Source organism: Phasianus colchicus, chromosome 2 (assembly GCF_987193195.1).
Source record: "Phasianus colchicus chromosome 2, bPhaCol1.hap1.1, whole genome shotgun sequence".
Lineage (NCBI taxonomy): Eukaryota > Metazoa > Chordata > Aves > Galliformes > Phasianidae > Phasianus > Phasianus colchicus.
In genome coordinates this window covers 110,776,169-110,917,804 of record NC_143437.1, presented here as the reverse complement: position 1 = coordinate 110,917,804, position 141,636 = coordinate 110,776,169, and the positions used below count along the sequence as shown (strand labels likewise).

Sequence of the window (141,636 nt, the reverse complement as noted above, 5' to 3'; positions counted from 1 at the left end):
GTGCCTGCTGTGATGGGCAACACGTGCAGCGAGATCAGCTGTGGGCGTGATGTGGCATGGACAGAGGTAGAGTATGAAGCTCTGATTGGTCTTTGTTTTCATGACTTGAGCCAGCAGAATGAGCTGCAGATGTGCTCTCCTGCTTTTCAAGAGAGAGCGAATCCTTGTGGCTCTATTGGTGTCACTGGAAAGCTGCCTTAAAAGCTTTCTTTCCTTGCTACGGGCATCTAGATGGCTGTGAAATCATAGTACCGACAGGATCAGATCCAGCATAAAAAACATGCAGGAGCATTCTCCCCATCCTGCCTGGATTTTGTCACCCAAAGACAAAGAGTTGTTCTCATCTTCACCAAGTTAAAGGAAGGTGGCACTTGTAGCGTGCCAAGGATTGGGTCAGTGGACCGGCTCCTGTGTCCAGTCCTTGGCTGAAGTCCCCAGGCAATAGGTTACAGGAAGTGAGCAGACTCTGATGCTCCTCTTTGGCAAGACAATAGCGCAAGCATGGCAAGTTTATAAAACTACCGGAGCCGTCTCGGTTGTGGTGTCCTCTTCTTATTTTTCCCTTGAAATAGCTGCAGAAACAACAAACATTGTCTGCTCCTGTTTGGCCTCACTGTTGCTGTTGAACTGCTCAAGAGAGCTTGCTTTGTGCTTGCAGTCGCACCGTTTGCACCTTGTGAACTGCAGCCGTAGCTTTCGTTTCCCTCTTAACGGTCTCCTAGCATCTTAAACAATTGACCTTCCTGGACAAAGAGCACAGGAAAGGATGGGACAAAATGGGCAAGGCCACCTATCTGGGTCAGTGCCATTGCTGATTAGTCTGGGTAGAGAAAGACATCGGCATTGGCACTGCCTGGCGAGTGCCTGCTGCACACCAGGAAGTGAAACAACTGTTATTAGACTTGCCGTTCCTTCTTATGTGCTCATGATAAGGACCGAGTGCATTTCCTGCATCTTTCTCTGCTGATGTGCTCCTCAGCCTGAAATCTTCCTCGTTTGTCCTCAGCTCCTCACTGTGGCCTGTGCTCTCTGTTTCAGACTGAGAACAAGGGGAAGCCCCTGCTGGTCCATGAGGAGTCACCTCTTAATATTCCAGCTATTGCTGCTGCTCATGCTGTTAAGAGATATGTTGCCCAGGCACCGGATGAATTGTCCTTTGAGGTAAGCAGTTAAAGGTGTTCCTAGTTGTCATGTGCAGAAGACCATAAGGTGTGAATAAATCAGGAATATTCTCAGACACCTTCAGAATGTTTTGTGAAGTGAAGCCCAGAAGATGCAGTTCCAGATTAGACTTGCAGTGGGTTGGATGCAGGGAGGAATTCAGCCATCTCTAAAATATGGCTTTAGTTGGCATTTGAATCTTCTGATCAGATACTGCTCAGTATCTGTAGCCTGGTCTCTGAGCAACAGCAGACCAGTGTATGGAGTGTGTAGACCTGTTCAGTATCTGTCCTGCTAACTTATGTCTGCAGATAACTGGAGCTCTTCCATCCCCTTTGGCAGAGAGCCTGCTGCTGTGTAACGTAGTGACTCTTCTGCCTCCAAGTTCAGCTGTACAAAGGCAAATGCCTTAAGAGCTGCACTGGTGCAATTGCTCTCAAGCTCGGCGATATTTGGCAGTGCAGAAGAATGCAGTCATTTGAGCTGTGCTTTCCTCCCAGCTGTGCTGAAGCTGAGACTGACGTTACAATCTCTTGCAGGTGGGAGACATCGTGTGCATTATTGCTATGCCACCAAAGGAGCTGACCCCCTGGTGGAGAGGCAAGCATGGCTTTCAGGTAGGCACAAGCGCAACTTCAGTAAAGGCAGGAATCTCAGCTCAGAGCTGTTCTGCCTGCACAGAATGGCTTATGCATGTAAACAGTTTCCCTGTGTCGGTGTCAGAGAACTTTCCCTTTTGCTGTGGGCTTGGGCCAGTGCTGAAAGTTGGTCTTTGTAGGAAACTGCCTTCTCAGTTAACTTAGAAGCAAGAGCCTTCACAACATGTATCAGGTCACGGCCACTGAACTGCACCTTTGGAAATACAGCAGCTAAGACACGGCTTTCAGTGTCAGAGCATCTGTGTTTGCACACATGTGGAACATGAACTTAGTGTCTTTTAGGAAGTTACTGCCTGTCAGCTGAGGTAGGGTAACAGACCCTCGGCATGCTTGTTGCTGCTGCTGGGTAGCTCAGAGCTGGGGATCGCAGCTGCATCTCAGTCAGCAAGAAATTTCATAGGCTGTGCTAACTCAGATAAAGCTGCATCTATCACAATATATAACTTCTATATGAAGTCTTTTTGTCCAGGTACGCTTGGGATTCAGGGGTGCATAGCATACTCATCCTCTCCCTGCTCCGTACGCAGTTTTCTGGATCTTTTGGCTGCAGACGTTGAATAATTATTACTTCTAAGCAGGCCATTTTCTGTTGGATAGTCTCATGGAGCGTCCGGAAAGCACATTCCGAGGAAAATGTTACCTGGTTTTTGGTTTACCAGTTCAGGCCTGAGAAATGTTGCATTCAGTATTGCACCTCTCTTTTTGTTCTTGTTACAGGTTGGATTTTTCCCCAGCGAGTGTGTGGAGCTCATTGGTGAAAAAATTCCGGAGTCTCTCATCAATTCAGTGCCAAAGCCAGGTACGGATGTTACATTTAATGGTGCAGGGAAGCAAAGTGGAGTTTTTTGGGGGTGTGTTCTGTGTTTAATACCTCCTTTATCCATCCTATGTTATCCTCTGTGTTGATGATCCTTTTCATACATACCACGGGGCATATGGCTGCTGTTTTGTAGGCACTGAGAATAAGGGAGGGCAAAGACAGTTCTCCAGCAAGTCAGTACGAGGCTGAGAACAGCCAGTGTCCGTGGTGGACAGATAGAGGTCTGGTTATGCTAGTGATACACTTGATCAGAATGTGGCTTTTCAAGAGGATCCTTAATCCCCAGGTTGAGCAAGCTAAGCAAGAGGAGTGCATTAAGCTCCATTGGAACGCGCAGACATGTGGCCCAATCCTCCCGTGTTTATGACTGGACTTGGGGAAATCCTAGAATCCTCATAGAATGGCTTGGGATGGAAGGGAGCTCAAGGATCATCAAGCTCCAACCCCCTGCCTCAGGGTGGGCTTCCAGTGTCCACATTTAATACGGGACTAGACCAGGATGCCCAGGGCCCCATCCAACCTGGCCTTGGACTCCTCCAGGGATGGGGAAAATCCGTTTCTGTATGTACTCGTTGGTAATGTTCTTCCTGTTTTGACACGCTCTGTAGAATTGTACTGTGCTCAGCCTCGTCCTACTGAGCCAAACCTGAAATGAACTGGTTTCTTCCTTTTGTTGTGCAGTGCCAAAGAAACGCGGCAAGCTGATCACCTTCCTTCGTTCCTTCGTGAAGGCCCACCCAAAGAAGCTGAAAGAGCAGGAGGTGGAGAAGGAAAGGGTGTTTGGCTGTGACCTGGGAGAGCATCTTCTCCACTCTGGTCGTGATGGTAAGGGACAGCCCGTTCCTGAGATCTTCCTCTGCAGGGAATCTAAAGATGAAAGGGAGATGATATCTAGCAAGGGGCAGGCTGATACCAGTGGAGAAACAGGTAATGGAAGTTGGTGGCTGAAAGATAAAGTGAGGCGAATGCTCCTAAGAGACAAGCACATTTGTATTTGCTTAAACCAAGTCTGGCTGGGCTTAGCAGATGGGATGTGACAAAAGCACAGCCTGAACCAGGGCTTGAATAAGGAGCTCAAGTAACCGCTGGCATGTGTTCTTTAGTCCCCCAGGTCCTCCAGAGCTGCGCTGAGTTCATTGAGCAGCACGGCGTGGTGCAGGGGATATACCGGCTGTCCGGCGTCGCATCCAATATCCAGAGACTTCGGTAAGAGTGCTGTGACTGACACAGCTGTCAGCAGGGGTGCGTGCCCTGTTGTGGGCGTTCAGAGTCCTGCAGGAAATGCCTTAGCAAAAAGAAAAGTTCTCCTTTTGGAAACATCCCATCCAGCACGGTTCACATGGCGCTGGTGACCGACTGTTTTCTCCTGTAAATCAGGAAACCCTTCCCATTCTTGATTGCATTTGGTGCGGCTTTTTACTTGCTTTCCTCTTTCTCAACCATTTTTGTGTCCTCTCCAGCCATGAATTTGAGTCTGAGCAGATTCCTGAGCTAACCATCCGTGACATTCACAGTGTGAGCTCCCTCTGCAAGATGTACTTCAGGGAGCTCCCAAACCCTCTGCTGACTAACCAGCTGTATGACAAGTTCTCGGTAAGCACAAGGCAACGTCTTTGCTCTACCTCTTCCCTGGACCTCTTGAGAGATGGCTGCAGCAGTGCCCCAGCTCTGAGGCCCTTTTTCTGTTAGCCCCTTGAGGTTTACTTTTGCATGCCTTTGCCACATCCTGCGTCATACTGATGCCACTTTTGGTGGTGCCAATAGGTGATTGTTTCCATGTTCACAGTGCTTGCGAGAATTCCCGCGTTTTTTTGGTTTTTTTTTTTTTTTTGGTTTTTTTTTGGTTTTTTTTTTTTTTTTTTTTTTGCTATTCCCCAAATATTTACAGAACAGGAATGAGATCAGTAGCAAAGTGTACTTGGAGATGAATGGCCACTGCGAGGAGCTGAGCTGCCCAACCAGGCTGTAAACCAGCCCAGCGCTTGGACTCCTTGGCCTTTGTGGCACCAGCTGCATGCCGCTATGTTCCCCAGATGCCTCTTGGAAGGCATCAAATGTGCCTCGGTGCTGACCAACAGCTCACTGTCCCCATAGTTCCCGACCCTGGGGCAGATATCTAGCCTGATTTGTGTCTCAATCCCTTTCTGCACTATTCCAGGATGCTGTTGGTGCCGCTACAGATGAGGAGCAGCTGATCAGAATGCAGGATGTCATACAGCAGCTGCCCGCTCCTCACTACAGGTCAGTGCTGCCCTCAGTCTGCTGAGCTAAGCCCTGCTGCATTTCAGAGGGCAATGGTGCGATTCAAGGCTTTGTCTCAGGCTAGCAACATGAAGCCTGTGTATGCTGAAGCGGTTTAGGCTACATGGGGTTAATTTATGGAGTCAGTTCCTGGGCACAGGGGCTGCACGCTTGGTGCAGCTGATGGCTGCAGCTGTGCTGGGGCTTGGTGCTGCAGCGTGGCACTTAGTCAAGTTGGATCTACTTCATCTTCAGTGACAGTAGCAGTAACAACAACTAGCGTGAATGGAGATCTGCTTTGTGAATTGCAGCATGGCATGCTTGTTGGTGCTGAACATTCGCCTCTCTTGTTTTCCAGGACACTGGAGTACTTGATGAGACACTTGGCTTGTCTGGCTGGGAACTGCTCTATCACAAACATGCACGCTAAGAACTTAGCCATTGTGTGGGCTCCAAACCTCTTAAGGTAAACTTCTTTTTCCATTTCAACGGAACGCTTAAGATCTGGTCTCCAGTAAAATAAAGCAGTCCTCCTTTTTTCCTCCATCAAATGTGCTCTTCTCCTGTAAAATCTGTAGTAAGTGGCTGACAGCAGATGAGGAGCCTGGACTGTTCTCCAACCCCACGAGCACAATTTCTAGATGACCATTTCTGCTCTCTTGTTTAGATGGGACTGGTGTGTCCTTGATCAGCCAGGAGAATTTCTTCAGTGGCATCACTGGTTGCCCACTGCGGAAGTCTCCAGAGCCCAATTTGACAGCTTTAGGCTGCAACAATTCAGACTTGGGGAAACGATCTTGGAGCAATGACTTCTAAAACCTGCCTTTTCTACAGATCACAGCAGAATGAGTCTGCCTGCACCAGCGGAGGAGCTGCCTGCATGGAACTGCAGACGCAGTCAGCTGTGGTGGAATTCATCATCAACCACACAGACGTCCTCTTCTGCTCCAAGTCCAGATCTGACATTGCAGATGGAGCAGGTGAGTGTCTTCCTCCATTAGCTTTATCTTGATCAGACACCTCAATCAAATGCAGGCCTTCTCCAAGATGTTTGAAATACACTTTTACTATCGAGGGGACAGCAGACTTCTGACCTTAGATTAGAATATGGCATCCTGTTGCTGGATGCTGAGAATGTCCAAGCCCAAACTTGACAAGAAGACCATCACTGTTATTATGATGTTTTGAATGCAGGCGAAGCTTGATGAAAGTGTGGCAGCAAAGCTCTCTCAGTTCCCTGCCCCCATTTTCTAGGGATTTTGTTTGCTTGCTTCGATACAGTGAGCTGTTCATTAATTATGACTTTGTCCTTTGCCATAAACACACCTCTGACCACATGATTATTTCAAGCTCCTCTTCTTCCAGTGGCTCGGATAAGCAAATCTGAGAAAAATACAGCACCTCCCCCAGAACTGTGATGGCTGTGCTGCCGCTTTCTGATCCTCACTCTTACCTGTGGTTTTCCCTTACAGGGGACAGTTCTCTCTCAGGGCCCAAGTCTGTGTGGGTGTCTTCTCCTGCCACAGAGCTGCTCACCCTGGAGGACGCACAGGCTCAGAGGCGAGGCCACAGCAGCTCTCCCGTCATGACAGAGAGCAGGGACATAGAAGTGGAAGAAGGCCCCGCAACTTTGCCAGGAAAATTCCACACAGTCATTGACTTTCCATCTGAAAGGTAAAGAGGACTTCCTTTTCCAGCACCTATCATCATTATTTGGGTGGCTTTTTGTGTTTTTTTTTTTTTTTTTTTTTTTTTTGTTCCCCCCCTTCCCCATTATTTCTAGTGCCAAACCTGCTGAAACTCAATTAAACTAATGGTGTTGCAGTGAATCTCTACTCCCTTTGGACTGTGAGATTGAACTAACATTCAGTTGCCCAACGGGCTTAGTTTAGCCACACAAGGCTGCCATTCCTTCCTTGCTGGGCAGGCAGTCATGAGATGTAGAAAGCCACGCTGACATCTATCCTGGCACGTGCCAGCTGTACCTGGAAACGTTAGAGTTCTCCGGATTTCAAGTGCCTGAAACCAATTCCGGTTCTCCTCAAAGCAGAGCTGTTGGTCAGTCTAGTGCCAGCAAATAACTAAACATGGCAGTGAGATGGGCCAATGAGCTGTCAATGTCAGAGATGCTTTTGAACTCCCTTTATGGCTACACAATTCCTCACAAAGCAGTTACACCTGGCAGCTCAATAAAACCATCCCCTAGATGCTGTCCTGTACAGCTGAAGCCTTTGCTCACATGCTCTGCATCTTGCTTGACATAGTTTTGGGGAATTTAGCCAGCAAGACTTCAGGGCTGAGCTCTGGGAATAGAACCATCCTCAACTGTTTGAAACAGAGCGAGTTTCTAAGTTGTGTTTCAGCAGAAACCAGGTGGTGCCAGGAACAAGCAACTGTTGGCAAGAGCTCAGTGCAGCTCTTGCATCACCCCGCACAACTCACACCATTCCCTGTTTTCTCTCTCCAGACAAAGTCCACCCAGCAAGATGAAGGAATCACCAGCTGGAAGCTGGTGTTCCTGCTTCGGCCTGCAGAAACCATCCTCTGTGGCCAAACACCAACTGCTGCACAATGCCAGGGAGCCCTCAGAAACAGAAGTTGTAGTCCTGGCAGGTAAGGGCGCAAATCCAGCTTCCAAAACCCTACTTTTCTCAGCAACAGAGAATTCATGCTGTCAGCAGGCTTGTATCTCCTTCTAGCATTCCAGCCCATACCTAACACCTTCAGTTCACCCCTGATCAAAAACCACTTTCATAAGTCAGCTTGTGAAAGTTTGACACCATCCTCTGGCATCCTTCTTAGGTGAATCGAGCCCTTGTCAACCCAGAAAAGTCAGAGCAAGTAGCGATGATGGGCTGTGTGCTTCCATCAATGGAGAGCTCTTAGGAAGCACAAATCGCTGCGGTTCAGATGACAGCCTTCCACATAACAGCGGTGACAGACACAAGGAGCTCATCCAAGTTCAAGCCCTCATTTCTCCCAGCTCTGCTGAAGATGCTGACCTGAGCCTGCCAGAAACAGTCACCAGCCTGGACTGTGACCCAGTGCCTCTGCAGTGCAGCCCAGCCCAAGCACAGTCCGAGCGCCCCGACAGCAGCACCTCCATGCAGGAGCAAGTCAGCATCAGTGAGGAGAAGCAGAGCCTATTGGAGGGGGACTTAGAATCAGGCCTCCAGTCCCAGGCACTGGGCAGCAGCACTGAAAGCTCTGAGCCACTCTCTCTGTGACCTTTCCATCCAAGAGAGGATGATCCCCATCTTTACCTGGACCTCTCACACCCTCCTGTCTTTGACATAATAATAAAAGCACGCTCGTATTCACTCAACGCCTTGACTGCCTGTGGAGTCTTCATTCACAGGGATTGGAATGAATGCAACAAACAGCAAGGCACCTCAGCTTGCAATGTTGCGGCTGTGGAGTGCATGAAGCAGAGCTCCGGGTTTGTTCCCGTTTTGTCTGGCTTTGGGATGTCTGCAGCTACTATCTGGTACGGTAGCAAGTAATCCCAAGCATCCTGGATGCTGCTCATGATAATCCCAAGCTTCCTGGCTGTGGCTTTGTGATGCTTTTCAGGGTTTTCTGATGCATTTTGATGCCTTGGCTGCTCCCTAACACCTCTCTCCTGCTGCCGTGTCCATTCCTGGCTCCCAACCTACAATCTGCCCATGCAGATCATAGAATCGCAAGGTTGGAAATGACCTGCAAAGTCACCTAGTCCAGCCATCCTCCCATCACCATTGCTACCACAAGCACTAAGCCATATTTTGTTGCTGCTCATCCAGACATCTCTTGAACACCACCGGGGACAACAACTCCACCACCTCCCTGGGCAGACATTCCAGTTCCTGTCTACTCTCTGAGAGAAAAAGTTCTTTACATCTAACCTAAGCCTCTTCTTGTACAACTTCCAGCCATTTCCTCGGGTCCTGTTTGTTGCCTGGGAGAAGAGGCCTAACCCCTCCTCATCACAGCGTCAGGACCCAACACTTGACCTTACTGAACCTCATCCCATTCATTTCAGCAATCCAGCTTATTTAGATCCCTCTGAAGGGCCTCCCTACCCTCAGGCAGATTGACATCACCTCCAAACTTGGTGTCATCTGCAAACTTACTGAGGGTGCACTCAGTGCCCTTATCTAGTTCATCAATAAAGATATTAAACAAGATGGGCCCCAGTACCAACTCCTGGGGGACACCACTTGTAACAGGTCACCAGCTGGACTTAGTTCCACTAACCACTACCTGTTGGTCACGGCCCTCCAGCAAGTTCCTTATCCAAAGAAGGGTATATCTGTCCAGGCCACGGGCAGCCAATTTCCCCAGAAGAATACTGAGAGGGACCGTGTCAAAGGCTCCGCTGAAGGCTAGGGAGAATGCATCTCAGCAGCCTCACCCTCATCTACCAGTCTGGTCACTCAGTCATGGAAGGAAATGAGATTGGTCAAGCACAACCTGCCTCTCATGAACCCATGCTGGTAGGCCCTGATCTCCTGGACGCCACACACATCATGTGATCTCACCCAAGATGATTTGCTCCATAACTTTCCTGGGTACCGAGGCCAGGCTGACTGGCCTGTAGCTCTCCAGATCCTCCTTACAGCCCTTCTTGTAGGTGGGAGTCACATCAGCAAGCCTCCAATCCTGTGGGACCTCTCCAGATAACCAGGAGCGCTAGTAGATGGTGGAGAGTGGTCCGGCAATCACCCCCGCCAGCTCCCTCAGCATCCTAGGATGGAGTCCATCCAGTCCCATGGACTTGTGACAGTCCAGATGAGGAGGAGCTCTCTGTCTCCACCTGAATCACCAGGGTGTATCCTGCGTAGCACACCAGGTTTCCAGATCAGAGCGTAACATGCCCTGATGATAACTGATCTGCCTATTAAAGGCAGATGTAAACAAGGCATTGAGGACCTCAGCCTTCTCCTCATCCTCAGTGGTCACACTTCCCGCTGCATCAAGTAAAGGATAGAAGTTCTCCTTGGTTCTTCTCTTACCAAGGATGTATTCATAAGAGGATTTCTTATTTTACTGCAGTGGCCACGAGTTCCAATCCTGGGGTGTCCTCATGGTGATGGAGGCCAGCACTCCCTAGCCAGCCCTGCTCCCTGCAGGCAGCAGCACCAGGCAGAGCTAAAGGCAGCTGAGCAGCCTAGGACTATGCTGCCCAACATGTTGAAGGCCTAACTAGTAAGGGGCAAAGTCCACCACACCCCCATCCAATGCGGGTATCCCTGGGGATGGGGATCCCTGCAGCACTGCAGATGTGCTGCTGTGCTCCTGCTCTCCCACACGAGCCCCAGCTGAGGGCTGGAGGGCCCAGTACAGCAAGGCTGGATCTGTGTCCCTGCCCTCTGTTCACCTACAGGAGGAGGAGCAGCGGGTGAGGAGACATGGGCTTGCCCTCTGGACACAGCAAGTGCCCCCTCACTGCCCTGTGCCCAGCTGCTAATATCCTGGCAGTGGGCTGATGGCCTGGACCCTTCCAGCAGCTGGCAGGGCTCCCAAATAGCCCCTCTAGCACTGCGTGGGACTGTGCTGCTCTGGGGTAGGGACACATCTGGCTTGCCTCATTCCCAGCCCTCTCCTACCCTACAGGATCATCTGCCTGCAGCTGACTGTTGTTTCTGTGCTGGGCACTGCCATCCTGTATGTCCTGCACTGTGACCAGGAGTTCTTCTACCATCCGCTGCCACAAGTACTACCACAGTCAACATATGCTGACATATCCTACTATGTCAGCAAGGCCTTATGTGTGGTCAGTGACAGGCTGCTGCCCATCTGACCACCCCAGTCAGCTCAGAGGGGCATGGTATTGGGAATATCTGTTCTATTCCTACAATGGGGAAAAGGTCTCTCCTTTGCTTCCTACGGCAGTCAGGAATATTGTAAGTTTAAAGCCCCACCTGTGAAACAAGGAACAGAGGCTCAACTGAAAGAACTGAAAGAAATAAATTTAAAAAAAAAAAATTATACAAACAAAACCTCAAGTATGCAAAATCCCTTTATAGAAAAGGGCATTCCTAGAGCTGCATGGTCAGCATACCAGCACTACCTTAGAGCCGATTAAAACATTCTAGGAACAAAGCAGTAGTGGGAAAAAAGAAATACACATCAACTCCTATGAGATACAATTTCTTCAAACCAGTTTCAGATCCCCCAAGAAAAGCAAAGATCACAATCATATAGCACAGAAAGAACTACTCACCCTACAGCCCAAAGGAGGCAGTCTCCAGGTAGGTAGAGATGCTTCCCTTCTGGCTGCCAGCCCTTAAATGAGGTCAGGGAAGGGTGGAGCCAGGCTCAGCCCCATCTGGTTTCACAGGTGCATTGCTTTCACCTGTGCTCACAAGGCTACACCCCTCACCAGCTGCTCCATCACTGGTTCAGGCCGTGACCTTACAGTTCCCATACCGACGTGAAGAAGGAAAAAAAAAAGAAAAGAAAAAAAAAAGAATAATGACCTGTAGGCAATTGGGTCTTCCTGTCTAGCAAGGGGAGGTTTATCGATAGATGAGCCTGTCATCAAAAGCAATTGGTAATCTTTCTAATAGACAAGGGAGCACAGATTTCAGTGCTGACACAGCAAAATGCTGAGTGCAGCAAAAGGCCTGAGATTACCGCTGTGAATGGAGCAGGTGACTGCTGGGCTCAGCTTACAGCTCCCCAGCGAGGAACCGCGGCCGCCGCCGTGCTTTGCAGCTAAAGGCCACTGTGAAACCAGTTTACAATTTGGTGTCCTATAAGAGTGAAGCTGGCACCTGCCCGTACCCAGCGTACCGCAGCTTTTGAATGCTGCTTAGCAAGATACAGCTCAGCGGGAGGACCCAGCACAGCAGCCCCGCCACGAGCAGGCACAGCCCTTCACATTGTCTTTATGCACCTGCTTTCCATCAAACGCACGCACGGTCCTTTCGCCTTTCAATCCATGGAAGGTTCAGGCTGGATATTAGAAAAAAGAGTTTCACGGAAAGAGTGGCGAGGCGCTGGCAGCGCAGTGCCCAGTTTAGCAGCGCAGTGCCTGGGATGGCAGCGCTCTGCTCGGAGGTGCTGAAGAACAGCGGAGATGCGGCGCTGCCGGCCGCTGTTCCGGGGCGCGGTGCGGGCAGGCTGCAGTTACCACGTGACCCCGCAGATCATTCCCAGTCATAACGACTCTCCCGCCCTGCGACTTGCAACCACGCGCGACGCCCCCCCCCCCGCCGTTACAACGCAGTCACGCCCCTTCACCCTCATTGGTCGGCACTGCCGCACGCACCGCCCCCTCCCCCGCGGTTGGACAAGGCGGCGCTTTGCGTCATCGCGCACGCGCCGTGCGAAGGCTGAGCGCGGCGGGCCCGGGAAATGTTCCGCCGGGCCCCGCGCAACTTCCGAGGCCGGCAGCGCGCGGTCTCCAGCGGCAGCAGCTGCGGCAGCGATGACGAGCGGGGATCGGCCTCCGCCCTACCGCCGGGCCGCGACCCCGATGAGGAAGCGGAGTCTGGGGAGAGCGACGGGGACCGTGGTGGCGCTGCCTCGTCCTCTGACGGGGCACGAACCGCCGCGGAGCGACCGCTGCCCTCGGCGGAGCCGACACGGGGAGCTGGGGCGGTGCTGAGCTTTGGGAGCGACGAGGAGGAACGGGGAGGTGGGCGACTGTGGGGGGGCTAGTTAGCCCCGGGGCGGCGTGTGCGTGTGTGTAAATGACAATGACAAATAAGTAGGTGGATGACAGTCTGGGCAGCTTAGGGAGGTTGTCTTGTAATGTTAGAGCTCGTCTGTCGTGTTGCGAAGACGTAGGATGTAAATTCAGCAGTGCTGGATCTCGAGTGACGGGGCCGCAGAATTAGGGAGACGCAATGCAACTGAAGCCTCAAAATCTATGCTGAGTGTGTGTATCAGGATTGTGTGCTTTGCACGTACATGCCCGTGTGTTGTTGGCTCTGTTAGTGTTACTCAGAACCATTCTGTCTGTCCAGGTGATGAGGGAGTTTTTAAAATCAAAAAGCCATCCTTCAATGAAGTGACATTTAGAATTCAAAAGAAGAAAAGCCCGCTGTCTGCAGGAAGAGAAGTCGATGAAAGTAAAAGTAAGTGCTTTTTAAGTTAAAAAAAAAAAAAAAAAAAGTTAGCATTAGTTCTGTAAGAACATCGTGAAATAAGTAAGAATATTGTGCAAATACTGCTGCTAGGTGTCTTCTGTCTGTTATTTGACTTGGGGTTTTAATGCGAATTTGGGTAAAACAGGATCAGAGCTTGGAAATTCTTCTTGAGAAGATCTGGGTCTGCAGAACCTCTGCAGTAAATCGGAGATGGTGGGACTTGGGATAAATGAGTGTCTCAGCATCCCATCTTTCAAACCTTTTGGCAGCTACTCCTGCTTGTCACTATCAATTTGAAGTTAAACTGAATATTTGTGTTACAGAAAATGTAAGCCTAGTAGGACTTTGATGGAATGTATGATAAACTCCAAATGTAGTATTATTAAAACACTATTCACTGCTAAAATATATTTTAATTGACTATTATCAACACCTTGGATTGTTTTGTAGTATTCTGAATCATGTTGAACCATAGTAAAGTTTACTAGAGGGAAGTCTGGGGCTTGCCTGCTTTACAAGTGTCTAAAATGTTTTCCTCCCTTCTGTTCACCCTCTTGAAACCTTTGTCAGCTCATGGATATGCTGTAGTGCCATTGGGAAATGGTTTTTCGATGTAATTTATTCTCTTGTGGTTCAGCTAAATACTTTTTTAAAAGTATGCCTCATTGTTAGGTGGTGTATTCTGTTCAATAATCTGATAATCTACAGAAGATGTAGTGAAAGGCAAAGATAAATCAATTTGTTTCTTTTTTAAGAATTCTGAGGTAATCGTAGACAAGACATGCAAAAACCGTTATAAATGAAATAAGCTGTCCCTCGTGGTTAGCGTGCTAAATCCGAACGAATAGCAGCTCCCTTATAGACATACAGTTTAAAAAACAACGCTGTGACCTATCAGGATACAGATCAGATGGCATCTGGGAACTCTTGTGCAGCTTTTGTACATACAACTGAGGTCATATTTGTTCAGCACTAACACAGGTGCTCGATTCCAGATAAGATCTGGCTTGTAAGCACTTTTATTGAAAAGTATGAAGGCTTGGCATGCTTTGATAAGATCAGGTGGAGGTAGATCTGTGTCTAGTCATTGTTTCATTGTAGTCTGAATGGTTGCTGGTAGCCAGTTAAATGGAGCATCATTTCCAGCAGCTGAAACCAAAATAACGAATCTTACCTTTTTCTCTTAAAACAGAAATACCTCAGTTGGAGCCTGGGACTGGCAACACTAAAGATGCTATAGAGGCAAAGGAAGAGAGTTATTCTTCACTAAGTGAGGACTACAATAGCACAGACTCTGAAAATGAATCCAACCCATCTCAGAGGAGGAAGGGTTTATCGCCAGGTCAGTTTCATGGACATTTTTAAGACATTTTGAAGTTGTTTATGCCGAGTCAGGGCTGTCTTGAAAGAATAGTGACAGTTGCTTGGTGTTTTTGGTTGCAGGTGTTTGTCATAATTCTGTGTGAGTTTCAGGAAGTAGATTAGAAATTATAACCATTGATACTGGAAGAAATACAAAAGCAGCGAAACATTATTTAATGATTCATAATTCACTTTGAGATAAAAATTAACTTTATCTATTGTTTTATTAGTGAAGTTTGAATTCCTTTGTAAACTCGATTGGTGTTGTAGTCTTGATCTTTTAAAGAGCTAGAAAAATGACAGGATGCTGATTTATTTGAAAGAAAAAGGTCCGAGGTTTGTTTTCAGGTTAAGAGCTGTTTTTTAAGGATCTCTTTCCATTTGTGTATATTCAGTATGGTAAGCTTCTAAGAAAAACAGTTTTCAATTCAGGATTGTGCAGTGAACCTGTATTTTGGTGGTTATTTACCCTCGGAGTGATAGTGTTGCTTTTAGTCTTTGATTAGGTTTTGTCTCTCTTGTGTGCAGGCTGTGTCCCCAGTGCAGGCTGTACTGTGGCTGCTCAGAGGAGGTGTCGCCTGGCCAGGCCCCAAGCTGATTATCTTCCCTTGGATGTTTCAAATGTCCGTCAGCCTTCTCGGAGAAGAGAAAGCAGTGATTCAGAGAGCGAGGATGAGTCTTATATGAATAATCTCCATTTTGTTCCCAAAATGAGATCTCTTAGGCAAAGGATGGCTGAACACATGGGTGAGTTTGTGCCTTTTCTCCCAGAGGCTGTGTCTTTCTTTTACTGATGTCTGCAAGAATGTGAGCCTTGCCCACTAAAGAGTGCAGTGCAAGGTTTTGCTCTTGATCTTGAAGAAGACCATAAAGCTTGGTCCTTGAGATTTGTATGGGATGTTATCCTGCTTTCCATTCACTGACATTACGACTGTTATTGAAAAGGGGTAAAAAGAAACAAACAAAAAACAACCAACCACAGCAACCCAGCCCTTTGGAAGTAAGCAGACTTACTGCATGTGAAGTGTATGTGTCTTTTCTGTTGCTTCTTAACTCGTCTTGATGTTTGTAGTTTCACTCACAAAGCACTAGTTTGCCAGGCTTGTGGACAAGTTGCTTTCTTATTTGGATAATGGTTGTAAGTAATGTGTAGTTATGATCTGATTCTATTGTTGTAATAAATGCTATGGAGAAACTTCTGTCTGTAGTAGATTGTGTATCTTAGAACAGTTAAGGATTTTCTGTGTATAATGCCCATGTTGTAGTCTAACTGTATTCAAAGTCTAATATGCAGGTTTGCTTTGATACATTTGATCTTTGTTCTTCTGGTACTGCAGTAATCTGGGAAACTGTTGGGTAAATGAACATGGATTCTGCAAAATCCAGTTGCCATTTCTAAATCTTCCAATTTGAAAATGGTCTTTGTGTACAGGCTTTTCATCTGCTGTCATTTGTTTCTAACACTTGTAGTGGCTGTGGGAAGCATTATTGTTTTTGAAGGAGGTTGGGTAAGGAGTAGGGAAATAGGTAAAGGGCATAATGATGTGTACTAATGATTGATTTAACTTCTAGTGCCTGTGAGTGATGAATCAAGTGAAGATGAAGCAGAAACAAAGTGGGAAGAACAGCAAATTAAGAAAGCTGTCAAACTCCCTCAGGTGATATATGTGCTCTCCTAACTGTTGAAATTTGCTATTTGCTCATAGGCATGAGATTTTTTATTTTTTTTTCTGTTAAATAATTGGCAAGAATGTTTTTTCTGATGAGCTGGAAGTTTTGTTTTTGGCTTGAATCTTCTGTTCTGTATCAGACTAGGAAAACTTGAGTTACCAGTTCTTTGTGTCAGAAGGGAAAGGCATGCCAAATGGGAGTGGTTAGAGGATTGGGAAGATTGCTGCTGAATTTCAAATCCAGTATAACTGGTGTTCTTGGGTCCTTGTACTCCATTTTTTTTTCTGGAAACCCCTTTATTTTTGCTGTTCAGAAGATTGCAGAAGTCTTTAGTTACAGACCTTGGTCATGGACTTGATTACTTCAAGTCATTGTATTTGGTCTAGGTTTTACCTTACAAACTCCTGCTGCTTTAGAATGCATAATGTCATTTAATTTATATGTTAAAATGGTTGGACATGTTTTATTTTCTTTTTCTTAGTTATAATTACAGTCAAGCCAAGTTGTCAGAATGAAAGTTTTATCTTTATCTTTGTTGCTTGCCTGTAGTTTATTTCCACTTTATATATTTAGAATAGTAATACTAGTGTGGTTTCAGCCATCAGTATTGAACCATTATATATTGATGGAAGCTCTTAATGTCTTCAGACTAAGAGGAGAGCTGCTTTGCCCTAAATTACCTAAATTGTTTTGTACTGGTGGATGTGCATGGTGTATGCATTGGTACACTATAAATACACAGCTTTCTGTGTATTTATACACAGTTCTTATGTTGTACAGAAATTACCCAATTTGATCATTGAAATATACATCTTTTTATTATATGCTTTATGCATTCAAGTGGTACATTTTGTTGATCTCAAAAGCTGCAGAGGCAAAACTTGTATCAGTTGTGTATCAACTTATATTTAATTTGCATGTATTGAAAGTGTTGCAATTCTCTTAGGAAACTTACAGTGATGCTTCCCTGTATAAATCTCAACCAGCTAAACCCACATTTGGTCCCTGTGTTTCCTTACCACCTGTGAACTTGGAAACTATAAAAAAGCAACTGACTGAAAGGTAAATACTGCTTTTAGTGTTAATTTCTGAGACGCTTGTTTTGTCACAAAGTGATGACAGTCTTATTCTTTCTTCTGAATATTGAAGGGTTTTGGGGTTGGTTGTGTATTGTGCTTATTGTAATGTTTAGCATAGCATTACAGATTTTTAACTTTACCTGACAATGCTTTGTTGTACGGTTGTGTTTGGACTTCTCAAGCATTTTATCACTTGTAAAAATCTTGCATTGCTGCTTTATTCTACATGCTAGTAGTTCTTAAAGGAGTGTAGGCACAACGTTTTGTTTGTCAAGGAAGGAGGACTTCACTCAGGGTAGATAGGGTTGTCATCCTTCTACTGTGGTTCTTCTCTAGCCAGTTTAGACAAGGCAGTGGGCAGTTGAAATGTGCTGAGCAGAGGTGGGAACTTCCAAGTGTGTGAGAAGGACAGATGGGGTCAAGTATCCGAAGCTACCAAGAAAGCCATCCCCATCACCTCTCAGCGCTGATGCAGCCAGAAGCAGCTGTTCTGATCAGTTCAGATGAGTAACATCATATAGCTGAAACACAAATGTGTACTGTTAACTTGTGTGAATCTCTGTGCACGTATACGCTTTTGTACAGACTGCTGCTGGCTTGCTTGTGTTCAAAGAATTGCAACTGAGGTGGACTAAATATTTCTGTGGAGTTGTATGCTTTTTTTTTGCCTTGATCACCCGAAAGAAAGGAATGAAATGAAGTGGGAGTTCAAGTACAATCAAATGTGAAAGGCTATCAAGAGTGGAAAACCTGTTTGGAAAGTAACAAGAAGGGGAGGGAGAACATGTTTGGTAGTAATAGCTTGGTAATATTAAGCCTTAGAGATGTATTTAATGTCTTAAATGCTGAAATAACTTTTAAAGGCTGTTTTTTTTCTTTTCCTTTTTTTAACGTCTGGTGCAATGGAGAACATCATAATTGAATTGTTTTCATTGAAATCTGTTCCCTCCTTCAGAGAAGCAAATTAAATTAAAGTCTGCTTCTGGGTTCTGTTAAGGTCTTTCTCGAACAGAGCAAACGTATATATGAGATACCGAAGGAGTTTATTATTCTTTTTTTAAGAAAAGAAAAAAGCAGATTTGTAATAAATGTAAACTTTTCTGAGGTATTTCATTTAATAACTAATGAGAGCTGTAAGCATAAGTTTTTGGGTTATAAGGTTAGTAACAAGAAGTTTCAGATGGTTTGTGCTGGGTAATGAGCACCAGGTAAGTGCTTATGTGCTTCTGTCCTTGCAGCTTAAATTAAGTTGGTATGGACATACTGATGTATGCTGTAGTTCTACCCACATCAACTGGGGTAGAATCTATTCAGTATGGCATCGCTTAGACTTGCCTTATTATGTTCTTTAGGAGCATGTTGTGTTGAGGAATATGGGTAAAATGTCAGTGGGGGTACTTTCAGAACTATCTCTACGTAAGTGACATTTGATTTTTCTAAAACATGAATCTTGTCCACTCACAGTGCTTCTACAAATGTTGATGGGTAGGTCTTGCAATTCTTTGCTCAAATGCAGGTGCTATTATCAGCACAGGCAAAGATTTTGTATTTTATTTTAATTAGAAAATGTTCAGAACTGCATTAACTGTTAACTTGTCATGGTTTTAATGGCCTGAGTGCTTCCTTTTTTAGGATAGCATCATTGCAGGATGTGCACCGTGCCCACCAGAGAGAGTATGGAAAATATATGGAGGACATTGAAAGTTCAAAGATTACTGTCCAGGAATTAGAGAAGTCTTCGGATGCTGCTATGAATTACAAATTCTACAGGGGCATGAAAACATATGTAGTAAACTTAGTAAACTGTTTCAATGAAAAAGTATGTATGTTTTCCTTCCCTTCCCTTCCCTGCCACCCATTTCTTTGAGATGATAAACTTGCATTTTTCAACAAAAGAATGAGATTTCTTGTTTGGAAATGATGATGACAGATGGCCAGTTATAAATCAGTTCTATCAGAAACTTGAGTGTAACAGGAAACAAAAGGAGAAACAGACCACCCTTCACAGAAACCTAAAATGATATGTACACTGACTTGGGCTGTGGGTTCACCTAGATTGTGATGAATAAAAACAAAATGTTAATGGAAGAAGTTTTCAAGTGTAGTAACTAGCATGTCTTAAAGCTGTATGAGAGGTGGGACGTGCTTTCAGTTTTGGGATCTCAAAATGTATTTGCTTTTCAACACGTGACTAGTAATAAGGGTTTTGCATTAGGTTTGAGTTGGTATTTAGCTGAGTTGTGTGAGGATTTGTCTACATTTATCTGCTGTATTGCTTTCCTAAACTGCAAACCTTAAGTATTTAATAAAAAATATAAACAAAAAGATTGAAGGTTGGCAGATGCTGCGCAAAGTTTGACCTCGTTGAAAATAGTCTCTACAGAAAGTGCTGTCAATCTAATTGATGTCAGTTGTGTTGCAGCCTGAGAGTCTTTTTTATGTAACTTTGAAGTGTACAAGTGTTGGTTGATACGCATCCTCTGGTGGCTAGGTGTTCAAAGGCAGATTGTAAGCAAACTGATTACACAAATGTGTCCTGTTGAACACTTTTTGATAGGGTCTTAGGTAGTCCCGTAACAGGCAATTGGCCTATTTAGTTTGTAGTTTTCAATCTTAAACAGCCTGAAAAACTCCAATGAGCAGGTTCTTGCTTTTCAGTCTTTAATACTCTTGTTCTCTTTTCACCATCATGCTTGAAAGGCAGTGGAAACTGTTCTTTCATTTTGCTTTATTCAAACCTGATTACTGTTTACTATATTTCAGCTGAAATACATAGATGAGCTAGAATCTGCTGTACATGCACTTCTTCAGCAACGAGCCATGTCAGTACTGAAACGAAGGCAAGATGAGCTGAAAATGGAATCTGCTTATATGCAGCATCTGACAGGTTAGTGTGAAGTTACAAGTTACTTTCTTATTGAAATCTCTTTAAGTAGAAACACAGTTAATTTTTGGATTATATTTTATGTTCATGTTTAATCTTTGCTCCCTCTCTGTTGTCAGTAGGCATATTGTACTCAATACCTTAGTTGAACCCCTTACCTAAGTAAGATTTGTAGTATCACTTTTTTGTGGTATAATAGTGAGTACAGCATGACCAAATGCTTAGTCAGTTTTGAATTACTGATCTCATGGTTGTCTGTCAGCACTTGAAAAGAGAAGTGAAGTCAGTTTTCTAGTAGTTGTTAACCTGATGGAGGATCCTGTTCCTTTTAAGTATGTTAAAAAGCAGTGTTGACAAGTGTTACTTGTCAACATTGCTTGACATTAGTGTTTTTAAAGCTAAGTGTGTGTTTAAAAATGCAGATTTCAGACTGGGCAGTTAAGTGAAGGGAAGGACATAAATAAAACATGAAGGTTGTGGATGCCCCATCCCTGGAGGCATTCAAGGCCAGGCTGGATGTGGCTCTGGGCAGCCTGGTCTGCTGGTTGGCGACCCTACACGTAGCAGGGGGTTGGATCTAGATGAGCACTGAGGTCCTTTGCAACCCAGGCCATTCTATGATTCTATGAAATAAGTTGTTTTGTGTAAAGATTTTATTCAAAATAGAGTCTGTCTTCTAATTACTGTAGAAAAAATGGCAATTTTCTCATCTTGTGTTTTATTTCCACGCTGATGCATTGTTTGTATGTAAAGTGAATCTTCACCTGTTGCTGTTTAAGGAAAGCAGAAAATCCACTTTAGACCTGTTTAGGAAAGCAAAAAAAAAAGTATGCTAGGAGGTGCTGTGAACAGTCAGAGACCAGATGCACCTACTTCTTGTAACTGCCACTGGTGGATTCATATTTCTGAATACACAGGATAAAGTGCTGACTAGAGAAATCTGTCTGCGTGTATAATTTTGTAACACAGTGTCTGAGAGCAGGTGCTAAGAGGAGAAGAGTACTTGTTTTAGTAGCAGCCATTTAAAAACTGTTTTATTTTCAGTTTATCAGAAGTGAATCTGTACTTGAATGTTTAAGAGAGCTTTTAATTGTTGTGTTTGTTCCTAGTTGTATTTAATGGAAATGCTGTTTTTTCTTATACTGCAGTACGTCGGTAGGGACAGCTGGTTTCATATTTTACGTGCGCTTAAGCCAACTGACACTGATACAGATGAACAGCCCAAGTAGAAAATGCTTCTAGTTTCTACTTCTCTGTTGAAGCGAAGAATCAGTAGGGGTAATTTGGGACATACAAGGGGACACAGTAACAGGAAACAGTGGGGAGCTGACTATTGAAATCTAAATGCAATAACATTTAAATTTGGAAGTTGGAACTAAACCCCGATAGCTGCTCGGTTCATTGCATGGCTTCATGTTTAGCATGCAGGCTCAGTCCCTACACTTGCCTTTTAACTGTTAGGAACAGACTGTGGTAGGCACTGTCCATTTCCATCCAGGACTGGAAAGCAGTGAGCTGGTATTTCATAATAAAGCAAACAAAGGTGATGTGGAGCCTTTATTTGCGATACTATACAACACTGCAGGCACTGTAGAACGGGACTGCAAAAAAGAATTGACTGATAACTGGCAAAAGCTTAAAAAGAGTGAGCTCAGGGATGTAGCCCTTTCTGGTTCTAAGTTGTGTGCAGGTGGGGTGGTGCAAACCATGTAGACTCTGAATGTGTGTGCACTCTGGGAAGTGCAGCTGGAAGCATCACCAAGAAGGGGAGAAAAAGAAAGGGTGGATCTGGGGTCCCTCCCTCTGCTCACTCAGGTGCTCGCCTGCTGGTTCAGGCTGTGACCTGGCAATCCCCCTGCACAAGGGAATAGCCACATCTGTCCTACAGTTCACTTATAATATTGACTGTACTTTACACTGGGCACTGCTAGAATTTTTTATCAGGAGGTTTTATTTACTTTGGTTAGTTTCCAAATGAAGAGCAGAAGCAGAATCAATGTTCTGCATTCACTTCTTTGTCTTGTTCCTGTCTTCTGGTAGCTGGGAATGGCAAACCAACTAATGATGGATTGGAAAGTGATGAAAAGATGAAGCTTCTGAAAATGTGTGAGCATCGAAGGTAGCTATTATATGTAATTGCATTAACTGTAATAAATGTATATCTGCTTCCCATCACTTACACAGGGATGAAGGTAAATCTGTGGGGTTACTAAAAGAGCTTATACACGCATATGCAAAAGCTCAAGATATTTGGAAACCATCTATTTGTTAACGGGGTTCTTTTCATGCTGATTGGAATCTGAATGTTAATAGGTATTATTAATTTAAAGTAAGATGAAGTGAGACTGTTTATGAAACTGAGAGCAGATTTTCCCTGCTGCTGGAATAAATAATATCGTGATTGTATATAGAAATACATTCTTGTGATTGCTGCATAGATAACAGCAAAAATAGACAGGTGGTATTGCTGCTGCTGGGGTGGCAGTGGGTGCAGCAGAACATCTAACCTATCCTCTGTTATCAGTGTAGGCCAGATGGTACATTTTGAATATCTGTGTTCAGTCTGCTGCTGACCTGAAGTTAATGGGAGCTCTGAAACTCTTTCAGTTGCATTGGTGCCTTGACTCATAACTGATTTGATGCAGTTATGGTCTTAAGAGTTTTAATGGTTGAAAAATGATGTAGTAAAATTTTGCTTGAAGCAAACTGTTAACCTTTAATGTTAAGTGATGTCAATAACTACATACAAGATCTATGCTATGCAAATATGTATAAATATAATTTTCTCATGTCAGTGCAAACTGTTGATTTTGCATGCTCATATGGTATGTAGTGCCAGGACTAACATTTTTGAGCCCCACTGAAACTTGGATGCAGTCACAGTTTCTGTGCAAGTTGTTACATGAGCTTTGTAGGACTAAGACGGACTGTTGAGAGCAGTGGTTTCTTGTACACTACCTCTATCAGGGATAGTGTGAAGTACCATGTTAGTGTTTGGTGTTTCAGGTGGGGACCTTATTGTTACAGTCTGTGTCTCTAGTGTTGCATAATTACTTCTGTTTCCTGATTGTGTTTCCTTAGGCTATTGCTCTCACCATGTGTTTTTAGTCTATCATTGAGCTTCCTTTTATGTATGTATGTGGGGAATAACTCATCTGAGTTCATTACAAAATGCAGGGCTTGCAGACGGCAGCTGAGAGAGCATTCACAAAAAGCTGGTCACCACGAAGGCATGTCGAGTGATGATGAACTGTCTGTGACAGAGTTGGCTGAATTCCAGAAGAGCAAAGGTTGGTCAGTAAATGAGAACAAAATTCCTCTGATGTTTAGAAGGATTTTCAAAGGAGAGTGAAGAAATACTCCTTTTGAATGGTATATGATTTATTTTCTACAGCATAGAATTAATGCATGTAAATGATTCTGACCAATGACTTAGGAAGAACAGACATGATTGTAAGCTTCTTTAGTGTAATCAGTTTTGTTGGTTTTTTTCCCCCAAAGTTGGAATGTATTTTAAATTGAGATTTTAACTGCCCTGAATGAGCAGGTCATGAGGAGCTGAGAGAGGCATGATGCATATTTTCTGAATAACAGAAGAAGGATTTTCGTGTCTGAGATTTTAAGAGACATACAAAATATGAAATGTAATGGATATTTAAATCCATGCAGTTGTTCAAAATTGCAGATGTCTTTTTGTCGTCTTCTGTATTATTTTTTTTTCTGAAAAAGGCTTTGCCAGAGTGCTGGTTTTAAAACCCATTTTGGTGTAAAAGGTGTGAAAGATGAAACACAAATGCTGTTATCATGAAGATATCTCTTATGTTCTGTAGATGCATAAACTGTTCAGCTTATGCCTCAATTAATTCTGTGATTATTTCTTTTTATTCCTATTGGATATTATCCATAGATAACATTTTAGAGGAGAGTAGGAAAATCTTTGAAGATGTCCACGCAGATTTTTGTGACATCAGAAAAATCCTGTTGAAATTCCAGGAGTGGAAAGAGAAGTTTCCTGACTCTTACTGTGATGCTTACATCAGTTTTTGCCTGCCTAAGCTTTTAAATCCATTAATCAGAGTTCAGTTAATAAATTGGAGTCCTCTTGAGGTAGGTGTATCACCAGACTTTATTTTTGTGAAAAATTTTGTGTGTGTTTGTGTATTATTATATCCTCTAGGCTTCTGTGTAGGCAATGCTCTGCTATGTTTCTGGTCTGTACTGTCTTTGCACACTTGCCTACTTGTCTGATGTACTCATCTTTGTTAATTGACAAGATCTGTGGGTATTTCTGGCAGCTCAAAGTATGACAGGACTTTTGCAGGGAAGACTTCTGTACACGAACTTTGCTTGTGGACTATAGAGGCATTCCAGAGTTTGATAAGTGTTTTAACTAGAAGGAGGACATCTTTTCCTCTTGTCAGGTTACTTGTATATGAATCACTTGCATTTTTATTAATGCAATATTGTTTGCTGACATTATGACAACCCTACCCTCTGAAATCTAGCTTTAAATTCAGTTTTAGCTTGCTGCTTTGGTCCATTCAGTGATTAGAATCCATGTAAAATTGTTAAATGAGAATCTTTTGGTATCATTCGATGTATTTTTGCATGGGGCTTTTTCTCTCAATCCTGACCAGCTGAGCAACTAGTAGGAATGATCTTTCAGCAGAATTCTACAGACTTGGAAGAGATGCCCTGGTTCAGAGCTGTAAAAGAATTCAGCAATGCCAAAAAGTCATCTGAATCAAAAAGAGATTGTGATCCTGATGATGAAGTTTTGCCTAGAGTGATTGAAAAAACTATTCTGCCAAAAATTACAGGTATATTAAAGTTGTCATGAGAATGTTCACTGCAGCTAGGTAATCAAACCTTAAATAAGTGGTAAATGTAAAATTATGTTAATAGTTACATTAACTTGTTAAGGTTACTGTGAATGAAGGGTTTAGTTTTTTGAATGTTTACTTCCTTTAAAGTAGAGCAGATAGCCACTTGGATATCATGAATGAAATAAATTCCTATTTTTCAGCATTTGTAAAGAATGTGTGGGATCCTTTATCAACTTCACAGACTGAGAACCTTATACAGCTTTGCAATAACGTGTTTGAAAAACAAGTCCTGTCCAGAAGTGAATGCAGTCAAGCAAAACAGGTAAAGGCAGTTGTGGTAATGGGGAAGGAAGTTCTTGATCCAATGTGTGCACTTCCTGTGCATGCTTCTGTGTGCACTTAAGATGATCTCCTGCGGTTGTTCAGATCTAATTAATTTTTGTCACTGTATAGTCAGAAAATTTAACAGTTAACATTTCAGTATTCTGAAGATTGTGGGGCATGGGGTATTCCTGAGACAGGTGTCAGTCTCTGTTCCTAGAAATATTGTGCCTGTCCCTGTCAAAAATCTATTTTTAGACTTAATCATCTTGCTTTATCACAATAAAAATTGTCAGAAATTTTATACTTGCATTGAAGTATCTTTTAAAATTTGATATTTAAATACTAGTAGTATTCCAGTGGTCGACTTGTTTTGTTTTTAGCCCTAACATAGATATGGACTAGAAAAACAAGGAAATTCTTTATATTCATCTTTACAGCAGAAATGGAAAAAAAAATTAAAAAAACCCAAAATATGAGTTAATTGTTAGGAAAAAGGTTACTGCAGTTACCTGGTATTCACTGCAGCATACCCTTAGCCCACTTCTGGTTTTATTCTCACGTAAATCTGGGAGTTTATCTAGCATAAAGTAGGTGAAACTAAGTTGATGTTTATGCCCTTAATATGAAAAGAAATTGTAACAAACATTTATGCAGTCACTGCTCTTGACTTCAAGTAAACAACTTTAGGTAAGATTCTGTTTGCATAGTAGCTATGGCGTTTTGGTGTGGTTTTTTAATAGAACTTCATAGCTGGAAAATACATCTAATTGTCCAAGAGGATTTTATCAGAAAAAAAAAAAAAGATGGTTAGAGCTGAGACTTGTTCTCAGGTCTTTAATGTAGTCATGATCTTAGAGTGTATTATATGCAGTGTCACTTCCATTCAGCTGAATTAGCATTATGCTTTTCCACATTAACAAAATAACTACCTAAAATTGTTGTAAATGGAAGATGAGATCCTTTTCTTGTAAGGATATGTTAATATTTTCTTTTTTCTTTTTTTTTTTAAACAGGATTTGATTAACATGGTTGTCCTGAGGATGAAGAAGTCTGTAGAGGAGGATGTCTTTATCCCTCTGTATCCTAAAAGGTAAGCTGACTCAGGGAATTTTTTTTTTTACTTCTAAAAATTTTTATTTTTAGTCACAGAATCATAGAATTGCTCATGTTGGAAAAGACCTTAAAGACCATCAAGTCTAGCTGCAGCCTAACCTATTTTTTTAGCCTTTATTCTATTTTCTTGTTCCTTTTCCCCACAAGCGTAGGTGAAATATATTGTAGTCATCCGTGAACAAATGGAACAGATGTGCCTTCTACTGTTTCATTATAGGAATAGTTACCAAACATTAATGTTTATGAAACTCTTTCTGACAAGAGCATCTCTGCAGTCAGCTTAATGCTTTTTTGCTCCTGTTACTAAAAGCTTTCATAAATGGAAAGATTTTAGTTTTAGTATAATTAGTCTAGCTTCTAGTTCAACTGGAGTCTGGTTTTGTGATATTAACTTAGAGCATCTGAGGGCTCATGTTATTTTTGGTGGTCTGTTCCTCCTTCTACTCTTGACTCCTCCTTTCTTTCGTGAAATAGTTTATATTGCTGATGCTTATTGCTTCATCACAGAATCACCAAGGTTGGAAAAGACCTTCAAGATCATGCAGTCCAACCATTCTCCTATCACCAATAGTTCTCACTAAACCATGTCCCTCAACACAAAATCCAACCATTCCTTGAACACCTCCACGGTCAGTGACTCCACCACTTCCCTGGGCAGCCCATTCCACTGCCTGACCACTCTTTCAGAAAAGTAGTATTTCCTAATGTCCAGTCTAAATCTCCCCTGGCACAGCTTGAAACCATTCCCTCTAGTCCTATCACTAGTTACATGAGAGAAGAGGCCGACCCCCAGCTCACTACAGCCTCCCTTCAGGTAGTTATAGAGAGCAATAAGGTTTCCCCTGAGCCTCCTCTTCTCCAAACTGAACAATCCCAGCTCCTTCAGCCGCTCCTCATAAGGCCTGTGCTCCAGACTCTGCACCAGCTTTGTTGCCCTTCTTTGAACACTATGCTCTTAGGGGACAATTAGTAAGAGTCTGGTAGATGTGGGGTTAAGATACAGCTAGGAGAAAAGTGTTGCTAAACCTGATGCAGCATGTTTGTGTGGTTACAAGCAGTGTTGTTTTGGTCAGAATCCATTAAACACAGACTGGAGTGTTTCCAATTGCTAATTCCATTGGGTATTGCCATGAGTTCAAATTAACAGCTGTTTCCTTAGATCTTTATTCTGGTTGTCACTGCTGAAAGAATTCCGTAATTCTAATTCACCAGTGTTTAAGAGATGAATTGTCTGTTTGTCTTATTTTAAGGTCAAACAAAACCCTTATTTTACCTCTTCTTCTTTCTCTGACCAGTGCTGTGGAAGACAAATCATCACCATGTTCACAATTCCAAGAAAGACGGTTTTGGTCAGCTATGAAGGTAAAGAAAAAAATACTGATCTTTTCTGTGAAAATCACTTTAGTTAAAAGTAGATTGTAGTCTTTGAGGAAATGTATCTTAAGTCTGCTATGTATGATAACAAGGCCATGGTAACAGCCCTACATAGGCTCCCTGCTGCCATGTTGCACGTCCCTGTGGAAGAGTCAGGGAATTGGGGAATGTTGAGGACTTACTATATTCACTCCTAGGGTGAGCTGTTGTGTAAGGGTTTGTCATGGACAGATGCAGAGAAGACAAGAGGGAGCTTAATGCTGATTCAGATGCCCAGCAGAGACAAAGCAGACAAGATTCTTGTACCATCTTCTCAGATTGTGTATTGCCTGATTTAAATGTGTTGTCAAATGCATGCATATTTCTAAAAGAGACACTGGTGGTCTTTCACTGTAGATTGAAGTTTTCCCCTTTTAGTTTGTTTTCCATCTTCGCTGTCAGTGTTCTCTTTAAAAGTGGTCATGTGTAAAATAGTTTAAAATGTTCTTGTATCAGGTGTCTGTTGACAGTTTGCCACTATTTTATTCCTGGAGTGAAGTCATGAATTATTTAACCCAGTGTAAATAGTACTGCAGGTCATGCATTAAACTCTTTGGGTCTGTTCAGCAGCTTATTAGTGTGACTTACCTGTGTTTGAGACTGCTGTTGTGCAGCCCCTATTTGCGCTGTCTTTCAAAGCATGTAATCATCTGCAGACTCTATTGGGAATGGCCTCTAAAGCATGCCCAGAAATGGTATGGCAGAGCACTAATAAAGGGCTGGGTGAGAGGTGGAATGGGGGCTATTTTTCATACAGAAGTACAGCTGATGAGATTTTGATGTTTGTGCCATTATGCAGTCTAACTTTCCTAGCAGCTCATGGAGTCAAAAGGAAGTGTCCTGTCAAACACTCCAGAGAAATATGCAGTCGTCATGGGCTTTGTGACTGCTTTTTGATTGGTGACTGTTGAGATCACATACTGTGTCTGTGTGGGTAAAATACCTCGAGGTTAACAGTTACCTTGAAATTAACCATTCTGTATTGAGGGAGAAACCAGTGATGTTCTTATGCTGGCTTAAATCTTTTTAAACAGTCATCTTTACAGTGATACGGGTAACTAAAGACAACTCTTGCTAACTAATAATACTGAGATCAAATACAAAAGAATCTTTTTGCTGGTATGGATCAAGGCTACCAACCTTACCTGTGTTATGAGGCTGGTGGCATATAATCTTATGTAGCAGATGCAGTAGTTGTTTTTGTTTTGTTTTCATTCTGTCACAGGATTCTCTCACAGGTTCACTTAGAATTGGATCTCAATTGCTGTTGATGGCTGTTTCTTGCTGGGTTTGGTGTCTTTGTACATGTGTACACCTTCAGATTAGACCACTGACTTTTCTCTGAAAAAATAAAGCATGATTGTTTTCTGTTCTTGGGTCTTAGCAAACTGTTAACCAATTGGAAGGGTGACATGCTCTTTATTTCCTTGGGAGGTGATGTGTGTATGTATTAGGGTACAGTTCATAGGCACACGTAAAATTAATCCACTTCAAAATATTATTTATGATATGTAGCTTTTTAGTGGTTAATTGGCAGTAAGCTTGGAGAGAATAAATCCTCTTTTTTGAGCAGAGAAATTGGATGGACGTGGTACCTTTTTAAGTTTAAAAAAGAGGTTTTAACACAGCTCCTGCCACCAAATATGCATGTTCTGTTTCTTCATTACTGCAGCTGCTCTCCAATGTTCTGCTTTGGGATGGGATTGTACAGGAAGACACGGTCCGTGATTTGGGACTGAGCAAGCTGCTGAATCGTTACCTTCTTCTGAACCTCTTCAACACACCACCAGGGCCAGAAAACATAGAGAAGTGTAAAGAGGTAAGAAGTCTTATTTCCATGGGGATAGATGTAGTCTGAAGATGAAGTATAATTATTTAATATTTAATTTTTTTTTTTATGACCTTGGTGTATAAAAGCATTTTAAAAGCCTATGAACCAATGCTTGCTTTAGGAATAACTGCTTATAATGATGATCCTGTTTTTTGAAGAATAAACACTACCAATAATAACTGAACTAGCCAAAAGGAGAACTCTGTCAGAAGTGGTGTGGCTTAGTTTTACTGAAAGCCTTTTTTTTTTTTTTTTTTTGACTTTCAAAATATTCTTTGGGTGAACAGATGGTTACATGCTTCCCAGAAAGGTGGTTCCAAAATCTTGGAAGTGGGTCAACTCTCCCTGAGTTACTGAACTTCTGCCAGCATTTGCTTCAGTGTGCACATATGCTTCACAGGAATAACCACAGGTAAGAAATAACACTTTCTTTGGGATGCAGCACTTCCTCATGTACTTTATGTTAGCATTTCTTTTAGGGATATGGTTCAATGGCATGGTGGTGATGGGTTGGCAATTGGACTAGATGATCTTTATGGTCTTTTCCAACCTTAATTATTCTATGATTCTTAAATTCCTCAAGTGTCACACATTCAACACTGTCAGTGATGTACAATTACACGTTCCAACATCTACATATAACAAAAGATGCAATCCATAATGTAAAATGGATTGCTTTTACAGTACTAGTTCAGGTTAGTTCGAGGCTCTAGATGTTGGGTGCAGTTAGTGGTCAGTGTAGCTAAAGCACCAGATGACATGCAGGGAGAGTTCTCGTTCTTTTAAGTACATTTTAGCTTTACTAATCTTGAAGTCAGATGTGAATGTGGTGCTATATCAACTTTTTTTTAATAGTGATGAAACTGAAGAAGTTATTCTCCTGTTGGTGAAAATCAAGGCTCTGTGTATTGCTGAAGAGTTCATTGAAGAGTACAAACTGGAACATCTGAGATCTGTGGTCAGGAAATAAGGATTTCTTTGAAACAGCAGTTCTTTTACTGAAACAAGCCTGATGCTCACTCTAAAAAAGTGGTAATGTTTAATTAGTGGACCCTGCCCACAGCTGTTTTACTGTGAAATATTTTTTTTTTCCAAATGTCTTCTGCCATCTACTCCTAGATAAAATCACAATCATCAATGTGAAGTGCAGGTGTTCTGCAATATATGACAAAGCCTGAGCGCTTCCTTCTTTTGGGAAGGATGACTGGAATAAGGAGGTGCCTGTAATGATACTACTGCTAGTGTGCAGACAGCTTCACAAGCTGTTTTCAGTACCATACAAAATCACTCTGACTCAGGAGTCACTGAACTCTAACTTATTGTCCCCTTAATGAGATAATTCTGCCAAAGTCACAGTGAGTTCTTTTTCACTTAGCAAGCTTGTCATTAGTTTTTTGATCCTGATACAAAAGCAGGAAGTCTGTGTCCATAGAGGAGTTTGATCTGTGAGATGGCAAACGGATATTCAGAAAGGTGTAAGAAGGTTGCACAGGAGAACATCTTAACTATGTTTATTCTTCTCCAGAGTATGATTTGTAATGGAGCTTTGTACTTGAGATATAGACTGGACTTTGTGCATAGACCTGGAGTTGTTACACCCTGATTTATCAGACAAGCAGAACAACTCCAGTTACCTTCTAGTAATTGACTTTCTAAGGAAGTCTTACTTTTGCTTCCCAATAAGATGCATTAAACCTCATTTCATTGTACCCATGTCAGATTTCTAATGTTGTTTAACTTCGTATATGTGCAGTAAATATTACTGCTGCAGAATAAAAAGGATGCTTTATTGTAGAAACAGCAGTGCATCACAAATTCTTCTAAGTTTATTAGTGCCTGTTTCTCTGAAATGTTATGGGTCTAACATTTAACTCTTGGAGGCTTTTATTCCCTATGATTTTTCTATTTTTTATGACAGAATATATATTTTTGTAAACTATTTTAACTGTAAATAGTATTGATCAATGTTACAGACAAAAAAAATGACTTAAAAGCAATTATTTTGAAAAGATATTTTTGTGTTCATGAGACTTCTAACATTTTCAAGTCTTGAACATGACTGTAACGTTATGTGAAGTATGGAGAAAAACTTTGGCACTGCTGGCACTTCTTCATTATATTCAGGAATTAGGAGTTCTGTTGTAAATAATTGTGTACTTCTACTTTCCTGAGTGCAAAGAAAATGTAACTGATCAGTAATTAACTCAAGCATGTGATCTCACTGCTTGCTTTGTCTCTTCTCCTGCTTCCTTATTCATGTTGAAAGTTGCTCCTGAAGAAATTAGTCCTGTGTTGCTATGAAACTGGAATAGATTCTGTCATACTTCGCCTCTGTAGATGCTTCTTCCAGTGGCTACAGACATCACTTGTCATGACTTGTAAGCAGGGGAAGGCAATTTTTACTGGAGCTCAGAACCCCCATCCCAGCTGAGTATCTTGAGAACCTACTGTGCCACTTTGTGGTGTACACTCACCAGGTGTAGGGAACCTGCTTTGGCAGGGGGGTTGGACTCAATGATCTCCGGAGGTCCCTTCCAACCCCTACAATTCTGTGATTCTGTGGTAACTTTACACCTGTTCACACAATCTTATTTGACTAACAGCTTATCTGGCTTCATTCTTTCAAACTGGTTTCAGAATGTTTGTATTACTGCTTTGTTGTCAGATTACTACTGGTGCTTTATCAAATGTGATTTCACAAGTATCTTTACAGGACAACTAAGCAGCAATTACTCTCAGTTTGTACAGTTGGGCTTCTGTACATCTGCTTCCCTGCCATAGCCCCTTCTGAACCTACTGAATTAAGCATTTTCATAATTGGCTGCTGTCTACTTGGGAAAGGCAGAAGAAACAACTATTTGGACAGTTTAACATTCAGACAAGAACTGCCGAAATTTTACTGTGTATTTTATCTGCATACAAAACTTGAAAACTGACAATTCATACACTGAACTCAAAGTTGTTACTTTTTCAGCTCTTCACTCACTTCCCTCCATATTTTTTCCTCTATTTTTGAAGTATCATACTCTCGCAGCATATCAAACTCCAGCCAGGGCTTCTGCCACTTCTGTGCTTCTTTCATTTTTTCCTCAGGTAGCTCAAACTTTATTCCTTTTATGTTGTATTTTGGCCTTTCCCACCGTTTTGACCATGGTTTAGGTTTCATTCTTACCTGCAACTAGGGGGAAAGATTTAAGAAAAAAAAAAAAAAAAAAAAGAGTAAAAGGTATTAAAAGGCTGTTTTAATAGTTTACTGACAGATCGGTCTGTTTTTTTTTTCTAAGGGACTATTGGTCATCATTGGGAGAAAAGGGATTTTCTGTCTGTGTGGCTGTTATGTTTGTTACTGTACCTAAATAAAACTGATTTATTACACGGTCCTTACTTTGACACGCTGTTAACTAACTCTTCATGGTTCTAACTGTGTCACTTACTAAGGAAAAAAAAATATGACAGCAGCTGTTCCTCCTTTTCCCATAAGTTAAGTTGGATAGCATTCTTTTACCAGTCTGCCAGACCTCCTGAGATGCAGATCTTGCTAATTGCTCCTTCCACCCCCCCAAAGTCAATAGCATTAAGTTTCCATAGTGTTGGCTGTGCTGTCTGCAGTGTAATGCAGAGGCACCTGCAGGCCACTACTTCTTGCACCTGTCTTCTAAGTTGCCTAGTGAGGAAGGCAGGTACTTTGGTTATAAATGTTTTCACTACAAGAGTAGCATGAAGACACCAGATTTTACATACTTGTATCACCTTTGTAACTTACACAACTAAAAGTTAAGATTCCAGGCTATTATAAAATGGCCACCTGGAAGAGACTTACAAAGGATCATAGGAGTTCAACCCCTAATTCCACATAAAACCAGCCACACTGTGTCTGAGAATGGCACCCAAAGGCTCTTTGAACTCTGGCATATTTGGGCCTGGGGAACCTGTTCCATGACTGATCAACCTCTGGTGCAGAAGTTTTTCCATGCTGACCCTTCCCTGATGCAGTCCTCTATCTGGCCCTGAAATGGAGACCTGCAGCAGCCCCAGGTGACTGCTTACCACACTGATATAATCCCTGTATCAGTCAGAAAGTTAACTAAATTATCTCCTATGTTCCCACTAAAATATTAAACTCCTACCTTGTTTACAGGAATTTCTTCATGGTCTAAATGAGACACAGGTTTCATATTCATATCAAAAGTACTATATTCAGGAAGGGCATCTCTCAGGTACATCAGGTTGTCATCTAGCCTTTTTTCCAGCTTCAGAACCGTGATTTCCTGGATCCGAGGACTGTACAGTTCATAACAAATTTCAACACCTTTGAGAGAGGAAGTCTGGTTCAGTGATCAAATAGTTGGAAATACTAATACCAATTTAGTATTTCTTCAGTGTTCTACAACTTTGTATAATTCAAGAACTGCTTTCACCTTACAGGGAACTACATATACAGTGCTATGGGTACAGGTGATTGTTTACATGCATTACACCTGCATTTGCACAGGCAAAGTAAGTCCAGTCGTTGATAACACAATGGCTTGAGAATGATACTGGATAAATTGAACTTCAGGAAGTGTGTGTGTGCGTGTGTACACACAGACACATTTGTTATGCTGTGGGCCTGAACTGTGTGCACACAAATCCACAGTGCCCAAACTGGGCTAGTGCTTACATGGCTAGCAGTACACTTCCCAGGATCAAATATAAGCATAGCCAAGGTGAATCACATTGTCTCATGCTTACAGGGCAAGGTTTTGGTAGCAAGGGCTGCAAGGGTGGCCTATGTAAGCAAAGCCCTGCACTGTCCTACGGCACATGACAGCCAGCACCTGCTGCTTCAAAAGGACTGCCAATGGCCAGAGCTGAGCTGTAAGTCACACTGGGTGTGCTCTGGGAGAGCAGATTGAGGAAAGGGAAAAAATGCTGTTCAACAGGAGTTGCAAGTGGGAGTCACAGCATCTGGGAGACAGAAGTGAGAAATGGGAAAGAAACAGCCCTACAGCTACCAAGGTAAGTGCAGGAGGAGAGCAGGCACAGAATGGAAGTTCCCTGCAGCCCAGGAGAGATCTATGTTGGAGCAGCCTCCTTCCACAACAGAGCAGTTCTTCACATGCAGCCCACACAGGAGCCCACAGTGCAGCAGGTGGATGTGGCCTGAAAGAGGTGAGAGCACCTGCAGGAGGAGGCCCTTGGCCAGGTAGAGCACGAGATCTGTCTATAGCTGCCACCCACACTGGAGCAATGTTTCCAAAGGACAGCAGTCTGTGGTACAGACCCATAATAGAGCAGATCTTGAAGAACTGCAGTTTGTAATAAGCCCACACAGGATCAGGAAGAACTGCATTCTGTGGAAGGGATGCCATGCTGGAGCAGGGAAGAGTGAAGATACAAAACATTAAGAAATGACTGCATTCTTCATTCTCTGTGCCACTTGAGGGGAGAAGGTAGGAAAGGTGTTTTCAGTTTGCTTTTACTTCCTCACTACTTTAGTTTGTTATTAGTAGGCAATAAATTACATTGATCTCCCTTACGCCAAGTCTTTTTTGTCCACAATGGTAATTGGTGCATGATCTCCCTGTCCTTATCTCAAACTTTTTTCATATATTTTTTTCCCCTGGTCTTTTGAGTAGGGAGAGTGAGAGAACAATGTGGTGGATCTGAGCTGCCCATCAGTGTGAAACCACCACACATGTTCAGTCTCATGCAAGTCCAGATCTGAAACAGCATATAGGCATAAAATGATTAAGCAGTGCCATGTCTTCAAATACACGGTATTATTGCCACAACTGAAATCCCACCTTGGTCTTCTATCACATTCCGAAGCACAAAGGTAGCACCAAGCCCTCTTCCTCCTCTTTGAATGCAGATCCCTACAAACCGGTTGGTTTTGCCATCAGCATACGGATCTGCAGTAGTAACAGCAAGTATACTGCCTGCAAATCAACAAAGGTAAAACATCAGGCTGTTCAAGCAAACTAACACTAACACATAGTAAAAGGGTCAGATGGAGTACATCTAGGTACGTTTCAAAAATGGTTAATCATACAATTGAACTGCCAGAAACAGAATAAATTGTAACATACCTTAATTCAGAACAGGTTAAAAGTGATTCCACAGGTTAACTGTAAAGCTTTGTCCCCCCCTTAAGCCTTCACCTTTATAGTTTTTTACACAAACTGAATACAAATAATCAGTTTCCATTCCTTCAGTTCTACTCATCAACCATACTGAAATGCCAGTTTGAAAAAAAAAAAAAAAAACCAAAAACAAATTATCTGAAAGAAGTACAAAGTATTATCTTTTCACTGGAAATTGAATGAGAGTTTAAAATGTGAAATAGCATGCACAGACCCACATACAGCTTGATCTAACACAGCAGATGCTGTGATGTTCCATGATACTCAACAATTTCAGAGCGCACTTTTTAACCATCTCACCCAATGAACAATATTTAAGGAGTATGACAGTTCTAGTGCTGCTACTGACCAACATAGAACTCGGGGATGTTGAAGACTTTTCGTCTCTGTATCATATCCTTTCTTTCCATATAGAATTTCAGAGGATCTGTTCTTCCTCTGGGAGGTATAAATTCAGGGCTCAAAAACCTGTAAGAAAATCCAAACTTAAAAAGAATAAAACAAAAGCATTTCCATAAAAAATATTAAAGAAATCCAAATATTTGCCAAAAAATTAAATACTGCAAGTTACTGATTTTTTTTAAATGCATTCTTTTTCCAAAACAATGTTGTTCTTGGAATGATGACAATCCTGTTACTTTTATCTCAGTTTAGGAGCAGGTTATTTAATAGTTTAATTGTAATCCACATTAAAAAAAAAAAAAAAACAAACATTATTTCATCACTTGATAGTAAAAGATAGGAAAAAATTTATTACTGTTTTTACAAACAGCTGAAGAGAGCCCCCTTCTGACACGCAGTTTTTGTGCACTAACGCCTCAGAGCCCCAGCCACCCCTCCTACCTCCTCTCCTCTCTCTGCCTCTGCTTGTCAATAATGACGGGCTTCGGGGGCGGCTGGAATTTTGTGGGTTCTCCGTCGCTACTCATTCGACACGCCGAGGAAGAAAACCACCCTGTAAAGATAAAACGCTCAGAAAAACGCCTTTCTCAAAAGGAACCGTTCCCCACAGCCTCGCAGCCCAAACCCCCGCCCTCTCCCCAGAACAGGCCCACGCTCCCTCCCCGGGGCCGAGCGGAGAAAGGTGGGCGATGCTTACGGCCGGACCGGGCGCCCCGCAGCACCGCTCTCCCGCAGGCGGCCGCCATAGCGAATACGGCCACTTCCGGTCCGCCGGCGCCAGAGCGCAGGGTGGCTACGGCGGGCGCGGAGGGTCAAACTTACGCCCAGCGCGAAGTGGAGCTGAGTGTCGTTCTACTCCCGACTCCTTTTGAGCTCTGTTAGTAACCTAGTTAACCCGCGGTGATTATCTCAGAAATGATTATATTCATTGGCATTATTGAGCTGCTTTTACATATATTTCAGTCAGACTTCCTCAGTTATTCGGAACAGACTGTATTCAATTGGTGGCTGCAGGAGATGCAAAGCTCAAACGCAGAGCGCAGAGCTATAAATAACACTTCATTACTTCAGCTTTGCGGCTTCCCTTCAAAATATGCCTGACTTCGCCCACTAATTACACCAATGACGCTGCCGGGGGGGGGTTCCCACAGCCGCTTTTCCTGCGGCAGCTCGGTTTGCCCCAACAAAGGCCGCCCGCTGTGCCATCTGCTCCTGGGGCTCTGAGTCGCCGCTCGATGCCGCCGGGCTGATCACAACCGCGGGGCGCCGCCGGTTAAATTCGGGATGCAACAGGAGGGGGCACTCCGGCTCTTAAAATACAAAACATTCTGCGCTACCACCGTGTTCTCCTCAAAATGCTGTTGTTATGAGTATTACCACGGTCTCAATGTCTAAGTACTTGCTAGGTAGAAAGTTTTATCTTGTGGTGTGATCACCATAATGGTGATCAAGGGAATCTCAGAATAGTTGAGCTAATAGAAGAGCTGGAACTATTTTTTGTTCCCACCAAAATGCACTTCAGTTGCCTGTTTGGGAATCTGAGTTTCACTGGGAAGAAAGCCCAGACCCGTAGAAGGCAGTGCTTAGCCTCGTCCCTTGCCACCTATGATATGTGGACAAGGTCTTCCATTTAAGGTCATCCTTCATGTTATTGTCTTTGAAATCTTCCCAGTATTTCAGTGTCCTTCTTACAATGCTTCAAAACCAGATTTCATTTGGCACGTGCATTTCAACGATCCGTCTTCCTTCACTGATGTTTTTCTCACTGTGTCTCTCAGGTCACCAATATAACTGGTTCCTTTAGGACCCATGTAGAAACAACCTCCCTTGCTGAACGTTTCACTGAATGTTGGTTTACTTCATATAGGTGAAAAAAAGATTTTTAGGCACTATTCTGATTTTTAGGCACTAAATCTGCCTTCTGTTATGCTCCACCCTTTCCTGGTGACTTTCAATCATTCGTTTTTATTTTCTGGGATTCATCTCAACTTTTTGTAGGCATGAAAGTCTGAAGTGCTGTGATCTGTGAACCCAGACCATTCACTATTTTGGCCAGGTAGGGAAGGAGTACATATTTGTGGTGCAGAGTTGCCTGACAGTCTGTACGGATGTTGATTCAGAGTGAATTCGGAGACAGTTACTTTGGATCTAGAACACCCTTGGTTTGTTTGACAGAGTGTAGAGACGTGTAGAAGTTGTTACAAGCATTGAGGTGATCTGAGCTCTGAAAACATGGCAATGTTCTTCAATCCCAGCATGGATACGTGTGTCAGTCTTTGCATCACAGGATGGAAGCTGTGAGTATCACTTTCTGAATCAGGCTGTGTTGCATTCTGAAATGATACACTTTGTTTTAAATACCCAAGATTTCTTCTAAACACCCAAGGCAATGCTGCAGCAACCCTAACACAGCTGTCTGTGAAGCATCGGAGTGTGAAGAAGGGAGTGAATCTGCGCTTCACGTTCCCCAAGGAAATGTGTATCTTTTTAGAAGAAAGGTAGCAAAAGTTAGTAACACCTGCTATTATTGTGATTTTGTCTCCATACATACAGCAATATTTACAAGAAGCTGAGCAGATCTGGAGATACAATATGTTGTGCATTTGGGGTTAAGAACAGGGTGTCCCAAGAGGCCAGATTCCAAAAGCAATGAGTCTAACTGCTGGAGGCCTTACTCACCTCATCCTTGCTGTGTACACAGGAAGCAGATATGGTCATTTCCTTCAGAAATGAAAATGGGCATTAGCTCAGTACAGACCTGAGGACCTGGCACAGTTTGGTTTCAACTGGATTTAAAAGTGGAAATAATGCTTTTGTTAATTCCTTTCCAAAATCTTTCTCTAACAGTTGCTATCTCAATAGTGAATCTCCTAACCTTGTCATTCATGCAGCAGTGCAACATAAATGCATCTCTCCTCTCTTCTATACTTTGCTGGTTTGTGCAGACATAAAAGTACAAACAGAGCCTGCAAGTGATCCCTGCTTACTGAGATACCACAGAAAAGTTAAATGGAGAGAAAGAAATGCTAACAAATCCCCCAAAGTGTTCGATGTGCCCATATTTGTAGGAGGTGTTAACTGCTACTTGGCACCTTTTTTTTTTTTTCTGAGTGTCCTGAGGTGCTTTTCCAGTAGAGAAAAGGAGGCTCAAGGGAGCTAACTGAAAATGTGAGGGTAGTCTCCATGGAGTGGAGTAGCTCAACTGCTCCTGAGCTTGGATGGTGACATCTTCCTAATGGAAGTGACCAAGGGCAAAGGCCTGCTTTTGACCTAATTCAATTCTGCACTTTACCCTTCAGGCAGAGAGGCCACGTGTGTCACACAGTCTAGGAGCATCTGCCATATTCACTAAGTCCCTTAAGCTCTCCTGAAAAACCATGTCAATGTATGCACAAGGCAATGCCTGGATTCCTCTCCGCCCTGCTTATCCCAAGTATCAAACCAGTTCTGTGCAACTGCTGACTGCAAGGAAACGTAAAAGCTAATCTGGAAATGTTTGTGTATAGTGAATTTTATTAGAATATTCAAACAGCCTGGCAGCAGCTCTAGTCCTTCTGGAGGCTTGCCTTTAGTGAGGCATGGTGAGTTGCCATAGCTTAATATAAATTGTTGAAATTTAATATTCAAAATTATCAAATCCTAATGCTGCCTAAAATGACATGAGGTACCAGACCTTTCTGTCACATATAGCTGTTCACTAAGATGGCCTTCAAGCATACATTTTCTTTACCTTATCATAGAGCAAACAAAGAGGTGAGAGAAAACTGTTCTTTAGACACAACATTCTCACACATGAGTTTGGGGAGGCAATGGACAGGAAAACCTCCAGTTCATTCTGTCAAAACACCCCCAGGCCTTGGCTGTTTTTGAGTGTACATCCTGTTGGAGCCACACGTGGTTTAACCCCACAGACCAACAGCGTTCTTTTCTCTGTGTGTGGCAGCTGGAGCAATGCTCAGACCTGCTCACCTGAGCCCCAGGCTCCTGCCATGCTTCTGAAAGTAGGTATGGCTTTTGTGGCACATCACCCATGTGTCCATGCACATCTATCTTCGTCCATTTGTTCTGTAAAACACTTTAAGAGGAACTGAATCTAATGTAGAAGCCCACGTTGAAATTAATATAAAGTAGACTCCAACAGACTGTGTAGAAAATAGTTTTACAGCATTGCTTCAGAGATTAAATGCATGAGACATTACAACTTCAAAAGGGGAAGCAAAGTGTGTGACAAAGTGAGATTAAGTTCAGCAAACAGTGTCTGAGTCCTTTTTCTGATGTAGTAAATTCTTGTATCCTCTTGAGTCCTGTACAGGTTCAGATGTCAAAGAGAGTGTGCTTCTCTGAGATCCCACGGTGTAAGTAATGGAGGAATAATTTTCTGGAGCTGTTGTACAGAAAGCCTAACCAAGAATGCCATCAAACAAATAACTCATTGAGTAGCGCAGGCAGTTTTGTTAGTACTTACGTCAAAATGAGATGAAAGGTAACTCTTGGGTTGGGAATATCTACTTCATTCCAGAATTCTGAGTTTCTTCAGAAATGGTATGGAACATCTTGAAAACCTAGAAAGAGCACTGAGCTCAAACAAATCATCTGAGCGGATTATGAAGAAAAAACATTAATCCTGAAAGGCAGGTGTAATCTGAAGACTGATGGGTGAACTCTAGGTACCTTTACATTTCATAGAGTCAATATTTGTTCTTTCTCTATTTATAACCCTATTGCTCCCTCAAGGTGGTCAGGAGATTTCAAAAGGAGACCATTTGTTTCTCTTGATGAAAGCATTTATGCCAGTGGTTTGTCACAGTAAATTATACTTACTATCACAACCTTCTCATGCATGGGAAATAGCAAACCAAAATTTATGATCATATTACTCAAAGTCACAGCTTCTCATTATTTTAAATCAAGCCGGCTTCTGCTCTTCATTACTGTAGGAGCAGTGAGAAAGCTCAGGAGAAAATTTGATCCAATATCCTTTGTTCCACAAAACACCTTTAGAAATCATAACATTATTTTCCACTGTGCTGGTTCAACTGCATGTAGTATTATCCTAAAAAGATAAGAGGAAGAGGAAAATTGCTAATTCATCTTACATCTCACTTAGCATCCACTGCATTTATAGCAGGCTTCTACCTGAGAACTGGGCTTTATAAACTTTGCATCTTTGCCTCATCCCCCACACAGGAATCAGCAGCACCCTATGGACACCAGATTCCTAAAACAGCCAAAGAAATCCTCCACTCTCCTAGGTAATCGTAACGCCATTTGTGGCAGTTGTCTTTTGCTGAAAATCCAACAGTCTTGAGTTAATTCTCAGGCTACCTTAGGACTGAACACAGCTACTTTTTTTCTAATGTCAGAAGATGTACTTTGCAGAGGTGATGTGGAAACTAGCTGGTGCGCTGTGTTGGAGCAGATTCAGGAAGCTGAAAAGAAAAATGAATAATTTTACCTATCACTGCAAGAAAGAGGAATGCGGTTTGTCAAATTACACGTGTCCACGAGAAGGCTAGCACATGCATATGCAAACTGTTGAGTCCCAGCCTGAACCACTGATTAAGCACTGGGGAAAAGACTTGGTCAGTCCTGGGAACACAGGTGAAGGCAATTCAGCTGTGGGACTGGAAGAAGTGGAGCCTGGCTGCACCTCTCTTAGATCTCAGCTGAAGGCTGACTTCTATTGGGGAAAGATTTCTTGTTGGAGACCCCTCCCTTGTGGAGCCTTTCCTGTAAGACTAGATCTTTGGAGACAGGTGAGCATATTTACTTTTCCTGTGAAATAGCATCATATCCGTGCTGGTCCCTTTGCTGTTACATTCCTGTATCACTCTTCCACTGTGTTAATCTTTCTGATTGTAACAACATGAAACAAGAAATTGTCAGTAGGGTAGTAAGAAAGATTCTCCATAGGTGACAGCAGGTCAGATTGAGAACATCTAGGAAGGATGCTGTGTGTGAAATAGCACTTGTAATATCACTGCAGAACAGGGCAGAGAATGATGATGTAGCAGAAGCAGTGATGGAGAACCTGGTGGAAAGCAGGACCAGCCTAAAGAAGCTCAGGTGCATGCAATGCTGCTGAGTGATGAAGGGGTGCAGCCAGGGTCCACCCCTTACTCGCCCTCATTTAAGAGTTGGTAGAGCATATCTTGCTAGATATCCCTGCCTACTTGAGGCCTTCTGAGGGTAGGCAAGCTTTTTTCCCTTGTTTCTGTGTCTAGGTTTGTCCTTCTTTGCTGTTCCAGAGATTTTTCTACCCTGCAATTGCTGCTGTTCTTTCTATTGTGTTGTAGTGTTACAGATGGTAATGCTGAATTGTAGTCTATTGCAGAGGATTGATCTAGCAAAAATAAAAAACATTTGGAACCTGGGTGGGCTCTAATCCTTTTTTTTACTTCACCTGCTACAAACAGGTCACTGCTTCAATCATTCACCTGAGGATGATTTTCTGTTTCTCAGATATTACTTGAAAATAGAAATACCAACATTCATGCTAGTCTCAAGCAGTTCCTGAGAAACGTAACCAGGTGAACTCAGACACCTGCAAGTATCTAGTGAGCTAGCAGTGTCACTTCCTTCCTCATATTCTTTGTAGCTCGTCCAGAAGTAATGTTACTGCGCTAAGGACCAGGGGTAGGCCTTCCAGATGGTTGCCCAGAGACAAAGGAAGGCAATAAATTTTCAGTATGAGTTTTCTGCAGGGGTGTCTCTTGTCTAGAAGTTAACTAGAGTTTTCTAATGCTAGTGTTGTGGATGAAAAGTGCAAAGTTGTTTTTTGAATGACTTGAATTTCTATGCTATTGTAAGCTCCTTAATCTGTTATAGATGCCATAGTCTAGCTCTATCTGCAGTGGTCACTGTTCCTGGACTTTGTCACTGACTATTCTTTTGAAACCATTGTAAAGTACATATTGACAGTAATATTGTCCTGAGTACACATAGAAGTGTGTAGTTACTCTTGTAACTATCCTTTCAAATAGAAAAGATTCTAAAAAAGGGAAAAGAAAATGTACTCTAAGCAGCATTTCTCTCCTGAAGTGCATGTGAGATGAGAATGTACCTGTTTGATTCCCAGACCATTGTTGAATTTTCACTGTTTGTGAAATCATACTTGGGATTAAGGCTATCCATTCAGCAGAAAGGCATTTCCTCCATTTCCCTTTGATTTCTTATCAGTTTTATGATCTGTGAGCTAGAGATCTCTTTGTGAAATTAGCTATCTACACAAAACCAGGGAAATACTCTGTGCCCCTGAGCAATGATAAGCACAAGGCCAAAAAAAAAAAAAAAAGTTGATGAGCTCTGTTCAGTTTGCGCTGGAAATAAATTTCCCTGCTGTACATTCCTTGTGCAGTCTTGAGCTCTGCCTTCTGCTAGACCTGTCCTTTAGTAAAGAGAACACCAGAAAGCATGAAGCTTCAATGAAATTGCTTTTGTGAGATCTAGAGTTGTTCAAGCATATTGATGATCAGAGCCTTGAGGATGTGAGGGGCTCAGAGCTGCACTGTTGTTTCACTCTCTGAACCAATGCTGTCCAGCATAAAGCTAGGCAAAAACATAATGTGATGGGTGCACCAGGCCCAGCACTTCTCTGACCTGCCAGCAGCCTGGCAGAACACTGCTTCTCAGGATCACCAGCAGCTGCAAGTACCTACCACTCCAGAAATCCGTGTATACTCAAGCACTTTGTTTTGGGCTCCCTACTTTGAAAATACTCCCCATCCTTCTGTCCCTCTGCACCACAGAGGCAAGAGTCTATTGTAACAACAACCAGGCTTCTGTGAAGCACCCCCAGAGCCCTCTCGCACAACTCTTTCCTTGTGCTCCGCGGGACAGCTGCACGTTAGGAGCTCGCAGCGATCGGGACGAAGGGATGGCCTTTAGGACCCTGGGACTGCCGCCAGGGCTCAGGTAGGTCGGCGTCATTCGCCAGCCTCACTCTGTGGGATTCATTGACTCCAATGGGGTGGGGATGTGTGCTCGACTGCTTTTTCTTCCTGTCTGTTGGCTGTGATCCTTCCAAGCAATGGGACTAATAGTTTTCTCCGGGCAGTGAGTGTTGAATTGGGGCAGACAGCGCTTTCCTTCTCTCTGGAAGAAAACAAGCCGTGAGGATAATTAAGGATGTGCTGCCCAGATGTGTCTCCCACCTCCACTTTTCTCGTAGGACTGATGTGCTTGACAGCTTTCAGCAACTTTGCTAAGACTTCTGCAGACTTCTCAGGTAGGGGAGAAGCGCTGATCCCTCCTGGCTGGCTGCTAGGAGCTCCTGTTACAGCGCGGGGGAGCAGCGCGAGGAAAGCGCATACGAACAGATCGGGGATAGTTACGCAGGGAGCAGCTTCAATCCTTTTAAAGTAATCTGATGAAAAGGATCTCCTATAAGATTTTGAGTTTGTTAAAATCCTATCTCAGTAACCCTTAGCAAAACTGCTTCAGACAAATTAGATCTGAGTAACTTTGGGGATGAGGAAGGGAATAATGTTAATTTCTATTTGTAGCTGCTTTTGTGCTGTGTTTGTCTGAGAAATGAAAAGAGAGATCTAGGACCTGGGACAATCTAGCATATAATACTTTGATCTTCTCTGAGCTTTACCTTTTGTAATGGGCCAGATTCGTTTGCTTTTAAGATACAGTTCCTCACTGTTTCAAATGTTTTCTGAGCTCAGGAAACAAGGAGATGTTAGATGCATAGAATAAATTACATTCTGAGCCTGTGTTGGCTTAACCCACAATAAAGTGTCTCAATTACGAATTAACTGTGCAATAAGAAATTAAAATTAAAAATGTTTATAGTGTTGTTTTTGTGCACAACATTTAAATGCACAGTGCTTTGAAGGTGTGGAGTCCCATGTAAATTCTATGTATATAACTGCATCAGTTACTTTAAAATTAGCTTTCTGTTCCTTGTGAATGTGCACATGGGTAAGAGAAAACATTCTGGGTCTCATGTGAGCAGTGGTGATTATTTTGCTCAGGAATGGCTGTTGGGGTCATTTCGCTTTTGGGATATCTCCTTCAAGTTTGTGACTCTGGTTTGGCGTATTTTTAGGTGAGTGCTGTAAAACTGTTGTAGCATACAAAACTGGCCAAATATATTTTGCTAATGAAAACGTTCATTTGCAAGGGCTGAATCTCACCAGACTGTGGCCTCACACACTGCAGCACTGCTTTTTGCTTCCTGGGAGCGCATGTAGCCTGTGTGCAGCTCAGATTTGTGTTAGAAAGGAGCTTGTGGTGGACATGGGGGGGAAAAGTATACAGTAGTTTGAAAACCTCTATTGGGAATTGAAGGGGACTGTCTCGCGTGAAGTCCCGTTCAGATGCAGGTCAGACCAGGGGCTGCCATTCAAAGCAGATTTGCCTCTGAATGGAAATAAGAGTGTGTTTTTTCTCCTCCTTTCTTGGCAAGGAGCTTTCTCTGTGCTCCTTATGGCAGTGAAGTTAGTGCAGAAAGGGATGTGTAGGGCAGGACAGTAGCAAAAGCTGTAATGGGAAGTACTGGTCCTTCTACAATATGGATACAGTTCCCCCCAGACAAGCCACCTGATAAACGTTAAGGTGTGCAAAAATGTCCCAGAGCAGGAGTACTTAACATTGTGTATGTAACATAACCAGAGCAGTAAGTGCACATTTGTTTGGCCTTGGTGATGCTGACAGTGGGGATAGATGCTGTCATTTAAAAAAGAAAAAAAAATATAAAATTATCCAACATTTAGCCATGTGGTCATGATTTGTGATGAGGGGTGTTACTTTGTGTACCTGCACTGAGTGGTTGTACTCTGATGCAGGGTCTGAGCCCTACAGTCTGCAGTGTGTTTCCACAATGGCTGAAATTGTCATCCAGTTCAAGCTAAGTTTCCTACTAGAAGGTGTATAGGAACTGCTGAGTAATGGCCTGAACCTCTGATTGATCACCTGAGCCGAACAATGAGTCAGCCATGGGAGCACAGGTGAAGGCAATTCACTCGTGCTGCTGGAAGGGGTGGAGCCTGGCTCCACCTCTCCTAGACCCATTTAAGAGCTGACTACCAGTAGGAAAGGATCTCTTCTGGAGATCCCTCTGGAGTTTTGCAGCAAGCCCAGGATGTGGGTAAGCTTTCTATCTTTTTTTTGTTGTTGTTGTTATTATAATCTGCTTTGCCAAACTCTCTTGTTTATTTCATAATTGTAACATCTTTACATTCATTGACTATACAGCAGGCTTGGCAAATGTCCCCAGTCTTGTTGAACTAACTATACTGTATGGGACAGGAAACATGTTTTGTTGCAGGAAAGGGCTGTACCTGTTGTGGGTGGTTCTGATAGAGTTTTAAGCATTCAGAAGTTATGTTGATAGCAAGATGAAAAAGGGTAGGGAAAGACTCAGTGTTTCCCAAATCACGTTATGCTTCCCCAAAACAGTTCGCAGAGATCAATGTTGAGAGCTTGAGTAGCGATGGTGGAACCTACTAGTTCTTTCTATGTGATGGAACGCTTCTTTTTGCTACTGTTGCTCCTATACAAGAATTGCCAGGTGTAATAAGGAAGAAAAGAGTCTTGTAGAATAATTTCGCTATAATGGTTTCTGGCCATCTATTTGTGTTTTCTATACTTCTGGGCGTTCAGAGTTTGTCTCTGATATGGCTGCATTTGAGCAGTTGAAGGTCTTCAGGAAACACGTACCACCCTACCCAGAGTATGTTCATCTGAGATGTGAATTGTCTGCATCCCAAGGAGATGAATGGATTTGTACTGAGTACCATGAGTACGACTGCTGAGGAATGCAAGGCTTGATCTATTCCCTTGGAAGGTTTCAGCAGCAGTTTGGCTGCTGCCCAATTGTTGGAAGGAGATGATGAGGCTCTCTGGGATGGAAAGTCTTTTCCAGGTTTCAAATAGCAGTACTTTCCCAGAGAGCAACTGATGCTCTTTGGAGAATGATGCTTTTAAAACCTTGTAGACCTCATTCAGTCACACAGCTTCTCTGCTTGGTTTGACCAAGTATTACTGGGGGTAATACTGGTTAGTAATATGTTATGTTCTCTCTGGGGCAAGATAGAAATATTCTGTGGTTCCAGTCCTGGAAAGAAAAAGCACAGGATTCAAGGTATATGTCTCTTGGCTGCAGGAGGGTTTCTTTTTCATGTAGGCTATGGAAAGGCCTTTCAAAGAGTAAGTGGAGGACCAGCATGGCCCTTCTCACAGGAAAACATATGTGGTGCTCCTTGTTGTGGTCCCAGGCCCATTAGCAGCTGTGCAGCTCCATGCCTTCTGTTTGCACAATTCAAGCACCACAATGTGAATGTAAGTGTGCGTTGTGCTGGGGACTGGTGCAATCTGAGATGTAATAATCAAAATTCCATTTAGGTGAAGTATTTGAGCTATGTGAAGAGTTTTAGAGTTTTCTTCAATAGTTCTTTAAACATTGATGTTTGCAGGAGGGTGTGGGTGTAGGAAGCAAGTCTCTGGGGAGCTTCGTAGCCACTACTTAAAAAAAGGCCTGAACTTTTCTCTTTGAGGCTTCTTGTACCATGGGCTCTTGTTCTAATCTCACTGTGATTGCTTCTTGTGGTCAGGAGTGTTTGAAGGCTCAGGACTCAATGTCGTGTTATGTCACATACCCCCTTATGTTTACAGTGAGGTTTGAAGTCTGTGATGGGGTGTGGGTAAGAGGCTGGTCTTCCAGCTCCCTGTACTTTAAGTGTAACACCCTCAATTCTAATCTAATTTCTTGCAATGAACTCTGAAATCCTTGCTGGAAGATAAAACTTCACTTTTGTTTTAGCCCTTTTCTGTTTGCGGTAGGAATCCCAAGATAAGGAAGTCAGTGGCTTTCCTTGCCACTGCTGCTTTGGGCAGGCCCTGGGAACTGGTGATGTGTTTACAGCACTCAGAGGTCATTCACAGTGTTAATGAAAATAGGGCTGAAACTCATCTTGGTGCTGGCTTACTGCAGGCACTGAAAGTTGAGCCAACAACGCTTGCTCATATCCCATGTGTTATCTCTAACTCCAGCCACAGGGTTTCTTTCACTGTATATGAATCACGCAAACCCATGTTGGCTGTTGGCCATTTACTTTACAGTTGAATGTCCACAGGGAATTAGGCATTGTGATTACATGGCTGCTGCAGTCCTGTCTGTTCCTGCAGTAACTTACCTACTCCTTAGCTTATTTCAGGTAAGGTGGACAGAACAGCAGTGGCATTGGATCTACTTGATTTCCATCAATTTCATGTTAGTGAAGAAGGATTCCTTCACTATTGCTGCAGCGTAGAGAAGTCTGTACTGTGAACTTAACAATTTGCAGACCTAGTAGAAGACACCGTAGGAAGCCATGCCAAAGACTTAAGTTTCTAGACATGAAAATAGCTTTGACTGGAATTCCTGCCTTTTCTGATGTGGGACAACCTATCTGGAGGACATAAAGCTGTAGGAAAAACAGCCCCAGTAGTACTTTGCTCCCTGGGCCTACTTTAATATTAATGTTCTTCATGTTGCATTTGGCACAAGCTGAATGTGAGCAGCACTTTGCTTAAGGGAGCTGATCAGGCACTGAGCCAGATGAATCCTGATAATTCCCATCCACATCCTGCAGGTGAGCACTGGGTAGCTTTCAGCAGCTTTCTCTGGAGGTTCCTGACTCTGAGGGCGCAGATATTTTTTTTTGGTAGGTGTTTTTTTCCTTTTTTCCTCCCCAAGAATGGCAGGTTTCACGTGAAAGCTGCTGTTGCCACCTCTCTGCTAATTGGCTCAGTGCATTTGTTGATGCTGACAAGAGCTGCATTTGGGAGGGGAAAGGCACTTCTTGATTGCGTTTTATCAATCCACAATAAAAGCAATTTGTTTGACAAATCCATTCATCGCATTATCACCAACACCTACATGCTAGCAGCTTCCTGAATGTCTTCAGAGTTGGACTCTGATACTGTTTTGGAGTGCTAATAGGCCCATGGTTCCAAGGGGGACAAGAAGATGTCCCTTTTACAGCCCACTCTTTTAGCACACAACATCCCCAAGAGAAAGGCAGATACAATTTTTTTTCTGTAACACAGTAATAAGGTTTGTGCTGTTGACTCTATGGGCTAATAGGTGTGCTTCAGCCTTTGCTTTGGGACAAACCCAGAGCACCTCTTGATGTTCTCTACATGCAGGACTCTGAGTGCTGTGGTTGTGCAGGCCTCAGACCAGATGGCTGCTTTCTTTCTCAGCTGGAGGTTACAGTTGTCTGGGCTTACTGAGGGAGGTCTGTGCTGGGACAGGGAAATTCTCCTTTGCAGAAGCAACAAATTCCAAAACCTCATCAAACCTGCCTAAGAAACTCTCCTGAAAATGTTTTGGAGATGTGACTGCATGGTGAGCCGTACCAGAAAGGCTAAGGAGCTGAAGGAGAGTGGGCAGGCCTGGCAGCCAAAGCTGAGCAGGTTTCACAAGGGAAACTGCCATTGGTCCATTGCCTGTCAGTGGGCAGACAGCTGGATAGTGCTGGAGGATGAAGTTAGGGATGGGTGCCAAGTGCTGGTTCTGCTGCTGCTGGAGAAGTAAGCACAAATCTAGAGGTTATTTCAGTGCCTTGTAGATCTGTTAGTGCTTGTCAGCATGGATGTGGCTTTATGGGCATCCACAAAGGAAAGATGGGGATGCTGTGGGTGCCAGAATGCCTCATGATGAGTCTGTAAAACGTCATATGCAATCACTTGTGTGGTCTGATAGAGACAGAAGAAGGGGGAAGAATTTTAAACTAAAACAGGGGAGATTCAAGTTAAGTATTTGGAAAAAATACTTTACTCAGTGAGTGGTGAGGCCCTGGCACTGCAATCCAGAGAGCTGTGGGTGCCTCATCCCTGGAGGTGCCTAAGGCCAGGCTGGATGGGGCCCTGGGCAGCCTGGTCTTCTGGGAGCAACCAGCCCATGGCAGGATTTGGGACTGAATGGGCTCTAGGGTTCCTTTCAACCCACACCATTCTGTAATGACTTCAGGCCTTGGTGTGCTGAGTTCAAGAGCCCTTGTGATGTGCTTCTGGCTCACATCATGTGGAAATCAAGTATTCTATCACTGGAGCTGTCAGCAGGGGCTGAGTCCCTAAGAATTCCAAAGTGCATGGTGACCAGCAATGTCTAAATACTAAATGCTATGGGACAGAAGCTGATCCACTGATGGAAATTTTAATTTTAACAACTATTAGCAACTTTTAATGACATACAGCATTAAAAAACATACACTGTGGTAGTTTAAATTGTAACACTTTAAAATGTCTTTGGTTATCGCTACCCAGAGGATGCTGGGTATTCCAGAGGATGCAGTCTATTCCAGGAAAATGTTTTTGCAGCATTCTTCTTATGTCTGTGTTATTAGGTACAAAATTTCTGCAAAATCAAAGCAATAGTTTGTCTTCTGGTAAAATGACTTTGCTAATTTAAGATGCTCTGAAAGCAAACTTCTTAAGACATAAATGGTTTGTTCAATTAAAAAAAAATGGGAATTTTAATATATCCTTTCTCAACTGAATGCAATGCTAAAATAACAATTTATGCTGGGGGGGGGGGAGGGCAGAATAAGCTTGGTGGGTTTTTATTTTTTTGGTGATTGGGCTGAATAACCCTACAGTTTTGTACTTGGTATATGGCTGATCATTTTGTTGATGCTAATTTAGTGTGGCTTAGTCTCCCAAAGAGTCTGGTTCAGAACTGGATGTTGGCTTGTGCTGCACTTATATGGATGCACAGTGATCTGGGATTGTTTGTGTTTTGCTTGAGATTGGCTGATTGTGCATGCATAAATCTATTTATTTTTCTTTGTGTCCTTGTCATTCCCTTTTATTTATATCTAAGGCCTTTGCTAATTTAGCCATTTTTCTGTCCCTTGGCAGGTATGTGGCTGCTTTTAGAAACAGGCCTATCATGCTGCTCTAAGTAGTTCAGAGGATTTCTGGTCAGGTTGGTTTAGAATTACAGAACCATTCAGATTGGAAAAGGCTTCTAAGATCACCAACCCCACCCCACCATGCTCACTGAACCATGTCTTAATGTCACATTTTCACTGTTTTTGAACACCTCTGTGGATGGTGACTCCACCACCTCCCTGGGCTGACTTGTTCCAATGCCTTACCAATGCATCATTTGGTGAGATAGTGCAAGGTTTCACATATCCTTGTGAGTCTGCATCTCACTGATGGCCCAGACAGGCAATAGTCCTGTTCTGCCCAGCGGTAAGGCAGATTTGCTTACTTTCAAACGGTTTTCTAGGGTGCCCAGAGGTTGATCTCAACTGATCTTGCTGATTAAATCTGATAATTAAATAATTCCCATTTACAAGAAGAGCTGTAAGGAGGATCTGGGGAGTTACAGATCTAAGGGTGCTGCATCTCTTGGAGAAGGAGAGACTGAGGGGTGACCTCATTAACATTTATAAATATGTAAAGGATGAATGTCAGGAGGATGGAGCCAGGCTCTTCTCAGTAACATGCAATGATGCCACAAGGGGCAGTGGGTGCAAGCTGGAACATAGGAGATTCCACCTAAATATGAGAAAAAACTTATTCACAGTAAGGGTAACAGAACACTGGATGGGGCTACTCAGAGAGGTTGTGGGGTCTCCTTCTCTGAAGGCATTCAAAACCCACCTGAACAGGTTCCTGTGTGATCATTCTACGTGTTCCTGCTCTGGTAGGGCAGTTGGACTAGATCTCCTGAGGCCCCTTCCAATCCCTGACATCGTGTGATTCTGTGTTCAGATTGGTTCTGCTCAACCTGTGATGGGTGAGGTACCTGATACTGCTGCTTACTGAAGAGGGACCATTCAGACCTCCTGCTCGAGGACTCCTATGTGATTGTTTTATTTTCAACTGCTTACAGATTGCTTCTGTTTGTGGTTATGCTGCTATGATAGTATCAACATGTGTTATATTAGCCTCAAGGGTTTAAAATGGGATTTTACTCCAACAAGTAAATATAAAAACAAACATTGAGTACTGTGTTCAGTTTTGGGCACCTCAGTACAGAAAGGACATGGAGGTGTTGGAGCAGGTCCAAAGTAGGGGCAACGAGGCTGGGGAAAAGGGCTTGAAGAATATGGCTTATGAGGAGAGACTGAAGGAACTGGAGCTGTTTAGGCTGGGGAAGAGGAGGCTGAGGGCAGACCTTATTGCTCTCTTCCATACCTGAAAGGTGATTGCAGCAGAGAGGAGTTGGTCTCTTCTCACTGGTGCCAGGACGAGGGGAAATGGCCTCAAGTTGTGCCAGGGGAGGTTTAGGTTGGATCTCAGGAAACACTTCTTTACAGAAAGGGCTGTTCAGCACTGCCATGGGCTGCCCAGGGAGGTGCTTGAGTCACCATCCCTGGATGTGTTTACAAACCATTTGGATGTGGTGCTCAGGGCTGTGATTTAGCAGAGGGTTATTAGAGTTAGGGTAGGATGGTTGGGTTGTGGTTAGATTCCATGATCTTGAAGGTCTCTTCCAACCTGAACAATTCTATGGTTCTATGACTCTATGGCACTGGAGAGTTTTACTGCTGTACCATTCTGTGTGCTGGGGTGACCTACATTCTGTGCCTGGAATGTGTGGGCTCAGCTGTGATCTTTTATTGTTCTCTCCACTGTGCTGATATTAAGGTTGCTCTATGGCAGATGTTATTCCTGGCATTGATTTTCCATGCTTGCTATATTTTTGCAAAGGCTTTTGACTTGCATGTAGTACAATTAGGCTGATAGGCAATAACTTGACCTGCTGTATCTAAATTGTTTAATTTTGAGCCCCAGACTTTGAGAAATCTTTTACGTCTGTGGTTTCTATGGGGCCTGTGCATGTGGTGCTGTTGTGGCCCAGACCATGTCCATAGGATGCTGTGGGACACAATTCTATCCTTTAGCTTTGGAGAAGTTTATCCTTTGTGAGGAATATTCAAAAACTGCATTAAGGTTGCACATTAAGCATATGGAAGTTAATAAAATCTGAAATTAAGGTAGATGTAACTACTTGAATCCACCCTATTTGTTTGTTTGCATTTCATCACTCTAATTATGAGTTGCTCTTTAATGAGAACATACATCTTCCACCTCCCATCCCCATGGGATTTTTGAGATTCTTGTCTTGCCCAAGACGAATGATACAAGAGGAAAAGTGGCACCAGTGGAAGCATGGCTGGTTACTGCAGTAATTTCTTGTTACGGACATCCTGGAGGCTAATGCTTACGTTGTGATGTGTATACAGTTCCATTTAAAACAGTGTGGCTATTCCCATCAGACATGCTTGCTCCTTATGAATCTGAAGGTGTTTTGTTTTTTTTTAAATAACAAGTGTCATCATCAAGAACAAAGGTTAATTAGGGTAATTAATACTGCAGTTTAGCAGTATCTTCAGTATCTCTTCCTCCAGCCAGGCTGCAAATAGGGCATTTTTGCAGCTGAAGAAACACTTTTGCTTTCTCTACTTGTTATGCTTCTGGATACATTTAAAGTTTTCTCAGAAAGACTGAAATAATGCAGCTCCCTTTTACAATAGCACTTCTTTTCTCAGTGGTAGGCTCTAAAAAAGCATGCTAGCTCTTCTAGGATTACTTATTTCCTGTTTTTTTCCTCCAGAAATGAATACAGTTCTCCCCCCAAAAGCACAACTTCTGCATTGCTGTGACAGAGCCAACCTCTGTCACTTGCAGTCAGGTGCTGGATGGAGCATTCACTGTCTTCTGTTTTTTCCTGAATCACAGAATTGTAAGGGCTGGAAGGGTCCTTCAGGGCTCACTGAGTCCAGCCCTCCTGCAAAGCGGGCCCCCTACAGCAGGTGCCCAGGTGGGTTTGGAATATCTCTGGAGAAGGAGAATCCACAGCCACCCTGGGGAGCCTGTTTCAGAGCTCTGTCAACCTCACTGTGAAGAAGTTCCTTCTCATACTGGTACAAAACTTCCTGTACTTCAGTTTATAGCCTTTTCCTCTTCTCCTATCCCCACAAACTGCTGAGTTCCAGCTTAGAGAAGGAAAAAGAAATATGAAAAAAGTTTTCTTGTTGCTTTCTTTGTTGTTTCAGTGCTGTCAAAAATGTCCACCCTGAATTTCTGTGCTTTTTGAAAAGGCTTCCATCACTTATATGCATGCGGGGGAAATGAGGGACATAGAAATTTCATTCAATGAATTGAAATATTATAGAACAAATCAGAGGCACAACCTTTGGGCCTCCTAATGGCGCAACCCTTGGATCTCCTGAAGTCTGCTATCCCATTAGTAAGTAGTGCTGCCTTAGAAGACTTTCTAGCATGAAATATTTTTACATGATTCTCACAGAGTGCAGAAATAATTGGTGGGAGGATAAAAAGTAAGTGGAGGTACAGGTTGACAGGCATGGACCTGCTTATTTATCTTGCAGAAGGGGGTTAATGCAGCATGAAATAACACCAGCTTTTGTCTGTGAATGAAGGTGGCAGGGGACAGGTGCAGCTGACTATGTAGGGGTGCTTCAGTTACTTAGTGTAAGAGTAAGCTCAAAGGGAGTATACAGTGGTTTGTCAACATTCATGAGGTTTGCCAGCAAATGCTTTTGGTGAGCTTGAGCTCTGCTTTAACAAGTGATGAAAGTTAAGGGTGCAGCTGAGTTCATTTCCTTTGCCAGCATGGCTTAACAGCGAAGAGCTCTGATGCTGCACCTTCCAGTGTGCTTCTCACAGAGGCAGAGAATGAAACACTTCTGCTTCTTCACTGCTGGAGCTGTGTCCAGTCCTGACTTCTCTGCTCCAAGTGTAGTGTCAGCATTTGCTGTGTCCTAATTTTACTAACTAGTTTAAAAAGAAAGAAATCAACCTGACCCATTTGATCATAAGAGATATGGATAAGAATTCTCTTTGAACTCAGGTTTTTCCCTTTGTGAGATAGTTTTCTTCTGGTTGAAAACTACATTTCTACTGCGCGTCAGTGAGTGCTGCAGGATGCTGTTAGTATCTTGGGAAGTATGTGGTCCATGTGCCTTCTGAATGGCTTTTAAAGCTCCCCTTAGCTTTGTCAGTGCTGTGGATTAGTACAGAGGGGCAGCTCTGAGTCTGCTGGCCAAAGGGGCCCATGCTACTAAATGGTTGATAAAGAGGGAGGCTGACTAAATCCTTGAACTCTTGGGACTTGCTAGCCCATTTTCTTGTGTTGTTTTCTGGAGGAGATCAGAGCTGCCTCCATCCTAACCTCACATCATTGGCTTAATGGCAGCACTGACAAATGTGGAGAGAGCCTGATGCTTTTTGCACTAACACTTTGGTGTTGTGGTGAGCTTTTGGTCTAAACTCTTTTCTGCTCTTGAAGGGGTGGCTATTAAGGGGCAATAACTTTCCATTTAGGGCTTTTTTTGCATTGGTAACAATGGGCCTGATTTGCTCTATAGAAGAGCTGTCATGTAAATGACGCCTGGCTCCTGTGGCAACCAAGTTCAGCTGTTTTCTAGCTGCTATGGTAAGCACAGTTCAGGCATGCAGTGTGTGGAAGGCAAACTTGTCACAAAAAATGTGGTGGAGAGAGGCAGGGAAATGTGTCTGCTGCATTTAAACAGAGATTGAGCACGTGGAAAACAGGCAGACAGAAAAACATGCTCTCCCATTCTGCTCCCTATGTGAATCTTGCTTGGCCGTCTTTCCGGTGTCCAGACTCCTGAAGATCAGACATGCATAAAGCTTTGTGCAGTCTTAGTGCTCTGGTGGAGACTTTTGTTCTCACTGATGGCTTGTTTGTGCTACTGCTTCAATGATAAATCATTATTGATATTTCTAATGAGGCCTTTAGGGCTGCTCTGGAAACTTTAAAACCTTCAGCAGAAAGAGACAGGTAAAGCACCTTGGAGGCTTGGTCTGCCTTTAAGGCAGGAGGGATCAGGTACTTTTTTGTTTGTAACTTAACTCCGAATTTTCTAACGTTACTTGAAAGCCATTATGTTTCCTCTCTCTTTTTCCTCTACTTTTGGATTTACTGCAGGACTCCACTAAGTTTATCAAGAGTAATTCGTAGTGATACAGCATGGGTGTACAGGAGTCTTACCATAGCATTTTGCAGATGGAGAAACTGAGTCTCAGACCGTGGGATTTGATTTCATTTAACTGTATGAAGGACATCTTCATCTCACCTAAGGTGTTCCTCTGGATGTCTAGGAATGCAATCTGACTTTCATTTATGTCTTGAAGTCAGTGGCATCCCAGGACTGCTAGTTTGTTTCTATTCACTAAAGGAGGGTCCAGGCAGCTAGTTTAGACTAAATAGGTCCTGCACACTGGCACCCATACTTCCAGGACCTTCTCCTGTGCCATATTTTGTTAATAGCACTAATATGCAACAGGCTCCTTTTTGTAACTCCTCCTTTCTGCCTTTTCATAACACTTTTTGGAGGAAGCTTCTTAGCAGAGTGGCAGGACGCAGAACTAGAACACCGCCCTATGCCAGCGTCCTTTCAGGTAAGATGCAGTGAATTGCTAGCCTTGCACTCTTCCCATGAGGAATGCTAGATGATACTCCTTGCACTGCTCTATTAGTGTTAAACAAGCCCCAGAAGTGAGAATACAGACATCAGTGGTTTGAGACTAGTGCATGTGTGTTTGTATTTTCTATTTTTCATTTTGCAGCCTGAATGTATTCATTAATTGTTTTGATGCACCCGTCTCCTATTATAAATGCTGTGTTTGTTCTAAGAGTAGAATGACATTCACTCTGAAACAAGCCAGAGATTTGTTTTCTTGGGTGCCGTAAAGCAGACTAGGTATAAGTGCTGTAGTTAGGAGGTGATGGGCTAATCCATTAGTCAGTGGGAGGAAACACTGAAGTCAGTGGGTTGGATAATGAAATCTAAAGATAAATTTTGGTGTGCCAGATGGTCTAGCATAGTGACTCTACTAATGTGGAAAGAAGGAGAGCCACAGTAGCTTTGAAGAACAAAAGCTGCAGCAAGAGGCATGGCATGTGATTTCTCTGAGCTAAAAACTTGATTATGTGATGATACAGCTGAATGCAGGCCTGGGGGATTCATTCATGCCTGCTCTGTTTTTCTTTTTGGCATTTTGGTCCAGTTTTGGGCAGTGAGAGAATCCTTAAGTTAATGACTAAGATAATAACACTAATGTTAATTTACTGTATTTGCATGATTGATGGTTCAGCAGGAAGAATTCTTTCAGAAGAGGCTGATAAAATTTTTGTTCTGTAGGGCACACTGTCTTCACAGTTTCTTCTTTTCCTCAAATATTTAGGTTGATATTTAGAAATCCTATTTCTTTTTGGATCAAGATTGTAGGATCTTTCAGACTAACACTTGGAGATCAACTCTTCATTTTCTAGGATTCCTGTTTTCATCACTGTTGTGAGAACAAAATAAGTTTTGAGACTGGAAAACATATCTTAAAAAAAAAAAAAAAAACCTGAACTTTTCAAGAATGACTTCTGAGATGGAAACACTTTTTCTTTTTTTTTTCCCCCTGGTCCAACCTGAGCTGTTTTTACCAGAATCTTCTTTTAAAGAAGATCCACCAGAATTCCTGTTCCTTTCTGGTCTGCTAGGTACTGGTGCATGTTGGAAGCTGAGACTCTTCCCATCCTGGATCTGTCTGCAGGGCCTGAGAGCTTCCTCAAAAATGAATGGAAAGATGCTGGATGTAGTCTTCCTTTCTACTTTGCTCTGTGTTCCAGGTGAGCACTCATCTCTTACTTTTCTCACCAACCCATGCCTATGTTTTTCCAAGAAACAAACAGTTATCAGCCTTTGCCAAACTTGCCTGTATTAAACAGAACAAGAGTGGAGGAAATCAGTTCTGGTCACCTTACCTGGAAGCACCCTTTCTTTTAGAATCATAATGTGCTTGTAACTGGGATGCAGCCCATCAGCAGTCAGTGTCTCATGGCAGAAAGGAAAAGAGGAACTTATTTAGTAGTTTACTGTTTTTAGGATTTAGAAAGTGAATGGACTGGATCTTTGAGTGCAAAATATCATAGTTCTGATAGCAATGATAAATGATAAATTGAGAAATGCAGCATGTGATCTTTTTACCACCTAGAAGTAGCTCGAGAGTGTAAATTGTGGTAAAATGTTTCTGGACCATTCTCCTAGGATCCTTTGCTATTCCCACAGAGTCAAAGCTAAATTTTTGCCCTTAAATGCAGTGCATATTGCAGCACTTTGGAACAATACACTTGATCCAGCTACTTCCAACCTAATGCCTTCCAAAGGGCACACTGCCAGCTTAGAATTTAATGTGAAAGCATCAGTCTGGCAAGTGTCTTCCTCCTCCTGCAAAGGGTCTAGATTCTGCCTCTGTAATGATCCAAAGAAGACCCAAAGCCCTAAAAGCAAAGGCAGTGAGCAATTGTAAGCCCCAGTGGCCCCAGCTGTCAGACACAGCAGAGCTGAGATTGATGGGCTGGGTGGGGGAGCGGAGTTGAGGAGAGTTCAGGCATCACCCTGACACATGTGAGGGGAAAACAACCCTCAGTTGTATTTCATGGAAACCTGCTGTTCCTCCAAAGGGGAAAGGTCAGACTATCTTGCTGGGGGCCCTCAAACAAAAACCTGTTTATATGGGACCCACCCTTGTCGTTGTGAGTTGGAGGGTGAATGGACTTGCAGGCATTCAGCATCCTTCTAACGTTTGTATTGATGAACAGTGGAGCTTCAGATTGAGTTGATAGTAAAATCCTGGAAGCAAGCAGGCAGTTAAAGATCCCTTATAAATATTAACTGTAGTTGGCCTCCAGAAGTGTTGCATCAGTGATCTCAGGAAAACGCTGTTCAGAAATGCTTTGGTTTCTACATGCAAGGGATGGGCTGTGGCTCCTGCTAGCATGTGCTTGAAATTAAGGATGAAACAGTGCAATGCTATATGTATCCCTGCACCAGGGTACTGGTGGTACCTGGGGTGCAGAGAGCTTCCAAACATTGCTGCCAGCTCTGTGCCGCAAGTGCTTCTCACAACCTGACACAAGGTTTTACCAGCCTTGTTGGTTCAAGTGAAAGGGCAATGTAGATAGGCTGAATATTAGCGGGGGAAAAAAAAATATTATCAGAGTGGTGAGGCATTGGAACAGTCTGTCCAGGAAAGTGGGAAAATGGTGGAGTCACTGTCCCTGGAGGCTTTCAAGGAAAGGGTAGATGTGGAACTGAGGTAAATGGGTTAGTGGGCATAGTGGAGAATGGGTTGACGTTGGGAGTAGATGACCTTAGTGGTCTTTTCTAACCTTAATGATTCTATGTGGCATGTATCTGGGGAGCTGCAGTTAGGAGGACAGTCTTCTGGAGCGGTGATGTTGGAACTCCCAGTGCTGGAGATCTCTGCCAGAAAAACTTGCATTCTCTGCTCCCAAACATTATCTTTCTTAAATTCCACCAACATTTGGACAGCAAATGGTTTCAGGCCTTCTGAATTGTTATAAGACCTGCTGTCTATCAGTCTTTCAGAAGGATCTTGTGGATCCCTTGTGACATGATAGAAGACTTGTTCAAGTATTGTATGACATAAACACAATTATATATGTGACAGAAGTATAGATATTGGGGAATCAGGTATGGCTTGCACGTTCTATATCTGGTTTGTACTTCTATTGCAAATAAGGCTGTTTGAAATGAGGGGTTGAGCAGGGAAGCCCAGAGGAGCCCATGTTATTTGCCCTGCCCAAAGGTTGGGTACCTCTTCTGTTCATCATAGTAAGAATGAACAATTCACAACTTATATGCAAATCAGATATTTCATCGAAGGAGAGGAGACACGAAAGCAGCATCAGCCATTTGATCTTAATGTATCACTCTCAGCACCCTCCCAGCTGCTTTCCAACCTCTCCCCATGCCTCCTGCCCTCATGCAGGACAGAAGCTAAGCCAAGCACAGGCAATCTGTCATTTCTGCTCTGGTCCTGTGTGGCTTTTATCAATTTGCAAGTTACCTGTACAGAAAGCATTTGTGAATGTCCCAGTGAATTGACAGTCTCTGCAGGTTGCTTTGCAGCTTGATGGCTTCAAAGAACTGTTGGAGTGGAAAGCACAGTAAAATGCCAATTTATCAGGCTGTGATGCTGCCTGGTGTTCAGTAGGCATTTTCCTAAGAGGGAAGGAGACAAAGGCTGAGGAATGTTGCAGGTAGAGGCTGACGTGCAAGCAGAATGAGGGAAAGGGATTTTAAGAAGTATAAAACCCTGGTGGGAGGGGAGGGGTGAAATAATGCAAGGAGGTGGTTCAAGGACTAACTTGGAACTCTTCAGATAAACGGTGTTCTTGCAGGATTGTGGTTCATAATGGTGTTTAATATTACAGTGTTTGATAATAAGCTTTTTGTTGTTGCAGAGATCAGACTGCCCAAATCTTGGTCTGTGAAGATTTCTCTATTGTTTTCTCTCACTCCAAGGCAGCGTAGACACTACAGAATGGAAAGGTTTGGGCTGTATCTGCTAGCTGCTGCTCAGGCACCTGCTTTTCCCAGCTTGCCAGTCCTGATTCTGATTGGTAAACAGAGCAACAACTGGTAAACATGGCTTAAGATACTACCTACATGTGCCAAACAATTTTCTATTATTAAATATCAAAAGCAAAAGTTTATTTTCTAACAAGTTGAGGGTCTGGCCTGTGTGAGGAGGAAGAAACCGAATCAGAATTACACATGCATTAAATAAAAGATGTTACGTGGCTTTTAAATGTCATGGGAAACATCCCCTCATCTACCAGATGCATTTATTCAGCTCCTTTATGTGAGCCCTGCTATTTTTCTTCTCCTGTTTTGTATATTAAAAAAAAAAATTCTCTAGACATAAAAGAAACACCATAAAATGCCTTTATCCCCAGGTCTGACGTGTGATTACTTGTATGAAAACTCCTTTGTAGAGACCTCAGCTGGGGAACTGGAATTTGACTCCCTCCACCTTCTGTGTTGTTGTGGTTGCCTTCCTAGACAATAGATAAAGCTCCAGAAGTTGGTTCCTCTGAGGAGTCTTTTGAAATACCAAGACTTAAGTAGAATTTGATGAAGTAGGATCTTAGCTCTTGTTCAGATACCTTGTTTCTCACTTGATCTTTGGTAAGAAGAGCAGAGAGCAGTTTTCCAGCTACCTGCTGTCTTGCCACCACAGTTCATTCTCCAGTGCCTGACTGGTCATTCTACCCATAGAAGGATGGAGAAAAAATCCACCTCCACATGAGAAAGGGCTATTTGTGGGTATCTCAAGAACAGCCTGATTAAAAATAAATGGAGTGTCTGTTTAGAGGTGAGGCAAAACATCTGCTTGCTTGGGGTGACAAGTTCTTCAAAGAACAGTGAAAGAACAGCAGTATTTTTCCTGAAAGATCTCACTAACTTTCTGCATCTGTGGTACTTCCAAGGCTGTTGCTGAGTAGGATGTATTACAGGAAAATGACGTTAACTTTGCTGTTTTATTTGGTCTGAATGGTAGCAGGTCAGTAGCCTCAACCTAGGCAATTCACTTGTCCTTCTGGCCCCAAATGGCGTCAAGTGGAAGAGCTGGGAATGCATCAGCTTGGAGTGATGAGCACTGACAGTGCTGCTTGTGTGCTCTGCATTGACAGGTCTGATAACTGCCATCTTCATTCTCCGTGGGCTTTCTTCCTCTGTATCTGTAGACTTTCTTCCTCTGTATCTGTAGACTATCCTACCAGCTAGTAAACAGGGTGAAACTGTAGTAACCACACATAGCAGGGAGGTTAGAGTAATGAGATACTTGTGGGAAGAGAAGCACCTAATTGCCTAACCTAGCAGGTTTTTACTTAAACACAATCCTGCCTCATACTAGTTTATGCTATGGCAAACTTACAGTCCTCATGTTTTGCCTTGTCAATGCATAATGAGACACCATAACATTGCTTGTCTTGGCTGAGCAACTGAAATCAGCTGTGGTGAATTGTACTTTGTGCCTGCTTCTGATTGGTTTAAGGTGCCTATTTCAAGCAGCTGGGAAGAAAGGTGGGTGTTTACATTTCTATTAAATGGATAGCAGGGCTTTCTGCCCTGGGTAGTCCAGCTTAGTGCACAGGCACTTCTGGCATAGGGCCATGAAGACAGATTATTCACTTTATGCTGAAAGAGTGTTGGGTTTCTGGGTCTGACCTTTGGAGAGGATAAATGGGAGGATTAACTGCTAAGGAAGAAATTATCCACTCTCTATAATGAATATCTCCTTCTTATTCTCTAATGTTACTTGACCTGGAACCAAAACCTGTTTGTGTTGCCAATTTTGTGTAAATACCACCTTAAAACAAGGGCTTGAGTACCAGATCTTTAGGTGCTGTGGAAGTGTGGAATAAGAATACAGGGGTGAAGTTATTGAATCAAGCTCCAGTGTCCAAAATAAGGGAAAATGGGATGATTGAAGACTCAGTTTTGTCCCTGAGATAACTCTCTACCCTTTAGTGCCGCTCTGTCTTTTGACGTGAAGATTAAGAAAGATAGCAAGCATATTTAAATGAAGCCTAGTTTGTCCGTAAGTCAAATGGGTGCCCAATGCTTCTGCACATATCTTTTTAAAGGTTGCCATCCCATCAATTCTGCTGTGTTTTCAGCTGTCAGAGTTTAAAATACCATCTTGATCAGGTGTAGCTAAAGACTGTTGTTCCACACTAGCATTGTCAGAATACAAGGCTACTCAGAAAGGTAGTGGGGTCTCCTTCACTGGAGACACTCAGGACACCTCCCTGTGTAACCTGCAATAGGGAACCCACTTTAGCAGGGTGGTTGGACTTGAGGATTTCTAGAGGTCCCTTCTAGCCCCTACTGTTCTGTGGCTTCCTATTTACAAACCCGGACAGATGCATCCAGATGGTGATACCATCTGAAAGCTGTAGGAGAAGCCAACATTATTTTATTTTGCTTCTAGAACTAATCCTGAATCTCTCATTTCTCTCTCTGCCTGTTTTGAGATGTTTATAGTGCCAGTTGCCATTGTTAGAGAGATGAAGACTAAAAATATTTAATGATTTTCTGGAAACATTCAATCTGAGTATCTGGATGTTTTTTTAGGAACTATGATTTTAAGAACAGAACAGTAACTCAGCCAAAACACATTGGATTCCCTTTTGAATGCATTTCTTGTTAAAATTTCGCACATAAAAATCACTTTTGGAACCAAAGAAAGCCAAGGGAAAGTAAACTTATAAAACATGTGGATATAAAGTTAATATTTAACCTATTTAAAAGGTTCTAATAGGTTTAAGTGGGGCTTTTAAAGTGTACTTGTAAATTAGATTTCTCTGTATTTGTTGCAGACTCTTATTTGACCCTGTTGCTGAAGAGGCACCAGAGACGGGAGCCAACTATTTCTCACGAGGGCTATATTTTTGAGATAAAGGGAAATAATGGTTAACAACTTAAGAACAATTAAAGGATTTATAGGATACGTATTTGATAGCAAGCAGCAATAGACTTTAGACAATGCTATTTGAATGCCTGGAATTATCAAGGGGCTCGTCAGATGAGTGAGAAGTCCCTGGGGAAGTGCTAGGGGCTTTTCAGATTTTCTGTAGAGCACTAGCTGCAATAGAACAGCAGCAAGGATCTGTGAATAGAAAATTTAATTAAATTATTAAAAATAAAGCAAAAGTTTGCTATCTGTGAACTGATATTTCTCTCTGACTGAGTAACAGAGGCTGAGTTCCTAGAGAAAAATCCTTCTGTAATTACTTCAGGTACTGGAAAACATCCTTTTCTTAACAGGCGAGGCTCTCAGCTGCCACCAATACTATGGGCTCATTCTCAGAGTTGTGGGTTCTCCCCTTCCTTGAGAGGGAGATGTGGGCTTGTTTGTCTGAGGGCACTGGGCCACCCATTGAAGTAGCCTGGCTTAACCCTGTGCAGTGTGAGAGCCTGAGGTCTCTATGTTATCTGTAAGGCAAATTGAATCTAGAGACAAACACTGACAGTGCAGACTCAGAAGAATAAAGTGGGGAATGTGAAAGCTGAACATACTGTGCTCTTGCAGATTAGTGTAGTGCTGCCCTTTTAAAACAACGAGACCACTGTGTAAAAAGCTGTTTGCCTTAGTTTCATGATGCACTGGGTACAGTCTTCAAGGAAAACTTCAGTTCTCAGTTGCCTTCAGTTAAGCATTCTTAATGTCAATTAAAATAGTAAAGTAATACAATTAGTAATTTTAAAATAATATAATCAAACTAATTAGCACTGAATAGTAGGCAGCGAGAGTTCATAGTAGTCATATTTTCTGTTACTGCGGAGGACTTGCAGGTCCTGGGCCATCTCTTGCTCTCTTATAAGGAGCAGGAGATGCATCTATCATGATGTGCTCAGATCAGGAGCGTGCTTCTCAAGTGAGCTTTCACCATCTCAGCTCATATCATTTATAGGTGTCTTTGTAAGTCCTCTTAGCTGTAGGAAATGTCTGTTGTCTAAGAGAAGCATTCAAAACTTTGGGCTTTTTCTGTGATTGGAGTTGATACTAGATTTGTCAAAGTTAAAAGCAGAGCTGATGTGAACTTCAGTATGTGTACTATTTCTGCTGATGGTGGCCATCCAAACCTCAAAGTTCAGCTGTTATCGTCTCAGGTCCAGGAGAAGGACTCTAGAATTTTTTTTAATATTCTCAGCTATTCTGTCTTTCCCTTCAAACTTAGTTGCAAGTAATGGTATCTTCTATAACAATAACAATTAATCTTTAATAAGTAGAATTACAGTTAAGTCATTCTCATACATCCTCTAGGGGCACTCAGGCCACTTCTGCATTTTTCCACAGGTCTATAACCTACTTTTCAGTAACTAAGGTAGGGATTATCTCATAATAGCCTGTTTCCAGGAGATGGAACTCCAAGAAAAATGCTAATTACTATTGGGTTTATAGTTTAAATCATGTAGGCTAGCAGTGCTAATTCTGTGTCCCTGGCTGGGAAGATTTGTCAATGGCTCAATTATCTTTAGCAAATCTGGTTTTGTATTCCAGAAGTGTAGTGAAAGAAACTGAGAGGAGAAAAATGCACCTCATTTACCTCAGCCTGGGCCTGTATCCAGCTGTGTGTGGGTAATGCTCACTGGAAACAAGACGTGAGCATTTAACAAGGAAGGTAATTAAATATTACTGTAGCTTATGAAGAGATGCCATGGATTTTTGTTTTAGTGCTTTAAAGTACAAAATTCACTGAGTAAACTCGTGCACTTTTTGAAGTTATTGAGCAGCTTTAGTGAAAGCTCTGTTCTGTGAATACCTAAGACCTGTATTATGGTGGAGGTATGGCTAAACAGGTTTAATAGCACTGCTTGATTTTGAATTCTCAGTAATTAGGTTGCACACTTGGCTGTGAGGCTACAATTTAGTCTTTATTGATTAAGAAAATTTATACTGAAGCGACCTTGTGCATATGGGATCTGAATGGACCACTATCTTTTGGTTCTGACAGCTTTCAAAGATAAGATTCTGAAGGAGATGAAGCCCTTCACTGGATGAGGAGCTGCTATTCTAAACTTCTATCAGTAGTAGAGTCCTTGCTCTTTGCTGTTCACCTTTTCTGACTGCTTCTCCTCCATCCCTGCTTTACCTGAATGTGCTCTCCTGCAGTCTTTGAGAGAGTGGGTTTTTCTATATGGAAAATATATCCAGTATCCAGGATGTGGCTCTGGGCAGCCTGGTTTGGTGGTTGGTGACCCTGCACACAGCAGGGGGTTGGAACTAGATGAGCATTGTGGTCCTTTGCAACCCAGGCCATTGTGATTCTATGAAAATGCTCTCCTTCCCAAGGAAGAGCTGGCTGTGCATATGTGCACTATGATACTGGGTGAGATTTGAGAAGGAAAAATTCAGCCTATGTGCATGCGTGTACTGATATCTTCCTTCCACTATTGGTAGATATTGGTAGAGATATATATATATATATATATATATATATATATATATATATATATATATATATTTTAAAAAAGCAAAAGGAGTATGAGTGCTGCACTCTGAAGTTTCTCTGAATGGAAGTATACTGGTAACAAATGCTGTGGTTCAGGGCTAGACTTCTTTGCAAAGATTCATGAAAAATTTTGCTTCTTGAAACAGATGGTGACTTCACCTCTGCCTTAAGAACCTGCCAAATGGTTTGAAGCTATGTATCAAGTAGGTAGTCAAAAATGTCAGCTGTTGTTTTTCATCTCTGTCAGAAGGAAAACATCTTGCTTTAAAACATAACACCAAGAAACATTCATAGTTTTTGGTTTAAATAAAAATGTAAATAAGTTCTACTAATTGTTCTTTTTTCTGTGAGATCATAGAATCACAAGGTTGGAAATGACCTGTAAGATCTTTTAGTCCAACTGTCTTCTCATTGCCATTGCTACCACAAACTATTTTAGATAGCTTTGAAATATTTTTGCTTTTCTAGTTTTTAGAATTACAAATAGGATGAATTCTCAAAATAAAAACAACCTGAAAACTTTTGTTCAAAAAGTCTGCCTTTAATTTTAGAGAGAGTGATAAGAAGAGACATAGTGCACAGTTCTGTTTTTTCTTTTCATTCCGTATTAATCCAAGATAGGTGGGTGTGTTTGGTCACAGAATTAAGTCATTTAGGAGTTTTTTTACTCAACAATAAAATCAGTAGTGAAGATGATTATCTGAAGGTTAAAAAATAACTTGTTTTTGTAGGCGGAAATGTTCAGATATCCAGCTGGAGTTGTGAATATGTTTTTGAGATTAGACTGAATGTTATCCCAACAATAATCCATCTAGGGAATGAGATCAAGTTGACGTGCAGCTTCATGCTGTTGGAAACACATAGAACCTGTTTTCTGAAGATGAGTAAACTATAAATCAAGATACACTTTTGCTTTCAGATTAAAAAAAAAAAAAAAAAGACCTGCTTTTGTTAGTGCCAGTGTAATCGTTTCTTAATGTTACTTTGAGAAGCATGACCAGCAAGTTGAGGGAGGTGATTCTGCCTATCTGCTCTTGTGAGACCCCACCTGAAGTGCAGGTTGCCCAGTGAGGCTGTGGATCTCCCCTCCCTGGAAGCACTTGTAGCCAGGCTGGATGGGGCTTTGAGCAACCTGGGCTAGAGGGAGGTGGGTTGGAACTGGGTGATCTTAAAGGTCCTTCCCAACCCAAACCATTCTGTGATTCTCGGTACTGCAAAAGCAGCGTTGGAAAGTGGATTAATGACCTGATGATGATCAGTAGAATAATGCCAGCAGTGCCCACAACAGGCACTTCTGTGAAACGATGCAGACTCAGTGAATTGTTTCAGTGTCTCTCCTATCCTTCTGCCATTGCCTGCATTGTCCACTCTGAGTCAGATGGCAAGACTGAATTACATCCTGTGCTTACAAGGGTGAGAAATCCCTCCATTTGGTTTAGCCCGTACATCTGGATCATAGAATCCTCAGAGTTGGAAGGGACTAGATGGCCATCACAGTCCAGTCCCCTGCAGTGGACAGAGACATCCACAGCTAGGTCAGGTTGCCCAAGGCCTGATCCATCCTCACCTTGGAAGTCTCCAGGGATAGGGCATCAACCACATCACCTCTTCCAGTGTGTCACCACCCTCACTGTAGAAGATCTTTTCTTTGTATCTAACTTAAATCTACCCTGTTTGAGCTTGAAGCCATTTCCCCTTGCTCTGTCACCACAGAACCTGCCAGCCTGTCCCTTTCTTTCCTGTAGCTCCTCTTTAAATAGCAAAAGGCTGCTGTTAAGGTCACCTTGGAATCTTCTCTTCTTCAGACAGAACAGCTCTAGCGCTCTCAGTCTATCCTGGTAAATACGAGGATGAGAAATAATGAAGACGCTTCCCTTAGGAAAAAAATAATAATACTGGAGCACTTAACAAAAGCAAAACAAAACAACAACAAAAAAAAAAAAAAAACCAAAGCAGAGCAGGTTTTCAGCTGCTACTCAAAAACAGAGAAAGTCACTATGTAGTCACTATGTAGCAGGGAACAGAAAGGAAGACAGAGGTTTTCAGAGAAACAGGCTTACACCAAGTTCTTCATACCGTAGGACTGAAGTGCCTCTTGCATAGAAGACACTGAGCCAAAAAGTCATGCTTTTAGGAAATTAAGGATCTGGAGGGGGCGAGGATTTGAGTCTTTTAGGAGTTGCTTAGAGCAGCCTGAGCCCAGCCCTTGCTGTTGCCATTGGTCAGTTTGCATGGAGGGTGTGACTAACAAATAGCTTCCTTTGCAGCATGGCATGTGGTGAGATGAAACTAGAATTAGTGAAGCCCTGGACAGCAGTGGATCGGAGACCATAAAGAAAGCAGATCCTTTTCCTCTGTGGATATACCTGAGGTCTGGCTGGAATGCAAGAAGACTGCATTTCCACAGAGTGGATGGAGTTGTGAAATCTAATGTGACAGATGAGATGTTCCAAAAGAGAGAGGTTGTGTTAGCATGGAAGAATTTTAGCTTTTCATTTACAGGATTTCTCTTGCCCACTTTAGGAATAAAGGCTATAAAGTGGACAGGGAAGGAAAACATTGTACCACAAGTGAGGTGGTATTGGCTGCAGGACCTTGTGCCACTGAAGACTGAGCTGCATGAGGGTGCAGCAGCTTTGAATGCCAGCAGGAATAGCTGTGTAATCTAAACTTGCTTGCCTCCTGAATAACCCAGCCCCTGGGGACAGTTAGACTTCAGTGATTTTGGGGGAATCCTATTAGGAGGTTGTAGCGGGGAAAGAAGACTGGCTTTTGTGAATAGTTAAATGAAGTAGTTATTGAAAAGGAAGCCTCATTCATATTACAGGGTTTGGGCGTGAGATAGAGGAGCAATCCACAAAAATCTGCCTTTCAGTTTTTTCTATTGCTTGCATTTGAATGGGAAATTAGATATCCCCCAGACCCTGGGAGGCAGCCCATTGGGAAACAGCACTGAATTCCCTCAGGGATATGCAAGGAGGAAGTGATGTCTGTTTTGCATCCAAACATTTCTTGAAGTCTATTAAAAAACTCCAGTCGTGACAGAGGAGAAAAATAACAAAGACGAAATTCTCCTTCCTTTTAACCAGGAATCCACGCGGCTGGTCAGAGGAAATACTAATAGAGTTCTCTGGTCTTTCCTTCAGTTACAAATCAATGTAATCCGCATTTCAAACCAGCTACTTAGTCATTTGTGGTTAAATGGTGGTGGTAATGGTAAATTAGGTAAATATTAAACAGCTTGCTGGTGAGGCATTCAGGTTGGACCATCCTGGTTTCTGCGTATGAGTTAGAAACAGTGGTATTAATCTGATGGCCAGCACAGCAGAGGGATGGGACCATTCAGATAGGCCTACAGGCTTGAGCAGTGGGCCCAGGTGAGCCTTGTGAGGGTCAACAAATCCAAGTGCATGTCCAGGGGATGGAAGGGTTGAGTGCAGTCCTGCCAAAAAGACAGTGCTGGTGGATGGCAAGCTGGCAAGTATGGATCCGTCCTGTGTAGGGCAGCCCTGGAACTTCCATAGCAGGTTATTGATCTGCTCTGACTGCTAACTTCATAGCTGCTCCAGAACCTTGTTTTGGGAGTTGGGAGATGCTCTCATACAGAAGAAAATCATAATGAAAAAAAGTTCGGAGCTGTGGAACTAATGCATTTTTCTTTGTATCCAGACTCTCAGAAACAGCTTTGTTCTTTTAAATGTTTTCTGGGGTCTCAGCCTGTAGTCAGGCTGGCCTGCCATATAAAATATTTCTGTACTTTACTTTGTGCCCTGCCATGCTGTGTTTGCTTTTGAGCCCATGTGGAAAACTATAGTGAAACAAGAGAATAGCAGAACAGCTGCATCTGAATGGTACCCATGTTAAATTGCACCCATGTTCTATAACTGTTAGGGCAGCACATCTTTCAGCCTGCTTGTGAAGGGTTCTTGTTCTGCTGCTATCTGAACTGGGTTGCTTTAAGCACTCATGTAAACAATGCTGAAAGCTGATATTTTTTTATTTTTTTTATTTTTTTTTAGGCAGAAGCATCAGGCAGGCAAGTTTGGGCTAAATATTACTGTTTTATTGAGACCACACAGCCAATCTCACCTGTTCTCTGCTAGACAAAACACAGAGCCTGGAGGTGGGGATAGAATGCTGGAGGAGGCCAGTATGGGGAGAAACTGCTGAATTCAATCAGGGAAATTTTACCTGTGTGGTGTGATGAGCAAAACAGCTGTGCAGGGTTTCTTTTTTTTCCATGTGGAATGAATAATCACAGCATGTTACCTGTCTGGCATTTTTCCTATTTCATTCCCTAGTTTTCAATGTATTTCTAGTTAATACAAGACTGAAGCACCCTCATACTACGTCTAACCAGGAGAGCAAATGCATGTTCCCTGTTGGGCTGTGCCTAGAATGGTTTCTGGGTTTCTCTGATAAAATCCTCCTGTCTTTTTCCCTCCTTTCTTTTTCTTGATCCAGCTCCACAGTCTCTCCAGAGAGTTCTGAACTCCTCACTGTAGAAGGCAGAGAGAGAACACGGGCCACCAGAAGTACCCTGGCATATGGGCATTTCTGAAGATGATCAGTCAGATGCTGGTAGTTATGGTTAAATTTGCAAGGAAGAAGGTGATGCAGCGTAGTTATATCTAGCTGAGGAAAATTTAGCCAGTATTGTAATAAACCTAAGAGCAAGTTTTGGCATTTAGCTCCTATTTTTTTAATAAAATCTTGTGTAGCACCAATTTTGTGGAGGTTGCGTGGTGGCAGTTGGTATTACTCTTATGGAAATAAAATGCTGGTATCGGGTATGGCCACTCTTGTGTCAGCAAAGGTATTAGATACGTATGTATTAACCCCTGTTTGGGTAGTAAAGCAGCAGAGTTTGCTTAACATGGCAGCAATGGTAATTCAGTGCTTCAGATCAATGCAAGTCTGCACAGCCCAAGGCCCAAATCTGCAGAGGCCCAGGAAAGAAGAATACATGCTTTGCTTTTTAAATTCAGGTTAGTATTTCCACGTATCTTGACTGAATTTAAGATCAGATGCATAAAATAGTTTCCTGAATTGAGACCTAAATGACCTAGAAGCACTAGGTCCTAACTGAGATAGTGTCCGGTGCTAGGAAAAATACTGAGTCTTGAGTGCAGCACTTCGTCAGTGTTTGTGTATCCTGTTAGCCTATCTACTGCTACTCATAAGGCTCTGGAATTGAATAGCTCCGTTAAGTTTTAGATCTTCCAGCTGCTTTGCTGTGATTTTGTTGTGCCAGAGTGACATGGGTACTGAGGTGCTCTAGAGGCTGCTCTTGGAAAGAGCTGAATTACAAATCTTTTGTTTCTTTCTTTGTCAGGAGCTTGTGGTTTATGAGGTTAGAAACCTTTCTGGGTTAAGCTTTGACTTTGTGCAAGAGTGCAATGAATTTCTTTGAGGTTAATTTCAACTAAAAGACCACTTATCAGTGTACACAGAGCAGAAGAGAAAGAAAATTTGGGTTTTAAAAGAAGATCTTGCAAGTGAAAAAGTCACAAACAGTGGGTAGGTGTAGCAGCATAAAAAAATCAGCTGAAGTTCACTGAAATGAGACCTCTCTTGAACTTAAGACTGTTTGAAATAGGAATTTATTTTTTCCTTACCTGGAAGACCTTCCCTAAGAAAGCAATGCCTGGCACAACCTTCCGACAATGTATGTGTGGGCACTAAGAGACTGAATTCCTTTGAGCATTTCCTCTATCTCATGTATTCAGCAAAATCTGCCTCTAAAGCACTAGTCTTGTTCTTTAACCTCCAGTCAGTAAAAGTAACTGCAGTGGGTTCAAAAGTGATGAGTGCTGGTATTAAGGCGTTGGCACTCCCAAGCTAGTGGCAAAAAAAAGGACTACAAGAGCACCTCTTGTAGTGTAGGGTACTGAGGAGAGACTTGTGGGAACAAAAGCTGGGACATACAAGGAGAAGACAGGATGAGGAGGAAAGCAACAGAGAAAGTGGCTTCCAGGCCCCACAAAACTGATCCGTGACTTGGTTGGAACTCCAGAAGCCCGGTCTGGAGTCATCATCTTTCACTTAACATGAAAGTAATCTGTGTGATAATGAAGGGAGTGCACTGCATCTCAAGAGAAGCTGGGATGGTCTGTTTTGCAGTCCTATGGTCTCTTTGATGATCACGTTCCAGTGATCCTATGCACACCTGTATACACAAGTGTTGCAGACCTATCTTCATTTCTCTCTTGGCCTCAAAGTGCTTATACCGTGGGACTGACCCAGGTCTATTTCCTGCCCTTGGGATTTGTGCAAAGCTGGCTGCATGAGAACACTCCCAGAAAGATTTTTATTTTTATTTTATTTTTTAATTATTTTTATTTTTTTCCCTCTAGCCACATTACATTCTTTCAGGTAGTTGCTGCAGGAGGTCTGACTTCTTACGTCTGTCTCTTTAGCATGCTCTGAAGTTCAGTAGTGAAAGATATGAGTAAAAGCAAGCCAAATAGTTAGATATCCCAACCTTAATTCCCTAGGCCAAAGTTAGCTTTTAAGTAACTGAAACTAGCTTAATCCTAATCCCATGCAAATTCTCCTGCCTAAGAGCCTTTGTGAAAATCCCTTCTTGGTGAGAGCTTCCAAAAAGACCATTGATGCTGCTAAGGAGGCTGTTCCTAAAACCTGCAAATATGGTATCTCCAGTGTTATATATTACAAGGACAGTGAATATCTGCAGCCACAAACCCCTTAGTATGTAGGTAGTATTACTGATATACAGAACTCCAGTGTTGCAGGCAAAAGTCTTTCCTCCTTTGTTATCTATTTAAGCATCATTTATTACCTCATGCAAGTTGTCCAGCTCTGGGGAGAAACAAAAGCACTGCCTTTCTTCTTTGCTTGCTGATAGTGGTGGATCTGAAGATATGAATTGGGATCCCCTGTCTTTGCTGCCTAGTTTTAGCAGTAGCTCTAAATCTCTTTGCATTGTCTGTGCAAGGAATGAGAACCTGACAACCCAATTTAGCTCCTTGTTCTCTTCACCTTTGATAACCTACTGAGTTGGTCTATCAGGACTGTGAGACATGAAGTCCATGAATCACGCATAGGTAGGAGTTAAAAATGTGGAAATCTTAGCCACAAATCGTCCCTTGTCTTCATAGGTAGGGGAGACAGAGAGAAAATTCTATCTTCGTGTCCTTTGCCTTACTTGAGAAATCAGTCTGTTAATTGCCAGTGAAATGTAAGGCTTTTACATTTGCAAACAGGCCAGTTTCCCTTATCTTCTCCTATTCCTCCTTTACCTCTTAGTTCTTTTTTTCTGTTTGTTGTTCCAGATCTCATCCTGGGAAAAGCTTAGGTAGGTTGTAGTGAGAGGTGCAGATGCTGCCTACTCCTCTGCTATTGTATCATCTTTCTGCTGCTGGGATCAGGTAGAGTGCTCCTAGTCCAGGGCAAAGGAATAGTTATTTGTCATCACAACTTGGTAAGGTGAGCATTTTCCTTTGAATAGATATGCTAATTAAAGGCAACACATGTGCCAATTACGTTGTTCCCATCAGTAATCAAGAACACCAGTGAACTTTTCTAGAGTCAGTAATAAAACTGAAATGTTTGGGGGAATTTTATGGTATAATGATAAATGAAATATCCCTCGTTATATCTGTGGATTTAAGGAATGATCTCTTTATCCTGTTTCTTTTTCTTGTTGCTGTCATAAACCTTTGGCTTATTTATATTGGGTGACTGATTACTTTTCTGAAAATAGATGAAGGACAAAAAAGTAGGAGATAAATGAACTGTGAGTATGTGTTTTGACAGTGTTTTTGATATTCTTTTCTTTTTTTCTCTCTCTTTTTTTTTTTAAATCCCAAAGTAGATTAATCTCCTTTCCACTGAGCACTTCTAATGAGGTGTCAAGAGTCTGGTACCATCTTTATGAGGTTCATCCATGGAATTGCCTATGCCTCATGATGGAGTTGCTTCTCCTCATCTGTGAGCTCATCTCTCCCTGTGTCTAGGACACCAGTTCAGAGAAGTGGGGACATGGCAACTTGTCCCTTACTAGATCTTGGATTAATGGCAGCAGCTTAGAATGAAGAGTCACGGTGCTGGTTTTAGAAGGGCTATGCAAGTGCCTAAAAAGCACCTCTCCTTGAATGAGAGTGAGTGTTAAATGCCAGAGTAGAACCTCTTTGGTACCAGTGGGTCCTTCTGCTTTTTGGAGGCTGGCTGTAGGACACCTATCTCCAGCAGCTTTTGGGAAGGCTGTGCCTTTCAGTCTTCTTTCTTTGGTTGAGAACTAGGTGAGGGATTGATATGACCATAAGAACCTGATGATAGCCATGTGTCTTATCTGCCATGCGTCTCAGCAATGCTGAGACTGCTGAGACCCACTCGTTCCCATCTGCACCTAACACCTGTGAAAAACATCTTGGTACAGAGGCTATGTCAAAGATAAGCAAGTTGTAACTCCGTTGCACTTTTAGCAAGTCTAGGACCTTGACAGTAGGAAATAGATGTAAAAACCTAGCTATTTTACCTGGGGTTGAACAGATTTTTGAAAGACTCTTCAGATTATTATTGATTTTGGAAGTCCCTGGATCAATGAGCTGTATAATGAGTAGGCAGTCAGTCTCTTTCAGCTATTGCTCACAGATAGATCTGCTGAGTTAAATATTCCAGAATATTTTTGCTTTTATTTTTATTTTTTTTAGGGAACAAGGAATGCTAGTAGGAATTATTTCAGTCACATGAGATCTAGGAGTCACTAAGTTCTGAAGTTGCTCTTTGGAATTGTTAGTCTTTGGCACTCAGTCCTTGCTGCCATACCCTTTCCAGCACTGAGGAAGGTTCCTTTCCCACATTGATCCTCTATTTTTCTTTGAAGAATAATTCCGCTTGATCCCTCTGCCTTTACAAACAATATGTAACAGAATATTAGTGCTGCTTCCTGCTGCTTAGCCAAGATATAACTGTCCTGTTGTTTCCAGATGCAGGGAAAGTAATGTCTATACTGAAATAGTATCCAAGAAATTTCTCTCCTTTGTAAGGTGCTGGTTGTGGAAACTCAAGCTTTCTGCCCTTGTTTTATCCTCTGGGAGGGCCAGTTCTGCTTCACAGAGCCGGAGGCATTCAGCCAATTCCCCAGTGCAGTTTTTATCCCCTCGCCTTTCTCCTGGGTTACTCCCCTCCTACCTCTAGGGTGAGAAACAGCAAAGGAAAGATGGAGTGACAGCTTCCTAGACATCTGTCTGACTGTTTTATCTTTTTACATCACATTCTGGTTAACAGGACTTTTTTTATTATTAGAAAATACCTTGCATACTAATCTCTGTACGTTAGCTGATCATGACATAAATGCTTGTCCATTAATCCAATGCCTTCCTGTGTGTCTTTCATCTCCTTGCTCTCTAGCATTCTCTTCTTTCACTTCTCCCTCCTCTCTCTTTTACCCTACTTAATACAATCCATCTCGGGATCATAGCTCCAGGCTGTAGAAACAGGGCAGATACTGTAAGCAGACTGCTAGACTTAGTTAATAAACATGCCATCCAATGCTGAAGGCAGTGTTCTCTGCAACAGCCAACCTTCATGTGATTCTGACAGACACATTCCCTTCCACTGTTTATTTGTCTGCTAGGAGGAGTAGCCTGCTGATTTTTCTACTCTAAGAACCTGTTACTTAATGGCTTATTTCCGGATAATTCAAACACAATTTTTAGCTGTTATCTCTGACAGATTGGCTGGCTGGAGAGAAAAACACAGTGTAAGGTAGGGATGAATGTCCTCTGCTCTATTCTGAGTCTGCTTGTCTCTGAGATTGCTAATGTGAGATACTCATTCTTGGCTGCCTTTATAGTTCCTGCAGAAATATAATGCAAGAGCACTGTTGTGGTATTATCTCTAGATCTGTGTCCATGACAGGGACAGCAGCCCACTGGCCCAAAAAGGGGGGAAAGGGGATGAAAGGGAAAAAAAGCATTGGAAGCAAAGTGAGGAGGAAAACAAACTTAATTTACTAATTATAATAGCAAAAATACAAGTTAATTGGAGTTGAAGCTAATAAATCAAATAAGTAAGAGTTTTCTGAAAGCCGAAGTTCTTAATCTGATCTGCCAGGGTACAGAGAGAAAGTGTGGTGACTTTCAGTCACTTTTATTTTTTCTCTCTCTGGAAGATGGAAATGAAAAAGTGAAGTCTGCTGGGAACTGCGGTTCTTTTGTCTCTTCTGAGACTGAGCTGGAGCATTCACTCTTTAACAGCCAGTGCACTGCATTATATGATATGGGATACCGATATTAAACCACAAAACCATGACAAGCATATACCTGCTTGAACTGAAGGGCCAACCAGTGTTAGGATTTCTCAGTAGGATGTAGAAACAAGGCAAGCAGAATTGGTATTTCTTCACTGATATCTGGGAAATATCAAATCAGGTCTAGTGAGTGGCTGAAGCTCAATAACACCTCTGAGAAGTCCATTCCATTCTGATCATTTTTAGAGCTCAGGGACAGTTAAAATCAAGATTTGTGTGCGAGTTCACTGTTATTTGCTCATGGATTTTTCTCATATTCATTGATCTTGTGCTTTTTTTTTTTTTTAAAACTTTGTGTACATATTTGAGTTCTGCATCAGGGCAGTGCCAGTAAGTGCCACTGCTCACCTTCAAAGTAGTTACCTTTTTGATTTTCCCCCCCCCAGACTGCTATTTTTTATGGAAAGTAACAATGCTTTCAATTTTTTTTACCTCCATTTCAGTTTCTGCTTGGTCTGTTGCACCTCTCAGTTGTTTTTCTTCCAGATAGAAGAGGGTTATTGCAACTTAACACCATTCTCTGAACTGTTTCTCATTCCACCTCATGATTCTGATTTGAAGTGGAGAGGAAGATGGGAAAAGGACAGTCATTATTCGCTAGCTTCTCTTTACTACTTTCTCTAGGAGAACAAGTTGCTCACATGCAGAATCCCTTTCATCAAACAGTGTGCAAGGATTGACCTCAAAATGAGTTTGTTGCCAACACAGCATGTCCTCACAAGGAAGCTGTCCTTTATTTAGGCACTGTGTTGGGGGAAAAAAGGGGTCAAGACGGCTTGGATTTGCCAGTACATTTTCTGTAGTCCCACTGGTATGGTCTGTGCCTCTGGACATGGAAAGCAACTCTCTGGAGGGTGACATTTTTAGTGGAAACAATGGAAACTGATTTCATCATCTTTTGACCAGCCAGGTGATTCTCATCTCTTTGCTGAGAGATTGCTTGTGATCATTTGGGAAGGCATTTATTGAGGCTTGGAGAACAAAATTCAGAAAGGCTAATAAGCAGTCTACGGGGAACATTGGTAGATTGGTAGAGTAATTCCAGGCATGAAGTCATTATGTACAATTCATAACAAAATTTTCAAATATTACCAAATTCTCTTCCTGTAGCACATTCAATTTTTGCAGTAGATCAAATTAATAAATTCAGGTGAGAAAACCAAACAAATCGTGAAAGGTGATCTCATTATAGCACTTACTCAGCAGATGCAAAGTGCCAAGTACCATTTCCATTGTCTGAAGCGGCAGTTTTATTGAATGCTAATGTTGTTTATAAAGGTCGCTGATGCTTCTTGTTCAGGAGATGTTCTTGGGAAAGACTCTTCTTACTTCCCTGAACTCTGCTGCAGTACTGTCTGAGTCTAAGGAGCGTAGAATTGCTCAGGTTGGAAAAGACCTTAAAGATCATGGAATCCAACCACAAGCCAACCATCCTACACTAAGTCTAATAATGCTCTGCTAAATCATGGCCCTGAGCACCACATCCAAACAGTTTTTACGCACATCCAGGGATGATGACTGGGATCAGGAAAGCCAAGGTGCAGGCGGAACTGAACTTGGCGAGGGACGTGAAAAACAATAGGAAGACTTTCTACAGGTACGTTGGCCAGAAGTGACAGGTCAAAGCAAGTGTACCTCCTTTGGTAAATGTAAAAGGAGAACTGGCTTCAATGGATGAAGAGAAGGCTGAGTAACTGAATGAGTTCTTTGCCTCGGTCTTCGCTGGCGGCCAGGATTCCAGTACTTCTCACATCCCTGAGCCCTGCATCCCTAAACCTCTGGGTGGGGACCAGGGTGGTAAATCCCCCCCCACTGTGAGGGCAGAGCAAGTCTGAGACTGCCTCATGAGACTGAATGTGTACAAGTCTGTGGGGCCGGATGGCGTGCATCCCAGGGTTCTGAAGGAGGTGGTTGCTGAGTTGCTCTCCATCATATTTGAAAAGTCGTGGCTGTCAGGTGAGGTCCCGGATGACTGGAGGAAGGGTCACATCACTCCCATTTACAAGAAAGGGAGCAAGGAGGACCCTGGGAACTACAGGCCAGTGAGTCTCACCTCTGTGCCTGGGAAGATCATGGAACAGATCCTCCTGGATGACATGTTTGATCACTTGAGGAATGGGCATGTGATCTGAGACAGCCAGTATGGCTTCACCAGGGGAAGGTCATGCTTGACCAATCTGGTGGCCTTCTATGATGGAGTGACGACATCTGTGGACAAGGGTAAGGCGACCGATGTCATTTACCTGGACTTGAGCAAGGCCTTTGACATGGTCCCCCACCACATCCTTATCTCCAAATTGGAGGGATGTGGATTTGATGGGTGGACCACTCAATGGACAAGAAATGGCTTGGAAGGCCACAGACAGAGGGTGGTCATCAATGGCTCTATGTCCAGGTGGAGGCCGGTAATGAGTGGCGTCCCCCAGGGGTCTGTCTTGGGACCGGTGCTCTTTAACATCTTTAACATCTTTATCAATGACATCGATGACGGAATCGAGTGCACCCTCAGCAAGTTTGCTGACAACACCAAGCTGAGTGGTGCAGTTGACACGGCTGAAGGAAGGGATACCATCCAGAGGGACCTCAAGAGGCTAGAAAAATGGGCCTGGGTGAACCTGATGAGGTTCAACACGGCAAAGTGCAGAGTTTTGCACTTGGGCCAGAGGAATCCCAGACATCCCTACAGACTGGAAGGAGAGGTCCTTGAGAGCAGCCCTGTGGAGAAGGACCTGGGGGTCTTGATAGATGAAAAACTGAACATGAGCCAGCAGTGTGCCCTTGTGGCTCGGAAGGCAAATGGTATCCTGGGTTCCATCAAAAGAGGGGTGGCCAGCAGGGACGGGGAGGTGATTGTCCCTCTCTACTCTGCTCTTGTGAGGCCCCATCTGGAGTACTGGACTACTCCAGTGTCCAGGTCTGGAGCCCATGGTACAAGAAAGGGAACTGTTGGAGAGGGTCCAGAGGAGGGCCACAAAGATGATCAGGGGGCTGCAGCACCTCCACTACAAAGATGGGCTGAGGGAGCTGGGCTTGTTCAGCCTGGAGAAAAGGCTGCAGGGTGACCTCATTGCAGCCTTCAGTACCTAAAGGAAGCCTAAAAACAGGAGGAGAATGAACTCTGAAAGGGTAGATAACAGCACAGTGAGGGGAAATGGTTTGAAATTGAGGGAGGGGAGATTTAGGTTGGATGTTAGGGGGAAATTCTTTACAGAGACAGTGATGAGGTGCTGGAACAGCTGCCCAGAGAGGCTGTGGATGCCCTGTCCCTGGAGGTGTTCAAGGCCGGATTGGATGGGGCCCTGGACAGCCTGGTCTAGTATGAAATATGGAGGTTGGTGGCCCTGTATGTGGCAGGGGGTTGGAGATTTGTGATCCTTGAGGTCCCTTCCAACCCTGGCCATTCTGTGATGACTCAACCATCTCCCTGGGCAGCCCGTTCCAGTGCTTAACAGCCCTTTCTGTAAAGAAGCATTTCCTGATTTCCAACCTAAACCTCCCCTGGCCCAACTTGACGCCATTTCCCCTCATCCTGCCACTAGTCTTACTATTGAAGACTGAGGCAAAGTAGGCATTAAGTACCTCAGCCTTATCCTGATTCTTGGTCACTGTATTCCCCTGTATCCAACAAGGGATGGAGATTCTCCCTAACCTTTGTCTCCTTCCTTCTCAGCTCATCTTCCATGACTTGGGGGTGGTCTGTTCCTGCACCTTTAAAATAACTTCCTTAAAGCATTCCCAGCCTTCCTGGGCTCACATACCTTTCAGAATTGCCTCACAGAGCCCCTTTTCAACCATGGTACAAAAGAGAACAAAGTCTGCCCTCTGGAAGTGCCAGTGGCAGTTCAGCTGACTCCACTTTGTGCTTCAACAAGGATCAAAAAGCTGTCATTTCACGATCACTCTACCCCAGACGGCCTATAACCTTTACATCCCCCACAAGACCTTCTCTGTTAACAAACTATAGGTCCAGGATTCATCACCAAGTGTAAATGTCTGTGTGGACAGAGCGGGATGATGCTGAAATGCATCAAGTGGTGTCATGAGAAATGTGTGTTTATTTTTCATTTTGTTTGTATGGTTTTTTTTCTTTCAGAATGTTTTAATGGAGGTAAGATCTTGTCAATGCATGCTTAGAAGTGGTTGGATATCATGGAATAGCTGGCTCCTTAGAGTTGGATCACTTATCGCAGGATTCTCAGGGCCATGTCTAATTGGATTTTGAATATATGCAAGCATGGGGACTCCATGGCCTCTCTGGAAAACCTGTTCCAATTTTTGACCACCCTTAAACTTATATATTTAAACAGAATTTTTGGTATTTCAGTTTGTGTCCATTGCCTCTTGTCCGTTTGCTGGATACCACTGAGAAAATTGGCTCCACTTTCTTTATTTTTCTCACTTTTCCTTTGCTATGAGGATACGTTACTGGGTTGTGCTTAACTTGGTGTTCACCAGCATCTCTGTGTCTGTTTCTGCATAGCTGCTTTGCAGTCTCTTGACCCTCAACCTCAGCTGATAGATAGAGAGATTCCCATGAGCCAGATGTGGCATCTCCCCTTAATTGAAATTCATGACATTCCTGATTACTCATTTCTTGAGGCTGTTGAGATCCCTCTGAATTGTGGACCTCACCAAATAATCTGCTCTATCAAGGGCTCATTCCAGTTCTGTGTCATGTGCAAAATATATGGATTACATACATAAGTTCAGAAGTGTTCTTAGTGCAACAGAAAAGCTTAATATTAAATTGAGCTCTAGAATGCCTGAGTAAATTCCATGTCCTGTCCCAAATGAGGATAATGTAGGAGGGCATATCGATCAGTCTGCATTTTCAGAAGATTAATATATGTATATATACATAGAGACAAGTTGAAAATTATGTTCTTTAGATTATCACCTTTTCTGAGGAGAGGCAGGTGGGATGTGCTCTCAAGATTTTAGGGATTGAGGAATGCCCCCAGGTTGTTTAATCCCTGCCTTTAGCTGTAAATAGTGACACTGCCCATATATGTGCACACTTCTCACCAACTTTAGCAGCAGCTGATGCTGAAACTGTTTTGGCCTGTGCTGGGTTTGGAATGTAATACAATGAGCAAGAGGAAAAGGTGTGTTGTGGATGTTGTTACTGTTACAGCTGTGAGGCAACAAGCCCTTCAAAGTGCTACTTTGCAAAACAAATCCCCTCTCTAGCCTGTTAGTCAAAGCAGCTGCTCTGTGTCAGAGCAGCACAAATAGCTTTTAGCTAAAAAGCTTTTCTATCTGCTGTTGCTTTGGGGCCGTTCTGCTCTGCCTGATTGCTGTCCCTATACAAGGGGTTAGTGCAGTATGCAGCTTAATAAATTCCACCGTCGAATTTCTATTGTCTCTTTGTTCTTAGTTGCTAGGGAAGCCAAATATTATTTCTGTCTTTGAAAGAAACTGCAAATATGGGGAATGGCCTTAGTGAGAGGTGGGGAAGAAAAGAGACCCTGTGGAAAAATGTCCTTTGTGTTTTCACTTATTGCTTTTTTAGGGAAGATTGTGATGGTGTTGTGGAACAGGGCTGTTCTGTCTTTTCCCTTAGTCAGATGTCTTTATTAATGTTATTAAGTTATATTCCAGGCTAAGAGGTTCCCTCCCATGTATCTTTTCATCCCCTTTGGTATGTCCCAAAGCGCTGAGTGCTTCTGATTAAAAACCAGTACGCATTTCTATGTCTCTATCAACAGTCTTTCCCTGTTACTTCACTTTCACGAGTCCTTATCTTTCTCTTGCCTACCTGCTGGGATGCTGAAATGGGTCATCTCCATCTGACTTTCAGAAACTGAGGTGCAAGAATGATCCCAAATGAAGTATGCTGGGAGCACTTCTCTGGCCCTGAGTCTGATGGCCAGAGCTGACCTTTCTTTAGTGGCACAATGGAGGTGTTATTATACTCTATGCCTCTAGTATATATAGTAGAGATATGCAGTTAGGTATGCTAGTAAGATAAAGGGCAGGATAGAGCAAGGGGATGTGCTAACCACTGCCACACAATTGTCCTGCTTAAGTTTTTGCACAGTCACTGTTTAGACCTGTGCTAACTAGCATTTCCCAGTCATTGTCAGGGCATGGCTCAAGGGAACTTCTAAGCTATTTGAATAGACAAGTTCACCTTGTTTTGGGAGAATGAGAGGAATGCAGTGGTCATTCTAACTTATTAGTCAATTTAGTGGTACATGGTCTCTCTCCCTCAGGGCTATGCATTGTCAAATTGTCCCTGGGCTCATTTTATGTAGATAAATTCAGTCATTTGTTTTGTCTTCAGTAGCATTCACTTCAAGCTGTAGGTATAATGATGACAAAAGTTATGCTGGGAGTGAACTTCAGGGATAGTAAAAGCTGGGAATGCCAGTGGCTCTTTGAAGCCTGTGTTCTAGTGCAAGCAACTGCTGCACTGCTGGAACAGAATCACTCTGTAGGACTCCAGAGGGATCAGTGCAGTGAGAGCTTGGTACTCTGCTCACCTCCCATACTCAAGGTGAGCTTATCCATGAGGTAACTCTTGTTAGAAGTAGATCATGAAGCCATTGTTCAGTACTGTGATAAGTAATGAACATTGCAACTCATCTTTAGTTTGGTATTACAAAAATGTATTTGAGCTAATTAGGCAGTGTTCCCTTTACAGTCAGGGACAAACCAGTTTCAGACATGTTTTGTCTGACCTGTGCTCCTGTTCTTGGTTAGGTATCTACTTTGGAATGAAGTGTTTTGTACCTGATAGCACTTTCCTTCCTATACTGACCGTATGGAGACCATTCAGATGGTAGCTAAATTGCATGCCACCAGTGTCCAAGAGCAGTCTCCTAGGCCAAAGTTTCTTCTGCATTCCAGCTTTGCCTAGCTAGGAAATAATGCTACCTTCCCACCGATGCAGAAAAAAAAAAAACTGTAGGCAATAATTTTAAAAGCCACACCTGGAACACAATGAGTTCTGTTAGCAAATGACATGATTCTATAGGATTCTATAGGAAAAATAGAGCTACCGTTAAATTGGTGAGCTAGTTTGACACAGGCATGGTTTTTCACTTGAGTACCAGGAAATTGTGGCTTATTTAATAGACAGGAGGAAGCCTGAACTGCTTGAACTGCAGCCCAAAGTAGGAAGACCATCCTGCCTTTACTCCCAAGTGCAAACCAGCCATCCTTTCCTGAAATGCCTTTTCCAGAATCAGCATGAGGGAAGTTGAGTTAGGCAGCCTGACAGCTTAACCTAGTAATGCTCAGGATCCGTATCTCTTGTTGGTATTGTTTATATCAAACTGTAAAAAAATAATTTTTTGTGAAATCATCCCTCTTGCTACCATGACAACATTTATCGTTGCTTTAAGCTGTCTGGTTACTGATGAACAGTAAATTCTCTTCTGGTTAAAATCAATGGCAAAAGCAGAAGATGCTGATCTGGCATTTTTGTCTGGCTGTTTAATACACATTGCTCTGCACATACTGTTAAGTCAATAACTGAGTCTGTAGACAAACCATCAGAGATAGGACACATTCAAAATGATGAGATATTCATGCAAACTTACTTATCAATCATTTTCTGTTTCGATAGCCACTCTGAACTCCCTTTTCTCCTGAGTACTTTTTATCTCTGCCCTTTCTGCAGGCAGTTATGGTATTGAATCTAGCAGCTTGACCGTGGGGTTGCTTACAGGTGGGTATTCTTACCCAAAACCTTCTCTCCCCCCCCCCCCATAATATTTTAAGACTCCCTCCTTCTGCTTCTCATGTTTTTCTACCTTTGCTCAAGGGATTCATCCCCCATGATGTTTTCAGCCAGTCCTTACTCTTGGGACCACACTTATAACTGACAAATTAGGATAAGATTTTTTTACCTGCCTACTTTATCTTCTATCTTCTTTTGTTTTCCCTTTCTCAATTCCCTCTTTTTCCCCTATTGTGCATCTCCCTTTCACCATTTAGCCTTTTCTATCTTGTCTCAGTCTCTCCTTATTTCCTTTTCTCTCTCGGGGTTCATAAAGTTGCCAAGGCTGAGCCAAAGCAAAGAGAAATATGCATTTCACAGGCAAGGGTCACGCAGAGGGCAGCACTGCAGCTCTTATTGCCGGTCCTGGGGAAAATGATGCAAGGTTGTTTCAGAGCTGTTGCTCTCATTAAGTTTGTCAAATCCACCTTGAATAAGAGTAAATAAATAAAATATGGAATGTAAAACAGGGGGGAAACGGAAATGTTAGCATTCCAGTGCTGAAAACAGGCGTTTGCTTCATTTATATATTTTTCTCAGAAAGTGAGTTCATGAAGAATTAAACTCAGGGTCTCTGGTCTTAAGGGAAACCATATCCGTGGATTTTCTGCTGTGTCTTGGCAGAGCTTTCACCATTTGTCTGTACCTTCTTGCCATAGAAATCAATGTCCTTATCCACAGAAATTCCCTGCTTCTTCAGTGGAAAAATTGCAAGGTGGCAAATAGCAATTCAGGCTGATCTGATATAGTTGAGCATGAAGATTTTCTTACCTCTGCCCCTTATTATAGAGGTTCAATGAGGGAGGTCTGGAATTTCACGGTCTGCAGTTCAAAAAATTTCTAATAAAAATGTCCATCAGAGTGTCAAAGTGCTCATTAAAATCAGTGAGAGAGACTAAAAGCTGGTGGGAACTATTTTTCCTCTTGGAGAACCCTTCACTGCCGAGTTGATATTTGTACATGTAGGTCAGGCTGTTTTATTTCATGCAAGGTAAGAGGATTTCAGATGTGCTCTCCAGGGTCACAGGAATTGTTCCATATTTTGGCCACTTGAAACCTACATTTTTCAGGAATGTGCTCTGCTCTTGGGCTGCCTTCTGGTTCTGTATGCAAGGAACACGTGGCTGTTTCTGATGGTTTTAGCAACTCCCACACGGTTGTGCACTTTTGCCTTCACTCCTACCATTTGCCCTAATCCGAAGAAAGCTACCATCTCCCTGTACTCGTGGTCTTGACAGAATTAAGTTCTCCCAAGTGGACAGAAGGCTGTTCATTCAGTGTTGGTGTTTCCTGGCTCTTGTCAGATTGTCATGGCTTTGTTATTAATGTACTTGTAGAATTGGTCAATGCACAAAGTTTTGTCTTTCACTAGTGTCAAATAGCTATTTTCACTGTCTCGGTGCGACTTGCTGGGTAAAAGCTTTCCTTTAACTTGAGTGAAAGCAAGGTGTTTCCTGGTCACTTCTAGTAAAAGGCCTGGCTGCTTTTAAGTACTTCTATACGCTCTGCAAAGACACGTGGTTTTTTTTCTTATGAAGGCTGATTTGTATTTCTTCTGGTGCATGTTTTTATTACAGAAAAATAAAAAAAAGCCTCTGCCTGCTTTGCAGTGGTGAAAGTCTCCTGTGGTCAAATTGGACAATTGTCAACGTTCCTGTATTGATGCTCTGCCACTTATTGCCACACTGCTTGGGGACATAAAGGAACTGCTGCAAACTTTGTTGGAGACCTAGTATGCAGCAGCTAGTTTCATGACAAATGCTTAATATTTCCTATTGCCAAACAATTCCTATCAATTTGGGAATGGATTTTCTTTGGCATGTGCTGAACCCCATCCTTCCAAAATATTGGAGGAAAAGCCAAAAGGTGCATTCATCAGTCGTATGGGATCCATCAGAAGACTGCTGTCATGTACTGTGCTCACCAGCCTTGGCTTCTCTGGAGGGGACACGGCTAAGGAAAGCCTAAGGAACCTGATGGAGATAAATAGGTGCACTGCAGAGTCTTACAGGGTGCTTCTCTCTGGGAATGTAGAAGTGACAGTGGTGGTTTGCAGGTTGACCACACACACCATCAAAGTGCAAATTGTGGACAAGTAAATGTAGAGATGGTTTAAACGTGGATCGCTGTAAATAGTTCCTGGTCTGTTGAATAAGTGACAAGACATTCAGTGAACTCAGAATATATCCTGAGGGAGGTGAAGGGATTCAGTGCCTAACTCCATTCCCTGTTATATAAGCACTGCTTTGGGTAATCGCTTTATCAACACATGAATAAGCTGATCCCTGGCCCTTGAAAAACTGCACAAATTTCATTTGAACAATTTTAGTGACTGGACCAGAAGGCACAAAAGGGCTGTCTGTCTATTGCCATATGACCTAATGGGGCTTGTAGGGAAGGTTGAGAATTAGCTTGCCTGGAGAAGAGGCTGAGTGTGGGAATAGATCCTGTTTAGACTCTTAAACTTAGCTGCAGTCAGTGCTGCCAAAAGACATCAAGCTTTGGGTTTGTTTACTTAGTTGGTGTCTTTCCATTTGCATGTTAGATTTGTAACATTGATTTCTGTGAATTTGTTTTCTGTATAAATTTTCATAGAAAGGAGTGGGCTGGAGAGAATTTTATTGTGGAATTGCAATCAAAATAAATACAAGTGGAACTTGTTTAGATGAGGAGGTTTAGCAGTGAAGATGCATTGGTGGTTATTTGCAAGGTGTATGCCCCTGTAAATGTGTTTACTGTGGAAAGTTTTTTGTGTGTTGTCTATTGATTTTTCACTACAGCTATGCTGTTAGAAGTCCCTTGTACACACGCCATCTAAAGGAAAGTGTCTTGTCCATTAATTAAACGAGTTGCAATTTGATTTAGAAGAGCTTCATGGGCTCTGTGATGTGAACTCTTTATCTCTAGTTAGAATGTATTGTGTGTGAGGGTGGTGATGCACTGGCACAGGTTGCCCAGTGAGGCTGTGGATGCCCCCTGCCTGGAAGCACTCCAGGCCAGCCTGGATGGGGCTGTGAGCAACCTGGGCTATGGGAGGTGTCCTTGCCTATGGCAGGGGGCCGGAACTGTGTGATCTTAAAGGTCTGTTCCAACCCAAACCATTCTATAGCTCTGTGATTTTATGAGTCTGTGAAAATCAATGTCACTATCCCTCCAAGATGAGCCATGACAAAACAGAATAGATTTTACTATGGCAATACAACTGTGATGTCTTCCTTAAATAACTGCTTGCCTTTCTGGATCCAACAATGCTGATTTAAATCCTAGAATCTGAGGCTGATGAATGGATTTGGCTTTTAAAAGCCTTCTCTTACACTTGCAAGTGTAAGAGAATTTGGGCTCTTGTAAGTCTATGGCTGATACCTCGGAAAGCAATGCAGACAAACATACTTGGTGGAGGACAATAGCATCATTTCATAATACTTTTTTTATCTCGATATCTTGACTGTCATATTCTGTGATCTGTGAATAGCTAATCTGCTATCTAATTTTACTGTACACCAATAATTTCTTGCAGCCACCCAGAAAACGTTTTTTCATGTTTGCCAGGAGACAGTCAGAGGCCTGTAAGCTATTCCTTTTGTATTTATTATTTATGAATTGCTTCTTGCTTTGGTATATAAGTGCCATTGAAGTCCTCAATCACTGCCACTGGCTCTGTGTTCATATACTTCATTTAGTGAAGAGCCTCCCTGTAGTTCTCTTGCTTGTGCTGCATGTAGTGGTACAAAAGGTCACTGGAAACTTGTCACATAAAACCCAGCAGGAATGCTGAAAACAATTCAGGTTTTGGTTTACTGAAACATGAGTCAGTGGGTAGAGAAATGTCAGCATTTTCATAAGAACTGCCAATGAATGTAGTGCAGATGTGGCACATTTAAAGAGAAAACATTGATTCTCTGCAGCCCAGTCCTTTTGCTTTTTGGAGAACACCATGTCTTTCCTAATTCATCATGTCAGTGCCTAATTCAGTGTTTCCTAACTGTGGTCAATGCCAGATGTTTCAGGCACTGTGCTTTGTTTATTATTGGCCAGTCACCATCAAAGCCTTCGAGCACTTCAATACCTTCAGCTTGAACAAACTCACAGTATTACAAGACTGATGATAGAAAAGGAGAGGAAGGAACTATTTCAACAAGTGATCAGCACTAATTGCAAGGATGGAAACCTTACCTGATTGTGGTGTGGTGCTGTGAAAGGCATGCTGCAGAATAGCTGCTCTGACAGAATAATTGAGTATTTGGAGGAGCCAGTGCTGTCTTCTCTGTACTTTGGTTATAGTTCTTTCCCTCCCTAGTAGGTCAGATTTAGGGAGAAGTCCTAATGCACTGGAATATCAGCACGGAAAATGAGGGTTACTATTTCATATTATATTCTGTTTTTGTTTGCTATTTGCTTTTCCTGTCCATCTTGCATGGTTGCCTCGCTTTTGACGTAGAGCCGATCTGATTATGTGTTATAGCATCACCCAGAACATGCATTCTACTGGCTGGGAAAGGATATGCACTTCAATAGTTCATTTTATTCCTGAAGCACTTTCCTGATCAAGTCATATAAAGGCAATAAAGTAAATAATTGTGTTCCCTGATCTCATGCTGTCCTGTCACTTACTGTAGTTATTGGGACTGCATCTCAGCCTTCTTATAAGCCAACACTTCCCTGGGGATTTGAAAATTAACATGTTGATTTGAGTAAATAACTATTTGGCACACACCTTAGTGCACTGCAGCAGCAGAATTGCAAGATGAAACTGCAGGTTAAAATGTAGAAATATCAGTGAAATCCAGCCTTTGTAACTGAAGCTTACTTGTCTAAGCTAAAATGGTGTGCATTGATTATCTCTAAGAGCAATGATTACTGATGTTCCAGGTGCCTTAAAGTTCCCTCAAGCTAGTCTTCTTTCACACATCTCCTGTGCAAGATTTCAGTGTTAGTGTGGATAAAGAACTATTCCTAGTCAAAGATCTAGATGAGGATGTGCTATTTTAGAATGTAAGAGGACATTGTTGGTTATAGACTTGGGGCCAGAGCAAAGGCCCTGGGCATAATTTATTTAGTGAGTAAAGATAGCCTTCAGATGCATACACGTGTCAACTTGATGTTGAAATGATTTTCAGGAAGCCACATGAATTCTCTCAAACTACAATTTGTGCTTCCTTGTGTAAATTATCACAGTGGTCTTGGAGAACATGCCGATGAACATGAGTAAGCAGTGCACCTTGCAGCAGTGAGTGCAACTAAAGAATAAGGAGAATGGGATCCAGTTGCTGTTTACTTACAGATGAGGTGAAACCAGAAACTTCTCTCTGAAATGAACTGTGGTAGAACCAGAGGCAACAAAGAATCGGTTATGACTGTTTTTATACTTAATTGTTGTTAAGCATTGGCACAGGTTGCCCAGAGAAGTTCTGAAGGCCCTGTAGAAATATTCAGAACTTCACTGGACTAGATTCTGAGCAAACGGATGTAAAGTGCCCCTGTTTTAAGCAAAAGATAGTACTGGATATTTTACAGAGGTACCAGTCCAATTTATTTCATGGTTATGGCCAACTGAGAACATAATCACCTTTCTGCTATTTTTTAAAAATGCAAGTGTAAGATATATATCAGGTTTCCTTTTAGATGTTTGTCTGGGTGTTGTTTTTCCTCTCAATTCTACTTCTAGAGAAAGAAGTACAGGAAGACAGAGACAGGATATTGTGGGATTGCTACTGATAGGCTTCTGTTGGTGGCCAGGGTTGGGAAGGTGATTTCTGAAGTCACTGCAGAGAGTTAGAAGTCTGCAGGGCTGAACAGAGGCATGGCTGCTGCTGCACTTGGGCAGGCTGTAGAGTTCCCTGAGTGAATGTCTCTGTATCAGCACCACCAGGATTCCTCCTCAGGCTTGAGCGTGCCAAGATTAGGGGCTGTTGCCATGTATAGTGGAAATGCTAAAAGTCACAGCTTGAAACAGTGATGGAGCACCTGGTTGGAAAGCAGGGCCAGCTCAGGGGAACTCAGCTGCATGCAGTGTACTGAATGACCAGAAGGGCTGGAAACAGGATCCATCCCTTCCCAGCCCTCATTTAAGGGTTGTTAGTGGAGTCACATATTTCTCTGGAGATCCCTGCATGCCCGAGGCCTTCTGAAGATAAGCAGCTTCTTTCTTTTGCTTGTGTGCCCACTGCTGATGCATTTGAGCAAGTCTTCACTTGCTGCAGTCTAGGACCTTGCTATTCAGCTGACACTGTTGTGCTTTCCATTATGTTACACCATGGAAACCTGACTGCAATCAATCCTGTTTAGCTCAGCATGGCTTTAATGAGGGTTTGTCACGCTTTGTTCTTTCTAACAACTTTATTATTATGAATAACACCATTTTGTAACAGAAGAGATTTGGTTTCTGCATATGGTTTTTCTTCTAACTTTATTGAAACTTGGTAAAAATGAGAAGGAAAACTTTTGTGTTTAAGTCCTTGAATAGAAGGAACAACTCAAAGTAAAATAGTATATTGTGAAGGGAGATCCAAGGTATGACTGTTGTGCCATGATGTTCTCACCCAACAAGCTATAAGTACTTGCACCAGACTTACCCCTCAGCAGCTCTGAGTCTGGGTCTTTCTTACCTGTTACTGTTGGAGGGTTACAGGAAAGCTGGGGTAGGAAGTAACTGTTGTTATCTAGTCCAACCTCCTACTCAAAGCAGAGTCAACTAAGAGATCAGATCAGGTTACTCAGAGCTTTATTCATGGAGATCCTGAAGTAGCAGAGACTGTGGGGCCTCTCTGGGTACCCTGCTCCACTGACTGTCTGCCCTCACTGTAAAAAGCTACTCCATATACATGGTCTGAAATACCTGTTGCAATTCGTGCCTGATGTTCTTTCAGCATGTGCTCCTGTGGAGGGTTTAACTCTATCTCCTTGATAACCTCCCTGTACACACAGGGAGACTGCTTTTATTTTCCCCAAAAGCTGCCTATTTCCAGCAGGTCAAGTGTTCCAGCTCCTGTCCATCTCAGTGACCCATGGCTGCACTCACTCCAATGTATTGATGACTCTCTTATACTTGTGGACCAAAAGTTGCATGGAGTATCTAGATATAGTGTAAATGGTGAGTCTGGCTCAGCTGCATTTCTTGTAGTCTTGATATTTGTACCAATGCAAGTGGTGTGAATGGACTACGAGGAAGCAATATACAGATGCTTCAGACTCTAAGGACATATAACACTACTGAAGGACGAATCACTCAATCTCTCTCTCTCAGACTCTGTCAATATCTATTTTCTTCTCCTGTATGTGAGGATGAGTAATAAAATCTATGGCCCTCACTGCTTTAGTTGTGTTTGTTAAACTGCACTAGTATACTAATAATTTATTAACTTGCCTGTCACTAATGATGGTTTGTGTCATGTTTTTTTGCAGGTTACATATCACAAGTACTAAAGAATTACACTGACCATGCCTGTGATGGAGAATATGTCTCCCTGAGATGCCCTCACAGAACTACCATCAGCATCCAGTCTTCTTTCTATGGCAGAATTGTACCAAGTCATCAGATGTGTCCTTCTCGCTCTCCCCACTCCTATGCAACTTTAATTAAGGAAGATGTTGCCTGTTCAGTTGGCACTTCCCTTCAGGTATTTCATGTTAAACTGGATCTGCTCATTTTGGAGTGCTTTCCTAGGCCGGTGTATAATCAAAGAATATAAGATAGTGTATAATCAAGGAAAACTGTATAAAGGAATATTGTATAATCAAATAATGTTAAGATGTTATAATAATGAAATAAACAAGAGAGCTAGGCAAAGCAAGACAAAGAGAATAGATAGGATGCTTACCCGTATCATGGGCTCACTCAGGAAACTCGAGTGGAGTAGATCTTCAGAAGAGAGATCCTTCCCTAGTGGTAGTCAGCTCTTAAATGGGTCTAGGAGAGGTGCAGCCAGGCTCCACCCCTTCCTGCAGCACAGGTGAATTGCTTTCACCTGTGCTCCCATGGCTGACTCATTGCTCGCCTCAGGTGATCAATCAGAGGTTCAAGCCATGACTCAGCAGTTCCCATACAGCCAGGCATTTACTTTTCCTATGGTTCTAGTCAATAATAATTCAGGCATATGATTAAAAAGGAGTATACTGGAAGACCAGATTATGTTTGGACTGTATTTCAAGGCTTCTTCATACTTCTTCCCACTAGCTTTTTCAACACATTTAGGAGTTTCTTTGCTGTTTCTGGTTTCTCTGGTGGCTTACTTCAGAAATGATCCTGTCTCAGGAGGCTTTTACTTCAGTAACATGAAACCCAGAGACAATCCTTGAATTCTGTTCCTGACTCATTTGGCTCTTAGGCCACTGTAAGTGATAATACATCACTTAAGCTTATTAGCTCTCAGTTAACCACCTCTGTCCATTTCTGTAGGGAATGCTGACTATATGCATGTGTAACTTCAGCAAATCAGAGGATTATATGGAAGGTGCCATTGTTAGTCAGCTGTCAGTAAGAGCAACAAAAATTAGAAACATGACTTGGCTGATCTGTGATGAGTGATCTGCTCCCCAGCGTAAGAGAAAGCCCATTTCTTTCTATGTACACAATTTGTGACTGAAAATCCTTGGGTAAAGACTTCAACTTTTCTTTAGCATGCTGTGTGTTTATAGCTATGAATCAATAGTAACTTATAGTAAAACTTAGAACTAGGTTAATGAACCCACAGAGCTAGTGAATAATTTCATTTATAATTCGCATAAAGGCCAGTGTTTCTGCCATCTCTTCTCATTCTTTCATCCAGGATTTTTTCTGACTGAAGACTTTAGCAGAGGTCTGCCTTTCCTTTTTTGTTTCTTTTCATGATTAAATTTACTTGAAACATCATTGATACTGGTGCGTATAAGCTAATCTCCTGTGAGTGAGTGGCCCACTTAAAGCAATTAGAAGAATTTGAGAGCAAGGGAGATGAAATCTTTAGGTAAATGAGAGCTGAATCTCATCTTCTTTCTCAGTCCTGGAAAGGGTGATGCCTCTCAGAAAGGTAAGCTAGACTCTCCACAAGCTGAATAGCAAGGTGCCTGCATCTGCATGGTGGAAATGCACATACTTAAGAAAATTGGACATAGAAAAGAAAATTGTGGACAATAAAATTGGATTTATTCTTTTTGTTTTGAAACTTGGTTATGTGGTTGCTATAAACAGGAGAGTTATGTTTGTATTCTGATTGGTGCTAATTTAAAAAGCCAGCTAAACCAAACCTTACCAAATTAAGTATGCAAAATCACCATGTCTAATCAAGCCCATGACTACATACTGTACTGTATATGCTCTTATCTCGAGATTGGCCTGGAGGGAGTGTAAGAGACAGGTACTAATACCATTCCCTCTGAACGCCACCTGTGCATAATTGTTACTCTCATTTGGCAGCTCTCTGTCCTCTAAATGTCCAGTTCAGACATAGAAACAATGTTGAAAAGGGAAAAAAAGATGTTGATTACACTGAGGCAACCAATGCTAGTCCAGTCTTAGGTGATGAGTGGCCAGGATGCTTTGCTTAATCACATTCTTATTTGAAATGAAGTGCATTCCATTTAGGAGAATGTGTCCAAGATGTGAAGGCAGTGACCCCAAACTGCATGTATGGAGATATCAGAAAAACAAAAATTAAGTTGTGTTGAAAGCCAGATGTGATTTGTTTTTTAAACAGCCTCCTGCCTCCTATTCCATTTAACAGGGGAACCTAAAATTAGTACAAGACACGTGAGATGTGTTGTAGGAAGTAAGAGAGATTTGTGCTATATTCACAAAGCTATATTCAAGAAGATGATTTAAAGCTGAGGGTGTAGAAATTGCCCACTCAGCCTTTCATATTAGGAGCTAATATTGTGCTCTGATGCATTATTAGACAGTCTGGTCTGGAACTGTTTCTTTTGTACCTTCTCTGTAGAGTTCTGCTGGAAGTAGCTGGGATGTGCCTAAAGTGAGATACATGACACACCTCTGCTGTCACCTTCTCCCACAGGCACTTTAGCAGTGTATGAGGCAGCCCTGCAAAAGGGAGCAGCAGATTCCTTGCATGCTAACCACAGGACACCCTGAGCACTTCCTCCCCCTTTTTTAACAGGATAGGAAGATTTATGTGATAGAAAGCAGAGGAAAGCTGATCTCATGGTAATTAAAATTTTAGGTAAACTTTCCATTAGCTGCAAGACTTCCAAATCATGAGCTGAGAGTTGGTCAGAAGGCGATGGAGCTGGAGGTGTCTGTGTGTTATGGAAGATGATTTTATTTTCTCCAAGCATCATAGCTTAATAGTGTGGTAAAGTAAAATAGAAAGCAGAAGAAAATGATTCAACTACTATGGCTTTTTGGGATGTGTGGTGGTTACTTGTCATGCCCAGTCTCAGGATGTTGTACAGTGTCACTGAGGTAACAGCCCCAAGTGTCCTCACCAGGAACTGGGGTCCTGCTGTACTGGTATTATAAAGACACAGAGAAAGAGCCCCTTTCCCTTGTCTCCAAACAACCTGTAAGATGATGATGGTCGGAAGGAAAGAGAGGGAAAAATGACAGAAAGGAAGAAAGGAATTTACACCAGACCACACTGTGGTCAGTACAGCAGGGAGAGCTCAGGGCTTGTCACATTGCACATCAAATTTCCAGGATTTACAGACAATTTACTAGGAAAAGTTTCAGAGATGTCAGTGAATTCAAGAGCAGTTTGGGCAACTCTTCATCAAACTGTGCTGTTTGTTTTGCAGGCGCTTGTGAGCAGTGAGTTGAGGGTGCACAGGAGGTTACTGCAGTGCCAAAGCTGCTCTTATAAAAAATTATGGAACCTGTGCAGTTTCATTCATGAACTGTGCACTGCCTGAAATACAGCTCTCTGGCAATCATCTCCCCGGCTAATGATTTGCAAATTGAAGATCTGTTTGATGCAGAGATCACAGATATCTCTAAATTGCTGTATCTTTGATGTCTTTGCTTGGCTGAAATAGCTTATCAGAGCAGTTTGAAGTGCAGTGGAAGGAGAGGCATGACAGGCAGAGGCTCCTGTCTCCCTGAAGAGGCAGGACTGCTCCCTGAGTTGTAAGCCTCCTAATGCTTTGTTTACTGTAAATTTAAACTTTCCAAGTCATGGGACTTCTGTCACTGCTTCCAAGACTCTGCTTGACAATGCAATGGTTTGCTCTCAGTGATTTTTCTCCACTCTGTTTTATGCTTTCCCTTTCTTTAATCCCATGACTTTCAGTTATGTATCCTTTTGTATTTCTTTATCTTAGCTCTCCTTGCCCTTTGAAGTTGGCCCTCCACACAGATTAAGTTTCCCACTGGTAGGAAATGTAGGTAATGGTTAATTAGACAGTAGTTGTAGTATGTTTTTTACTAGCTCTATTTACTGAACATAGTGCAGTTCTTTGCACATTACTGACTCCAGGCTCTTTTAAGGCTCTTGCAGAGGAGCTCTGGAAAATCTTGGTGCTGTTTTTTAGCATGTTAGTACCACTGCTGCCTGCACTACTCACCTTGCTGGAATTTACTTCCATAGCAGAGCTGATGCATGCCCAATTTTCAGCTTTCTATTTTTCAGTCTGGTGTGTTGGTGTATGTCACCAGTAATGTGGGTATAGTTTCCTTCTGCTAACTCCATGGTGAGCATCAGAAAGTCCGTGGGGGAGTAATAAGAGAGAGCTAGTGGAGCACTAAAACATGCCATAGATCAGTGGTCAAATCCAGAGCCTTTGTGCTCTTCTTAATTTAATGAACAGTTTGAATATGGTGCTTTGGGCAAAACTGAATTACTTTCCTGAGCAGCAGACTGGGAAGGTTTCTTGATAATACCGTAGGCAAGTGACCTGCATCTCAGCAGTACGGATTCCAGTTGCTCCTGTACTCTTTCCTTCCCTGTTGCTGATCCTTCAAATATCTTCTTACTGCACAAACATGCAATCTGCACGTAACTGGGAGAAGGCTCTCTGAATAAGATTGCAACTTTAAAGTACTAAGTTTACAATGTATTAAGGTAACACTAACAATCTGAGATATAACACTGAGAAGAGTGTTAAAATTCAAATAAAATGTAACATAAAGCCATTATGAATCCATTGTGCTGTGTGTCTGCCTGAAGGGAACTAATGCTGCCTTGTTTGTTCTCATTGCAAAGCTCATGGAAGAATACCAACCTATGTGTTGGTTTAACAGCAGTGCTTGGGCTGAGTGTGACCTAGAAATGATTGATTATATTTTAATTATTGTTATCTTCTTGTGTAAAATTCTTAGTACCAACCTGTGCCCATCTTCATCTGGCACACAGCTCTGATTCATTCATACAGCTCACACCCTGAATTCTTATCTTCTGTGACATACAATTTGGAAATCATTTAGTGGGGTTACTCTGTGCAATTTGATGCCTGAACTGATGTGCCCTGAAGTCATCCTTATGTTCCTTTGATAACAGAGGCTGTACAGAGAGAAGCTGTGTGTCAGAATCCCAGCTCCCATGGAATTTCATCATTGGCTTCTATAGTTCAGGGTTTCACCCTGAATGTTTTAAATCTATGAGCTACTGCAAGGTACTAAGAGCTAAGATAAATTTAATTACCTTGGGTTTTAAGCTCAGTTGTGGTCTATTTTAAGCATGAGCAGAAGTATTTCTTGAAGAGTGATTTGAAGAGATAAAATAAAAATGAGTGCACCCTTGGGAATAGCTGAGGACAGCCTTATTTCAGAGCTCCCATTCAGTTCCAGATTTAAACAGTTGATAACTAATGACCACAAACAATTACTATGCCAACAAGCTCAGCAAAATGAGCACGAGAAATGTGTTTCATCTGTAGTGTCCTCTTGCAAGACATGGTTTTGAGCTTGAGATTGCCCTTGCTTTAGGACCTGGGTCACTGCAGTGAGATTAATCCAGGACATAAATCACAGGGGTTAGATTAGTGTTTGTTTTACTTGAGTTCACATTTCTTTCTCTGTTATCTCCTCCAAATCTTGCAGCCTCTTAGCTCAGTCACGAACCTGAGAATGGAATGGGTTTAAGCAGCCACAGCTTCCCTCCTGAGCACTGGCTGTTAGCCCTTAGGCTTGATTTACCAATGAAAAACTATTATAAAATGGCACAACACAATTAAAGTGTCCTTCCTCCTCTTTCATGCCAGACAGGAATTTCTCCTCCACCTTCTTTTGTTGGAGTGACTTTTTTTTTTTTTTACATAATGTATCCTACATGACTTCATTTTGTGTTACTCAGGAGTCTACTAGCTGACTTTAGCATAAACAGCTGGTTATGTATACAGGTGGGAGCCACTTTGTGTTTCTAAAATTATTTCTATGCAAATTCATTTTGCTCATGGGCATTTTTTTTTTCCTGATCGTGTATTTCTGTGTATTTCTTTACAACTGACAGTGAGAAAAGAATAGAATGCCTGAATTTTTCAGCCATTTATCAAATGCTTGTGAGCTCAGGATACTCACACACCATCAAGAAAACTCATAGCCTTTCTGGGGTCAGTCTAGCTGATCATCTCCAAATTCAGAAATGTTTGCATTTAGCCCTGCCGAGGCTGGGGGTGCTGGTAGTTGAAAAATTGAACGTGAGCCAGCAGTGTGCTCATGCAGCTTGGGAAGCAAATGGTATCCTGGGCTCCATCAGCAGAGAGGTGGCCAGCAAGGACAGGGAAGTGCTTGCCCTCTGCTCTTGTGAGGCCCCATCTGCAGCACTGCGTCCAGGTCTGGAGGTCCCAATACAAGAAAGACAGAGAGCTGTTGGAGAGGGTCCAGAGGAGGGCAGGAATATGATCAGAGGGCTGCAGCACCTCCCCTGCAAAGACAGGCTGAGGGAGCTGGGCTTGTTCAGCCCTGGCAATGTTCAAGACCAGGTTGGATGGGGCCCTGGGCAGCCTGGTCTAGTATTAAATGTGGAGGTTGGTGGCCCTGTGTGTGGCAGGAGGTTGGAGTTTCATGATCTTCAAGGTCCCTTCCAATCCAGGCCATTCTGTCATCTGACATCCACTGAAGCTCAAATCTTGCCTAGAATTGTGATTTTTAAGAATAAGAACAGAAAGCTGTGGTATTGGTCTGTGACCTGCTGTGAGTTTCACCATTGGTGTGTGTTTTGTGCGGTCACTGCAGAGTTTAAGTATTGCGCATACTTACTGATAGTAATAGGGAATACATTTTCTGTGCATGTCAGGATAGGTGAAAATTGTATGCACCAGGTTTTAAATTGATATTAGGTCTGGCATAACTTGTTTGCTGATTTCAGTTTTTATTTTACACTTTATGGATATATTTAATTTTATCCAAGGCTTTACCCAAACAGTCTGCGGGAAGTCAGAAATCTTAATGATTTTTTGATAATTTTTTTCAAGAACCTTGGGGTGGTGCATCAGAATTATGTGAATGAAAAGGAAATATTGATTTCTCCTCCTCATGAAGTAAATCTGCAGAATTACGGCAGTTATCAAATTATGTTGAAACTGTAGATTAACAAGGAAGCCAGTCAGAAGAGTCATTAATAGAAGGTGTATTCAGCCTAAAGAACATTTCTCATTTCTGCGCTCTCACAATGGTATGTATGACTTTTGCTCCTTAATTTAGGTATAAACTTCTCCTTAGGACTGTTACTCTCAGTACTACTGAAAAGAAGCTCAGGATGTTCCTCTTACATGGGAAATATTGAATAAAAGTCACCACAGATCAGAGCAGGACAAGACAAAATTTTTTGACCTAAATTATGATTCCGTGGTTCTGAAGAGGCAATTTGTGGAGCCTGAGGTTGTGAAGCAATCACCTTTGTTCTTGGTTCTGTATCTAAGGACAGTTGAACATCTGTTGCTTGTTAAAGCGGAAACTTCCAAAGCAGCTTCTTGTTGGTCTCTGAAATCCACTGTGCTTTTCCCACTGGTTTTAGTGGCATCTATTATACAACACCAAGCCCCTAATATGCAGTGGTGAAAATTCTACCCATGTGGTATGGAAAGGTTTGCTGACCGAAAAGCAGAGCGCTGCCTTTGAGGAGAGGAAACTCCCTTGTGGGAAAGAGAACTTTTATGGTGTTCCTTCTTTCCCTTAGCTCCATATTTGTGGCACTGCGTAGGTGTAAAGTCGTGGTTGAGCAGTAGCAGAAAATCTTTTCAGGTCCACTATGATTTGGAGAAAGTTTCTTGCCATATATGAAGCTCTCAAGAGTTGTTCCATCTGTTTCTTGCCTTGTGAGATCAAAAGAGGTATCTGCATAGAGGTCTTACTTGAATTCCTTTGCAGTTCTTTGGATTTTGCATTAAATTAAATTTCATATGCTTAGTTAGCTGTTAACACTGTGAGTCCAGAAAAAGGAATATGCTGTTTCTGTGCATTTTAACATAATGGTCAAGCTAGGGCTAGTGCTTGCAGGCCCTTCAATACTGTTCACCTTTAATCCTTTCCATTCTAAGCTCTGTTTTTTGAAATGAGATGCCTACATTTTATTACCTTCATAAGTAAAAAACAACAGCAGCACATGCTCTCTCTTCTCTAGAAAAGGCTTGAATTGTCGTGGATTAAAGTTTAAAACAAAGGTTGTGTTCAGTAGAGGCACAAATTCTTGCATGTATGAGCCTGAAAGGTGAAAACTTCAGGAAGCTGTGAGCAACTGCCGGTGAGGCACTCCCAGACTGAAGAGAAATTGGAGCAGAAATTGCTGTTGTTTAAAGGATGATGTTCAGAGTTATAATGCTGAAGATAATAGATATTATGTTCAGGGAGAGCTCAAAAATAGAGAATCATTGAGGCAGAGACAAAATGGGTTTAGGAGGCATGCTGTGGCCTTTAGGATAATAGCATGGGGATAAGACTGTGGGAAAGTCCAATATCAGGGTGGGTACAAGAAAATGAAACTGAGGGGAGCCTGGGAGAGCTTCTGGGAGAAGATTTTCTAGCAACTCCTTGCAAGAGGAAATTAATTGTTTTGAGACTGGAATTCATAGCTCTGCATGGCAGAAGCTGAGTAAGGTTGTGGGATTGCCTCACTCTGTGGTATCAAAACGCTCTGACACAGGTTCATGTATGTCAGACAAACATTGTGTTAGTGCTTTAGGGGCTCTGGAGGATATCTAAGCCATCCAGCTCAATTTAAAACATAATTACTGCTCCACTTAATAATATTTCCTCTACCTCACTTCTGCTCTGAAGGATCATATGGTTAAAAAAAAAAAAATATCATTAATCTTTCTTAATGAAGTTATTTTATAGCAGGAGACAGAATGGCTTGTCCCTGTGGATTCTGAGACAGTTTTGTGAGTGTTATGAATGGGGAGGTGGGAAGCGAGTGTTGGAGGAAAAGTAGTGTGAAAAAATGGAGATAAGTCCCAAAATACCAATGGTAGGAGGACCCTGTGACTCACAGATCCATGGTGAGTTTAGCTAAAAGGAAAGCAAAAGTCACAGGGAAGAGAATGTGCTTTATTAAAAACAGACAACTTGCTTAAGTCAGCATTCCCACCACAAGGACTGATTATTGGAACACCAGCTATCGCCAAAACATTGCCTTAACCAATAAGAGAGCTTTTCTGAAACCTGTGGTTGAAACTGAATCTCCAGAGAAAGCTAAAGCAGAATGGTGTGGGCAGTGTTTGGGCCCCTGCTGTTAACAGTCAGGGCTGATCCATCTCCTCCACATTGCTTTTCCTGGGACACACTGCTGGTGCTGCCTAATGCTATGATTAAACTGTGTGAGTCTTCCAAAATCTCTGCGAGCAGTCTAATGCATTCTCTTTGCATGCATGAAAGGAAAATGTGCTCATTGAAATAGTGCAAGTTTTAGTTCTCTCCTTTGCTGTATAGCTCCATCAGCACCCATTGCTTTAAGCTGGTCATATAGTCATTGCTGGGGCTGGCTAAGGAGGCAGGAACTGCCATGCTGTCTGTCCTTCAACTTGCCTGTATTTGATGGTTCTTTAGGGAGATACTGAAGTGCTTTCGTTTTCTGTTCCATGTCTGTGCATCCCCTGCTGCAGAAGATGCTGGATGAATGCCAGGACAGACGGAGCTGCCGGTTCCTTGTCAGCAGCAGGCTGTTTGGCGTAGATCCGTGCCCTGAAACAGCCAAATACCTCTTCGTGTGGTATAAGTGCAGGCCAAGTGAGTATCTCTCCATCAGATCTACTTTTTTTCTGGTGAGACGAAAACAATTTTGTGCTTAATCCTTGCCAGCAAGAACTTCTGGTACTTTTTGTTCCCTTCCACCTTTATTTTCAGTGTAACATAATGCCTGGGTGCAGAGCATTTCCCCTCTCCCCCTCATTTGCTGCACTGCTCTTGCTGCTGCTCTGTCTCTTCCTCTCTTCCCAGCACCCTGCAGTGAAGATTGTTTTTGCAGGTGCCAGTGGAAGCCTTTGCCAAGACCTCGCTAATGCTGCCCTGCAATGCTGCTGGCAATTAGGGGGCTGCTGCAGCTCCTGTCTGGTTCCAGACTCTGTCACTGCTGCCCAGACAAGCTGTAGATGCCTCGTCCCTGAAGGTACCCAAGGCCATGGAATAGGGTTTTGGACAGCCTGATCTGGTGAGGAGCAGCTAGCCCACAGCAGGTGTTGGATTGGATGGACTTGGAGGTCCCATCCAGCCCAAACCATTCTGTGACTCTACGATCTTCAGTGCCCATCCTGGCCACTAAGATAGTGGGACTTATTCCCTCTATTTCTATCCACAGCAGCATAGTGACAGCCTGAGTGGATAAAGATTTTGGATTCAGGTGCCTAAAGTGAGCAGTTAGGCCATAAGTCAATGGCACACTCACCACGCCATATCATAATCTACCTTTTAATTGCTTCCAGATCAGGCTGGAAAATACTAACCTTTGCTTTGCTTTTCTCATTAGCTGTGTTTAAATTAAATGAGGCCAGTGCGTGGGTACTGGGAGAGCAATCATGCCTGCTGCAGTGCAGTGAGGTCAGTGTGGTTTTAGACAGGGATAGCTGACACCTTCTTGGCCAATTCCTGGCCCTGCTAGAGCAGTCAGCATGATGTGGACACTGCTCCCCTAGGGTGCTCTGGAAGCAGACACATCATCCTGGAGGCAGATAGAGTCTAGCAGTGACCAATCTGTGCCACCTGATATCATCCAGAGAAAAGACGCTTACACCCTGTAAGTTATTAGCCTGAATTTGAGATTTCAGCCCTTTTGATTATGTTAGTGACATGGTTCTACCACACCAGCAAAATTTTTTGGGGAAAAAAAGATGTTTACATGGGGAAGTAAAACAACTGATTTCAGAAAAAAATCTGAAACAACAGAAGAAATATTTAGAAACTAAGCTGCAGAGGAGAATACTTTTTGCCTCAGCATGCAGAGACCTGTGCTAAGTAAAGAGATCTGGCAGAGCCTATGAAGAATTCAAATGAAAAGTTGGTAATGTAGCACCTGCATTTACTGTGGGGCTTTCTGAATGATTGGAACATTCCCCGTTAGGTGAGAAGCACATCTCTGTGAAGCAGGAGTGATTAGCAGAGTGTTCTGACAAGCCCTCATAAACCTGGGGGTTTTGTATGAAAGCTCACTTAAGAAATCTGACTATTGAGGCCAGACTGAACTTCTGAAAGTACTTCAGGATCCCATCTGTGCATAAATATTTATGGCTTAGCATTCTTTGCTAATTACAGCTATGCTAGAAAAGAAAGATTATGTGTGTGTGTACAGGGTAAGTGATTTTCCTGAAAAAGAGCAGGGAAAGTTGCTTAAAAACATTTCCCCCAGAGTTTTTTCAGGCATTTTCCCATTTTGGGAACCTGTCAGTAACACTTTGCCACTGGGCAAACCTTAATCAAACCTGCTGCATTAATAACAAAGTTTAAAATATGTGAGAATTAGCTTTGCATAGAGATACCAATGCACTTTCTAACTTTTCTTGATGAGTCAAAACTTTAAGCCTCAGAAATGCTTGAGTCTGGTAACCAAGCTTTTTCACTCTGCTGCTCGGAGAATGTTAATGAGAAGACTAATGAAGATGGTTCCGTAGAAGGCACAATGCAGGATTGTGATATGTTTTGCTCATTTCTTCTGAGCTACAGATGAATCCAGTGGAAGGCCTTCATGCTTAATAAGTGATCCATGATCCAAAAGCTGTGGTGCCATGAAATGTTGGTCTGCTCCAGAAAGTCTGAGCACACATAGTTGTAACAGTCACTGGTGTCACTGGTGACAGCTCACTGCCTGACACATGCTTTGATCCATCATTTTGTCAGAGTCATAGCATGGTTAAGATTAGAAGGGGCCTGAAAGATCATATAATTTAAACTCCCAGAAGATTGCAGAAAACAGATGCAATTTTTTGGGCTATGTTTTTTTTTTTAACAGTAGGCATGATAGTAGTGCTTTAATAAGAAGCCACTTAAGGTCTGAATTGTATTCTGGAGATATCTATTTTTTTATTTTTGTTTATTTATTTTTTTGCCTATTGAGGGAGCCTGATGTGATCATGCAACTGAAGGTAGCTGCCTTGGTTAAGTGCCCACCTACGTAGAAGGAACATGAGGCTTTCTGTATACAGATATGAGAAGCACTTCGGGAAGAGGCCTACAGAATTTGCACAGGACATTAAAAAAAATATAAAGATGCCAAAGCCCTCCCACTCTTGGAATTGCATTCGAGCCTCAAAAGGTCCCTATATAGATGCAGTTATCTAAAAACAAAAAGCAGTGCTGATGTTAGTGGTGCTTGCTTACACCTTTGCTGAAGAAAAATAGATGATGTAGCCATGCCTTCCAGCCACTATGACTGCAGTTATGTCTCTTGGACATTGTGGTGCATGTGCAATCTAATGATTTCAATGCTCACTGGTGTTGTGGGGTTGATTTATAAGGCAAGGTGCTATTTTGGTTTCTCAGAGGCAGAATTTCAAGGAAATGTGGACCAGTATATCATGCTGAAACTGAAAGCCCCAGATGTTCCAAATTATGAGGCTCCAGTAAACAGCATGTGCTGCAGTAACTGCTTGGAGACTGCTTTCACAGTGTTTATTTGACCAGAGGTAGTGAGAAATGCAATGGCTTGTGTGCTTTGGGAAGTCTTGTGCTGGTCTCCAGTAATCTAATTGCTGATTCTAGGGTCTAGCGAACATTCATCTGCCTCTGGAGGACTCAGATATATGCTTGGGACAGCTTTAGCAGATCATCCTGCTACCTGCAGCTTCACTAAAGATCCCCAAAGGATCTCTGCAAAATGGGGAGTGTTATTCCCAACAGTGAGCCCTGAAGCTATTCAAGTGCAAGCATTGATGTAGCCTCAAACACGCAGTGCCAAGGAGCTGCTCTGGGTATGGGAACTCCAATAATGGCCCTGGCTCTGCTGAAGGCAGGCCAACCAGTGCTGCCCTGAGCAAGTACTGGGCAGGCTACAGGAACACATAATTAGAGGGAACTGACATACTATTTAGTTGGTCTAGCGTGAATTCCCTGTAACTGAAATCTGGATTCACCAATATTATTTAAACAATTCAGTGCTTGTTCATCCCCCCCTCCCTTGATAGACTGATCATGTATTATTGTGAGTTAGTAAATGTTTGCTCTGTGTGCCAGACTTCTGGAGGGGCAGCATGGTCTGGTCATGGCAGGGAACAGAATCTCTGGGGCTGCTCAAGTCATACTGAAGAAATAATGTCACCTGTCTGCATCCCAGCAATACCACCGTAGCTGAGTTCACCAGGGCTCGTTGCTGCTCTGGCTGTTGTAGGAGCAGCAATTGATCTCCTTCATGCAGCATCTGTTTGCCCATGCTGGCTTTTTGCTTCTTTGTTTTTATTTTCTATTTTAAAAGCACCTGACCAAAACATGGACATAAATGTTTGTCTCTGTAGAGGGATTATTTAGTATGTTTAAGTTGCTATTCACTGGTAGTGTTGTTGATAATAAAGAAGGCTTCAATCCTGTTTATATGGCTTTTCCAATGAGTGCTTCACATACTGCCTTTCCCTTGTCTCCTCATCCCCTATTTGTTGCCATTGCTGTGCTGTCCTGTATGCCCTGTCCTCTTCTGAGTGACCTGGGCTGTAGCCTCCTGCAATGCTCTGGTGACATTTCCCTCTTTCCAGGCAGTTGCTATTTTAGCTTATGATTTCCAGGACTCTGGGAGAGAGAATTTCTGTCTAATGGTGTTTGTTTTTTTTTCACAAATAATAATTATTTTTATTTCAAATGCCGTATTGTGCACTCGGATGTGATAATGGAGGTTAGTGGTTATGAGGCTTCCCCATAATCTTTATCATTTAGCCAAGTATAAATACAAACTGTACTGCTCTCTCTTCTAAAGCCTAAAACCTTTTTAAAATTCAGGAAGCCTGGACTGTGACCTGCAGTCCAGTTGCAGCTCAATTCCCTCTATGACAATACAAGAACATATTTGTGAAAGTCTTTCTCGAGGCTTTGAGAAATGTGTCTGGGAAGCCTGCATTTGTTGGCAAAGGGTAAAGTGCCAGAAGTTTTTATGGGGGTAGGAGGAGAAAAGGGAGTGGGGGAGGTCATTTTGTTCTAGTTCAGGGCCTGGCCAGCTTTGATTTATGGCTGAAAATTGACCTGGACAAGTGTTTTGAAAAGAGCAGTCAGTTGTTCTCCCCACCATAGATTTAATTCTATGTAAGAAGCACAGTTAATTCGTGTGAACTGTCAATTACTGTTTTCCAAACATGGGAACGCTCACTCTGATGTTCTTGCCGAAGTCATACTCAGATCACTATTTCTCTTAACAGCACTAATGAATTCTAATTATAAAACAAATGAATTTGGAAATCAATTAGGAATTCTAACTAGATCTTCTGATAAAAATGTTGACTTTGAGTTTGGTCTCTGTCACGTGGTAATAATCTCTATCAGATGGTGATGCAGGTGCTGTCCCAGATGTGCCTGCCTTTCAGTGAGGATGTGTGTTTTTTTGGTAATGGTAATTAAAAACTTTTATGAACACAGTAATACCATTACTTCTGCCAGAGCTTCTGCAGCCATCGAAGAATTGTGGAGTCATCCTATGCATTCCCAGTTGCTGGTGAATTTGAAGGCTTACATGTGGGTACCTTACATGCGTTGGAGAATTTATGGTTCTGCTTATCATTTTTCAAATGGATTAACTGAGAATTTTGGGTGGGATGTTATGGAAGGAAGAGGTAGGGAGTGAATGCATCTTGTTTGCCTTAAAGTTTCTCTGTGATCCCTTCCTACGTTATTGAACCTACTATGAGCTGCTGCTGGTTTTGCTGGACTAAGGATTACATCTTTTCTGTTGAATTCAGTGAATACTGCATGAAAAGCTGGGTTTTGTTATGTGTCCTTAATGCTTACACTCTCTAGCCAAAATTCGCAGATGCTGTGAGCAAGAATGAAGGGCCATGCAAAGAGAGAGTTCTTATAGAAATTTCTGATGGGAGCAAAGAGGGATCACAGAATCATAAAATGGTCTGGGTTGAAAAGGACAATGAACATCCAGTTTCCACCCCCTGCTATGTGCAGGGTCGCCAACCACCAGACCAGGCTGCCCAGAGCCACATCTGAATATATTCCTGGTGCCTTTAGCACTGGTGATTAATTCCAGTGCTAGGATAGGCTGGTAATTCAGTAGTTATCAATCCTTTCAGAAAAGCATTAATCTACTTCATAAGGCAGCTTTATTGGTGGCAGGAAGAGGTCACTGTATTGTTCACTGCATTGCTGTTTTGGTGGGCTAGCCTTTCCAAAGCAATGCAATGAAGTGTGGGCTGTTAAAGTGGCACATCCTCCTGGCCCAGCCGCTGAGGCAGTAAAATAGGTCTTTTGCCTCCTGTATTCATCAACTTGCTCTTGCTTATTTGTATCAGTTCAAAACTGCTAATGCTGCGCAAGAAATTTATAAGGGCAATAAAACTTCTGGCAGCAAGTGCTGTAACTGTGAAAAGGTGTAAATAAAGGAATGTTATAAATAACAGAGCATAGATCCATCAGCCTGTGATCTGGGTCAGAGAAATCTTAATGAGAATGATTAATATTGCTTTAAGCCTTTCAGTCATACTCACATCAGAAAATTAGCCCAAAGTCATTAATGGAAGAAGTGAAATGAGAAATTAGCTATTTGCTCCCAAATGTTTTCTTTAACTCTCATCTCAGAGTGTAGTATATAAGTTTTGATACTGCTCTCTTCTTTCTCCTTAGATAATCATACTATTCTGTCCTGCAGGAAAGTGCAACCAGGTGTGTTTGAAGTCTACTTTGGAGATGGAACAGAATAGTTAATTTGCAATACTACCAGACTTACAGAGCAGAATATAAAATGACAACTGCTTCTGACCAATGAAAGCAACAGTGGGGAAGGGGTCCTCTTAAACACTGCAAATTGAATGGGTACATCAGGTCTGTAATTTTAAAGGAATCTGACAAGGTTGTTAACAGAGAGCAATCTTGTCAGACCTTCAGAATTCAGCAATCTTGAAACTTCAGGGTACTTTTAAGTTGGCAAACTGCCTAGTTGGTATAACTCTGGGCTATCATATAAGTTGCTTGTTTCAGTTTCAATTTCTCTTTTGCAGAAGTGGTGTTCTCCATGCCATGAAAGATAGCAAACATCAATCAGTTTTTAGAGGTTAAATTATAGCATCTTCAAAAAAAGTTTATCAAAGGGAAGTTTGAATTTAGGTGATGTTAAAAGGCATTCCTTTGAGAATTTATGAATTTGTGACATTCTTATTTGTTTATGCTCAAAGATCATGGATGTTGAAATGAGTGAATGAACACATAGTTCACAGTTCACATGTTTGTGGTGAAGTCAGAGGAAACACCGTACTTGGATTCTAGAGGTTTTGCTGTCTTGGAAAGGTCTTTACCTACTTACATCTAAGGGAAGGCTGATTTGATTGATATGGATTTACACAAATCTAGAGATGAATGTGTAGCAGATTCACACTGATAAAGGTGAAGCCCTGGAATTCAAGATATGAGGTACATCATTTGTAATTAAAAGTGACAGAGTTCTCTCTTTCTTACAGAAGGTATACCCTGGGTTCTGGGAATTATGGAGGAAACAATAATATGTAAAAGCAGAAATAAATGTCACATGCTATGAGGAAGGATACTGGATGGGTATATTAAGCTGAGCAATTCATGGGCTGCTCTGTTGCACAAGCACTCTAGTTCAACGGTGCAACTTAGTTATCCGTACTGGCGTTTAATAGGTTTCCTGTGTTGGACCCTTATCTCTTTAATGCTCCCAGAAGAGACATTAACAGATACTAGCTATACTCATCTCTCGCATGATCAACAAGATTGCTGGAACTGGTTGTCCAAGGAGATTGTAAAGTCTCAGTCCTCAGAGACATTAAAATCTTGACTGGACATGGCCCTGAGCAACTTGCTCTAGCTTACAGTAGTTTAAGCACTTACAGTAGTTTAAGTGCAGAGTTGGCCCAGAAGGGCCTTCTGACCTCAGTGACTGTATGAATTATGGTCTGGAGTGATCACATCCCTAGCAAAGAGTTCAGCTTTTCATGATTAGGTTTTGTTTTGGCTTTTTCCATTAGGCTGACACAAAAAATTGCAATGTGATGACTCCTGCAATATATATATTCTTCTGCCAGAATCATAATAATTTGGTGATTGCTTTCAGTCTCTGTGAAACTGAATTTTAACTTATGACTAAATTGTTATGTATTCCATTTGTACTATACTACTTCCATTTCCACTGTTGTAGCAGGAATGCTAAAAGGCACAGCTTGAAACAGTGATGGAGCACCTGGTGGGAAGGCAGGGCCAGCCCAGGGGAGCTCAGCTGCATGCAATGTACTGAGTGACCAGAAGGAGCCTGGATCCACCCCTTCCCAACCCTCATTTAACAGTTGGCAGTGAGATGAGGGGGTCTCTCTGGAGATCCCTGTATGCCTGAGGCCTTCTTAAGCAGCTTCTTTTGCTTCTGTGCCCATTGCTGTTGCATTTGAGCAAGTCTTCACTTGCTGCAGTCTAGGGCCTTGCTACTCTTTTGTCACTGCTACTTTCTATCTCACTTTCCATCTCATTTTCCATCTCATTACAGTGTTACAACTGCATATTTCAATTTTTCGACTTTGAAACCAATCAGTATCTGATCGGTACAGGAAGAGTGATGGAGTGCATTGGATGTGTGCTGTCCTTAGTGCTGTTCTTGCGGAGAGAGTGGGTCTGTGAGGAAGAGAGTAGTCTTTACGCCCCTTTTTAGAGGCCAATACTATCTGCTACCAAAGAGTTAAACACAATTAAAGGAAAACAGGAGTAGTGTTGGTGGAGTAGTTCTACATCATGAAAAAAGCAGATCACACAAATTACCATCCATGGTGATTTCATGCTGGTGGGCAGCTCAGCTTCACCACGCTGTTCTTTCTCTCCTCCTCAATGGAACAGGAGGAGAAAATATAATGAAAAACACATGTAGGTTGAGATAAGGGCAAGCAAATTTGATACCAATTGCTGTCACGGGCACAACGGATTTAGTGTAAGGGAGATTAGTGTAATTTATTGTCTACTGATAGCAAACTAAAAACATTCTTTTACCTCATACCTCCCGTGCAGCACAGGGGAATGGGAACTGCAGTCATCCCATAACATTTAGTCTCTGCCTGATCCCACGTGGGCATCCCACAGCTGCAGCTCTCCAAGCAGTGGCCAGCACAGCTCGGTACCACAGGTCCCACCCTTCAGGCCCTGCTCAGCCCTTTCCCCATGGGTGGCAGCTCCCCCAGCCCTCCTGCTGCACCGAGGGCTCCTCTCTACAGGCTGCTCCTGTGGGGCTCCATGGGCTGCAGCCTTCTCCAGGCCACATCCACTGTAGTGACACCAGCTACGTTTCCTACATAAGCTCTTTGTTTAGATCCCTGCTTCCGAGATTTAAATCCTTCAGGGCTTTGTGAGGAAGACAGATTCCTCTTTCCAGCTCTTTGATCTGGGAAATAGGTCAACTTTTATGCTCTGATTATGTGAACCATGCATATTTTAATTAGCAAAATGTCATTTTTTTCTACTGCTAGTTCTGTTTAAAAATAGTTTTAGACAAAGTAGACCTCTGGCATTAAGGCATTCCAACACCTTGTTAAATGTACAATCTTTGTAAGAGCTTTTATCTCTTAAGATCTTTCAGAGGCTTAGCCAGTTGAGTTACGTTTTGAGTTTCTCAATTATGGTCATTCAGAAAATATTCATGGGCTATAGGTAAAAATGTCCTTAAGACACTGAGTTGATTTACTGTAGGTTAACATTTTTATATTCTCATGCACATTCTATTATCACAATGGTTCTTGTTTACTTTGTTATTTGAGAGAGCCATTTTTTCCATTAGAAACTTTTATGATTATTTCCCTTCAATTGTTCTAACTATGTTATCATAATGCCATATATTGGCCTCTAAAATGTGTCTAGAAAAGCCTGCAGCTGTTTCCTCCTTGGTTTCTCTCTGTTGAGTTATGTTTAAGTCAGTAAAACAGGCAGTAATAGAAGGGATATTATCCTTAATAAATATCTTAATCGTGGTAAATCTCTCTTGCCCTACAGATGACTGCATAGGGGATTAGAGTTGAGTAAGCCATTTGCTGAATATCATTGCCACCTTTCCTAGGCCATTTAAACGTGTTTAATTTTTCAGGGTGAAACCTGAAACCCACTAATACAAATGTTTGTATTTGGAGTGAATTATATTCAGACTGTAATAGTTAGAGCAGGGTTAGGGCCAGATTGTGACTGATCTGTAGGAGGCCAGTTCTACTTGGGAGAACGCGAGAGAAAAATGCAGATTCATTTCTAGTCTCACTGCTTCAGTTCTTTTCAATATTTATATAATGCCATTATGAGTTGAAGTACCAGTAAATATGTGGATGATGCTTTGCTGTGTATTTTTTTTTTTTTACATCAATCACAGCCCTTAAAATTACTAGATGCCTGGGAGCCATCACTGTCTGAATATAAGACAACTGGCTTTTGTTCATCGTGGCTAAGATGGAGGTGGCAGAGCTATGAAACAGAAAATACTTTCAGAGGTTTTATGCCCTATATAACATCACTTTCTGTTTGTTTATTTAGACTTCTGTCAGGTTGCCCAGAAATGCAGAGAGAACCTGTTCCCCAATGATCAAACTCATGGGAAATTTTAAGGAGTCTGAAGTAATACTGTGTGCTGCATCTGTATTTGTTCTTTTTTATTCCTTCCTTTCAAAAAAGTTGCATTTTAATCTGTGACAGCTCAGAGATCTGCACTGCCTTGGCCAGAACTGAGTACTCATGACCTTAGTAAGCAGCAGCTCCAATAGGCTTTCTTATGGCAGAATTCAGTGGCTGTGAGGAGGTGACATCTGTTGCAGATGGCATAGCCTTCTTGCACGACAATGCAGCGTGTCAGCAGCAAGTCACCCTGTGCTAGACCCCAAGGAGTGCATGGTCAGCTTCATTGCCCTGGTTTAGTACTTTGAGTGACTCATCAGGCAGTTTCCTCCACCAGCTCTAAATGTAATTTCCCAGAGCTGCTCTGAGTAAGAACTGAAAATGTGCTTTATTGTTGATTTTCTCAGCTCTTGGACTGACTCAGAGGAGGTGTGAATGGCATCTGGAGAAGATATAATACTCACTGCATCTAATCCCAGTGAAGTTTCCAAATCACAAGCTCTAACTTTGAACAGTCAACAGAACTTATTAGGGTTCAAAGGGCCTTAAATGGGTCTTCAGGACATGAAGCAATGAGTTACGCTTGTTAACTGGGAATGGTAGCTAGTAATAAATCAGAAGAGGAAATTGAGTTATTGCCCTCTAAGAAATGAGAGCTTCACAGGGGACCCTAGCACTTGTTCTTTAGGGATACTGGGATTTTTCTTTTTCTTAAGTCAATCAACTATTTCATATTTCAGCCATTCAGAAGTATTTTCCCTTTCTGTAGTACTGCTGCAACTACGTATAGCTTGCCCTATTGCACAGTTTAATGCCCTAGTGCTTTTAGCTTGAAACTACTGTTTTATGTTTATTAATTTCAGTTATACACTGTTGGGTGTTACACTGTGTAACCAAGTCTAAAGCTCTGATCCCATTTCCATCCCAGAAGAAACAGAAGTCTTATTTAAAAAACAAACTAGAGATGAAGATAACCACTCAATATATTCAGTGTGCCGTTCAGATAATGGTGATAGTGACTGAAATACCCACACAGAAAGTATGGGCTGACTGGTTCATTCGAGCAGTGTGAGGTATCCTCTCTCTCTGCATACTCTGATGTTAAAAAGAGCTTCTGTTGCTGCCTCCTGTCTCTGTTCTGCATGCAGAGCTGGCCGTGAGTTGGACGCTGCAGGTATTGCTGAGGATGTTCTTTTAACAGTCATTCTCCCATGAATGAGTTACATCTTAATTCTGACTTCATCTACAGGGAGGAGAGCTAGATAAGATGTTTCCCTGTTCCATAAATATTTTGGACATCTGAAAGTTTTCTGGCGGTGGCATGAAAGCTAGAATTTTTCAGAGATTTTTATATGAAGCTGGAGGGGAAGAAGGAAGATGAGATACCCAAATAACTGGTGTGTAGGTTTAAGGTTGTCATCTGGTCTGTGAGAGTCTGGGCCACAGCTTCCACTCTCCAGGTGGTTGCTGTGATGTAGGGTAACAGGATATTTTGAAGGGGCTATTTTTTAGCTTTGAGTAGTAATTTCCATGTTGAGCATAAGAAGTCACTTAGAACTTCTTTTCAATCAGGACGTGTGTGTTTTGGTATGATATGTGTTTCCTTCGTGTAGTTTCTTCTGAAAAAACTGATCCAATCTAGAAGATAGCCCTACTGTTAGCAGGGGTTAAACCAGATTGCGTTCCGAGAAGCCTTCCAACCTGAGTTCATCTGTGATTCAACTTTAGTGGAGCATTTCTGTCTAGCTCCCATTAGGAATAAATGATTCCTGGGCCTGTAGTTGTGCAGTAAAAACTGTTGAATTATGTCACATCTCTGATGATGCAAAAAGACTTAAGTCACATAATCACGGAACTGCAGGGGTTGGAAGGGACCTCAAGAGATCATCAAGTCCAACCCCCTGCAAAGCAGGTTCCTTCCCTACAGCAGGTTGCTCAGGACGGTGTCCAGGAGGGTCTTGAATATCTCCATAGGAGGAGACTCCACAACCATTCTGGGCAGCCTATTCCAGTGCCGTCACTCTAAGGTGAAGAAGTTCTTCCTTGCATTAGTATGGAACTTCCTGTGTTCCAGGTTCTGCCCTTTGCCTCTCGTCCTACTGTTGCTCACCACTGAAAAGAGTCCACCCCTATTGACTTTGCTCTCACACTTCAGCTGTGGATGAGACAGCGATGAGATCTCCTTTCAGCCTTCTCTTCTCCAGGCTGAACAATCCCCAGTCTCTCAGCCTGTCATCATATGGGAGATGCCCCAAGCCCTTCATCATCTTTGTCACCCTCTGCTGGACTATGTCTAAGAGATTCCTGTCTTTTTTGAACTGGGAGCCCAGAACTGGACACGGTATTCGAGATGTGCATTAAAGTAACTAAATATTAAGTATTAAACTGTAATGAAAATATCTTGTGTTCTCATTTATTATGTAGTTTTATAAATATGGACTTAGCATATTTATGTATGTCTTTATATGTATCTATATTTATATATATAGATATAATATATCTATTTGTGATATCATGCATAGAGACAACTATCATGTCTGTACTACACACAGGGCCTGGGACAGCTGGCGCTGGCTGATTATTATTTACACTCTTTAGTTGTTAGTATGCTCTACTACTATGTGTTAGTGACACAACTTTGATCTGGAACAACCAGCAGCATTAAGATGATGACTGATTATGCTTTGGAGGTTACTGTGGATCAGGGACCCTTCCCATTAAGTCATTCAGATGCAACACCTTGCAGTAGGGAAGAAAGGAGTTCAGATATGTGAATGCAAACTTAATTATATCAGTTGGTCTTGGCGCTGGAGAGCAGTCTTTGACCTGTTGTGACTATGTTTCTAAAGGTAAATAATGCAGTCAAGTGAAAAGTCGCTCTACTGAGACTGAGGAGGTTGGCATCATATTCCTGGCTGTGCCCTTTGTCAGCTGGGTTGATCTGAGGCATGCATATTGGTTTTCTTTGTCTCTGTCTTGCATGCTTATAGATGTCTAGCTATTAAGACTCAACTCTGCAGATTAGTGTTATCTTCTGTGGTGTTTTAGCAGACATGCTTGGGGAGGGCCTGTTCTAAGTTGGGACCTCTAGGGGTTCCCATAATACAGATAATAGTAAAGAGAAGGGAATTATGAGATTTCTTGTGAAATAATTGCTTAGTCATTATGGCAGATGTAAACTGAGTTCTTTTGTGTGCAATGGTGTTACAAAAGCGACAGTATATTTTGTGGCTTTGGACTGTCTATTTCAAGGATTTCAGGGGCAGAATATGGAATGAAAATCTGGCACGTGAAGGGCTGATGAGAAATGTGTCTAAAGATATGCCTTTGCCTTCCCCTGCCACAGACTTCTAATATCACTAGGAGAAATCTCTCAGTTGCCATACCTCACTCACATGTCCATCTATTTATTGGAATTCACATGGGCTGGATTAAACCATGTTCATTAAGTGTTCTGATAATGGAAGTGATCACTGCTACTTTAGCAAATGTAGTTACAAGGCTGGGCTTCTGGCAGCTGATGTGCAGGTCTGGACAGATGCCCGGTCACTACTGCCTCTGACAAACTCACACTATGGAGAAGTGATAAAACTCCCTTCATGCTGGATGCTTGCCTCTGTATCAGCTGAGTAATTGTTTGTTTTCTTCTAGATGAGTACAAGAGTAAAGTAGCCTGTGAAGATGACAAGCTGCGGCTAAGCTGTAAGAAGAGCATGGTGATAGCCATTTACTCTGCTATCTTTGGAAGGACACAGGGAGACAGTCTGGAGTGCCCATACCAAAACCTAGGGATGCACACGATTGGTAAGAGGGGAATGGCTTTACAGAGCACACTGTTCTGGGAATCTGAGCAGGTTTATCTCCTTTACTGTCATCTCATAGTGCTGGCAGAGAGCCTGGGTAGGAAAGGCAGGACTGGCACATGCAACCTGTCACTGTTTGCTCCTAATGTGTGGAGCTTTCATAGCCAGTGGTGAGCTGAATCATAAGTGCCTAACTGCAGTACAGGTAGAAGTCATAGCCAAGTTAGGAAGCTGCAGGCTTTTGGCAGATTCGTCAGACTGTAGACTTCGGGATGCTCCTTGAATTCCTTACTCAATTGTTTGCCTTCCTGGTAGTCCATACCCTCTATCTGTACTGTGGAGATGTGTGTTATTGGTAGGTGTCATGGACTGTCTATGGCTAAGTCAAGCCTTGACATTGTATTTAAAATTTTATTAACATTAAAGCAAGGGATAAAAGTTCAAAAAGCAAGCTGTTAAGTTGAATCATGTTGCAGTCAGTTTGGGGTACCTCTGAACAGATTCTTTACTAGGCTATCGTAGTTTCTTACATTCATGTGTTGAAGATTCAAAAACTTCAAAACATTCACTAAAACTGTCTGCTCTTGAGCCAACATGAAATGACTTTGAGCATTTTAGGCTGTGTCAGAGTGTATGTCCTCAGTGCAAAACCACGTGGCTGGCATTCTTCACCACCTTTTCTTCTGCAGAACTGAAAGGGGATTAACCACTTTCTCAAAAGAGTTGCCTCTAGAGAGGGAAGGGCTTCAGAAGGGGCTGCAGAGGTAGCTTAAGGGGCTGCTGTGGTCTGCGCTGGTATCTGTTCAGCTGTATTTGGAGATTTTTGGTTTCACGGCTGCTGATCCTGTGCCCTTAAGGAGTTAAATGCTGTTCAGTGTGAAGTGACTGCTTGGAAACATGATATGCAGGTGATTAGTGTCAGTAGATGAGTGGTAGAACCAGGCCTGTCAATTAACTTGTGCTGCATGGTGAGTGCCTTAGCTGTGTAATTGGAAAAACCTCAACGCTTGTAGCATGGTAGAGTTCAGGGTCTCCTACACAGTCCCATGTTTTAGATGCATGGTGGAAAAGTCTCTGTTTTTTAGTCTTCCATCTTTGGAGGTAACACATGCCTTTGAATGCACTCCTGTTGTCCCCTAGTTGCCATGGAGTAGAAGCTTTAAGTTTGACAGGTTAGTGTAGGCCTCTTTCTTTTGAATTTCCCAGCAATTCTGGGATCTGTGTGCAAAGTCCCCCAAACTGCTTCAGAACTTTCACTCCTGCCATGGGCTTAATTAGCCCAGGAGGCAACTCTGTTCCTTCAGGAACTGGTAAAAGCATCATGACAAGCTTTCTCTAGCTAGGGAACACTTCTATGCACATTTCCACAGCCCTGCGATACAGAAAGGGCTGCTCCGCGACAGCCTTTGATCTCAAACACTAGCAAGGAGCTGATCTCACAAACATGGCTATGAGTCAGACTTTACAGCAGCACCACTTCCCACAAGGCAGAACCCAGCTACATTCTGCACACGAAAGATTTATTCTGTTTCAGTTTCACTGGAATGATGATTTGTGTCATGCCAGAGCCTTGGCAGAGGGCCTTTTCATGGGATGTAGGTCCTGGATAAGTCTGCAGCAATTAGTTTATTCAGGTAGTATGAGTTACCAATGAGTGAAGAACTTGTAGGTGCCCCAGAGGTGGAGAGAGATATTATCCTCTCCTGATGAAAAGCAACTCAGAAAATGTTATTCCATCCATTGCTTTTGTGAATAAAATGTACGTTTGGGTTAAATATAGCCATTTTCATCATCTACAGTTGAGACTTTAAAAAACTGAGGGATGAGGAGGAGAGTTGTCCTAACAGATCAGGGTACTATTGCCATAAGGTAACAGAATAAATCATTTAATTTGCCCTTGAAAAAGACGACCTTGTACTCCTATAGGAGTATTGAGCAGATAAAGCCTGCTAATGGTGAATTTCTTGGGTTCTACAGAGACACGCAACATTTTGGGTGCTCATTGGGAGGGGTGTGAGGTTTGTCAATGCATTGTAGCTCTTTAACGCTTGGACAACCCCGCCATCCTTCTGCTGCTTTTGAGTAGTGTGGAGTCTCCAGTCAGACTTAGCACTCCATTTTCCTGTCAAACATGTGCTTTCTGTCTTATGTCTATGTGAATGTGCTTAGCATCTGAGAAGAGAAAGTTTTTGTGAAGGACTCCACCCTATCCCTGTCATGTTAAAGAGAAAAACTGCCAGGATCCCCTTTTAACTGGAAACACACTGAAACTTGTGCCTCTGACCATAATGGGAAATCCCCTGAAAACATTTGGACCTCTCCTTTGAATGCCTTGGGAACTCTGAGGAGCTCATAAAGGAATTTGACCTTATTTGTAACTCTCTTAATAAAGCTTCTACTTTGCTGCTAGCTTGTGCAGCGACAATATGCAGAGCATAGAGAGGTCTCTGGAGAAAAGGTTATTTGCAAGCAACAAGCCATTAATATTCTTCAGCACAGGGAACCCTTTGCCCCCTTTATCATGCTGTTTACAACTGCCTCTGTCTGCATCTCTGAATTTATACCAAGAGCAGCTAATTTAAAAAATGGACTTTTCCTACTCAGATCTGAGTATATAAGGTGACTACCTAATTAAGAGCCTGAGTAGCAAGAATCTGGATGTTAAAAAAAAAAAAATACCCTTTTTTAATATTTAGTGGTATGATATCCTTGACCGTATTCAATGTACCTGATATGTTCCACATGTACATTTTTATAGTAAGAGCCCCTGAACCACAGGGAATGAGATAGATGTGTCCAGCATACTGCTAATACCAGGATTCAGGTCTCCTCTCAAGAACCCTGTTTCTCTCCATCAGATACAGAATCATACAATGGCTTGAAAGAAACCTCAAAGATCATTCAGTTCCAACTCCCTGCTGTGGCCAGGGTTACCAACCCACCAGTACGGGTTGCCCAGGGCCCATTCAACCTGGCCTTGAGCACCTCCAGGGATGGGGCATCTACAACATCTCTTTCAGGGCAGCCTGAAAGATACAAAGCTACCACAGCAATTTCTCTCCTCATCTGGGTAGAAAGAATCTGGGTTTGCTTTTCTGAGTTGGCACAGAATTGGAGGAGCAAAGCTCCAAAGCCTCGCTTCAGCTCATGGTGTGTAACTTAAACTCAGTAGTCTGCTGAGAAGTGGAATATTTTTATCGCCTAATATATAGGTTCTCTCCTGTAATCTCATGTAGAGAAAACAGATGTGTTTACAAAGCCCTGAGGAAACTCAGATGGAAGTGACTCTCTCTAGGTCATTGGATCTGATAAGGAAAGAGCAGAAAAATGAGTTTAGCAAAGAAGCCTGTGCCTTAGGTGCTTGTTCCCTGGCACTTTTTTTCATATTAATGCAATGACAGCAGATGATTGAACCCTGTTTGTTTTGCTTTCTTCCTCTTAAGGCAGATGTATATATGACTTGAACTAGAGCTTTCACAGTTCCTCATATAAATATTTATTATACCACATAAATAATAGGCTCTCCAAGTTTGTCTGTCTGTGATCAGATCTAGCATGTGAATTAGAATGAATTACATGCAATTAAAGAAATCATTTTAATCCATGGTATGTTATATTTCACCCTATATTATATGGGGGAACTGCTGGAATTGCTGCTGGTAATTTTAATAATTAATAGATAATGCTATGTAACATGGTTATCCTTGAGCAGATCTGAGTAGGTGGGGCTCAAATGCTCTTGTGCTTTGGCCTTTCACCGTGAAAAATGGCTCAAACATTGACTTTGTGGGATGAGCAGCAAGTATGATGGATTTGGACTCTATCTTTAAGGTTCCTACCAGGCTTCCAGAATTCTCCTTCCTGTAGGTGTAACTCCCGGCATGTATTTTACATTCTGTGTAGAACTTACTGTATTATGTGTACAGTTATTGATTAAGAACAAGTTTTTAGAGGCCAGTCTGTTCGTATGTAATAAAATCCACAAGTACCCAGGTTTTAAAGCTAAGTAAATAATGGTTGCAGTTTAATTCACATATAATACCTTATTAAATATGAAATGAAAATCCTATTTAGAATCACAGAATCACAGAATCACTAAGGTTGGAAAAGACCTATAAGATCATCCAGTCCAACCATCCACCTGTCACCAATGGTTCTCATTAAACCATATCCCTCAACACAACATCCAAACGTTCTTTGAACACCTCCAGGGTCGGTGACTCCACCACCTCCCTGGGCAGCCCATTCCAGTGCCTGACCACCCTTTCAGAGAAGTAGTATTTCCTAATATCCAGCCTGAATCTTCCCTGGCGAAGCTTGAAACCATTCCCTCTAGTCCTATCACCAGTTACACGAGAGAAGAGGCCGACCCCCAGCTCACTACAACCTCCCTTCAGGTAGTTATAGAGAGCAATAAGGTCTCCCCTGAGCCTCCTCTTCTCCAGACTGAACAATCCCAGCTCCCTCAGCCGCTCCTCATAAGGCCTGTGCTCCAGACCCCTCACCAGCTTTGTTGCCCTTCTTTGAACACGCTCCAGGGCCTCAATGTCTTTCTTGCAGTGAGGGGCCCAGAACTGGACACAATACTCAAGGTGCGGCCTCACCAGAGCTGAGTACAGGGGAACAATTACTTCCCTACTCCTGCTGGTCACACTGCTTCTGATACAAGCCAGAATGCCATTGGCCTTCTTGGCCACCCGGGCACACTGCTGGCTCATGTTTAGCCGAGCGTCAACCAACACCCCCAGGTCCATTTCCTCTACACAGTCTTCAAGCCATTCCACCCCAAGCCTGTAGCGTTGCTTGGGGTTGCTGTGGCCAAAGTGTAGAACCCGGCATTTGGTCTTATTAAACCTCATCCCATTGGCTTCAGCCCAGCTCTCCAGCCTGTCCAGATCTCTCTGTAGGGCCTCGCTACCCCCAGGCAGATCGACACTTCCAGCCAACTTGGTGTCATCTGCAAACTTACTGAGGGTGCACTCAATGCCCTCATCCAGGTCATCAATAAAAATATTGAAAAGGACAGGCCCCAGCACCGACCCCTGGGGAACACCACTCGTGACCGGTCGCCAGCTGGATTTAGCTCCATTGACCACCACTCTCTGGGCTCGACCCTCCAGCCAGTTCCTTACCCAGCCAAGAGTGTACCTGTCCAAGCCACGGGCTGCCAGCTTCTGCAGGAGAATACTGTGGGAGACAGTGTCAAAGGCCTTGCTGAAGTCTAGGTAGACTACATCAACAGCCTTTCCCTCATCCACCAGGCGGGTCACTAGATCATAGAAGGAGATCAGGTTGGTCAAGCAGGACCTACCCTTCGTGAACCCATGCTGGCTAGACCTGATGCTCCAGTTGTCCCGCACTTGCTGCGTGATCTCCCTCAAGACAATCTGCTCCATAACCTTCCCTGGCACCGAGGTCAGGCTAACAGGCCTGTAGTTCCCCGGGTCCTCCTTACAGCCCTTCTTGTAGATGGGAGTCACATTGGCAAGCCTCCAGTCTTCTGGTACCTCACCAGTCAACAAGGAGCGCTGATAGATGATGGAAAGCGGCTCGGCTATCACCTCCGCCAGTTCCCTCAGCACTCTCGGGTGAATCTCATCCGGCCCCATGGACTTGTGACAGTCCAGTTGGAGTAGAAGGTCTCTGACCGTTTCCTTCTGAATCATGGGTGGTTTAGTCTGGTCTCCAGCCGAGACCACCTGGTCGAAAAGTGGAATATCCTGAGGATAACTGGTCTGACCTTTAAAGACAGACGTAAAGAAGGCATTCAGGACCTCTGCCTTTTCTTTATCCTCAGTAGTCACATTCCCGGCTTCATCCAGTAAAGAATGGAGATTCTCCTTAGTCCTCCTCTTACTGTTGATATATTTGTAAAAGGATTTCTTGTTTCTTTTTATTCCAGTGGCCAGGTCGAGCTCGAGCTGGGCTTTCGCCTTTCTGATTTTCTCCCTGCATATCTTAACAACTTCTCTGTATTCTTTCTGAGTTGCCCGTCCCTTCTTCCACAGGAGGTAGATTCTCTTTTTCTCCCGGAGCTTCAAGAATAGTTGCTTATTCATCCACGCCGGTCTCCTTCCCCGCCGGCTCATTTTGCAGCTCAGGGGGACAGCCCGCTCCTGCGCCTGTAAGACTACCTTCTTGAAGAGCAACCAGTTGTCTTGGACCCCTTTACCCTCTAAGACTGAATCCCAGGGGACTCCCCCTACTAGTCTTCTAAACAGTTCAAAGTCCGCCCTCCGGAAGTCCAAGGTAACAGTTTTGCTGTTCTTCCTCCTGGCTCCACCAAGAATTGAGAACTCTACCATCTCATGGTCACTCTGTCCAAGACAGCCCCCAACCTCCACATCTTCCACCAGACCTTCTCTGTTTGTGAACAGCAGGTCTAGCGGGGCAGCTCCTCTCGTAGGCTCTCTCACCAGCTGCATCAGAAAGTTATCCTCTATACACTCCAGAAACCTCCTAGACTGCTTCTTCTGCGCTGCGTTGAATTCCCAGCATATGTCAGGGAAGTTGAAGTCCCCCATGAGGACAAGGGCTGGCGACCTCGCAGCTTCTGCCAGCTGCTCATAGAACACCTCATCTGTCTCCTCATCCTGGTTCGGCGGTCTATAGCAGACACCCACCAATACATCTGCCTTGTCAGCCCTTCCCCTGATCTTTACCCATAGGGATTCAACCTTATCATCCCCAGCCACAAGCTCAGTAACATCAAAACACTCCCTAACATACAGAGCCACACCACCACCCCTTCTTTCTTGCCTATCCTTCCTGAAGAGCTTGTAGCCATCCATTGCAGCACTCCAGTCATGGGAGCAGTCCCACCATGTTTCCGTAATGGCGACTAGGTCATAGTTTGCCTGCCGCACCATGGCTTCCAACTCTTCTTGTTTGTTGCCCATGCTGCGTGCATTGGTGTAGATGCACTTCAGCCGAGCCCCTCGCCTCATCCCTAATCCCATTGCCGCTCCCCCAGGCTCATCTCTAGCAGGCCTGGTTTTATCCCCTACCCCCTTCATATCTAGTTTAAAGCCCTCTCTACAAGTCCTGCCAGCTCTTGGGCAAGGATCCGTTTCCCCCTTCGAGACAGGTGAGACCCATCAGCAGACCCCAGGCCAGGAGCCGAGTAGACCGCCCCATGATCAAAGAACCCAAAATTCTTACTTTTGCACCATCCTTTCAGCCATGTGTTTATAAGGTGTGTTCTTCTGGTCGTCTCAGCGTCCTTCCCTGCCACTGTAGGAATACAGGCAAATACTACCTGTACGCCTGTTCCTTCAACTAACCTCCCCAGTCTCCTGAAGTCATTTTTCATAGTTCTCAGGCTTCCGTCAGTGACCTCATCACTGCCAGCCTGGACTATCAATAAGGGATAATAATCGGAGTTGCGAATCAAACTAGGAAGTTTCCTGGAAATATCCCTGACTCGGGCCCCAGGGAGGCAGCACACTTCCCTGCGGGTGGGGGCAGGCCGACATATTGGGCCTTCTGTTCCTTCTAGAAGGGAGTCTCCTATGACTATTACCCTCCTTTCTTTTCTGGAGGAGGCAGTTATTAAGCGTGGAGCTGGATGCCTCCTCTTGGGAACACTTGGAGGCAGTTCTCCCACTTCACCCTCAACCACCGCACCCTCCAGTTTCAGGGCTTCAAACCTATTACATAGAGGCACCTGGGGAACCGAGGTAGGTCGGGATGGGGGTCGCCCGCATCGCCGAGCTGGGACCTGATGCCATTCCTCCTCTGCCCTCAAATTAGCTCTCTCATTTCGATCGTGGCAAGGGAGAGGGTCCACTGCTGTTTGGGGGGTGCAATCTCTCTGTCTTTCACGCAGAGAGTCACACCACCAGTCTATCTCCCGCTCGCACTCTCTGATGGCTCTTAATCTCCCTACCTCCTCCCTAAGCTCCACTACCAGGCTGAGAAGCTCGTCCACCTGCTCGCACCTTGCACAAGTGGCATCCTTCCCATTCTCCCCTGGCAGCAGCAGGCTCAGGCACTCCCTACAGCCAGAGACCTGAACTGCTACATTTCTTGGCAGGCCCTCTGTCTGGGTCGCCACAGTCCTCTTGGGGGAAGCCCGCCGCCTGGTAGAGACCATGTTTGAACCTGCGGTCTCGAGGTCTGTCAGTAGGAGAGCTGATCACCTGAACAAAGACAAGGACAAGGCACTGATGTGTCCTGCCACAAGTCACAACTCCCACACCAGCTACTGCAGTAATGTATGAGCAGTGTGGGCTGCGTTCACACTCTGACCACCCTCTCCGGTGTCAAAGGCGGGTAACACCTCGTTCTCACCTGGAGCGATATGTGGGCAGGAGCCGGCTCCTGCCCTCCCAAGAGCTAGGCTAAAGTGAAATGAAGGCTGCTTTCAGAAAGTTATTTTTCAATTCTTAGTTTGCATGTTTCACTTTTTGTTTCAAAGCACCAGGAGGTAATTAAAATCACTCTACAACTGTTTTTAAAAAGCTCAAACCATTGATGGATCGTGTAGTCATATAAATGATTTACATGGAGTAGTTTTCTGTAAGCACACAATTGATATGTAAAAAAAATAATAATGAAAAACTCCATTCAAATTGGCTTCTGGGCAACAGCTTCCTCAAAGCCAAAGTTCAACTTGTTTTTTTTAAAAAAAGTTATAGTGGAGTATACAACCCTATGCAGTGGTTGTAAATAACAATTCTGAAAGTTGTAATTCAAAAAGCACTAGCAGGCTTTGTGTTGATATTTATGTGATGCTTGAGGAAATAAAGGGGGTATTTCTCAGTCCTTCAGAATGGTAAATGAATGCAGTAACCAGCCTTATAAAGGATGCCTGTTGCCTTAGTATTAGCTAAAAGCAAATTCAGAATATGCTCCTAAAAATAAAAGGGAAGAACATAGGAGATACAAATCTATAGCATTTCAGCATATTTCCATGGAGTCACTCTGAATGAAAACTGGTGTAACTTATTCAGATGAAGCTCCTCTTAAAATAATTCAGATGTCAGTCAAGATTATGGTATAATTAGCACAGTGGTGAATCCTGAGCCTGAGAAACAGAGGTAATGTGAAATCCATGAGGCTGCAAGCACGCAGTGCTTTATTTTAGGAAGACCAAAAAGTGACTTGCAGGTTGTGTCAGCTGGTAGCCATTTAAAATAGGTGGTCCACTCCCACTGCTTCTGAGGTTGAGATCTTGCTTCCATGTAGCTGCACTAATTAAAGTGTACTCATCTTCAGGAAAATGCTTCTGTTGGGCTGTAACAAATGGAGTGGACAGATAAACTCAGGGCTTTCACAAAGCAGTGCATTTAATGCACCAACCCTATCTTCTATTGGCTGAAGCAAAAGCTGTTAGCTTCTTTGCTTTGTAACTCGAATGACTTACGGCCCACAATCAGCTGTTTTCTGCTGCAAATTAAATAATAAAATTTTACTTGCCAGCCCCAAACTTCTTTGTTCTCTGAGACTTCTTGGAGCCAAGCTCATTGGTGTCTCAGATTCTCACTTTAGCTCCCAGACCTGCAAAATATTATTCATTTGCTCAGCTTCACACACTGAGTTAGTCTCTGCCAAACTGGAGCCTCAAATGTTTTATATGAGCTCTGGTTCTAAATACAAAGGTGACAAGAAGATTTGAGATCACATTAATAAACCAAATGCTTCTAATTGTAACTATAGCATCTGTAACTAAGTCTGCAGTGAATTCAGCTCCAGTCTGTAGATGTAAAGCGGGTTGTTTTGTTTTTTTTTAAGATTCCTGTTTTATTTTTTATTAAGAAATCTTACTGTGTGTTTCTGAGAAAAATCCTGTCCTTTGCATTAGAGGCATTTCCTCCTAGAGCTGTCACTTGTTTCTGAATGATTTCCCTCAAAGGAATGCTTGCCTTAGCTCATTCCTTTTGCCTTCTCGTCAAAAGTTAATGAGGACAGAAAGGGTTCCACTGAATGTTTTAATTTCAGGTGTAGGTCTACTCCCATTGCAGCCAAAGTATCGAGCCAAAGAGTGCCACAGAATTTGTCACTTGATTAGGTAATACCAGCTGTGTTTTAGTTCCTCGTTGCTTACCTCCCTTGCGCTAATGGAAAGAGTACTTTAGGCACTGATTCTGTTTCTGAAGCCTTCAATTACAGCTGGTCACTTGGTCCTTCTGATACTTCAGGATCTTTTACTTTGTTGAAAAAGTAGCATGAGTGCTCCAATATTTGCCCTAAATTCACAGATTCAGAGAGTGCTTCCTCTGACAAGTGGGTGAAGGTTTCTTCTTAAGCTCTGTTTTAATTATTGTCAAGTCCCCATGTAATTCTTATGTGAAATAAGGGCATGCAGGACTAATATGCAGTGGGAGCCATTGAGATTATTGGTGGAAAACAGACCTGATGCTCAGATGAAAGAGTAATGAGCTAGAAGAATAAAAATGTTCTGTTAGACAACATTCCGAAGATCCTGAGGTCTGTGAAGAATAGGAAAAATTGACACTCTCTTTATTCTGACAGAAGAGTCACTGGAGGTGTTCTCCATGCCCTACTGCCTTGCTATCCCCATGGGCAGCCTGTGGAAAAAGCACTACCTGACAGCCTTACAGCATGCTGTAACACGTTAACACGTTCAGGTGTACATAGTCCTGCTTGCTCTGAAAAGCCTGCCTCGTGTGAAAGAGCCGGCAAAAGAGGCAGGATGTGGCAGGTGAGTCCGACCCTAAGGTCAATAAATGTGTAGATGCTCAAGATGTTGTTGGGCACTTGGCACATGCCCAGTTTCATTATGCTATTAGTTACCCATCTCAAAACAAGATTCCACATCTGTGGGTCCATCTGTGATGACTTGGAAAAGACCTTGACCTCCACTACAGCTTGAGCTAAGAGTTACTATAATGCAAAAACTAAACTGACTGGAAGCATTCTTTTGAACCCAAATAGGTTTTGCCATCAAAAGTAGTAATAACAGTGAGTAACCAAAGTAGTGGATGTGATTAATAGGCATTGTCTTGAATTTTTTTTTTTACACCAGGAAGAAGTAATAAAAAGCAGTCATGCTGGGAAACAGCCTTTAACTGACTAGAATCCATTCACTGTGGTGAGCACAATGGTTTGGACATTATGTCACTGAGGTTGATTCCAGTATTAAAGCTGATGCTCTCTGCAAGCTACAGGTGGTAAAATTCTCCAGTACAGTTTTGGTGTCATCTGATTTGGGTTTTACCGTGGCAGAGGCCAGGCAGACGGAGACGGTAGATCCAAGAGTAATAGCAGCCTACCAGTCCTAGAATACTAAATTGAAGTGGTAAAATGAATTGCTTACCAAGGGCTTAGACTAAAAGTTGTAAAACGAAGCTGCCCAGCAATATACAGGCCTTTTGTGGGGAGTAGTTACAGCCCACTCAGTCCTGACATGCTAACAAACCAAATCAGGAAAAGCTAGCCCCGAAAACCAAGGCTACTTTGTTGAAGAAGAGGAAATGGGTATTAGCTGTAGCGATTCCTCTCCCTTTTCCATGTAGGGAGAGATGGTGTGGCTACATGGGTCAAGGACTGTCAAAAGAGACTTCAGGGCCCAGGGACAAGTCTAAAGGAATTGAATGTGCAGCTCATCTTTTCTGCCTCCTGTGTTGGGTTGAGGACATGGTAACAAACCAAAGGATCACTTCTTTGAATATGTGGCTTTGTGGCTGATGCCATCACCAGATCTCTGGGTTTTTTGATGACCAATTAGGCTATATGGTACCGCGTTTGTGGGCACTGGATGGGGTTTGTCTTCTCAGAGAGAAAAGCTAGTAGGATTCACTGGGAGGGCTTTAAACCAAGTGTGAAGGGGGATGAGGGATGGACAGTGAGCCTTTCCATGATAAAGTGTGGGAAGGCATAACTATACTAGAGAGACAGGGTGCTAGTTCAACCTCCTGCCAGAGCAGGAACACCTAGACCAGGTCATAGAATTGTAGAATGGCCTGGGTTCAAAAGGACCACAATGATCATCTAGTCTAAACCCCCTGCTATGTGCAGTCACCAACCATCAGACCAGGCTGCCCAGAGCCATGTCCAACTTGGAATGATCACACAGGAACCTGTCGAGGCGGGTTTTGAATGACTCCAGAGAAGGAGACCCCACAACCTCTCTGAGTAGCCCCATCCAGTGTTCTGTTACCCTTACTGTGAATAAGTTTTTTCTCGTATTTACGTGATACCTCCTATGTTCCAGCTTGCACCCACTGCCCCTTGTTCCACCGTTACATGTCACTGAGAATGGCTCCATCCTCCTGACACTCACCCTTTACATACTTATAAACATTAATGAGGTCACCTCTCAATCTCTCCTTCAAGCTAAAGAGACCGAACTCCCTCAGCCATCCCTTGTAAGGGAGATACTCCACTCCCTTAACCATTTTTGTGGCTTTGTGCTGGACTCTCTCAAATAGTTCCCTGTCCTTGAGCGGAGGAGCCTAGAACTGGTCACAGTATTCCAGATGTGGTCTCACCAGGGCAGAGTAGAGGGGGAGGAGAACCTCTCTCTTCTTGCTAACTATCCCCCTTCTAACACACCTCAGGATGCCATTGCCTTCTTGACCACAAGGGCACAGTGCTGACTCATGATCATCCTGGTAAGGCCTTGACACGGTACCCCACAACACAGATATGGATTTGATGGGTGGACTGTTTGATGGACAAAGAACTGGCTGCAGGATGGAGTCCAGAGAGTGGTGGTCAATGGTTCAGTGTCTGGACGGAGTTTGGTGATGAGTGGTGTTCCCCAGGGGTTGGTGCTGGGGCCAGTACTCTTTAATATCTTCATCAGTGACATCAACAGTGGTGTCACATGCACCCTTACTAAGTTTATTGATGCCATCAAGCTGTGGGATGCAGTTGACACACCAGAGAGATGGGATGCCATTCAGAAGGGCCTAGACAGGCTTGAGCAGTGGGCCCAGGTGAACCTCAGGAGGTTCAGCAAATCCAAATGTAAGGCCTGGACCTGGGCCCATTACTAATACAAGCTGGGGGATGAATGGATTGAGAGCAGCCCTGCCAAAAGAGACCTGGGGGTACTGGTGGATGGCAAGCTGGACATGAGTCAACAATGTGCCCATGCAGTCCAGAAAACCAACCATACCCTGGGCTGCATCCAAAGCAGTGTGGCCAGTGGGGTGAGGGAGGCGATCTGCCCCTGGAGCATCACATCCAGATGTGGAGTCCTCAGTGCAGGAGAGACATGGAGCTGTTGGAGTGTGTCCAGAGGAGAGCCACAGAAATGATCCAAAGGATGGAACACCTCTCCTGCAGCATAGGCTGAGAGAGCTGGGGCTGTGCAGATGGAGAAGACTGTGAGGTGAACTCAGAGCAGCCTGTCAGTATCTAAAGGGGAGTGACAGGAGAGAAGGGGACAGGCTCTTTAGCAGGGTCTGTGGTGATAGGACAAGGGGAAATGGCTTCCAGCTTAAAGAGGAGAGATGTAGGTTAGATATAAGGAAAAAGTCTTCTATAGTGAGGGTGGTGAAGTATTGGAACAGGATGCCCAGGATGATGTGGTGGATGTCTCATCCACGGAGACTTTCAAGGCAAGGCTGGATCAGGCCCTGGGCAACGTGATCTAGCTGTGGTGTTCATTGCAGGGGAGGTGGACTAGATGACCTTTAAGTGTCCTTTCCAACTCTAAGGATTCTCTGATTCTATGCCTTTGTGGAGTCAGTCCATGTAGACATGCAGCAATAGTAAGACTGGAGGAAAGTACAACTTTTAGAAAGCATGTTCAGGATTAAAGATGACAAAGTGCGGTGATCCCACTGTCCTTCAAACTTTAGTTTGAAATACCACATTTCAAAAGCACAGCTTATATCTTTAAGCATTTTTGCATTGGAAGTTTCACTGCAGCCAGGAATCAGATCTATTCTTAGTGTACTGGAGCTATCCAAGATTAATGAAAGCAAATGGTGACTCTATCCTAGCCTTCATAAGTGCGTTCTCTATCATCTGTGAGGACATAAAGTGCATTTTATTGCTCTGCTATGGGATTTGAGCTTTGTGGGCTTTAAAAGGTTCCTGACAGGGACCTGGCTCTGTTTAGCAGTAGACTTCCCATTAAACTTAGCTATGGTGTTAGCATTTGTGAGTGTCCTTCCCCGTGTATCTGACACATGAGATCACTTGTTAGTACTAATGTCACTGATGTTAGTATAGTGTTTAATATAACATGCAGTGTTTACACTTACTAAACAAACAAGCCACAAGAGAAATGAGATGTCCTGAATAAGTGTGCAAACGAGTGCCAAATCCACTTTTCCTCTTCTAAAGAACAGGAACTGAGTTTGGCCAGCTGTATGGGGTCATAGCCCTACTCTGCTCTACCACATTGCTGGGCTTGCCTCCTCTGCATCTTTTTGGGATGCTAGCTATGTCATTTATAGAGAAGAGAACCTCTATTTTATTGCTTCTCTGAGGCAACTGGAGGTAAAGACTTCATACCTGGAATCATCTCATGAAGAAGTACAAATATACTTGGAATTCCCACTTCAATCCAGCTCCTTTATGTATTACTTACTCTTGGAAGTTAAATTACCAGCATGTATATCATAAAAAGGGAGACGAGTGATTTGAGTATTTTTATACTCCCAAGACATAGGACGATGTTGTCACTTCTAGATGACATGGTGCTGACTGTGATTTATGAGGGTCTGGTAGCCTCACATATCACCCATCTGTCTCTCAGGTATATTTTGACATCTTCAGTTCTTGTTAGTGAGAGAATAAAGATACTAGATAGGACACATTGGCATGACCTTTTTATTACAAATCCTTTGAAGTGTTCAAGGGAGATGATCCCATTTGGACCTTGCTGCTGCATTTTTTCAGTTCAATGTGTTATGTGGAGGCTCAGCAAGTTAACAGCTCAAAATATGAGAGAGGAGACCAAGCTAATTTCAGTTTAAGAAGTACTATTGGCTAGTTGCCCTGTCAATTCTGGAAGTGCACAGGGCATTTGTGCTTGTGTGCAGGAAAAATAAGGGAAAACTTGCCACTGTGACCAAAGTGAATACTTTGTTATTGTGCCATAGAGTCTATTTATTCATTTATTTGGACTGGAAGAATATGACTGATTCTAAGAGAATGTCTTTGTCCTTACCATGGAAAAAATGAATACTCTGTTTTGGACTCCTCAGATAGATGTTGAAAAACTGCAACAAATCCAGTGAAGGGCCACCAAGGTAGTCAGGGACTGGAACACACAGCATGTGGGGAGATGGTGAAAGACCTGTATTGGCTTGTTTTCATGAAGAGGAAGCTCAGGTTGGGATGTTATTGTTGTTTTTCTAATACCTAAGAGGTGGCTGTGCAGAAGACTTCTTGGGAATGCAAAACAAAGCGAACATAAATAAACAAACCCAACAAAAATAATCACAAAAGCAATCAATTCAAGCTGCAGGAATGGAAACCTGATTAGATACAGGGAAAAAAAAACTAAGCTGAAGAATGCCATGGCCCAGGGAGGTTGGGGATTATTTTTAAAACTTGCCTAGACAAAATCCTGAGTAACCTGATGTAACTTCAAAGCTGGCCCTGGTCTGAGCAGGAGGCTGTACTGGATAAGCTCCAGATACTGCTTCCAATGAAGTTACTGTATGGTTTATGTGCTTCAGTCCAAATAGGTGACTTTTCCTTATTATTTGAATATTCAATGAGTTCAGTATTTTCAATAATGAAGTCTCTAAAAATTCTGTATAAATCGGGCTTTTAAAATCTTGGTTCTTTACTTCCTGTGCTGAGGGATCTTATCCACATGTGTAATTGGAGCTTGCAGAATCTCTTCTGCTTTCTGCTCATTTTGTCTGGCACAGATTGAGCTGGAGCAGCATGGTGATTGGAAAGTCAAGCATTACACTACTGGTGGTTAGGTGAATATGGAGGGCTTAGGTTTTTGCCCTAAGAAGTTGGATATCTAGGCTTACCTGAACGGTGGCAAACTAGCAGTGCCAGGGCCTGCGTACAGATACTGTAAGTAGATCTTTTGTACTGTTAAATTATACTACACTCACTGCCATAATTAGTTGTCTTGGCCTGACTGACACTCACCTAATCAGTCCAGAAACTGGTTTAAAGTTGTATATGGGACAGGGTTGATTTCTATCGTGTTTCAGCACTATTTTGGAAGGTAAGAGTATTTAATAGTATTAATGTTGGTTGTTCCAACACAGTTGGCCTCAGGGCCTTGGAATAGGCCAGGGAAGTTTTCATTTACCAGCAAACATGCTAACCAAACAGCATATGCTGGTCCTTAGCACAATTAAAATACAAATAGGAATAGCAGTGTTAGGACCTGCTCTGGCAGATGAAGCTACATGACTCCTTGCTTGGCCATTATAACTTGGGCTCCATTGCATTGGTTGGTGGTCTGGAAAAGAGGCCACAGCAGGGTGTCACAGCTGTCTGTCGGCAGTATGGCATTTTGTTTTTGGTAGGTAGCATAGCCAAGGCTGTCTTCTCCTGGGGAAAAGCTACTACCTGAAAAATATAGCAACAGGATTATGCTCACGTACTGTACTAAATACGATGAGAAAGAGCCTGCTGCCTGGTGCTGTGACTGGCTGACATCATGTCTGTGTGGTGAAATCCTCTATCATGCACCCCTGCTCTTCTCCTCAGAATATCCAGGGAAACCTACTGCAAACTGACAATTGGAAACAGCCCTTGTGATATCTCACATTGGACTTCTGCAGTGTCTAGCATAATGCCAGTTGGCAAAATCATGCTAACAGGATAACTCTTAAACTTGGTGTGCAAGGATCCAGGCCTTGTTTGGTTTTGAAGTGCCAATGAAGCTGCTAAGGTCAGTATGGATAGAGATTGTAGCTTTCTGCATGGTAGAAAGGAGTTTGTCAATACCAAGATATGACTGATGGTGTCTAGAGAAGCTGGTGATATTATCATGTTAGCATACAGCATATTCAGTGTGCTGACTCTACAGAGCTGGATCCTGAAGAGTCAATTCAGTCTGTTGAGCTGGAGAGCAGAGCCTGTGGCTTGTAACCATTGAAACTACTCGTTCCTACAGGAGGAGAACTCAAAGGCTGATGATCCCAGGACCAGCCATGGAAGATGTGTGGGTAATTCCTCATCCTCCCATGGAGTGTTGCGGAGTGAGGCCACTGCACTGCCCTGGAATGCTGTCTGTTTTGTGTGAGAACCAAAACACCAAAACAAATAAAAAGAATAGACGCCTTTCATGAAATCTTGTCTAGTGAGTAGATTTGATGAGTTTCTCTTATTGGACCTTTGACAAAAAGACAAAGGCCAGGTGTTTCCATTGGAACCTCTGGCATTTGTTAAACAGCAGGTTGCAAGGGGTGCCCTCTGTGAGCAGAGCCCCGCACTGCCCTGTCCATGTCAGATCACAGCCAGCTCCAGCTGCTCCTAAGCGACTGCCAATGGCCAGAGCTGAGCCCTGAGCAATGCTGGGCATGCTCTGGGAGAGCAGACTGAGGAGAGGGAAAAACTGCTGTGCAACAGCAGCTGGGAGAGAGGATGAGAAATGGGAGAGAAGCAACCCTGCAACCCTCAGTGCAGAAGGTGAGCAGGAGGTGCTTCAGGTGCAGAGCAGAATTCCCTGCAGCCCAGGAGCAACCCCTGCTCTCTCACTCCATGTTCTAAACTAGCCAGCTCTAGTAAGTATTGTGGACTAACCTCAGCCCCAGTGTGCCATTCTCTGCACCACTCAGGAGGAGGAGGTGAAGGAGGGTAGGTGGGGATGAAGGTGTTAGTAGTTTGCTTTCAGTTCTTACTGTTCTCATTTGATAGCAGCAGCTCACAAATTACATTAATCTCCCTAATGTTTCATCTGTTTTTCTGTAACAGTAACTGGTTTATATCTCATTGTACTCATCTCAACTTGTGATCTTTTTTTTATCATATTTTCTCCACTTGATCTGTTGAAGGAGAGAAAAAGAGCAACATAGTGGTGTTCAGTTGCCTATTGGTGTAAAACCATCGTACTTTTTGTATCATTCAATACCTTTTAGGGTCTATTTTCCCTTTCCCTGCTTCTTAATGAGTGACCAAATGGGTTTGTATTCTTTTCTCCATAGATTTTCTATTGCTGTAACTTCTTAATGTTAAACAAAAACTATCTTGTTGATTCCCACTGTCATTGGCTATGGTTGGACAGTGAAAGCAAACTGTCAGTCTGGCATTGAAAATTTGGAGAGCTTGTCCTCTCTGCTTTACATGAGAAAACAGTAGCAAACAATCTGGTAAGTACTTACTTTTGGAGTTTTGTGTATTCTCAAGTCCTGATCTGACAAATATTTGTACTTGCATGGAACAAACACAATTAATAGAATATTTCTACCTAGATGGTAGACAGTAAAACTGTAATTATTTAACCTCGTTGTATCCCTTCTTAGGCTTAGAAATACAGTATCTGCTAAGAACAGACAGGGACAATGACCACTTCTGTCTGCAGTAGCAGTAGGAATCTGCAGAGTTGAGACAGCTCTTTTGTACATAGCAAAGGCTAAAAAACCTCACAAACCCACTCTCACTCTCTCTCTTCCTCTCAAAATGAAACAAGAAAAATCTGGAAAAAAATCTACACACTCAAATCAATTTTACTCTTCCATGAACAAGTTCACAAAGCCCATCTTGCTCATACCCATAGAGTGGAAAGTTGCAAATAATTTTGCATGTTGCTGTGATCAGTTGCATTATCAGACAGCTAAATAAATGATAATGAATTCCACATGCATATTTTAACTGTTATCCATGTATTTTCTTTTTCTATGGCAGTTGTTTAATTTACAAGGAAGCATGTAGTGTTTCTGGATAAATGCACTGGAAAGAGACTCCTGAGATCTTTTTTCCATGCCCTGTCCTTTTTTCTTTATAGACTGCAAGTCAGCTACTGCTCTCCAACTCATGATCAAACGCTGCCATGGGAAAAGAAGTTGTAGCATATATGCCAGCACCTATGAATTTGGAGATCCTTGTTATCCCGGCATCCAAAAGCATCTGAATGTCATCTATACCTGTGGTGAGTCACAAAAAGAGCTCTCACTGGGGTACGTTTTTGATGAGCAGCAGTACGTGAAGAATGAGAAGAGTTATGAATATACATAAAAAATTGTTGAGCTTCCACTTAGCTCATTGTTATTTTCATTTGGTTAAATGGAAAGCCATAAATTACCTGAGAGGTTTAATTCAGTCTCTTTTTTTACGTATTGGTTTGATAGAAAAAAGCAGAAAACATGGAAATGACATTTTGTTAACTCATTCAACACTGTCTCCTCGAGGCAGCAAATTCTGTCAGCCCATTTGATGGTTGGACTAGATGACCTTAGTGGTATTTTCCAGCATTAATGATTCTATGATCCATATATTCTGAATGTTACCCTGCTGTTTCATTTTTTCTGCAGAAAAGTTGTGGTTAACAGTAGGATCCTTTTTATTTTGTTCTGTATTTCATTTTTTACCAAACAATAAGGCAATCACTAATCCATACCCACGGCATTCACTGAAAAAACTTGAGGTGAATATGACACTATTTACCTAAGAAAATATTGTTGTTTGAAAATAATATGTCTTCAGTTGGGATCATAAGTCACAATGCTGAATAGACACTGTACTCCTATCTGACTAATCCTCCTGTGCTGCAGAAGAGAATGATGCAGTATGAAAACAACTTCAGGTTTGATTTTTTCAGTGAAGAAATTTTGATCATTTGTAGCTGATAGATATGAAAGTATTTGCTTGAGGGTTTTGTTTGTATAGTTGTTGCTAGGATCAGCTTTGCCTCTCCCTCTGTTTCTTTCTACATTCTCTGAAAAGAGAAATCCTGGCGCTGTTTTCGATCTGCTGAGTAGATGAGCCATCTGATGAAGCAGAGGAGATGCTGGCTGTGTCTCCAGACAACAACAAATCTGTGGATAAATCCCTATGTGCAACAGCAGCATGCCAAATCTCAATATGATTTTTGATATGGAGATGCTATAGAATTTGAATAGATGCTGTAGCGTGACTGATGTATTTCCTGTTCAAAAACAGAGCGAGAGAATCCAGAGCATGAAGCTCTGAATGCCTGCCTGGCTGTTGTTTCATTTGGCAGAAGCAGCAGGAATGTTAAACTTTTCTTTCCCTTGTCACTTCTTTGTTTTTGTTTGAAATGATTTAGCAAGAAACAGAAATATTATCTATTCAAAGCCTTGCAAATGTTCTTGCCAGGGAGTTGATACTGTTATATTATTTTTTTCATAAACAGATTGGAGAGAATCTCATTCTCATGGGGATGTGAGCTCCATAATTCAAAATCAGGAACAAACCAAAATAGGGCCCCATGATGTATTTCCAAGAAGATATTTCCTTCAAAGCCCTTTGCAGCCTCCTTCAGGCATTGTGGTTCTGATCCCAAAGTCTACTATAGAAGGCACTGTTGATCTTGTAGTATGACTTCAGCTTTCCTACTTAAAGCTTAACTGCATCAGGAAATTAGCATAATATGCCATGGTTTGATTTCCAGTGGGTGAAATCTGCCTCATTATTTGAAGGTGTCCATAGTTCCTTTTCAAAACCATGGTCTGAGCTGTCTGAGATGTCATGATTCAGCATGTCTGAGTTGGATTTTGTGATCATCAGACACATAATTCTCCTCTCAAAAAGCAAAATCCTTCAAAATATAAAACCCAACTAAACAGGAAATCAAATTCTAGTTCCACATGGTCATGCTGGATCAAAGATAATTGTGGTATACTCTTAAAAGAAATTATAATACCAAGCAACTTGATGTTTTATAGTTTAAAGAATAATTGTGGTGTATTCCTGTTGGATATCTCCTTGTTTCAGGTTTTCATAAAGATGTATGCATTATTACTCCTGCTGTGATGTTCTCTCACTTTCACAAAACCCATGAGAGTGAAAAGGGACAGGCTTTGACTGCTATAGGGGAAATGCTAAGTCATGGCCTGAGCCAGTGATGGAGCACCTGGTGGGAAGGCAGGGCCAACCCAGGGAGCTCAGCTGCATGCAATGTACTGAATGACCAGAAGGGCTGGAGCCAGGATCCAGCCCTTCTGAGCCTTCATTTAAGGGTTGGCAGTGAGGTGAGGGGATCTTCCTGGAGTCCCTGCATGCCTGTGGCCTTCCAAAGGTAAGCGATTCTTTTCCTTCATTCTTGTGTCCACAGCTGCAGCATTTGTGCTTGTTCTCATTTACTGTAGTGAAAGACTTTGTCACCCTGTTATTATCACAGTATTTTCCATCCCATTATAGCACTACAACTGCTAAAAGTGACTCAGATGGATTTCTTTTGATTTAGGCAATCTCTTCTGTCACCTATGTCTGGATACATATCTTTTTTTCCCTGCCTCTTGCAGTTGGAGACACTGGATTCATGCGGAGTGGGTTGTGGCTTTGATGGTTTTCCTTGGAGAGAAGTGAAAGACACAGAGTAGTCCTAGCATCACTTGGAGGCAAGGCAGATGTACATCACAGGTTTCTCTGAGCATCACTTCAGCTGTGGTCTAACTGACTGTATCACTTGTCTTACCTGTGACAAAAAAACTGATGTGTCCATGCCAAGAGTTACTGACCATCAGTGCCTCTTCAGAAGAGGTGGTAAGAGTAAGCCCACTGATGGATGTGCTACTGTGCATGGGAGGACCTTCAAGCAGCCATTTTCCATGTGAGAAACTTTACTAGCTGTAGGTTCAAGGCAGCTGAACTCGGCTCTTTGTGCTAAAGCATGAACAGGGCTGGAAAGAGAATAATGTCTCCTGCTGACAGCAATTCCTGAAAAAAGAAAAAAAAATCCAATGAGCCATTACTTTGTGAGGTGATAAAGGATTATATAAATTCAAAACTTCTATTGTGAGCAGAAATTGTGGCCTTTTTGCTGAGGTGGGCTTTATGACTGCTGTTAGTGCTGGTGCATAGAGAAACAGTGAACAGCAAGCGATGTGACATCTCCAAGTACTGATAGAAGTTCATCTGGAAAAGTCTCTCGGACTGTTCTTCTGTAACTTTTCAGGAGGAGCTGAGCCCTATTCCTAATCTCCTGCCTTCTTCAAGAGGTAAATAGGTAAGGCAACAGCTCTAGTTTCTTATGAGCTAGTTCCAAATTTCTTGGAGATTCATTCCTACAGCCTCTGTGTTTTATTGGTTGTAAGAATACCTTCCAGACATAAAGAACTAAGTTGATGAATCTGGTTTAAAGGAAAGGTGTTGTTACATGAATTTTAACAAGACCAAGTGCAGCGTCTTGCATTTCTATTACAAAAACTCTATGCATCACTACAGGCCTGGGGCAAAGCAGCTAGAAAGCAGCATGGCAGGAAAGTATCTGGAGGTGTTGGCTGACAGCTGGCTGAATGTGAACCAGCAGTGTGCCCAGGTGGCCAAGAGTACCAACAGCATCTGGCCTCTATCAGGAAATAGTGCAGTCAGCAGGACTAGTGAGGTGATCTGTATCCACATTGGTGAGGCTGCACATTGAGTACTGTGTTCAGCTGTGGTCCCCTGACTACAAAGATGATGTTGGGGGCCTGGAGCATATCCAGAGAAGGACAGTTAAGCTGTGAAGGATCTGGAGCTCTTATGGGGAGTGGCTGAGGAAACTGGCATTGTTCAGTCTGGAGAAAAGGAGCTCAGGGAAGACCTTAAGATCATAGAATCATAGAATCGCAAGGTTGGAAGCGACCTGTAAGATCATCTAGCCCAACTGCCCTCCCATCACCACTGCTACCACAAGCACTAAACCATTTTCCCTAGCTCCTCTTCCAGGTGCCTCTTGAACACTGCCAGGGATGACGACTCTTACTAGAGGAAGACACAGAATATATAAAAGGGACTTCTTTTTGTCAGAAGTTACTGACGAAAAACTGACTTTTGCAGCAAACAAACATTTCGAGCAACTTAGCTCCAAGGATATTAAACTGGATATACGGTGTTTGAAACTGTTTAACAGAGTTCTTTTGCCATATGGTAAAGCAGAACTCAAAGGCGCTTGATTTTTAAATTAAGGCCACGTAGTTTGAACTACCAAGTAAATGAAGAATAGAATAATAATATAACCCCAAAATATAGCTACTTTCATTGTTACAAATCAAGGTTCAGGGATGTATATTCAAAGCCTGAGTCTTATTTTCCTAGGATGATAGAAGCTTGTCTAGTATTTTTTCTTTTTGTATCAAACCTGTGCTTCTGGTCAAGTTATATGCATCTCTTAAAGAGCTATCCAGTCCCATGTAATGACTACAAATAATGAAAAATTCATGAAGTGGGATTCATCTAACCAAGTGCAGGCATATAAACCATAGAGATTTACAGTGTAAACATTCCCATCTGAGAAAAATGGAACAGCTTCTTTTGAGGCACAAATCATCTCATCCTAAAGCAGATGCCTGAAAGGGATGAACAGCATATTTGAGGTGACAGTTCCCCTGTGCTAACTGTAAATGGAGCTTCTTATACCTAGTTGAGATACTGTTATCTATACACAAGACTTCTACAGTGCACGTATCTACATCTGATTAGATGGCTTTCAACTAGTATATTCTTGGTCAAGTGCTCATTTTGGTCAAAATTACCACTGCCATGTAATGATAATTACAACACCTGTCTTTTTTTCTTATGTGTCCTGGATTCCACTCCCACCGTTTGATTTTTCTGATCTTTTGTTCTTAGTTTTGTTGTAGATTGCCAACTGCAGTTGGTGGTGTGGGAGAGAGTGCAGAGTGGCTTTTCATTTGGTTTATAGCATTTGTTTCCAGTTCCTGTAAGCAAATAGATGTATTGAACCTCCTTCCAGCCTTTTATATATTTCCATCTAGGGAAGGAAAAGAAAAGCCTTTTCCTTCTTTCTAGAAACTGAGATCATTCAGAAATTCTCAAACTTCTAGAACCTATTAGAGAAGCATATGTGTAATAGTGTGACTGCTCCATGATGGGTAGGACGTATCAGTTTAAGGCTGATGTTTTTCAGTTTCTGAGGCTGTGACTTTTCCTCTTTATTGATGTTTAAGGAACTTTCTTTATGGTTGCAGTTTCCTGGACCTTGGGGAGAAGCAAAAAAGAAAACTGCTCGTTAAGCAAGGTTCTTATAACTTGGATTAACAGTACAAATCTATTGGAGATCATTGATTAATTAAAGGCAAAGGCAAGATCTCTTGCTGGCCAGAGCTAGAGTGAGACACTCAACTCTACTGATGGGCTTGGAGGTATCTGTCATGAGCAGAGACTGTAGTGGCTCTGCTATCATACATCAAGGAAGAATATGCTATAGAGACAAAGGCTTGTTTAGGTTTAAGGTTAGTGAATGTACAAGAATGTGGATTGGGAGTGATGTGTCCAGGAACAAACTTAACTTGGAGTTGGAAAAGTCACAAACAGCCGAATTAGTTTGACCATGAAGCTTGGTAAATGAGGTAATGGGAAGCTGTCTGTGTGCAGCTCCTTTCTGTCTTTGCTTATCATACAGCTCACTGCAGTGTGGTCTGAATTGTGCACCCAGAAGAATCCAATCGTGTCTGGCCTGGCTATCCCAGACAGCAGATTTTCATTACCAGGGAAGGACGAGCTTGTCTGATGTAGATTAGGCTAAATAAATATTCTGCAGAAGCAGAGCTTGGCATCTCAGGTGGAGGAGGAGTAGGCAATGCTGTCACCTCTAGAGAAAGGCTTGGAAGCCCTCTAATTATTGCAGAGAAGAAATGGAGACCTGGAGATAAAAGTCATTGCCTTGGGGATAAGGAGGAAGGAAGAAGGGGCTGGAGGACGCTGAGAGAGTTCAAAGAACACTTTTTACAGTGATCCTAAGCAGAATGCCATCATACAACTAGGCAAGCTTAGCAAGCCTGCTGCTGTGGTCATTCATTTCAGCCTTACTGAAAATCGTGTAGGGCTTCTACTGTGGAAGAGAAGAGTCCCATAGGGAGTTAGTTAAATTACTCTGGTGCTCCTGACACACTCAGGTTTGTGTGCCTGGATTCTTTATTCCTTTTATTTCTGTTGTTGTTGTTGTACTTGATAAAGACCACCATCTAAAAGTCACGGTGCAGTGGGTAAGGGGCTCAGTGTGGGGTTCTCATATAGTGTAAGAGGCTGCTCCAGAGTTGTTTTGCCCAGAGGATACAGCTGGAGATACGGCCATGGCTGGTGTATGTAAAGACTTTGTGGAGGGGCTGATGGCAAGGATGGTGGAAAGGCAGGTGGGATTTTTTTCCTTCTGATATTACCTACGTTTTTTTTTAGAGACTTTTAGGAATGTGTTGGTATGAACTCAGAATGCCTGCTGCAATAATTGTAATGGTAGACTAACATAACCAAGATTTTACGTTGGCTGACAAATCCTTTGAGGATTTCCAACCTCAAAGAGTTACTATTGTCAAATGACTTTCTCCGGCATAAATATGCAAGTCCTTGGGGCTGAACAGCAATCTGCCAAATAGAGAACTGGTCCCAGACTGAGTGTGGCTTTGTGGGTCCCCCCGGCTGTGCTGAGACCATCCTACTCTGGGACATAGCCTTGAAAGCAATTGTAATCCACCCTTAATATCACCCAAGAAAAGCAGACCTACCTGTGAATGGCTGTGCAGGATGGCATTTGAACCTAATACATTGTAAGGGAATCTTTCAAGAAGCGTGGGGAGAGATAAGTGAAGCAGAGTTAAAGTGGTGTGGATTATTTTTCCTGTAAGTATAACTCTGCTATTGAGACTTTCTGTTCTTTGGCATGATTATTCCTTTTAAAAAAGTTCTTTTAAAAGTTCTGAATAAGTTACAGACATTTATTGTTTTATTGTCACAGCCTACTTCTTCACCTGGGGACCTCATTGAACATCATCGTTAAATAGGGTTCCTATTGATTTTTTTTTTTTTCCATGCATGTCAAAACAGGCAGAGTTGGTAATTAACGTTAATGTTATAGATGTGAGGCTTCTTTACCGAGAAGGCAGTAGGCAGCCAGTCTGCCATCCTCCTCCATGTGGGAGGCTGCAGGCTGTGGTCCGAGGAATGTCTGAGCAATGGATGGCAGACCTTTCATTCAGCGATCTCCTTAACTGCTCCTAATTGAGGTTAATGCCAGAGGCATTGACACCTTGATGGGAACTCATTAGTGCCTGGAGGCTACTGCAGATTGCTGACAACTCAGTACAATACCGATTAGATTAAATGCAAAGGGAGTGTTTGGCAATATGACTAACTAAGATACATTTGCATAGATCATACATGTGTTTTCTCTTTGACTTTTGAAGATGTATCAAGATAATGCCATTTTCTTCCACTGTTTATAGAAGGACTCTCAGCTGGCGTTGTCTGTGAGCATCTGTCCATTTCTCTGCACATCTCCCGCTGCCATGCTGTTGGTTTGCTTGCCCACTCTTCCATCTCTCCACTTCAATGAGAAGCAGACAAGAAATTCTCTGGGATTCGGAAAACTCTTGCTCCTGAGTAGAAGAGCACGATGGAGAGGGGATATAAACAGCGATTTTGTGAAAGCCACCAAAAATGCTAAAATGCGTGAACTCAATGATGGGGCCCTTTGGTACAACTGGGGCTTATAAAAGACTGCCAACATAAGAAGGGGAAAAAAAAAGGAGCTTCTCAGGGGTGTCTGTAGTCCATTGATGAAAGATATCATAGGCATCAGATGCATGCTTAATTGCTAGGAAGTGCACTAATGACTTGCATCACTTGGCATGCCTATAGGCTGCAGCAAGGCCTGTCCTGTTGTGCAGTGCACTCGTTTATTGAAAAGCCATCCCTACTGTGAGTAATTCTGTGGCTAAATAGGCAGGGCTGGTGGATCTTGGGAGAACGTGTTAGTCTCACTTTGTGTCATAGGAGCTGAAGCTAAGATCTTTCAGCATAAAGCCTTACCTGTGCGTGCCTCCTCCCTCCCCAGCAGATTACTGGTGGTGGTGACTTTGTTAGATGAGTAGAGCCATGCTTTTCCTTCTGCTGGATGTTAATCATGCAGTATTTATACGCAA

At 42.7% G+C, this 141,636-nt stretch overlaps 5 protein-coding genes and 2 long non-coding RNA genes across 9 annotated transcripts in view; 4 read left to right on the top strand and 3 right to left on the bottom strand.

Annotated features, from left to right (window-relative positions):
• Positions 1–8,855, top strand: part of LOC116236301 (rho GTPase-activating protein 32-like) — a 9,666-nt gene extending 811 nt beyond the window's left edge. The window contains exons 3-15 of the mRNA XM_031604894.2: positions 1–66; positions 1,039–1,161; positions 1,701–1,778; positions 2,538–2,619; positions 3,322–3,465; positions 3,744–3,846; positions 4,101–4,233; positions 4,799–4,881; positions 5,240–5,347; positions 5,716–5,861; positions 6,354–6,555; positions 7,349–7,494; positions 7,684–8,855. The exon at positions 1–66 is cut by the window's left edge and continues 12 nt beyond it. Coding sequence (XP_031460754.2) covers positions 13–66; positions 1,039–1,161; positions 1,701–1,778; positions 2,538–2,619; positions 3,322–3,465; positions 3,744–3,846; positions 4,101–4,233; positions 4,799–4,881; positions 5,240–5,347; positions 5,716–5,861; positions 6,354–6,555; positions 7,349–7,494; positions 7,684–8,108 — 1,827 coding nt within the window. The 5' untranslated portion in view covers positions 1–12 and the 3' untranslated portion in view covers positions 8,109–8,855. The remainder of the gene's footprint in view (positions 67–1,038; positions 1,162–1,700; positions 1,779–2,537; positions 2,620–3,321; positions 3,466–3,743; positions 3,847–4,100; positions 4,234–4,798; positions 4,882–5,239; positions 5,348–5,715; positions 5,862–6,353; positions 6,556–7,348; positions 7,495–7,683) is intronic.
• Positions 1–12,034, bottom strand: part of LOC149919283 (uncharacterized) — a 22,203-nt gene extending 10,169 nt beyond the window's left edge. For both annotated transcript variants that reach the window (XR_016464599.1, XR_016464600.1), the window contains exons 1-2: positions 11,762–12,034; positions 11,087–11,276 (exon numbers count right to left, since the gene is read on the bottom strand). This is a non-coding gene — a long non-coding RNA (uncharacterized LOC149919283). The remainder of the gene's footprint in view (positions 1–11,086; positions 11,277–11,761) is intronic.
• A 129-nt stretch (positions 12,035–12,163) lies between these two features.
• Positions 12,164–32,229, top strand: GCFC2 (GC-rich sequence DNA-binding factor 2). 2 transcript variants are annotated; one of them, XM_031604913.2, is made up of 18 exons: positions 12,164–12,505; positions 12,837–12,947; positions 14,152–14,301; positions 14,850–15,068; positions 15,894–15,979; positions 16,939–17,054; positions 18,704–18,890; positions 19,835–19,958; positions 21,996–22,074; positions 23,133–23,245; positions 23,863–24,062; positions 24,625–24,775; positions 24,982–25,103; positions 26,119–26,195; positions 27,514–27,580; positions 29,304–29,450; positions 29,750–29,874; positions 30,318–32,229. In XM_031604913.2, the coding sequence occupies exons 1-18, from the start codon at positions 12,223–12,225 to the stop codon at positions 30,430–30,432; spliced, it is 2,472 nt and encodes an 823-aa protein (XP_031460773.2). In that variant the 5' UTR covers positions 12,164–12,222; the 3' UTR covers positions 30,433–32,229. The 2 variants fall into 2 exon arrangements, with proteins under 2 accessions (XP_031460773.2, XP_089992800.1); XM_090136674.1 differs by having other exon boundaries at positions 24,622–24,775.
• Positions 32,230–32,328: 99 nt separating this feature from the next.
• MRPL19 (mitochondrial ribosomal protein L19) lies at positions 32,329–36,826 on the bottom strand. Its single transcript, XM_031604914.2, has 6 exons — positions 36,687–36,826; positions 36,431–36,542; positions 35,937–36,055; positions 35,249–35,383; positions 33,590–33,771; positions 32,329–32,640 (listed from the first exon to the last, which is right to left on the bottom strand). Exons 1-6 carry the CDS (start codon positions 36,733–36,735, stop codon positions 32,425–32,427), a joined length of 813 nt encoding a protein of 270 aa, XP_031460774.1. The 5' UTR covers positions 36,736–36,826; the 3' UTR covers positions 32,329–32,424.
• A 9,225-nt stretch (positions 36,827–46,051) lies between these two features.
• Positions 46,052–125,591, top strand: LOC116236308 (protein eva-1 homolog C-like). The gene is made up of 6 exons (XM_090136671.1): positions 46,052–46,085; positions 57,483–57,611; positions 91,217–91,431; positions 100,778–100,901; positions 114,540–114,692; positions 125,168–125,591. Exons 2-6 carry the CDS (start codon positions 57,557–57,559, stop codon positions 125,272–125,274), a joined length of 654 nt encoding a protein of 217 aa, XP_089992797.1. The 5' UTR covers positions 46,052–46,085; positions 57,483–57,556; the 3' UTR covers positions 125,275–125,591.
• LOC149919282 (uncharacterized) lies at positions 121,710–122,979 on the bottom strand. Its single transcript, XM_090136670.1, has one exon. The coding sequence runs from the start codon at positions 122,784–122,786 to the stop codon at positions 121,710–121,712; it is 1,077 nt and encodes a 358-aa protein (XP_089992796.1). The 5' UTR covers positions 122,787–122,979.
• A 9,956-nt stretch (positions 125,592–135,547) lies between the features above and the next one.
• The window catches only part of LOC116236322 (uncharacterized), a 6,361-nt gene continuing 272 nt past the window's right edge, over positions 135,548–141,636 (top strand). Inside the window, exons 1-3 of the long non-coding RNA XR_004168523.2 lie at positions 135,548–135,794; positions 136,021–136,724; positions 140,938–141,636. The exon at positions 140,938–141,636 is cut by the window's right edge and continues 272 nt beyond it. This is a non-coding gene — a long non-coding RNA (uncharacterized LOC116236322). The remainder of the gene's footprint in view (positions 135,795–136,020; positions 136,725–140,937) is intronic.

What these genes read in the sequence shown, in the direction of transcription:
- GCFC2 (XM_090136674.1), top strand. Translation starts at nt 12,223, where the DNA reads ATGTTCCGCCGGGCCCCGCGCAACTTCCGAGGCCGGCAGCGCGCGGTC. An exon ending in AAGCTGTCAAACTCCCTCAG is followed by an intron (nt 15,980 to 16,938) that starts GTGATATATGTG and finishes CAATTCTCTTAG; the next exon opens with GAAACTTACAGTGATGCTTC. An exon ending in ACATAGAGAAGTGTAAAGAG is followed by an intron (nt 29,451 to 29,749) that starts GTAAGAAGTCTT and finishes TTGGGTGAACAG; the next exon opens with ATGGTTACATGCTTCCCAGA.
- MRPL19 (XM_031604914.2), bottom strand. Translation starts at nt 36,735, where the DNA reads ATGGCGGCCGCCTGCGGGAGAGCGGTGCTGCGGGGCGCCCGGTCCGGC. An exon ending in GCGGGGCGCCCGGTCCGGCC is followed by an intron (nt 36,543 to 36,686) that starts GTAAGCATCGCC and finishes TTATCTTTACAG; the next exon opens with GGTGGTTTTCTTCCTCGGCG. An exon ending in GAATGTGATAGAAGACCAAG is followed by an intron (nt 33,772 to 35,248) that starts GTGGGATTTCAG and finishes CCTCTCTCAAAG; the next exon opens with GTGTTGAAATTTGTTATGAA.
- LOC149919282 (XM_090136670.1), bottom strand. Translation starts at nt 122,786, where the DNA reads ATGGTCTCTACCAGGCGGCGGGCTTCCCCCAAGAGGACTGTGGCGACC.
- LOC116236308 (XM_090136671.1), top strand. Translation starts at nt 57,557, where the DNA reads ATGAATGGAAAGATGCTGGATGTAGTCTTCCTTTCTACTTTGCTCTGT. An exon ending in TACTTTGCTCTGTGTTCCAG is followed by an intron (nt 57,612 to 91,216) that starts GTGAGCACTCAT and finishes GTTTTTTTGCAG; the next exon opens with GTTACATATCACAAGTACTA. An exon ending in CCTAGGGATGCACACGATTG is followed by an intron (nt 114,693 to 125,167) that starts GTAAGAGGGGAA and finishes TTATTCTGACAG; the next exon opens with AAGAGTCACTGGAGGTGTTC.